The 121896-nt window shown below is 47.7% G+C and overlaps 1 protein-coding gene and 2 non-coding genes across 4 annotated transcripts; 1 reads left to right on the forward strand and 2 right to left on the reverse strand.

The window, feature by feature from the left end:
• The first annotated feature begins 62804 nt into the window (after positions 1–62804).
• On the forward strand, positions 62805–62886 carry TRNAS-AGA (transfer RNA serine (anticodon AGA)). The gene has a single exon. It is a non-coding gene; the product is annotated as a tRNA-Ser (tRNA).
• Positions 62887–66265: 3379 nt separating this feature from the next.
• On the reverse strand, positions 66266–66348 carry TRNAL-CAG (transfer RNA leucine (anticodon CAG)). Its single transcript has one exon. It is a non-coding gene; the product is annotated as a tRNA-Leu (tRNA).
• A 7094-nt stretch (positions 66349–73442) lies between these two features.
• On the reverse strand, positions 73443–119690 carry TTF2 (transcription termination factor 2). 2 transcript variants are annotated; one of them, XM_075907078.2, is made up of 23 exons: positions 119545–119690; positions 119294–119405; positions 115092–115178; positions 113277–113343; positions 111807–112727; positions 110157–110283; positions 108972–109169; positions 106786–106943; positions 102750–102831; positions 101886–102002; positions 100073–100223; positions 97100–97205; positions 95487–95677; positions 93844–93997; positions 91618–91709; positions 88201–88286; positions 86725–86867; positions 83187–83357; positions 81336–81394; positions 79261–79414; positions 78133–78215; positions 75176–75250; positions 73443–73827 (listed from the first exon to the last, which is right to left on the reverse strand). In XM_075907078.2, the coding sequence occupies exons 1-23, from the start codon at positions 119570–119572 to the stop codon at positions 73683–73685; spliced, it is 3507 nt and encodes a 1168-aa protein (XP_075763193.2). In that variant the 5' UTR covers positions 119573–119690; the 3' UTR covers positions 73443–73682. The 2 variants fall into 2 exon arrangements, with proteins under 2 accessions (XP_075763193.2, XP_075763199.2); XM_075907084.2 differs by lacking the exons at positions 119294–119405; positions 119545–119690 and adding an exon at positions 115532–115584.
• Between the last annotated feature and the right edge of the window lie 2206 nt (positions 119691–121896).

The following is a 121896-nucleotide window of genomic DNA, read 5'->3' on the forward strand; positions in this document are numbered from 1 at the left end:
CGGGCGAGGTGAGTGTCGGAGCCGCCCCGCGCCCGCAGCAGCAGCAGCAGCGCCCCCCCCCCCCCCCCCCGCGAGCGCCCCTGGGCAGGCTCCGAGACGCGGGGCCAGCCCGGCCATGGGGCTGCTCCGCTGCAGGAGCCCTGAGCCCGCAGCCGGGAGCGGGGGGAGGAGCCCGCGAAACCCGCCCCGCCGGGTCCGTGCCCCGAGCCTGGGGGGGGGGGATTCCCCACTCGGGCCGGGTCCAGGGACGGTTCCCACGTGCCCAGCGATTTACACTGTGTGTGGGGGAGCGCTGCCTTGCAGGGGGGAGGCAAAGCTCTGAGCCGGGCCCCCTACCTAGAGCCCGGCCGCCTTACGCAGTGCTCTGGCAGGGGGGAAACTGAGGAGCAGCCCTCAGGAGAGCTTGCCCTGGAAAGCTCCACTAGGACCTGGGTAAGTGTTGCCTTTGGTGGGGGAGGCTGTGCCCTGAGCCAGCCGGGTGTGAGGATCCCACAGTCTGTGTGTGGTGATTGGTTTCACTGGTGCTGGTTACAGTTACGGTTTTCCCATGTGTGTAGCAGTTTGAATTGTGTGTCCTAAGATTGCTTTGTTACAGGTGTGTCTCGAAAGGAGCCCTAGGGTGGGAGGCAAGGCTGTGAGCTGGGCCTCCTACCTAGAGCCCGGCCGCCTTACGCAGTAGTCGGGCAGAGGAGAAACTGAGGAGCAGCCCTTAGCAGAGCTTGCCTTGGAAAGCTCCACTAGGAGCTGGGGTAAGTGTTGCCTTTGGTGGGGGAGGCTGTGCCCTGAGCCAGCCGGGTGTGAGTATCCCACAGTCTGTGTCTGGTGGTTTCCTTCACTGGTTCTGGTTACAGTTACGGTTTTCCCATGTGTGTAGCAGTTTGAATTGTGTGTCCTGAGATTGCTTTGTTACAGGTGTGTCTTGAAGGAGCCTTAGGGTGGGAGGCAAGGCTGTGAGCTGGGCCTCCTACCTAGAGCCCGGCCGCCTTGCACAATAGTCTGGCAGAGGGGAAACTGAGGAGCAGCCCTCAGGAGAGCTTGCCCTGGAAAGCTCCACTAGGACCTGGGTAAGTGTTGCCTTTGGTGGGGGAGGCTGTGCCCTGAGCCAGCCGGGTGTGAGGATCCCACAGTCTGTGTGTGGTGATTGGTTTCACTGGTGCTGGTTACAGTGACGGTTTCCCCATGTGCGTAGCAGTTTGAATTGTGTCCTGAGATTGCTTTGTTACAGGTGTGTCTTGAAAGGAGTCTTAGGGTGGGAGGCAAGGCTCTGAGCTGGGCCTCCTACCTAGAACCCGGCCGCCTTACACAGTACTCTGGCAGAGGGGAAACTGAGGAGCAGCCCTCAGGAGAGCTTGCCCTGGAAAGCTCCACTAGGACCTGGGTAAGTGTTGCCTTTGGTGGGGGAGGCTGTGCCCTGAGCCAGCCGCGTGTGAGGATCCCACAGTCTGTGTGTGGTGATTGGTTTCACTGGTGCTGGTTACAGTTACGGTTTTCCCATGTGTGTAGCAGTTTGAATTGTGTGTCCTAAGATTGCTTTGTTACAGGTGTGTCTCGAAAGGAGCCCTAGGGTGGGAGGCAAGGCTGTGAGCTGGGCCTCCTACCTAGAGCCCGGCCGCCTTACGCAGTAGTCGGGCAGAGGAGAAACTGAGGAGCAGCCCTTAGCAGAGCTTGCCTTGGAAAGCTCCACTAGGAGCTGGGGTAAGTGTTGCCTTTGGTGGGGGAGGCTGTGCCCTGAGCCAGCCGGGTGTGAGTATCCCACAGTCTGTGTCTGGTGGTTTCCTTCACTGGTTCTGGTTACAGTTACGGTTTTCCCATGTGTGTAGCAGTTTGAATTGTGTGTCCTGAGATTGCTTTGTTACAGGTGTGTCTTGAAGGAGCCTTAGGGTGGGAGGCAAGGCTGTGAGCTGGGCCTCCTACCTAGAGCCCGGCCGCCTTGCACAATAGTCTGGCAGAGGGGAAACTGAGGAGCAGCCCTCAGGAGAGCTTGCCCTGGAAAGCTCCACTAGGACCTGGGTAAGTGTTGCCTTTGGTGGGGGAGGCTGTGCCCTGAGCCAGCCGGGTGTGAGGATCCCACAGTCTGTGTGTGGTGATTGGTTTCACTGGTGCTGGTTACAGTGACGGTTTCCCCATGTGCGTAGCAGTTTGAATTGTGTCCTGAGATTGCTTTGTTACAGGTGTGTCTTGAAAGGAGTCTTAGGGTGGGAGGCAAGGCTCTGAGCTGGGCCTCCTACCTAGAACCCGGCCGCCTTACACAGTACTCTGGCAGAGGGGAAACTGAGGAGCAGCCCTCAGGAGAGCTTGCCCTGGAAAGCTCCACTAGGACCTGGGTAAGTGTTGCCTTTGGTGGGGGAGGCTGTGCCCTGAGCCAGCCGCGTGTGAGGATCCCACAGTCTGTGTGTGGTGATTGGTTTCACTGGTGCTGGTTACAGTTACGGTTTTCCCATGTGTGTAGCAGTTTGAATTGTGTGTCCTAAGATTGCTTTGTTACAGGTGTGTCTCGAAAGGAGCCCTAGGGTGGGAGGCAAGGCTGTGAGCTGGGCCTCCTACCTAGAGCCCGGCCGCCTTACGCAGTAGTCGGGCAGAGGAGAAACTGAGGAGCAGCCCTTAGCAGAGCTTGCCTTGGAAAGCTCCACTAGGAGCTGGGGTAAGTGTTGCCTTTGGTGGGGGAGGCTGTGCCCTGAGCCAGCCGGGTGTGAGTATCCCACAGTCTGTGTCTGGTGGTTTCCTTCACTGGTGCTGGTTACAGTTACAGTTTTCCCATGTGCGTAGCAGTTTGAATTGTGTGTCCTGAGATTGCTTTGTTACAGGTGTGTCTTGAAGGAGCCCTAGGGTGGGAGGCAAGGCTGTGAGCTGGGCCTCCTACCTAGAGCCCGGCCGCCTTACACAGTACTCTGGCAGAGGGGAAACTGAGGAGCAGCCCTCAGGAGAGCTTGCCCTGGAAAGCTCCACTAGGACCTGGGTAAGTGTTGCCTTTGGTGGGGGAGGCTGTGCCCTGAGCCAGCCGGGTGTGAGGATCCCACAGTCTGTGTGTGGTGATTGGTTTCACTGGTGCTGGTTACAGTTACGGTTTTCCCATGTGTGTAGCAGTTTGAATTGTGTGTCCTAAGATTGCTTTGTTACAGGTGTGTCTCGAAAGGAGCCCTAGGGTGGGAGGCAAGGCTGTGAGCTGGGCCTCCTACCTAGAGCCCGGCCGCCTTACGCAGTAGTCGGGCAGAGGAGAAACTGAGGAGCAGCCCTTAGCAGAGCTTGCCTTGGAAAGCTCCACTAGGAGCTGGGGTAAGTGTTGCCTTTGGTGGGGGAGGCTGTGCCCTGAGCCAGCCGGGTGTGAGTATCCCACAGTCTGTGTCTGGTGGTTTCCTTCACTGGTGCTGGTTACAGTTACAGTTTTCCCATGTGCGTAGCAGTTTGAATTGTGTGTCCTGAGATTGCTTTGTTACAGGTGTGTCTTGAAGGAGCCTTAGGGTGGGAGGCAAGGCTGTGAGCTGGGCCTCCTACCTAGAGCCCGGCCGCCTTGCACAATAGTCTGGCAGAGGGGAAACTGAGGAGCAGCCCTCAGGAGAGCTTGCCCTGGAAAGCTCCACTAGGACCTGGGTAAGTGTTGCCTTTGGTGGGGGAGGCTGTGCCCTGAGCCAGCCGGGTGTGAGGATCCCACAGTCTGTGTGTGGTGATTGGTTTCACTGGTGCTGGTTACAGTTACGGTTTCCCCATGTGCGTAGCAGTTTGAATTGTGTCCTGAGATTGCTTTGTTACAGGTGTGTCTTGAAAGGAGTCTTAGGGTGGGAGGCAAGGCTCTGAGCTGGGCCTCCTACCTAGAACCCGGCCGCCTTACACAGTACTCTGGCAGAGGGGAAACTGAGGAGCAGCCCTCAGGAGAGCTTGCCCTGGAAAGCTCCACTAGGACCTGGGTAAGTGTTGCCTTTGGTGGGGGAGGCTGTGCCCTGAGCCAGCCGGGTGTGAGGATCCCACAGTCTGTGTGTGGTGATTGGTTTCACTGGTGCTGGTTACAGTTACGGTTTTCCCATGTGTGTAGCAGTTTGAATTGTGTGTCCTAAGATTGCTTTGTTACAGGTGTGTCTCGAAAGGAGCCCTAGGGTGGGAGGCAAGGCTGTGAGCTGGGCCTCCTACCTAGAGCCCGGCCGCCTTACGCAGTAGTCGGGCAGAGGAGAAACTGAGGAGCAGCCCTTAGCAGAGCTTGCCTTGGAAAGCTCCACTAGGAGCTGGGGTAAGTGTTGCCTTTGGTGGGGGAGGCTGTGCCCTGAGCCAGCCGGGTGTGAGTATCCCACAGTCTGTGTCTGGTGGTTTCCTTCACTGGTGCTGGTTACAGTTACAGTTTTCCCATGTGCGTAGCAGTTTGAATTGTGTGTCCTGAGATTGCTTTGTTACAGGTGTGTCTTGAAGGAGCCCTAGGGTGGGAGGCAAGGCTGTGAGCTGGGCCTCCTACCTAGAGCCCGGCCGCCTTACACAGTACTCTGGCAGAGGGGAAACTGAGGAGCAGCCCTCAGGAGAGCTTGCCCTGGAAAGCTCCACTAGGACCTGGGTAAGTGTTGCCTTTGGTGGGGGAGGCTGTGCCCTGAGCCAGCCGGGTGTGAGGATCCCACAGTCTGTGTGTGGTGATTGGTTTCACTGGTGCTGGTTACAGTTACGGTTTTCCCATGTGTGTAGCAGTTTGAATTGTGTGTCCTAAGATTGCTTTGTTACAGGTGTGTCTCGAAAGGAGCCCTAGGGTGGGAGGCAAGGCTGTGAGCTGGGCCTCCTACCTAGAGCCCGGCCGCCTTACGCAGTAGTCGGGCAGAGGAGAAACTGAGGAGCAGCCCTTAGCAGAGCTTGCCTTGGAAAGCTCCACTAGGAGCTGGGGTAAGTGTTGCCTTTGGTGGGGGAGGCTGTGCCCTGAGCCAGCCGGGTGTGAGTATCCCACAGTCTGTGTCTGGTGGTTTCCTTCACTGGTGCTGGTTACAGTTACAGTTTTCCCATGTGCGTAGCAGTTTGAATTGTGTGTCCTGAGATTGCTTTGTTACAGGTGTGTCTTGAAGGAGCCCTAGGGTGGGAGGCAAGGCTGTGAGCTGGGCCTCCTACCTAGAGCCCGGCCGCCTTACACAGTACTCTGGCAGAGGGGAAACTGAGGAGCAGCCCTCAGGAGAGCTTGCCCTGGAAAGCTCCACTAGGACCTGGGTAAGTGTTGCCTTTGGTGGGGGAGGCTGTGCCCTGAGCCAGCCGGGTGTGAGGATCCCACAGTCTGTGTGTGGTGATTGGTTTCACTGGTGCTGGTTACAGTTACGGTTTCCCCATGTGCGTAGCAGTTTGAATTGTGTCCTGAGATTGCTTTGTTACAGGTGTGTCTTGAAAGGAGTCTTAGGGTGGGAGGCAAGGCTCTGAGCTGGGCCTCCTACCTAGAACCCGGCCGCCTTACACAGTACTCTGGCAGAGGGGAAACTGAGGAGCAGCCCTCAGGAGAGCTTGCCCTGGAAAGCTCCACTAGGACCTGGGTAAGTGTTGCCTTTGGTGGGGGAGGCTGTGCCCTGAGCCAGCCGGGTGTGAGGATCCCACAGTCTGTGTGTGGTGATTGGTTTCACTGGTGCTGGTTACAGTTACGGTTTTCCCATGTGTGTAGCAGTTTGAATTGTGTGTCCTAAGATTGCTTTGTTACAGGTGTGTCTCGAAAGGAGCCCTAGGGTGGGAGGCAAGGCTGTGAGCTGGGCCTCCTACCTAGAGCCCGGCCGCCTTACGCAGTAGTCGGGCAGAGGAGAAACTGAGGAGCAGCCCTTAGCAGAGCTTGCCTTGGAAAGCTCCACTAGGAGCTGGGGTAAGTGTTGCCTTTGGTGGGGGAGGCTGTGCCCTGAGCCAGCCGGGTGTGAGTATCCCACAGTCTGTGTCTGGTGATTGGTTTCACTGGTGCTGGTTACAGTTACGGTTTTCCCATGTGTGTAGCAGTTTGAATTGTGTGTCCTAAGATTGCTTTGTTACAGGTGTGTCTCGAAAGGAGCCCTAGGGTGGGAGGCAAGGCTGTGAGCTGGGCCTCCTACCTAGAGCCCGGCCGCCTTACGCAGTAGTCGGGCAGAGGAGAAACTGAGGAGCAGCCCTTAGCAGAGCTTGCCTTGGAAAGCTCCACTAGGAGCTGGGGTAAGTGTTGCCTTTGGTGGGGGAGGCTGTGCCCTGAGCCAGCCGGGTGTGAGTATCCCACAGTCTGTGTCTGGTGGTTTCCTTCACTGGTGCTGGTTACAGTTACAGTTTTCCCATGTGCATAGCAGTTTGAATTGTGTGTCCTGAGATTGCTTTGTTACAGGTGTGTCTTGAAGGAGCCCTAGGGTGGGAGGCAAGGCTGTGAGCTGGGCCTCCTACCTAGAGCCCGGCCGCCTTACACAGTACTTTGGCAGAGGGGAAACTGAGGAGCAGCCCTCAGGAGAGCTTGCCCTGGAAAGCTCCACTAGGACCTGGGTAAGTGTTGCCTTTGGTGGGGGAGGCTGTGCCCTGAGCCAGCCGGGTGTGAGTATCCCACAGTCTGTGTGTGGTGATTGGTTTCACTGGTGCTGGTTACAGTTACGGTTTTCCCATGTGCGTAGCAGTTTGAATTGTGTGTCCTGAGATTGCTTTGTTACAGGTGTGTCTTGAAGGAGCCTTAGGGTGGGAGGCAAGGCTCTGAGCTGGGCCTCCTTCCTAGAGCCTGGCCATCTTACACCACAGTCTGGCAGAGGGGAAACTGAGGAGCAGCCCTTAGCAGGGCTTGCCTTGGAAAGCTCCACTAGGACCTGGGTAAGTGTTGCCTTTGGGGGCGGCTGAGCCCTGAGCCAGCCGGGGGTAAGTATCCAACAGTCTGTGTCTGGTGGTTTCCTTCACTGGTTCTGGTTAGTTACGGTTTTCCCATGTGCGTAGCAGTTTGAATTGTGTGTCCTGAGATTGCTTTGTTACAGGTGTGTCTTGAAGGAGCCTTAGGATGGGAGGCAAGGCTCTGAGCTGGGCCTCCTTCCTAGAGCACGGCCGCCTTACACAGTAGTCTGGCAGAGGGGAAACTGAGGAGCAGTCCTTAGCAGAGCTTGCCTTAGAAAGCTCCACTAGGACCTGGGTTAGTGTTGTCTTTCGGGGAGGCTGTGCCGTGAGCCAGCCGGGGGTAAGTATCCAACAGTCTGTGTGTGGTGGTTTCCTTCGCTGGTGCTGGTTACAGTTACGGTTTTCCCATGTGCGTAGCAGTTTGAATTGTGTCCTGAGATTGCTTTGTTACAGGTGTGTCTTGAAGGAACCTTAGGGTGGGAGGCAAGGCTCTGAGCTGGGCCACTTTCCTAGAGCCACCAGGCTTCCCTGAAAGCTTACCAGAAGGCAAACTGAGAGGGAGCTTCCTTGGAAAGCTCTCCTAACATCTCTTAAGCGTTTCCTCTGGAGAAGAAGCGGTGCCCATGTTGAGTTGGCATGGGTAAGTATGCAAGAGTCTGTGTATCTAACTTGGTTCACTGGTGCCGGTTGCAAGCATGCTTTCTGGTTGATGGTCCTCATTACACTAAGTTTCTATATCAATAGCTTTCTTACCCTCCAGCACGACCTGGTCTGTCCTTCGGATACCTACTGTGAAAGTAGAATTATATTGTAAGAAGAATTATACCAAGTTTGAAAGAATGTTGTTTGTCTTGGAATACGAGAGAGATAATTGTTTGTAGGTATGGAGATCAGAATCAAGTCAGGTGAGCCTGGGATAACAGGAAAAGAAACATTAGGTGTTAGGTGGAAAGTAATTGAGGTAGCGAGAGAGACATGGACCGGAGATTACTGTGTGCTTGATGTGGAAATGAAGATATTGACTAGTTTCATACTAAGATTTCGCGACATTTTACCCTTGTTAATTTGGTTTTCTTTTGATGGTACACATCTAAGGGGTTTGAGCCTTATATGGTATTCACATTCTCTGGGTTTATTAGCAGAGCATTCTGACAAATCTGTGAGGCTTGTGTGTCTGACTTTGACAATTTGGAGGCCCCACTGAGATGGCAACGATCTTGGTTGAGGCTGTGAGATAACTGACGGTGTTGCAGGAGGACGGTGTCAGCCGGCACCTGAAGATAACGCCCGAGTGGTCCCCTGTGCACCTTCTCTTCTGACAAACACAGCGAAGTCTACGCCATCAACCCTGTTGGTTCCCGCTCTGTTGTGGTAGATATTCCTGGACACAAACTCAGGACTCTGGTCAGGTAATTATTCCTGTTTACTCGGGACTGAGGACTGTCTGGTCTCCGTGTATATCCATCTTCCCTGTGCCGTGTGAGTATGGGAGCCGTCGCTGTCTGGGGACTGACTGACCAAGGGGCTCGAGTCCCCGCGGTCTGTGTGATTGGAATCTGCCCAATCGCAGCCGCACCACGCCTTGGATAAAATCCTTGGAGTGAACGCAAGGGCGATTGACGCAGTAGCCTGTGGCCGCCTTTTGCGTGTTGCACCCTGCACCGCTCTGACAAATCTGAGTCCTGTGTGTCTGACTTTGACAGTACCCTGGTATGACACTGTCCCGTGGGTCGTCCTCCTTCGGCCAAGTTTCCGTGGTGCCTATTGTATCGGTAGCCTCCTTTTGATACGAGGCGTTCTGGTTCACCCACTTACTATTTAGAGGTCTAGAAGCCCTTGCAAAATGTCACTTTGTCTGTCTGCCGTTTCCAGACACGTTAGACCCTTTTTCATGTGACGGTTTCTCGTCTGCTCGTACCCAGCCTTTCCCTTAATAGAGATGTCCCCTCAGAGATGTCTCTGTCCGTTGCAGGTGCCCCTCCGCACCCGTCGGCTTTCCTTTAGCCTCCAGTTTAAAAACGGCTCTCCGCCCTTTTTAATGCTAAGTGCCGGCAGCCGGGTTCCCTTTTTGGTTTAGGTGGAGCCCATCCTTCCCGTACAGGCTCCCCCTTCCTCTAAAGTTTCCCCCAGTTGCTTTCACAGCTTGAAATCCCTCCTCTCCGCTCCATCGTCTCCTCCGTGCATGGAGACTCTGAAGGGCTGCCTGCCTCCCTACCTGGGCCTGCTCGTGGAACTGGAAGCGTTTCGGCGTTAGCCTGGGAAACGTCCGAGAGGAGCTGTGGGGTAAGTGTGGCTCTTTGTGGGGGGCGGGGCGAGGTGGTGTTGGGGTGAGGGGGCTGTTCTGTGGGCTGGTGGGATGAGTGTCTGTGTGTGTTTCTGAGGATTTGTCTGACTGGCGCTAGTTGCGGGGACTGAGAGACCGTGTGTTTGGCCGTCGAGAGTGGTTTGATGCAGGTGGGGGCCTTCAGGGGCTGACTGGGTTGGAAGCAAGGCGCTTGGAGCCAGCAGCCTTATCCCGGAGGCAGCCAGAGCGAACTGAGTGAGCAGCCAACAGGGGACTTGCCCTGGGAAACGTCCAAGTGGAGCTCGGGTAAGCGTGGCTTTTTGGGGGGGGGGCTGTGTTAAGATTGTAAGAACGGCCATGGGTCCGTCTAGCCCAGTCTCCTGTCTTCCGACAGCGGCCGGTGCCTGATGCCCCAGAGGGAGCCAACAGACGGGACTCGAGCGATCCCTCTCCTGTCGTCGGTTTCCAGGCTCTGACTGACAAACCAGAGGCTAGGGACGCCGCTGATGGCCCTGACCTCCGTGAATGTATCTAGTTCTGTTTTTGAACCCATGTAGAGTCCTGGTCGTCTCAACCTCCTGTGGCAAGGAGTTCCGCGGGCTGAGAGCACGCTGCGTGAAGGAGAAACTGCCTTTTTGTGTTCAGCCTCTGCTACCTGTTCGTTTCATGTGGCGACCCTTAGTTCTTAAGGGAACGCGTACATAACTTTTTGTTTCCTTGTTCCCCTTTTCCACCCCAGTCATGATTTTATAGGCCTCTATCGTATCGCCCCTGAGTCTCCTCTTTTTCTAAGCTTGAAAAGTCCCAGGCTTTTTAATCTCTCTTCTCTTCCTATGGGACCCGCTCCAAACCCCTCATCGTTTCTGCTGCCCTTTTCTGAAGCCCTTCCAAAGCCAGTTGGTCTCTTTGGCGCGGAGGCGACGCCGTGTGCAAGATGTGGACGTACCGTGGCTTTATAGAGAGGCGATGAGAGATTCTCTGCGGTCTTCTCCTCTGTCCCATTTTTAAAGGATTCCTGACGTTATGCGCGCGTTTTTGGCTGCTGCTGCACGTTGAGTGGATGTTTTCAGGGAACGCTCCTCAGTGACTCCAAGATCTCCTCCTCTCCTGAGTGGTTAGAGCTTAAATTAGTCCCCGTCGTTTTGTATGTAGAGTCGGGGATGATTTTCTCTCCCCCTTCCCCCGCCCGCCCCCGTGTAGGTTACTCTCCATTCATCGACATCGTTAGCTTTCATTTGCCACTTTGTTGCCCACTGACTTAGTTTTGTGAGATCTCTTGGAAGCGCTTCACAGTTAAGAACAAAGCAGACCATCTCGAGCATCACCTGCAAATGTTGCCACCTGACTGTTTCCCCCTTTCTCCAGATGACTTACAAATAGGATGGGTCCCAGTACGGACCCTTTGGGGTGGCCCCTCTCTCCGTTCTGAAAACTGACCATTTATTCCTACCCTTAGTTTCCTGTCTCTCTCTAGCCAGTTGTCAGTCCATGGGAGGACCTTCCCTCTTCTCCCTTGACGACAACGTACTTGACGTGAGAGCCTTTGGTGAGGGAGCTTGTCAAAGGCTTTCTGGAAATCTAAGTACGCTGTAGCCACTGGCTCCCCCCTTGGCCGCATGTCTGTTGTCCCCCGTCACAGAACTCTCTAGTAGTAAGACGTGACTTCCCTTTAGAGAAGCCATGTTGGTTGGCTTCCCCCACACCCAACAAATTATGTTGAGCTGTGTGTCGGACAATTTTAGGCATGACCGTAGTTCCAAGTAACTTGGCGGGTGCTGCCGTTCGACTTACCGGTCTGTAATTGCCGGGAGGATGGCCTCTAGAGCCCTTTTGAAAAATCTTGGCGTCCCGTTAGCTGTCTTTCCGGTCATTAGCTAGGGAAGCTTGATTTTTAAGGGCTAGGTTACGAAACCCAGCTTAATACTTGTGCAGTTTCACATCTGACTTCTTTCAGAACTCTTGGGTGGTGAATGGCGTCCGGTCCCGCTGACTTGTTACTGTGAAGTTTTCTCGCTTTGCTCCCAAACCTCCTCTAGGGACACCTCAGTCTGGGACGATGCCTCAGCTTTGTCAGCTACAAAGAATTGCTCGAGTTGGGGAATCTCCCTAACGCCATCGTCAGCCGTGAAGAGGAAAGCAAAGAATTCATGTGGTTTCTGCAACAACGACCTCATCGCCTTGGAGTGCTCCTTTAGCATTTCGGTGGTCAAGCAGCCCCGCTGGTGGTTTAGCGGGCTTCCCGCTTCTGATGTACTGAGCCGAATGGCTTTTTTTAATTACTTTTTTGACTGTTTGGCTGGCTGTTCTTCAAACTCCTTTTGGCGGCGGCGGCGGCGGTGGCTGCTTCTATTTTGACACTGAATTGGACCGTTTCTGCTCCTTTCTGTCTTCCCCACTTCTTTTTAAATGGTGCGCCTCTCTTCTCTCTGTCTCGCTGCTTCGGTTACTTGGGGGTTTTCTTACACTGTGTGTGTGTGTGTGTGTGTGTGTGTTTGGGGTGTACATTTCAGTTGGGCCTCTCTTACGGTGTCTTGGAAAAGTGTCCATGCAGCTGGCAGGGTTTTTCCTTTTGGCACTGTACCTTTTTGACCAACCTCCTCACTTTTGTCTAGTTCCCCTTTCTGAAATTGAGTGCGTGCCACAGTGTTGGGCGGCTGAGGTGCCTTTTCCCACCACAGGGAAATGTTCTATGTTATGGCGTTATGGTCGCCGTTTCCCAGCGCTCCACTTGTATTTACCCCTCGGACCACCAGATCCCGTGCTCGGCTTAGGACTGAGTCAAGAATTGCCTCTCCCCTTGCGGGTTCCAGAACCGCTTGCTCCAAGAAGCAATCATTTTAAAGTCTCAAGAAATGTTACCTGTGCATCCCGTCCTGAGGTGAGGTGTTGTTACCCAGTCAATATGGGGATAGTTGAAATCCCCCACTATTATTACTGAGGCTTTAATTTTGATGGCCTCGCTAATCTCCCTTAGCATTTCATAGTCACTATCGCTGTCCTGGTCAGGTGGTGGGTAATAGTTCCCTGCGGCCGCCGCCTTCTTCTTCTTCTTCTTCTTCGAGCATGGATTTACTACCCCGCCCGCCCCCACCTCTTTCCCCCCCACTGAGATTCTGGGGAACCTTTTGGTTCGTTCAAGATGTTTTTTTACTTCACTTGACTCTGCATTTTCTTTCGCGGCTAGTGCCGCCGCTCCCCCACCAGCACGACCTGTTGTGTCCTTCCGAGACGTACCCTGGTATGACACTGTCCCGTTGGTCGTCCTCCTTCTAGAGGCCTCCTTCCTCTCAGACTCTCTTGTCTCCGTGTGTATCCGTCTTCCCTGTGCCGTGTGAGTACGGGAGCCGTCGCTGTCTGGGGACTGACTAAGGGGCTCGACTCCCCGCGGTCTGTGTGATTGGAATCTGCCCAATCGCAGCCGCACCACGCCTTGGATAAAATCCTTGGAGTGAACGCAAGGGCGATTGACGCAGTAGCCTGTGGCCTTCTTTTGCGTGTTGCACCCTGCACCGCTCTGACAAATCTGAGTCCTGTGTGTCTGACTTTGACAGTACCCTGGTATGACACTGTCCCGTGGGTCGTCCTCCTTCGGCCAAGTTTCCGTGGTGCCTATTGTATCGGTAGCCTCCTTTTGATACGAGGCGTTCTGGTTCACCCACTTAATATTTAGAGGTCTAGAAGCCCTTGCAAAATGTCACTCTTTGTCTGTCTGCCGTTTCCAGACACGTTAGACCCTTTTTCATGTGACTGTTTCTCGTCTGCTCGTACCCAGCCTCTCCCTTAATAGAGATGTCCCCTAAGAGATGTCTCTGTCCGATGCAGGTGCCCCTCCGCACCCGTCGGCTTTCCTTTAGCCTCCAGTTTAAAAACGGCTCTCCGCCCTTTTTAATGCTAAGTGCCGGCAGCCGGGTTCCCTTTTTGGTTTAGGTGGAGCCCATCCTTCCCGTACAGGCTCCCCCTTCCTCTAAAGTTTCCCCCAGTTGCTTTCACAGCTTGAAATCCCTCCTCTCCGCTCCATCGTCTCCTCCGTGCATGGAGACTCTGAAGGGCTGCCTGCCTGCCTACCTGGGCCTGCTCGTGGAACTGGAAGCGTTTCGGCGTTAGCCTGGGAAACGTCCGAGAGGAGCTGTGGGGTAAGTGTGGCTCTTTGGGGGGGGGGGAAGGTGGTGTTGGGGTGAGGGGGCTGTGCTGTGGGCTGGTGGGATGAGTGTCTGTGTGTGTGTGTGTGTGTGTGTGTTTCTGAGGATTTGTCTGACTGGCGCTAGTTGCGGGGACTGAGAGACCGTGTGTTTGGCCGTCGAGAGTGCTTTGATGCAGGTGGGGGCCTTCAGGGGCTGACTGGGTTGGAAGCAAGGCGCTTGGAGCCAGCAGCCTTATCCCGGAGGCAGCCAGAGCGAACTGAGTGAGCAGCCAACAGGGGACTTGCCCTGGGAAACGTCCAAGTGGAGCTCGGGTAAGCGTGGCTTTTTGGGGGGGGCTGTGTTAAGATTGTAAGAACGGCCATGGGTCCGTCTAGCCCAGTCTCCTGTCTTCCGACAGCGGCCGGTGCCTGATGCCCCAGAGGGAGCCAACAGACGGGACTCGAGCGATCCCTCTCCTGTCGTCGGTTTCCAGGCTCTGACTGACAAACCAGAGGCTAGGGACGCCGCTGATGGCCCTGACCTCCGTGAATGTATCTAGTTCTGTTTTTGAACCCATGTAGAGTCCTGGTCGTCTCAACCTCCTGTGGCAAGGAGTTCCGCGGGCTGAGAGCACGCTGCGTGAAGGAGAAACTGCCTTTTTGTGTTCAGCCTCTGCTACCTGTTCGTTTCATGTGGCGACCCTTAGTTCTTAAGGGAACGCGTACATAACTTTTTGTTTCCTTGTTCCCCTTTTCCACCCCAGTCATGATTTTATAGGCCTCTATCGTATCGCCCCTGAGTCTCCTCTTTTTCTAAGCTTGAAAAGTCCCAGGCTTTTTAATCTCTCTTCTCTTCCTATGGGACCCGCTCCAAACCCCTCATCGTTTCTGCTGCCCTTTTCTGAAGCCCTTCCAAAGCCAGTTGGTCTCTTTGGCGCGGAGGCGACGCCGTGTGCAAGATGTGGACGTACCGTGGCTTTATAGAGAGGCGATGAGAGATTCTCTGCGGTCTTCTCCTCTGTCCCATTTTTAAAGGATTCCTGACGTTATGCGCGCGTTTTTGGCTGCTGCTGCACGTTGAGTGGATGTTTTCAGGGAACGCTCCTCAGTGACTCCAAGATCTCCTCCTCTCCTGAGTGGTTAGAGCTTAAATTAGTCCCCGTCGTTTTGTATGTAGAGTCGGGGATGATTTTCTCTCCCCCTTCCCCCGCCCGCCCCCGTGTAGGTTACTCTCCATTCATCGACATCGTTAGCTTTCATTTGCCACTTTGTTGCCCACTGACTTAGTTTTGTGAGATCTCTTGGAAGCGCTTCACAGTTAAGAACAAAGCAGACCATCTCGAGCATCACCTGCAAATGTTGCCACCTGACTGTTTCCCCCTTTCTCCAGATGACTTACAAATAGGATGGGTCCCAGTACGGACCCTTTGGGGTGGCCCCTCTCTCCGTTCTGAAAACTGACCATTTATTCCTACCCTTAGTTTCCTGTCTCTCTCTAGCCAGTTGTCAGTCCATGGGAGGACCTTCCCTCTTCTCCCTTGACGACAACGTACTTGACGTGAGAGCCTTTGGTGAGGGAGCTTGTCAAAGGCTTTCTGGAAATCTAAGTACGCTGTAGCCACTGGCTCCCCCCTTGGCCGCATGTCTGTTGTCCCCCGTCACAGAACTCTCTAGTAGTAAGACGTGACTTCCCTTTAGAGAAGCCATGTTGGTTGGCTTCCCCCACACCCAACAAATTATGTTGAGCTGTGTGTCGGACAATTTTAGGCATGACCGTAGTTCCAAGTAACTTGGCGGGTGCTGCCGTTCGACTTACCGGTCTGTAATTGCCGGGAGGATGGCCTCTAGAGCCCTTTTGAAAAATCTTGGCGTCCCGTTAGCTGTCTTTCCGGTCATTAGCTAGGGAAGCTTGATTTTTAAGGGCTAGGTTACGAAACCCAGCTTAATACTTGTGCAGTTTCACATCTGACTTCTTTCAGAACTCTTGGGTGGTGAATGGCGTCCGGTCCCGCTGACTTGTTACTGTGAAGTTTTCTCGCTTTGCTCCCAAACCTCCTCTAGGGACACCTCAGTCTGGGACGATGCCTCAGCTTTGTCAGCTACAAAGAATTGCTCGAGTTGGGGAATCTCCCTAACGCCATCGTCAGCCGTGAAGAGGAAAGCAAAGAATTCATGTGGTTTCTGCAACAACGACCTCATCGCCTTGGAGTGCTCCTTTAGCATTTCGATGGTCAAGCGGCCCCGCTGGTGGTTTAGCGGGCTTCCCGCTTCTGATGTACTGAGCCGAATGGCTTTTTTTAATTACTTTTTTGACTGTTTGGCTGGCTGTTCTTCAAACTCCTTTTGGCGGCGGCGGCGGCGGTGGCTGCTTCTATTTTGACACTGAATTGGACCGTTTCTGCTCCTTTCTGTCTTCCCCACTTCTTTTTAAATGGTGCGCCTCTCTTCTCTCTCTGTCTCGCTGCTTCGGTTACTTGGGGGTTCTCTTACACTGTGTGTGTGTGTGTGTGTGTGTGTGTGTGTGTTTGGGGTGTACATTTCAGTTGGGCCTCTCTTACGGTGTCTTGGAAAAGTGTCCATGCAGCTGGCAGGGTTTTTCCTTTTGGCACTGTACCTTTTTGACCAACCTCCTCACTTTTGTCTAGTTCCCCTTTCTGAAATTGAGTGCGTGCCACAGTGTTGGGCGGCTGAGGTGCCTTTTCCCACCACAGGGAAATGTTCTATGTTATGGCCTTATGGTCGCCGTTTCCCAGCGCTCCACTTGTATTTACCCCTCGGACCACCAGATCCCGTGCTCGGCTTAGGACTGAGTCAAGAATTGCCTCTCCCCTTGCGGGTTCCAGAACCGCTTGCTCCAAGAAGCAATCATTTTAAAGTCTCAAGAAATGTTACCTGTGCATCCCGTCCTGAGGTGAGGTGTTGTTACCCAGTCAATATGGGGATAGTTGAAATCCCCCACTATTATTACTGAGGCTTTAATTTTGATGGCCTCGCTAATCTCCCTTAGCATTTCATAGTCACTATCGCTGTCCTGGTCAGGTGGTGGGTAATAGTTCCCTGCGGCCGCCGCCTTCTTCTTCTTCTTCTTCTTCGAGCATGGATTTACTACCCCGCCCGCCCCCACCTCTTTCCCCCCCACTGAGATTCTGGGGAACCTTTTGGTTCGTTCAAGATGTTTTTTTACTTCACTTGACTCTGCATTTTCTTTCGCGGCTAGTGCCGCCGCTCCCCCACCAGCACGACCTGTTGTGTCCTTCCGAGACGTACCCTGGTATGACGCTGTCCCGTTGGTCGTCCTCCTTCTAGAGGCCTCCTTCCTCTCAGACTCTCTTGTCTCCGTGTGTATCCGTCTTCCCTGTGCCGTGTGAGTACGGGAGCCGTCGCTGTCTGGGGACTGACTGACCAAGGGGCTCGAGTCCCCGCGGTCTGTGTGATTGGAATCTGCCCAATCGCAGCCGCACCACGCCTTGGATAAAATCCTTGGAGTGAACGCAAGGGCGATTGACGCAGTAGCCTGTGGCCTTCTTTTGCGTGTTGCACCCTGCACCGCTCTGACAAATCTGAGTCCTGTGTGTCTGACTTTGACAGTACCCTGGTATGACACTGTCCCGTGGGTCGTCCTCCTTCGGCCAAGTTTCCGTGGTGCCTATTGTATCGGTAGCCTCCTTTTGATACGAGGCGTTCTGGTTCACCCACTTAATATTTAGAGGTCTAGAAGCCCTTGCAAAATGTCACTCTTTGTCTGTCTGCCGTTTCCAGACACGTTAGACCCTTTTTCATGTGACTGTTTCTCGTCTGCTCGTACCCAGCCTCTCCCTTAATAGAGATGTCCCCTAAGAGATGTCTCTGTCCGATGCAGGTGCCCCTCCGCACCCGTCGGCTTTCCTTTAGCCTCCAGTTTAAAAACGGCTCTCCGCCCTTTTTAATGCTAAGTGCCGGCAGCCGGGTTCCCTTTTTGGTTTAGGTGGAGCCCATCCTTCCCGTACAGGCTCCCCCTTCCTCTAAAGTTTCCCCCAGTTGCTTTCACAGCTTGAAATCCCTCCTCTCCGCTCCATCGTCTCCTCCGTGCATGGAGACTCTGAAGGGCTGCCTGCCTGCCTACCTGGGCCTGCTCGTGGAACTGGAAGCGTTTCGGCGTTAGCCTGGGAAACGTCCGAGAGGAGCTGTGGGGTAAGTGTGGCTCTTTGGGGGGGGGGGAAGGTGGTGTTGGGGTGAGGGGGCTGTGCTGTGGGCTGGTGGGATGAGTGTCCGTGTGTGTGTGTGTGTGTGTGTGTGTGTCTGAGGATTTGTCTGACTGGCGCTAGTTGCGGGGACTGAGAGACCGTGTGTTTGGCCGTCGAGAGTGCTTTGATGCAGGTGGGGGCCTTCAGGGGCTGACTGGGTTGGAAGCAAGGCGCTTGGAGCCAGCAGCCTTATCCCGGAGGCAGCCAGAGCGAACTGAGTGAGCAGCCAACAGGGGACTTGCCCTGGGAAACGTCCAAGTGGAGCTCGGGTAAGCGTGGCTTTTTGGGGGGGGGGGGCTGTGTTAAGATTGTAAGAACGGCCATGGGTCCGTCTAGCCCAGTCTCCTGTCTTCCGACAGCGGCCGATGCCTGATGCCTCAGAGGGAGCCACCAGACGGGACTCGAGCGATCCCTCTCCTGTCGTCCGTTTCCAGGCTCTGACTGACAAACCAGAGGCTAGGGACGCCGCTGATGGCCCTGACCTCCGTGAATGTATCTAGTTCTGTTTTTGAACCCATGTAGAGTCCTGGTCGTCTCAACCTCCTGTGGCAAGGAGTTCCGCGGGCTGAGAGCACGCTGCGTGAAGGAGAAACTGCCTTTTTGTGTTCAGCCTCTGCTACCTGTTCATTTCATGTGGCGACCCTTAGTTCTTAAGGGAACGCGTACGTAACTTTTTGTTTCCTTGTTCACCTTTTCCACCCCAGTCATGATTTTATAGGCCTCTATCGTATCGCCCCTGAGTCTCCTCTTTTTCTAAGCTTGAAAAGTCCCAGGCTTTTTAATCTCTCTTCTCTTCCTATGGGACCCGCTCCAAACCCCTCATCGTTTCTGCTGCCCTTTTCTGAAGCCCTTCCAAAGCCAGTTGGTCTCTTTGGCGCGGAGGCGACGCCGTGTGCAAGATGTGGACGTACCGTGGCTTTATAGAGAGGTGATGAGAGATTCTCTGTGGTCTTCTCCTCTGTCCCATTTTTAAAGGATTCCTGACGTTATGCGCGCTTTTTTGGCTGCTGCTGCACGTTGAGTGGATGTTTTCAGGGAACGCTCCTCAGTGACTCCAAGATCTCCTCCTCTCCTGAGTGATTAGAGCTTAAATTAGTCCCCGTCGTTTTGTATGTAGAGTCGGGGATGATTTTCTCTCCCCCTTCCCCCGCCCGCCCCCGTGTAGGTTACTCTCCATTCATCGACATCGTTAGCTTTCATTTGCCACTTTGTTGCCCACTGACTTAGTTTTGTGAGATCTCTTGGAAGCGCTTCACAGTTAAGAACAAAGCAGACCATCTCGAGCATCACCTGCAAATGTTGCCACCTGACTGTTTCCCCCTTTCTCCAGATGACTTACAAATAGGATGGGTCCCAGTACGGACCCTTTGGGGTGGCCCCTCTCTCCGTTCTGAAAACTGACCATTTATTCCTACCCTTAGTTTCCTGTCTCTCTCTAGCCAGTTGTCAGTCCATGGGAGGACCTTCCCTCTTCTCCCTTGACGACAACGTACTTGACGTGAGAGCCTTTGGTGAGGGAGCTTGTCAAAGGCTTTCTGGAAATCTAAGTACGCTGTAGCCACTGGCTCCCCCCTTGGCCGCATGTCTGTTGTCCCCCGTCACAGAACTCTCTAGTAGTAAGAGGTGACTTCCCTTTAGAGAAGCCATGTTGGTTGGCTTCCCCCACACCCAACAAATTATGTTCATCTGTGTGTCGGACAATTTTAGGCATGACCGTAGTTCCAAGTAACTTGGCGGGTGCTGCCGTTCGACTTACCGGTCTGTAATTGCCAGGAGGATGGCCTCTAGAGCCCTTTTGAAAAATCTTGGCGTCCCGTTAGCTGTCTTTCCGGTCATTAGCTAGGGAAGCTTGATTTTTAAGGGCTAGGTTACGAAACCCAGCTTAATACTTGTGCAGTTTCACATCTGACTTCTTTCAGAACTCTTGGGTGGTGAATGGCGTCCGGTCCCGCCGACTTGTTACTGTGAAGTTTTCTCGCTTTGCTCCCAAACCTCCTCTAGGGACACCTCAGTCTGGGACGATGCCTCAGCTTTGTCAGCTACAAAGAATTGCTCGAGTTGGGGAATCTCCCTAACGCCGTCGTCAGCCGTGAAGAGGAAAGCAAAGAATTCATGTGGTTTCTGCAACAACGACCTAATCGCCTTGGAGTGCTCCTTTAGCATTTCGATGGTCAAGCGGCCCCGCTGGTGGTTTAGCGGGCTTCCCGCTTCTGATGTACTGAGCCGAATGGCTTTTTTTAATTACTTTTTTGACTGTTTGGCTGGCTGTTCTTCAAACTCCTTTTGGCGGCGGCGGCGGCGGTGGCTGCTTCTATTTTGACACTGAATTGGACCGTTTCTGCTCCTTTCTGTCTTCCCCACTTCTTTTTAAATGGTGCGCCTCTCTTCTCTCTCTGTCTCGCTGCTTCGGTTACTTGGGGGTTCTCTTACACTGTGTGTGTGTGTGTGTGTGTGTGTGTGTGTGTGTGTGTGTTTGGGGTGTACATTTCAGTTGGGCCTCTCTTACGGTGTCTTGGAAAAGTGTCCATGCAGCTGGCAGGGTTTTTCCTTTTGGCACTGTACCTTTTTGACCAACCTCCTCACTTTTGTCTAGTTCCCCTTTTTGAAATTGAGTGCGTGCCACAGTGTTGGGCGGCTGAGGTGCCTTTTCCCACCGCAGGGAAATGTTCTATGTTATGGCCTTATGGTCGCCGTTTCCCAGCGCTCCACTTGTATTTACCCCTCGGACCACCAGATCCCGTGCTCGGCTTAGGACTGAGTCAAGAATTGCCTCTCCCCTTGCGGGTTCCAGAACCGCTTGCTCCAAGAAGCAATCATTTTAAAGTCTCAAGAAATGTTACCTGTGCATCCCGTCCTGAGGTGAGGTGTTACCCAGTCAATATGGGGATAGTTGAAATCCCCCACTATTATTACTGAGGCTTTAATTTTGATGGCCTCGCTAATCTCCCTTAGCATTTCATAGTCACTATCGCTGTCCTGGTCAGGTGGTGGGTAATAGTTCCCTGCGGCCTCCTTCTTCTTCGAGCATGGATTTACTACCCCGCCCGCCCCCACCTCTTTCCCCCCCACTGAGATTCTGGGGAACCTTTTGGTTCGTTCAAGATGTTTTTTTACTTCACTTGACTCTGCATTTTCTTTCGCGGCTAGTGCCGCCGCTCCCCCACCAGCACGACCTGTTGTGTCCTTCCGAGACGTACCCTGGTATGACGCTGTCCCGTTGGTCGTCGTCCTTCTAGAGGCCTCCTTCCTCTCAGACTCTCTTGTCTCCGTGTGTATCCGTCTTCCCTGTGCCGTGTGAGTACGGGAGCCGTCGCTGTCTGGGGACTGACTGACCAAGGGGCTCGAGTCCCCGCGGTCTGTGTGATTGGAATCTGCCCAATCGCAGCCGCACCACGCCTTGGATAAAATCCTTGGAGTGAACGCAAGGGCGATTGACGCAGTAGCCTGTGGCCTTCTTTTGCGTGTTGCACCCTGCACCGCTCTGACAAATCTGAGTCCTGTGTGTCTGACTTTGACAGTACCCTGGTATGACACTGTCCCGTGGGTCGTCCTCCTTCGGCCAAGTTTCCGTGGTGCCTATTGTATCGGTAGCCTCCTTTTGATACGAGGCGTTCTGGTTCACCCACTTAATATTTAGAGGTCTAGAAGCCCTTGCAAAATGTCACTCTTTGTCTGTCTGCCGTTTCCAGACACGTTAGACCCTTTTTCATGTGACTGTTTCTCGTCTGCTCGTACCCAGCCTCTCCCTTAATAGAGATGTCCCCTAAGAGATGTCTCTGTCCGATGCAGGTGCCCCTCCGCACCCTTTCCGTCGGCTTTCCTTTAGCCTCCGGTTTAAAAACCGCTCTCCGCCCTTTTTAATGCTAAGTGCCGGCAGCCGGGTTCCCTTTTTGGTTTAGGTGGAGCCCATCCTTCCCGTACAGGCTCCCCCTTCCTCTAAAGTTTCCCCCAGTTGCTTTCACAGCTTGAAATCCCTCCTCTCCGCTCCATCGTCTCCTCCGTGCATGGAGACTCTGAAGGGCTGCCTGCCTGCCTACCTGGGCCTGCTCGTGGAACTGGAAGCGTTTCGGCGTTAGCCTGGGAAACGTCCGAGAGGAGCTGTGGGGTAAGTGTGGCTCTTTGTGGGGGGCGGGGGGGAGGTGGTGTTGGGGTGAGGGGGCTGTGCTGTGGGCTGGTGGGATGAGTGTCCGTGTGTGTGTGTGTGTGTGTGTGTGTCTGAGGATTTGTCTGACTGGCGCTAGTTGCGGGGACTGAGAGACCATGTGTTTGGCCGTCGAGAGTGCTTTGATGCAGGTGGGGACCTTCGGGGGCTGACTGGGTTGGAAGCAAGGCGCTTGGAGCCAGCAGCCTTATCCCGGAGGCAGCCAGAGCGAACTGAGTGAGCAGCCAACAGGGGACTTGCCCTGGGAAACGTCCAAGTGGAGCTCGGGTAAGCGTGGCTTTTTGGGGGGGGCTGTGTTAAGATTGTAAGAACGGCCATGGGTCCGTCTAGCCCAGTCTCCTGTCTTCCGACAGCGGCCGATGCCTGATGCCTCAGAGGGAGCCACCAGACGGGACTCGAGCGATCCCTCTCCTGTCGTCCGTTTCCAGGCTCTGACTGACAAACCAGAGGCTAGGGACGCCGCTGATGGCCCTGACCTCCGTGAATGTATCTAGTTCTGTTTTTGAACCCATGTAGAGTCCTGGTCGTCTCAACCTCCTGTGGCAAGGAGTTCCGCGGGCTGAGAGCACGCTGCGTGAAGGAGAAACTGCCTTTTTGTGTTCAGCCTCTGCTACCTGTTCATTTCATGTGGCGACCCTTAGTTCTTAAGGGAACGCGTACGTAACTTTTTGTTTCCTTGTTCACCTTTTCCACCCCAGTCATGATTTTATAGGCCTCTATCGTACCGCCTCTGAGTCTCCTCTTTTTCTAAGCTTGAAAAGTCCCAGGCTTTTTAATCTCTCTTCTCTTCCTATGGGACCCGCTCCAAACCCCTCATCGTTTCTGCTGCCCTTTTCTGAAGCCCTTCCAAAGCCAGTTGGTCTCTTTGGCGCGGAGGCGACGCCGTGTGCAAGATGTGGACGTACCGTGGCTTTATAGAGAGGTGATGAGAGATTCTCTGTGGTCTTCTCCTCTGTCCCATTTTTAAAGGATTCCTGACGTTATGCGCGCTTTTTTGGCTGCTGCTGCACGTTGAGTGGATGTTTTCAGGGAACGCTCCTCAGTGACTCCAAGATCTCCTCCTCTCCTGAGTGGTTAGAGCTTAAATTAGTCCCCGTCGTTTTGTATGTAGAGTCGGGGATGATTTTCTCTCCCCCTTCCCCCGCCCGCCCCCGTGTAGGTTACTCTCCATTCATCGACATCGTTAGCTTTCATTTGCCACTTTGTTGCCCACTGACTTAGTTTTGTGAGATCTCTTGGAAGCGCTTCACAGTTAAGAACAAAGCAGACCATCTCGAGCATCACCTGCAAATGTTGCCACCTGACTGTTTCCCCCTTTCTCCAGATGACTTACAAATAGGATGGGTCCCAGTACGGACCCTTTGGGGTGGCCCCTCTCTCCGTTCTGAAAACTGACCATTTATTCCTACCCTTAGTTTCCTGTCTCTCTCTAGCCAGTTGTCAGTCCATGGGAGGACCTTCCCTCTTCTCCCTTGACGACAACGTACTTGACGTGAGAGCCTTTGGTGAGGGAGCTTGTCAAAGGCTTTCTGGAAATCTAAGTACGCTGTAGCCACTGGCTCCCCCCTTGGCCGCATGTCTGTTGTCCCCCGTCACAGAACTCTCTAGTAGTAAGAGGTGACTTCCCTTTAGAGAAGCCATGTTGGTTGGCTTCCCCCACACCCAACAAATTATGTTCATCTGTGTGTCGGACAATTTTAGGCATGACCGTAGTTCCAAGTAACTTGGCGGGTGCTGCCGTTCGACTTACCGGTCTGTAATTGCCAGGAGGATGGCCTCTAGAGCCCTTTTGAAAAATCTTGGCGTCCCGTTAGCTGTCTTTCCGGTCATTAGCTAGGGAAGCTTGATTTTTAAGGGCTAGGTTACGAAACCCAGCTTAATACTTGTGCAGTTTCACATCTGACTTCTTTCAGAACTCTTGGGTGGTGAATGGCGTCCGGTCCCGCCGACTTGTTACTGTGAAGTTTTCTCGCTTTGCTCCCAAACCTCCTCTAGGGACACCTCAGTCTGGGACGATGCCTCAGCTTTGTCAGCTACAAAGAATTGCTCGAGTTGGGGAATCTCCCTAACGCCGTCGTCAGCCGTGAAGAGGAAAGCAAAGAATTCATGTGGTTTCTGCAACAACGACCTAATCGCCTTGGAGTGCTCCTTTAGCATTTCGATGGTCAAGCGGCCCCGCTGGTGGTTTAGCGGGCTTCCCGCTTCTGATGTACTGAGCCGAATGGCTTTTTTTAATTACTTTTTTGACTGTTTGGCTGGCTGTTCTTCAAACTCCTTTTGGCGGCGGCGGCGGCGGTGGCTGCTTCTATTTTGACACTGAATTGGACCGTTTCTGCTCCTTTCTGTCTTCCCCACTTCTTTTTAAATGGTGCGCCTCTCTTCTCTCTCTGTCTCGCTGCTTCGGTTACTTGGGGGTTCTCTTACACTGTGTGTGTGTGTGTGTGTGTGTGTGTGTGTTTGGGGTGTACATTTCAGTTGGGCCTCTCTTACGGTGTCTTGGAAAAGTGTCCATGCAGCTGGCAGGGTTTTTCCTTTTGGCACTGTACCTTTTTGACCAACCTCCTCACTTTTGTCTAGTTCCCCTTTTTGAAATTGAGTGCGTGCCACAGTGTTGGGCGGCTGAGGTGCCTTTTCCCACCGCAGGGAAATGTTCTATGTTATGGCCTTATGGTCGCCGTTTCCCAGCGCTCCACTTGTATTTACCCCTCGGACCACCAGATCCCGTGCTCGGCTTAGGACTGAGTCAAGAATTGCCTCTCCCCTTGCGGGTTCCAGAACCGCTTGCTCCAAGAAGCAATCATTTTAAAGTCTCAAGAAATGTTACCTGTGCATCCCGTCCTGAGGTGAGGTGTTACCCAGTCAATATGGGGATAGTTGAAATCCCCCACTATTATTACTGAGGCTTTAATTTTGATGGCCTCGCTAATCTCCCTTAGCATTTCATAGTCACTATCGCTGTCCTGGTCAGGTGGTGGGTAATAGTTCCCTGCGGCCTCCTTCTTCTTCGAGCATGGATTTACTACCCCGCCCGCCCCCACCTCTTTCCCCCCCACTGAGATTCTGGGGAACCTTTTGGTTCGTTCAAGATGTTTTTTTACTTCACTTGACTCTGCATTTTCTTTCGCGGCTAGTGCCGCCGCTCCCCCACCAGCACGACCTGTTGTGTCCTTCCGAGACGTACCCTGGTATGACGCTGTCCCGTTGGTCGTCCTCCTTCTAGAGGCCTCCTTCCTCTCAGACTCTCTTGTCTCCGTGTGTATCCGTCTTCCCTGTGCCGTGTGAGTACGGGAGCCGTCGCTGTCTGGGGACTGACTGACCAAGGGGCTCGAGTCCCCGCGGTCTGTGTGATTGGAATCTGCCCAATCGCAGCCGCACCACGCCTTGGATAAAATCCTTGGAGTGAACGCAAGGGCGATTGACGCAGTAGCCTGTGGCCTTCTTTTGCGTGTTGCACCCTGCACCGCTCTGACAAATCTGAGTCCTGTGTGTCTGACTTTGACAGTACCCTGGTATGACACTGTCCCGTGGGTCGTCCTCCTTCGGCCAAGTTTCCGTGGTGCCTATTGTATCGGTAGCCTCCTTTTGATACGAGGCGTTCTGGTTCACCCACTTAATATTTAGAGGTCTAGAAGCCCTTGCAAAATGTCACTCTTTGTCTGTCTGCCGTTTCCAGACACGTTAGACCCTTTTTCATGTGACTGTTTCTCGTCTGCTCGTACCCAGCCTCTCCCTTAATAGAGATGTCCCCTAAGAGATGTCTCTGTCCGATGCAGGTGCCCCTCCGCACCCTTTCCGTCGGCTTTCCTTTAGCCTCCGGTTTAAAAACCGCTCTCCGCCCTTTTTAATGCTAAGTGCCGGCAGCCGGGTTCCCTTTTTGGTTTAGGTGGAGCCCATCCTTCCCGTACAGGCTCCCCCTTCCTCTAAAGTTTCCCCCAGTTGCTTTCACAGCTTGAAATCCCTCCTCTCCGCTCCATCGTCTCCTCCGTGCATGGAGACTCTGAAGGGCTGCCTGCCTGCCTACCTGGGCCTGCTCGTGGAACTGGAAGCGTTTCGGCGTTAGCCTGGGAAACGTCCGAGAGGAGCTGTGGGGTAAGTGTGGCTCTTTGGTGGGGGGGGAAGGTGGTGTTGGGGTGAGGGGGCTGTGCTGTGGGCTGGTGGGATGAGTGTCTGTGTGTGTGTGTGTGTGTTTCTGAGGATTTGTCTGACTGGCGCTAGTTGCGGGGACTGAGAGACCATGTGTTTGGCCGTCGAGAGTGCTTTGATGCAGGTGGGGACCTTCGGGGGCTGACTGGGTTGGAAGCAAGGCGCTTGGAGCCAGCAGCCTTATCCCGGAGGCAGCCAGAGCGAACTGAGTGAGCAGCCAACAGGGGACTTGCCCTGGGAAACGTCCAAGTGGAGCTCGGGTAAGCGTGGCTTTTTGGGGGGGGGGGGCTGTGTTAAGATTGTAAGAACGGCCATGGGTCCGTCTAGCCCAGTCTCCTGTCTTCCGACAGCGGCCGGTGCCTGATGCCTCAGAGGGAGCCACCAGACGGGACTCGAGCGATCCCTCTCCTGTCGTCCGTTTCCAGGCTCTGACTGACAAACCAGAGGCTAGGGACGCCGCTGATGGCCCTGACCTCCGTGAATGTATCTAGTTCTGTTTTTGAACCCATGTAGAGTCCTGGTCGTCTCAACCTCCTGTGGCAAGGAGTTCCGCGGGCTGAGAGCACGCTGCGTGAAGGAGAAACTGCCTTTTTGTGTTCAGCCTCTGCTACCTGTTCGTTTCATGTGGCGACCCTTAGTTCTTAAGGGAACGCGTACATAACTTTTTGTTTCCTTGTTCCCCTTTTCCACCCCAGTCATGATTTTATAGGCCTCTATCGTATCGCCCCTGAGTCTCCTCTTTTTCTAAGCTTGAAAAGTCCCAGGCTTTTTAATCTCTCTTCTCTTCCTATGGGACCCGCTCCAAACCCCTCATCGTTTCTGCTGCCCTTTTCTGAAGCCCTTCCAAAGCCAGTTGGTCTCTTTGGCGCGGAGGCGACGCCGTGTGCAAGATGTGGACGTACCGTGGCTTTATAGAGAGGCGATGAGAGATTCTCTGCGGTCTTCTCCTCTGTCCCATTTTTAAAGGATTCCTGACGTTATGCGCGCGTTTTTGGCTGCTGCTGCACGTTGAGTGGATGTTTTCAGGGAACGCTCCTCAGTGACTCCAAGATCTCCTCCTCTCCTGAGTGATTAGAGCTTAAATTAGTCCCCGTCGTTTTGTATGTAGAGTCGGGGATGATTTTCTCTCCCCCTTCCCCCGCCCGCCCCCGTGTAGGTTACTCTCCATTCATCGACATCGTTAGCTTTCATTTGCCACTTTGTTGCCCACTGACTTAGTTTTGTGAGATCTCTTGGAAGCGCTTCACAGTTAAGAACAAAGCAGACCATCTCGAGCATCACCTGCAAATGTTGCCACCTGACTGTTTCCCCCTTTCTCCAGATGACTTACAAATAGGATGGGTCCCAGTACGGACCCTTTGGGGTGGCCCCTCTCTCCGTTCTGAAAACTGACCATTTATTCCTACCCTTAGTTTCCTGTCTCTCTCTAGCCAGTTGTCAGTCCATGGGAGGACCTTCCCTCTTCTCCCTTGACGACAACGTACTTGACGTGAGAGCCTTTGGTGAGGGAGCTTGTCAAAGGCTTTCTGGAAATCTAAGTACGCTGTAGCCACTGGCTCCCCCCTTGGCCGCATGTCTGTTGTCCCCCGTCACAGAACTCTCTAGTAGTAAGACGTGACTTCCCTTTAGAGAAGCCATGTTGGTTGGCTTCCCCCACACCCAACAAATTATGTTGAGCTGTGTGTCGGACAATTTTAGGCATGACCGTAGTTCCAAGTAACTTGGCGGGTGCTGCCGTTCGACTTACCGGTCTGTAATTGCCGGGAGGATGGCCTCTAGAGCCCTTTTGAAAAATCTTGGCGTCCCGTTAGCTGTCTTTCCGGTCATTAGCTAGGGAAGCTTGATTTTTAAGGGCTAGGTTACGAAACCCAGCTTAATACTTGTGCAGTTTCACATCTGACTTCTTTCAGAACTCTTGGGTGGTGAATGGCGTCCGGTCCCGCTGACTTGTTACTGTGAAGTTTTCTCGCTTTGCTCCCAAACCTCCTCTAGGGACACCTCAGTCTGGGACGATGCCTCAGCTTTGTCAGCTACAAAGAATTGCTCGAGTTGGGGAATCTCCCTAACGCCATCGTCAGCCGTGAAGAGGAAAGCAAAGAATTCATGTGGTTTCTGCAACAACGACCTCATCGCCTTGGAGTGCTCCTTTAGCATTTCGGTGGTCAAGCGGCCCCGCTGGTGGTTTAGCGGGCTTCCCGCTTCTGATGTACTGAGCCGAATGGCTTTTTTTAATTACTTTTTTGACTGTTTGGCTGGCTGTTCTTCAAACTCCTTTTGGCGGCGGCGGCGGCGGTGGCTGCTTCTATTTTGACACTGAATTGGACCGTTTCTGCTCCTTTCTGTCTTCCCCACTTCTTTTTAAATGGTGCGCCTCTCTTCTCTCTGTCTCGCTGCTTCGGTTACTTGGGGGTTTTCTTACACTGTGTGTGTGTGTGTGTGTGTGTGTGTGTGTGTGTGTGTGTGTGTGTGTTTGGGGTGTACATTTCAGTTGGGCCTCTCTTACGGTGTCTTGGAAAAGTGTCCATGCAGCTGGCAGGGTTTTTCCTTTTGGCACTGTACCTTTTTGACCAACCTCCTCACTTTTGTCTAGTTCCCCTTTCTGAAATTGAGTGCGTGCCACAGTGTTGGGCGGCTGAGGTGCCTTTTCCCACCACAGGGAAATGTTCTATGTTATGGCGTTATGGTCGCCGTTTCCCAGCGCTCCACTTGTATTTACCCCTCGGACCACCAGATCCCGTGCTCGGCTTAGGACTGAGTCAAGAATTGCCTCTCCCCTTGCGGGTTCCAGAACCGCTTGCTCCAAGAAGCAATCATTTTAAAGTCTCAAGAAATGTTACCTGTGCATCCCGTCCTGAGGTGAGGTGTTGTTACCCAGTCAATATGGGGATAGTTGAAATCCCCCACTATTATTACTGAGGCTTTAATTTTGATGGCCTCGCTAATCTCCCTTAGCATTTCATAGTCACTATCGCTGTCCTGGTCAGGTGGTGGGTAATAGTTCCCTGCGGCCGCCGCCTTCTTCTTCTTCTTCTTCTTCGAGCATGGATTTACTACCCCGCCCGCCCCCACCTCTTTTCCCCCCCACTGAGATTCTGGGGAACCTTTTGGTTCGTTCAAGATGTTTTTTTACTTCACTTGACTCTGCATTTTCTTTCGCGGCTAGTGCCGCCGCTCCCCCACCAGCACGACCTGTTGTGTCCTTCCGAGACGTACCCTGGTATGACACTGTCCCGTTGGTCGTCCTCCTTCTAGAGGCCTCCTTCCTCTCAGACTCTCTTGTCTCCGTGTGTATCCGTCTTCCCTGTGCCGTGTGAGTACGGGAGCCGTCGCTGTCTGGGGACTGACTGACCAAGGGGCTCGAGTCCCCGCGGTCTGTGTGATTGGAATCTGCCCAATCGCAGCCGCACCACGCCTTGGATAAAATCCTTGGAGTGAACGCAAGGGCGATTGACGCAGTAGCCTGTGGCCTTCTTTTGCGTGTTGCACCCTGCACCGCTCTGACAAATCTGAGTCCTGTGTGTCTGACTTTGACAGTACCCTGGTATGACACTGTCCCGTGGGTCGTCCTCCTTCGGCCAAGTTTCCGTGGTGCCTATTGTATCGGTAGCCTCCTTTTGATACGAGGCGTTCTGGTTCACCCACTTAATATTTAGAGGTCTAGAAGCCCTTGCAAAATGTCACTCTTTGTCTGTCTGCCGTTTCCAGACACGTTAGACCCTTTTTCATGTGACTGTTTCTCGTCTGCTCGTACCCAGCCTCTCCCTTAATAGAGATGTCCCCTAAGAGATGTCTCTGTCCGATGCAGGTGCCCCTCCGCACCCGTCGGCTTTCCTTTAGCCTCCAGTTTAAAAACGGCTCTCCGCCCTTTTTAATGCTAAGTGCCGGCAGCCGGGTTCCCTTTTTGGTTTAGGTGGAGCCCATCCTTCCCGTACAGGCTCCCCCTTCCTCTAATGTTTCCCCCAGTTGCTTTCACAGCTTGAAATCCCTCCTCTCCGCTCCATCGTCTCCTCCGTGCATGGAGACTCTGAAGGGCTGCCTGCCTGCCTACCTGGGCCTGCTCGTGGAACTGGAAGCGTTTCGGCGTTAGCCTGGGAAACGTCCGAGAGGAGCTGTGGGGTAAGTGTGGCTCTTTGGTGGGGGGGGAAGGTGGTGTTGGGGTGAGGGGGCTGTGCTGTGGGCTGGTGGGATGTGTGTGTGTGTGTGTGTGTGTGTGTGTGTGTGTGTGTGTGTGTGTGTGTTTCTGAGGATTTGTCTGACTGGCGCTAGTTGCGGGGACTGAGAGACCGTGTGTTTGGCCGTCGAGAGTGCTTTGATGCAGGTGGGGGCCTTCAGGGGCTGACTGGGTTGGAAGCAAGGCGCTTGGAGCCAGCAGCCTTATCCCGGAGGCAGCCAGAGCGAACTGAGTGAGCAGCCAACAGGGGACTTGCCCTGGGAAACGTCCAAGTGGAGCTCGGGTAAGCGTGGCTTTTTGGGGGGGGGGGGCTGTGTTAAGATTGTAAGAACGGCCATGGGTCCGTCTAGCCCAGTCTCCTGTCTTCCGACAGCGGCCGGTGCCTGATGCCCCAGAGGGAGCCAACAGACGGGACTCGAGCGATCCCTCTCCTGTCGTCGGTTTCCAGGCTCTGACTGACAAACCAGAGGCTAGGGACGCCGCTGATGGCCCTGACCTCCGTGAATGTATCTAGTTCTGTTTTTGAACCCATGTAGAGTCCTGGTCGTCTCAACCTCCTGTGGCAAGGAGTTCCGCGGGCTGAGAGCACGCTGCGTGAAGGAGAAACTGCCTTTTTGTGTTCAGCCTCTGCTACCTGTTCGTTTCATGTGGCGACCCTTAGTTCTTAAGGGAACGCGTACATAACTTTTTGTTTCCTTGTTCCCCTTTTCCACCCCAGTCATGATTTTATAGGCCTCTATCGTATCGCCCCTGAGTCTCCTCTTTTTCTAAGCTTGAAAAGTCCCAGGCTTTTTAATCTCTCTTCTCTTCCTATGGGACCCGCTCCAAACCCCTCATCGTTTCTGCTGCCCTTTTCTGAAGCCCTTCCAAAGCCAGTTGGTCTCTTTGGCGCGGAGGCGACGCCGTGTGCAAGATGTGGACGTACCGTGGCTTTATAGAGAGGCGATGAGAGATTCTCTGCGGTCTTCTCCTCTGTCCCATTTTTAAAGGATTCCTGACGTTATGCGCGCGTTTTTGGCTGCTGCTGCACGTAGAGTGGATGTTTTCAGGGAACGCTCCTCAGTGACTCCAAGATCTCCTCCTCTCCTGAGTGGTTAGAGCTTAAATTAGTCCCCGTCGTTTTGTATGTAGAGTCGGGGATGATTTTCTCTCCCCCTTCCCCCGCCCGCCCCCGTGTAGGTTACTCTCCATTCATCGACATCGTTAGCTTTCATTTGCCACTTTGTTGCCCACTGACTTAGTTTTGTGAGATCTCTTGGAAGCGCTTCACAGTTAAGAACAAAGCAGACCATCTCGAGCATCACCTGCAAATGTTGCCACCTGACTGTTTCCCCCTTTCTCCAGATGACTTACAAATAGGATGGGTCCCAGTACGGACCCTTTGGGGTGGCCCCTCTCTCCGTTCTGAAAACTGACCATTTATTCCTACCCTTAGTTTCCTGTCTCTCTCTAGCCAGTTGTCAGTCCATGGGAGGACCTTCCCTCTTCTCCCTTGACGACAACGTACTTGACGTGAGAGCCTTTGGTGAGGGAGCTTGTCAAAGGCTTTCTGGAAATCTAAGTACGCTGTAGCCACTGGCTCCCCCCTTGGCCGCATGTCTGTTGTCCCCCGTCACAGAACTCTCTAGTAGTAAGACGTGACTTCCCTTTAGAGAAGCCATGTTGGTTGGCTTCCCCCACACCCAACAAATTATGTTGAGCTGTGTGTCGGACAATTTTAGGCATGACCGTAGTTCCAAGTAACTTGGCGGGTGCTGCCGTTCGACTTACCGGTCTGTAATTGCCGGGAGGATGGCCTCTAGAGCCCTTTTGAAAAATCTTGGCGTCCCGTTAGCTGTCTTTCCGGTCATTAGCTAGGGAAGCTTGATTTTTAAGGGCTAGGTTACGAAACCCAGCTTAATACTTGTGCAGTTTCACATCTGACTTCTTTCAGAACTCTTGGGTGGTGAATGGCGTCCGGTCCCGCTGACTTGTTACTGTGAAGTTTTCTCGCTTTGCTCCCAAACCTCCTCTAGGGACACCTCAGTCTGGGACGATGCCTCAGCTTTGTCAGCTACAAAGAATTGCTCGAGTTGGGGAATCTCCCTAACGCCATCGTCAGCCGTGAAGAGGAAAGCAAAGAATTCATGTGGTTTCTGCAACAACGACCTCATCGCCTTGGAGTGCTCCTTTAGCATTTCGGTGGTCAAGCGGCCCCGCTGGTGGTTTAGCGGGCTTCCCGCTTCTGATGTACTGAGCCGAATGGCTTTTTTAATTACTTTTTTGACTGTTTGGCTGGCTGTTCTTCAAACTCCTTTTGGCGGCGGCGGCAGCTGCTTCTATTTTGACACTGAATTGGACCGTTTCTGCTCCTTTCTGTCTTCCCCACTTCTTTTTAAATGGTGCGCCTCTCTTCTCTCTCTGTCTCGCTGCTTCGGTTACTTGGGGGTTTTCTTACACTGTGTGTGTGTGTGTGTGTGTGTGTGTTTGGGGTGTACATTTCAGTTGGGCCTCTCTTACGGTGTCTTGGAAAAGTGTCCATGCAGCTGGCAGGGTTTTTCCTTTTGGCACTGTACCTTTTTGACCAACCTCCTCACTTTTGTCTAGTTCCCCTTTCTGAAATTGAGTGCGTGCCACAGTGTTGGGCGGCTGAGGTGCCTTTTCCCACCGCAGGGAAATGTTCTATGTTATGGCCTTATGGTCGCCGTTTCCCAGCGCTCCACTTGTATTTACCCCTCGGACCACCAGATCCCGTGCTCGGCTTAGGACTGAGTCAAGAATTGCCTCTCCCCTTGCGGGTTCCAGAACCGCTTGCTCCAAGAAGCAATCATTTTAAAGTCTCAAGAAATGTTACCTGTGCATCCCGTCCTGAGGTGAGGTGTTGTTACCCAGTCAATATGGGGATAGTTGAAATCCCCCACTATTATTACTGAGGCTTTAATTTTGATGGCCTCGCTAATCTCCCTTAGCATTTCATAGTCACTATCGCTGTCCTGGTCAGGTGGTGGGTAATAGTTCCCTGCGGCCGCCGCCTTCTTCTTCTTCTTCTTCTTCGAGCATGGATTTACTACCCCGCCCGCCCCCACCTCTTTTCCCCCCCACTGAGATTCTGGGGAACCTTTTGGTTCGTTCAAGATGTTTTTTTACTTCACTTGACTCTGCATTTTCTTTCGCGGCTAGTGCCGCCGCTCCCCCACCAGCACGACCTGTTGTGTCCTTCCGAGACGTACCCTGGTATGACACTGTCCCGTTGGTCGTCCTCCTTCTAGAGGCCTCCTTCCTCTCAGACTCTCTTGTCTCCGTGTGTATCCGTCTTCCCTGTGCCGTGTGAGTACGGGAGCCGTCGCTGTCTGGGGACTGACTGACCATGGGGCTCGAGTCCCCGCGGCCTGTGTGATTGGAATCTGCCCAATCGCAGCCGCACCACGCCTTGGATAAAATCCTTGGAGTGAACGCAAGGGCGATTGACGCAGTAGCCTGTGGCCTTCTTTTGCGTGTTGCACCCTGCACCGCTCTGACAAATCTGAGTCCTGTGTGTCTGACTTTGACAGTACCCTGGTATGACACTGTCCCGTGGGTCGTCCTCCTTCGGCCAAATTTCCGTGGTGCCTATTGTATCGGTAGCCTCCTTTTGATACGAGGCGTTCTGGTTCACCCACTTAATATTTAGAGGTCTAGAAGCCCTTGCAAAATGTCACTCTTTGTCTGTCTGCCGTTTCCAGACACGTTAGACCCTTTTTCATGTGACTGTTTCTCGTCTGCTCGTACCCAGCCTCTCCCTTAATAGAGATGTCCCCTAAGAGATGTCTCTGTCCGATGCAGGTGCCCCTCCGCACCCGTCGGCTTTCCTTTAGCCTCCAGTTTAAAAACGGCTCTCCGCCCTTTTTAATGCTAAGTGCCGGCAGCCGGGTTCCCTTTTTGGTTTAGGTGGAGCCCATCCTTCCCGTACAGGCTCCCCCTTCCTCTAAAGTTTCCCCCAGTTGCTTTCACAGCTTGAAATCCCTCCTCTCCGCTCCATCGTCTCCTCCGTGCATGGAGACTCTGAAGGGCTGCCTGCCTGCCTACCTGGGCCTGCTCGTGGAACTGGAAGCGTTTCGGCGTTAGCCTGGGAAACGTCCGAGAGGAGCTGTGGGGTAAGTGTGGCTCTTTGGTGGGGGGGGGGGGGCGAGGTGGTGTTGGGGTGAGGGGGCTGTGCTGTGGGCTGGTGGGATGAGTGTCTGTGTGTGTGTGTGTGTGTGTGTGTGTTTCTGAGGATTTGTCTGACTGGCGCTAGTTGCGGGGACTGAGAGACCGTGTGTTTGGCCGTCGAGAGTGGTTTGATGCAGGTGGGGGCCTTCAGGGGCTGACTGGGTTGGAAGCAAGGCGCTTGGAGCCAGCAGCCTTATCCCGGAGGCAGCCAGAGCGAACTGAGTGAGCAGCCAACAGGGGACTTGCCCTGGGAAACGTCCAAGTGGAGCTCGGGTAAGCGTGGCTTTTTGGGGGGGGGGGGGCTGTGTTAAGATTGTAAGAACGGCCATGGGTCCGTCTAGCCCAGTCTCCTGTCTTCCGACAGCGGCCGGTGCCTGATGCCCCAGAGGGAGCCAACAGACGGGACTCGAGCGATCCCTCTCCTGTCGTCGGTTTCCAGGCTCTGACTGACAAACCAGAGGCTAGGGACGCCGCTGATGGCCCTGACCTCCGTGAATGTATCTAGTTCTGTTTTTGAACCCATGTAGAGTCCTGGTCGTCTCAACCTCCTGTGGCAAGGAGTTCCGCGGGCTGAGAGCACGCTGCGTGAAGGAGAAACTGCCTTTTTGTGTTCAGCCTCTGCTACCTGTTCGTTTCATGTGGCGACCCTTAGTTCTTAAGGGAACGCGTACATAACTTTTTGTTTCCTTGTTCCCCTTTTCCACCCCAGTCATGATTTTATAGGCCTCTATCGTATCGCCCCTGAGTCTCCTCTTTTTCTAAGCTTGAAAAGTCCCAGGCTTTTTAATCTCTCTTCTCTTCCTATGGGACCCGCTCCAAACCCCTCATCGTTTCTGCTGCCCTTTTCTGAAGCCCTTCCAAAGCCAGTTGGTCTCTTTGGCGCGGAGGCGACGCCGTGTGCAAGATGTGGACGTACCGTGGCTTTATAGAGAGGCGATGAGAGATTCTCTGCGGTCTTCTCCTCTGTCCCATTTTTAAAGGATTCCTGACGTTATGCGCGCGTTTTTGGCTGCTGCTGCACGTTGAGTGGATGTTTTCAGGGAACGCTCCTCAGTGACTCCAAGATCTCCTCCTCTCCTGAGTGGTTAGAGCTTAAATTAGTCCCCGTCGTTTTGTATGTAGAGTCGGGGATGATTTTCTCTCCCCCTTCCCCCGCCCGCCCCCGTGTAGGTTACTCTCCATTCATCGACATCGTTAGCTTTCATTTGCCACTTTGTTGCCCACTGACTTAGTTTTGTGAGATCTCTTGGAAGCGCTTCACAGTTAAGAACAAAGCAGACCATCTCGAGCATCACCTGCAAATGTTGCCACCTGACTGTTTCCCCCTTTCTCCAGATGACTTACAAATAGGATGGGTCCCAGTACGGACCCTTTGGGGTGGCCCCTCTCTCCGTTCTGAAAACTGACCATTTATTCCTACCCTTAGTTTCCTGTCTCTCTCTAGCCAGTTGTCAGTCCATGGGAGGACCTTCCCTCTTCTCCCTTGACGACAACGTACTTGACGTGAGAGCCTTTGGTGAGGGAGCTTGTCAAAGGCTTTCTGGAAATCTAAGTACGCTGTAGCCACTGGCTCCCCCCTTGGCCGCATGTCTGTTGTCCCCCGTCACAGAACTCTCTAGTAGTAAGACGTGACTTCCCTTTAGAGAAGCCATGTTGGTTGGCTTCCCCCACACCCAACAAATTATGTTGAGCTGTGTGTCGGACAATTTTAGGCATGACCGTAGTTCCAAGTAACTTGGCGGGTGCTGCCGTTCGACTTACCGGTCTGTAATTGCCGGGAGGATGGCCTCTAGAGCCCTTTTGAAAAATCTTGGCGTCCCGTTAGCTGTCTTTCCGGTCATTAGCTAGGGAAGCTTGATTTTTAAGGGCTAGGTTACGAAACCCAGCTTAATACTTGTGCAGTTTCACATCTGACTTCTTTCAGAACTCTTGGGTGGTGAATGGCGTCCGGTCCCGCTGACTTGTTACTGTGAAGTTTTCTCGCTTTGCTCCCAAACCTCCTCTAGGGACACCTCAGTCTGGGACGATGCCTCAGCTTTGTCAGCTACAAAGAATTGCTCGAGTTGGGGAATCTCCCTAACGCCATCGTCAGCCGTGAAGAGGAAAGCAAAGAATTCATGTGGTTTCTGCAACAACGACCTCATCGCCTTGGAGTGCTCCTTTAGCATTTCGGTGGTCAAGCGGCCCCGCTGGTGGTTTAGCGGGCTTCCCGCTTCTGATGTACTGAGCCGAATGGCTTTTTTAATTACTTTTTTGACTGTTTGGCTGGCTGTTCTTCAAACTCCTTTTGGCGGCGGCGGCAGCTGCTTCTATTTTGACACTGAATTGGACCGTTTCTGCTCCTTTCTGTCTTCCCCACTTCTTTTTAAATGGTGCGCCTCTCTTCTCTCTCTGTCTCGCTGCTTCGGTTACTTGGGGGTTTTCTTACACTGTGTGTGTGTGTGTGTGTGTGTGTGTTTGGGGTGTACATTTCAGTTGGGCCTCTCTTACGGTGTCTTGGAAAAGTGTCCATGCAGCTGGCAGGGTTTTTCCTTTTGGCACTGTACCTTTTTGACCAACCTCCTCACTTTTGTCTAGTTCCCCTTTCTGAAATTGAGTGCGTGCCACAGTGTTGGGCGGCTGAGGTGCCTTTTCCCACCGCAGGGAAATGTTCTATGTTATGGCCTTATGGTCGCCGTTTCCCAGCGCTCCACTTGTATTTACCCCTCGGACCACCAGATCCCGTGCTCGGCTTAGGACTGAGTCAAGAATTGCCTCTCCCCTTGCGGGTTCCAGAACCGCTTGCTCCAAGAAGCAATCATTTTAAAGTCTCAAGAAATGTTACCTGTGCATCCCGTCCTGAGGTGAGGTGTTGTTACCCAGTCAATATGGGGATAGTTGAAATCCCCCACTATTATTACTGAGGCTTTAATTTTGATGGCCTCGCTAATCTCCCTTAGCATTTCATAGTCACTATCGCTGTCCTGGTCAGGTGGTGGGTAATAGTTCCCTGCGGCCGCCGCCTTCTTCTTCTTCGAGCATGGATTTACTACCCCGCCCGCCCCCACCTCTTTTCCCCCCCACTGAGATTCTGGGGAACCTTTTGGTTCGTTCAAGATGTTTTTTTACTTCACTTGACTCTGCATTTTCTTTCGCGGCTAGTGCCGCCGCTCCCCCACCAGCACGACCTGTTGTGTCCTTCCGAGACGTACCCTGGTATGACACTGTCCCGTTGGTCGTCCTCCTTCTAGAGGCCTCCTTCCTCTCAGACTCTCTTGTCTCCGTGTGTATCCGTCTTCCCTGTGCCGTGTGAGTACGGGAGCCGTCGCTGTCTGGGGACTGACTGACCAAGGGGCTCGAGTCCCCGCGGTCTGTGTGATTGGAATCTGCCCAATCGCAGCCGCACCACGCCTTGGATAAAATCCTTGGAGTGAACGCAAGGGCGATTGACGCAGTAGCCTGTGGCCTTCTTTTGCGTGTTGCACCCTGCACCGCTCTGACAAATCTGAGTCCTGTGTGTCTGACTTTGACAGTACCCTGGTATGACACTGTCCCGTGGGTCGTCCTCCTTCGGCCAAGTTTCCGTGGTGCCTATTGTATCGGTAGCCTCCTTTTGATACGAGGCGTTCTGGTTCACCCACTTAATATTTAGAGGTCTAGAAGCCCTTGCAAAATGTCACTCTTTGTCTGTCTGCCGTTTCCAGACACGTTAGACCCTTTTTCATGTGACTGTTTCTCGTCTGCTCGTACCCAGCCTCTCCCTTAATAGAGATGTCCCCTAAGAGATGTCTCTGTCCGATGCAGGTGCCCCTCCGCACCCGTCGGCTTTCCTTTAGCCTCCAGTTTAAAAACGGCTCTCCGCCCTTTTTAATGCTAAGTGCCGGCAGCCGGGTTCCCTTTTTGGTTTAGGTGGAGCCCATCCTTCCCGTACAGGCTCCCCCTTCCTCTAATGTTTCCCCCAGTTGCTTTCACAGCTTGAAATCCCTCCTCTCCGCTCCATCGTCTCCTCCGTGCATGGAGACTCTGAAGGGCTGCCTGCCTGCCTACCTGGGCCTGCTCGTGGAACTGGAAGCGTTTCGGCGTTAGCCTGGGAAACGTCCGAGAGGAGCTGTGGGGTAAGTGTGGCTCTTTGGTGGGGGGGGAAGGTGGTGTTGGGGTGAGGGGGCTGTGCTGTGGGCTGGTGGGATGAGTGTGTGTGTGTGTGTGTGTGTGTGTGTGTGTTTCTGAGGATTTGTCTGACTGGCGCTAGTTGCGGGGACTGAGAGACCGTGTGTTTGGCCGTCGAGAGTGCTTTGATGCAGGTGGGGGCCTTCAGGGGCTGACTGGGTTGGAAGCAAGGCGCTTGGAGCCAGCAGCCTTATCCCGGAGGCAGCCAGAGCGAACTGAGTGAGCAGCCAACAGGGGACTTGCCCTGGGAAACGTCCAAGTGGAGCTCGGGTAAGCGTGGCTTTTTGGGGGGGGGGGCTGTGTTAAGATTGTAAGAACGGCCATGGGTCCGTCTAGCCCAGTCTCCTGTCTTCCGACAGCGGCCGGTGCCTGATGCCCCAGAGGGAGCCAACAGACGGGACTCGAGCGATCCCTCTCCTGTCGGTTTCCAGGCTCTGACTGACAAACCAGAGGCTAGGGACGCCGCTGATGGCCCTGACCTCCGTGAATGTATCTAGTTCTGTTTTTGAACCCATGTAGAGTCCTGGTCGTCTCAACCTCCTGTGGCAAGGAGTTCCGCGGGCTGAGAGCACGCTGCGTGAAGGAGAAACTGCCTTTTTGTGTTCAGCCTCTGCTACCTGTTCGTTTCATGTGGCGACCCTTAGTTCTTAAGGGAACGCGTACATAACTTTTTGTTTCCTTGTTCCCCTTTTCCACCCCAGTCATGATTTTATAGGCCTCTATCGTATCGCCCCTGAGTCTCCTCTTTTTCTAAGCTTGAAAAGTCCCAGGCTTTTTAATCTCTCTTCTCTTCCTATGGGACCCGCTCCAAACCCCTCATCGTTTCTGCTGCCCTTTTCTGAAGCCCTTCCAAAGCCAGTTGGTCTCTTTGGCGCGGAGGCGACGCCGTGTGCAAGATGTGGACGTACCGTGGCTTTATAGAGAGGCGATGAGAGATTCTCTGCGGTCTTCTCCTCTGTCCCATTTTTAAAGGATTCCTGACGTTATGCGCGCGTTTTTGGCTGCTGCTGCACGTTGAGTGGATGTTTTCAGGGAACGCTCCTCAGTGACTCCAAGATCTCCTCCTCTCCTGAGTGGTTAGAGCTTAAATTAGTCCCCGTCGTTTTGTATGTAGAGTCGGGGATGATTTTCTCTCCCCCTTCCCCCGCCCGCCCCCGTGTAGGTTACTCTCCATTCATCGACATCGTTAGCTTTCATTTGCCACTTTGTTGCCCACTGACTTAGTTTTGTGAGATCTCTTGGAAGCGCTTCACAGTTAAGAACAAAGCAGACCATCTCGAGCATCACCTGCAAATGTTGCCACCTGACTGTTTCCCCCTTTCTCCAGATGACTTACAAATAGGATGGGTCCCAGTACGGACCCTTTGGGGTGGCCCCTCTCTCCGTTCTGAAAACTGACCATTTATTCCTACCCTTAGTTTCCTGTCTCTCTCTAGCCAGTTGTCAGTCCATGGGAGGACCTTCCCTCTTCTCCCTTGACGACAACGTACTTGACGTGAGAGCCTTTGGTGAGGGAGCTTGTCAAAGGCTTTCTGGAAATCTAAGTACGCTGTAGCCACTGGCTCCCCCCTTGGCCGCATGTCTGTTGTCCCCCGTCACAGAACTCTCTAGTAGTAAGACGTGACTTCCCTTTAGAGAAGCCATGTTGGTTGGCTTCCCCCACACCCAACAAATTATGTTGAGCTGTGTGTCGGACAATTTTAGGCATGACCGTAGTTCCAAGTAACTTGGCGGGTGCTGCCGTTCGACTTACCGGTCTGTAATTGCCGGGAGGATGGCCTCTAGAGCCCTTTTGAAAAATCTTGGCGTCCCGTTAGCTGTCTTTCCGGTCATTAGCTAGGGAAGCTTGATTTTTAAGGGCTAGGTTACGAAACCCAGCTTAATACTTGTGCAGTTTCACATCTGACTTCTTTCAGAACTCTTGGGTGGTGAATGGCGTCCGGTCCCGCTGACTTGTTACTGTGAAGTTTTCTCGCTTTGCTCCCAAACCTCCTCTAGGGACACCTCAGTCTGGGACGATGCCTCAGCTTTGTCAGCTACAAAGAATTGCTCGAGTTGGGGAATCTCCCTAACGCCATCGTCAGCCGTGAAGAGGAAAGCAAAGAATTCATGTGGTTTCTGCAACAATGACCTCATCGCCTTGGAGTGCTCCTTTAGCATTTCGATGGTCAAGCGGCCCCGCTGGTGGTTTAGCGGGCTTCCCGCTTCTGATGTACTGAGCCGAATGGCTTTTTTAATTACTTTTTTGACTGTTTGGCTGGCTGTTCTTCAAACTCCTTTTGGCGGCGGCGGCAGCTGCTTCTATTTTGACACTGAATTGGACCGTTTCTGCTCCTTTCTGTCTTCCCCACTTCTTTTTAAATGGTGCGCCTCTCTTCTCTCTCTGTCTCGCTGCTTCGGTTACTTGGGGGTTTTCTTACACTGTGTGTGTGTGTGTGTGTGTGTGTGTGTGTGTGTGTGTGTGTGTGTGTGTGTGTGTGTGTGTGTGTGTGTGTGTGTTTGGGGTGTACATTTCAGTTGGGCCTCTCTTACGGTGTCTTGGAAAAGTGTCCATGCAGCTGGCAGGGTTTTTCCTTTTGGCACTGTACCTTTTTGACCAACCTCCTCACTTTTGTCTAGTTCCCCTTTCTGAAATTGAGTGCGTGCCACAGTGTTGGGCGGCTGAGGTGCCTTTTCCCACCACAGGGAAATGTTCTATGTTATGGCCTTATGGTCGCCGTTTCCCAGCACTCCACTTGTATTTACCCCTCGGACCACCAGATCCCGTGCTCGGCTTAGGACTGAGTCAAGAATTGCCTCTCCCCTTGCGGGTTCCAGAACCGCTTGCTCCAAGAAGCAATCATTTTGAAGTCTCAAGAAATGTTACCTGTGCATCCTGTCCTGAGGTGAGGTGTTGTTACCCAGTCAATATGGGGATAGTTGAAATCCCCCACTAGAGGCTTTAATTTTGATGGCCTCGCTAATCTCCCTTAGCATTTCATAGTCACTATCGCTGTCCTGGTCAGGTGGTGGGTAATAGTTCCCTGCGGCCGCCGCCTTCTTCTTCTTCTTCTTCGAGCATGGATTTACTACCCCGCCCGCCCCCACCTCTTTTCCCCCCCACTGAGATTCTGGGGAACCTTTTGGTTCGTTCAAGATGTTTTTTTACTTCACTTGACTCTGCATTTTCTTTCGCGGCTAGTGCCGCCGCTCCCCCACCAGCACGACCTGTTGTGTCCTTCCGAGACGTACCCTGGTATGACACTGTCCCGTTGGTCGTCCTCCTTCTAGAGGCCTCCTTCCTCTCAGACTCTCTTGTCTCCGTGTGTATCCGTCTTCCCTGTGCCGTGTGAGTACGGGAGCCGTCGCTGTCTGGGGACTGACTGACCAAGGGGCTCGAGTCCCCGCGGTCTGTGTGATTGGAATCTGCCCAATCGCAGCCGCACCACGCCTTGGATAAAATCCTTGGAGTGAACGCAAGGGCGATTGACGCAGTAGCCTGTGGCCTTCTTTTGCGTGTTGCACCCTGCACCGCTCTGACAAATCCGAGTCCTGTGTGTCTGACTTTGACAGTACCCTGGTATGACACTGTCCCGTGGGTCGTCCTCTTTCGGCCAAGTTCCCGTGATGCTTATTGTATTGGTAGCCTCCTTTGATACGAGGGGTTCTGGTTCACCCACTTAATATTTAGAGGTCTAGCGTTTGTCTAGAAGCGCTTGCAAAATGACCCTCTTTTTCCGTCTGCCGTTTCCAGCCGTGTTATACCCTTTTTCGTGTGACTGTTTCTCGTCTGCTTGTACCCACCCTCTCCCTTAATAGAGATGTCCCTGTCCGATGCAGGTGCCCCTCCGCACCCTTTCCGTCGGTTTTCCTTTAGCCTCCAGTTTAAAAACTGCTCTCCGCCCTTTTTAATGCTAAGTGCCGGCAGCCGGGTTCCCTTTTTGGTTTAGGTGGAGCCCATCCTTCCCGTACAGGCTCCCCCTTCCTCTAAAGTTTCCCCCAGTTGCTTTCAGAGTTTAAATCCCTCCTCTCCGGTCCATCGTGTCCTCCGTGCATCGAGACTTTGAAGAGCAGCCAACACTGAGTAGCGACCAGGGGAGTTTGCTTTGATGTAATCCTATAGCTGTTTCCTTTTTTTTGGTTTTTCTGTGTGTTCTCTCATGTCTTTAGGATTCAGTGGTAATAACATCGGATGATTTTTTCAGAAGGAAGGCATAATCGGTAGTGAAAGGTCGTCTTTTGGGAGGTGCACAGCATATCCTTTGTTTCTCTTCCTGTAAGATTGAAAAGACTTCATCTAGATATTGGGTTTTTATACTGCTGGCCCAGTATGTTCAATAAGCAGTGTGGGCAGATGGAATGAGGCATAAAATTGTGAACATGTGACTTCATGAGACAGTTCCCATATTCCCAGTCGAGGCAAGTATTTGCTTCCCAACTGTCTGCACATGTTGCACTGCACAGTGGGGAATGCTTTGACAGAGACCTGAGTCAAGGGGACAGGAGGAGACCCTGTTGACTAGGAGGCATGGGATTCCTAGACCTAGGAACAGGGAGTTCCATGACCACCAGTCCCAGGAGGAGGATTGATGTTGGTTGTCAGGGACTCGCTCTCAAGAGGGATGGAGTCATTCTTCTGCCATCTATACTGTGAATCTGTGTGCTGCTTACTTTGAGCTAGAATTCAGGATGTGACTGAGCCTTCTGCAATGATCAAACCTTTACATCACTATCTTTTTATCTATGTATGTTGGAACTAACGATACTGCCAGGAATGACCTCAAGCGGGTCACTGCCCATTATGCAGTGCCTAGAAGAAGAATCAAGGTGTTTAGGATGCTGGTTCTGGTCTTGTCCGTTGTCTCTGTTGAAGGACAAGGTCGAGGCAGGTATCTTCGAGTTTTGGTAGTAAATGTGTGCTTGCAGAGGTGGTCTCGGACTAAGGGCTTTGGTTTTTCAACCAGAGGATGCTGTTCTGTACACAAGGATTGCTAGTAAAGGATGGGATCCACCTAATGGAGAGAGCGAAGAGCATCTTTGCAGGCAGGTTTGCTAACTTACTGGGGAGTGTTTAAACTGGGTTCATCAGGAGGGGGTGACCTAAGCCCTGAGATAATTGGGCAAGTGCAATGCTGGGAAGCAATACAAGTAGGGAGGTACAACAGAAGACCCCTGATTTCCTGCAGGGAATGTAGAGCCATCAGCTAGTTATCCAAGATGTCTGTACACCGATGCAAGAAGCCTGGGAAACTAGCAGAAGGGATCGCAAGTCCTGGCACAGTCCAAGAACTGTAGTTTGACTGGAGTAACCGAGAGTTGGTATGATGACTGTCATGATTGGAATACTGTCATGGAAGGGTAAGAAGAGTGCAGGAAGGACAGTCAGGGAGGAAAAGTGTAGGAGTTGAACTGCATGTAAGAGCAGTAAGTGCTCAGAGCTCCAGTATATAGTGGGAGAAAAGCCTGTTGAGTCTTTGGGTTAAGCTTAGAGGCGGGAGTAACAGAAGTGGTGATGAGATTGTTTGCTATAGAGCACCAGATCAGATGGATGAGGTATACGAGGCTTTCTTCAAACAACTAATAACCTTCCAGATCTCAGGGCCTAGTTCTCAAGAGGGACTTAAATCACCTTGACACATGCTGGGAGGCCAATACAGCAGTACGTAGATGATCTAGGAGGTTTTTGGAGAATGTTGGGGACAACTTCCTGGTACAAGTGGTAAAGGATCCAACAAGAGGCCATGCATACTTTGACCTGCTGCTCACAAATGGAGGAAGTAGGAGAAGTAGAGGTGGGTGGCAGCCTGGGCAGCAGTGATTGTGAGATGGTCGATTTCAGGATTCTGACCAAAAGAAGAAAGGAGAGCAGCAAGATACACACCCTGGACTTCACAAAAGCAATCTTAGTTCTCTGAGGGAGTCAGGCAGGATCCCCTGAGATGCTAACCTTATGGAGGTAATACCTCTCTCCTAGAACTGGAAGGGACCTTGAGAGGTCATTACCTGAAGGGGAAAGGAGTCCCGGAGAGCTGGCAGTATTTTAAAGAAGCCTTATTGAAGGCACAGGAGCCTTATTGAAGGTTGGCCATCAGCGTGGCTTAGCAGTGAAATCCTTGGTGAGCTTAAACACAAAGGCAACTTACAGATGTCTAGGGAGAAGTAAAAATATCTTGCTTGAGCATGTTGGAGTGTAATCAGGAAAGCTAAAGCTCACTTGGAATTGCAGCCAGCCAGGGATACAAGAAGAGGCAGGACAATCCAGGGAACTACAGACCTGTCAGGCTCACCTCAGTCCCTGGAAAAATCGAGGGGATCCTCAATGAATCCATTTCAAAGCACTTGGAAGAGTCAGTCATCAGGCATAGTTGACATGACCAAGGGCAAGTCGTGCCTGACCAGTCTGATTCGCTTCTATGATGAGGTAACTGGCTCTGGGGGCATGAGCAAGTCAGTGGCTGAGACCTTGACTTTAGCAAAACTTTTGATAGGGTCCCCTGCAATATTCTTGCCAGCAAGTTAAATAAGTATGGATTGGATAAATGGACTGTAAGGTGGCTGGAAAGCTGGCTAGCTTGTCTAGCCCAACAGGTAGTGATCAACAGCTGGGTGTTTGGTTGGTGATTGCAGAAGGGAGCTTGGAGTAGGGGATAAGGGTACAGGAGAGGGTGTGGAATCTGACAAGTATGAGTGAAGGGGGGTTGCAGCATGCAAAGCTCCCCCTCACGTCAACTGGCTCAGGCAGATGAAGCAGCCACTGCCTCTGGGCCCTGGGGCTGCTCCCTGCCTATGGGTCCAGTGGGGTGAGCCATGAATCTGGTTGAAAGGCTTGGCAGACCAGATCTGGCCCCCTGCTCTACTTGGTCAGTTTACCTGAGTCTTAATAGATTTCACAGAAAAGAGTCTGTATAATGGGTCTGTGTAGGGATCAGTTATCTGACAGTTTAAAGCTACAGGAGAAATAAAAACTGGAATTTGCGCTGCAAATTATTTAAAATAATGATGCTCATGCTGGTTGGAGCTCAGATCGCAATAAATGTGGTGAGATTTTCTCAAATTACATTTTAGTTCCAGGGCTGCCTGCATCACAAACCACACAGCCCTTGTGCACAAAGACTTTTGTTGTAATGCGAGTGCTAATCTCCATGTGAACAGACCTTTCATTCCCAAAGGCCATCAGGTGTGTTTAAGTCATCTTTTAAAAAAAAAAAAAAAAAAACTCATGGCAGGACCAAGCACTGTCTAGATCATCCCTAACAGGAAGTTTAACCTCCTCTTAAATATCTCCAGAGATGGAGATTCCACACACACAGGCAATTTATTCCAGTGTTTTACCACCCTGACAGGAAGTTTTTCCTGATGTCCAACCTAAACTCCCCTTGTTGCAATGTAAGCCCATTGCTTATGTCGTCGTCAGAGGTCAAAGAACAATTTCTCTGTCCTCCATGTATAACAGCCGTTTTAGTATCTAGAAGGGTATCTTGTCCCTTCTGTCTTCTCTTATTTAAACTAAACAAGCCCAATTCTTTCCATCATCCCTCATAGCTCATGTTTCTAGATTGTTGAAGCAAAATATTCCCCCTGTGGTTAGATGGCTAACAAACAGCTTTACTGATCAATAAGGCACAAAGTGAGCCAAACTTGACTCCAGCAGAGCCGGGCCCAGTAAAGGCTGTTCAACACAATCAATCCTAGTATTTTATACCCTTAACCAAAAAAGTCTGATGTCAGGGCAAGAAATCAAAGCTAACTTCAAAGAGAAACTACTATCAGCAAAGAGAGAAACAGGTTTTAGGGAGTAGGAGCTTCAGCTCAAAATAGTTCATTAACACATTCCAACAGCTCATCCTTCTGACTTTTCTCACTTTGGTGAAGGTCAGTTCACTCGTGTGTATGTGCAGAAGCAGGGGTCTTAAATGGCTTCTGTTATATGAAGTGGCTTCTAGCTAAATATGAAATGGTTTCCACAAGACGTTTAATTTTTCTTCTTCTCTGGACTGTCTCCAATTTCTCCATCTTGCTTGAAATGTGGTGCCCAGGACTGGACACAATAATCCAACTGAGGCCTAATCAGCACAGAGTAGAGCAGGAGAATGACTTCCCATGTTTTGCTTACAACACTCCTCTTAATGCATCTAGAATCCTGTTTGCTTTTTCTGCAACAGTGTCATACTATTAGCTCATGTTTAATTTTGTTGTCCACTGTGACTCCCTAGATCCCTTTCTGCAGTAGTCCTTCCTAGACCATCACTTCCCTTTCTGTATGTGGAGAACAGATTGTTCCTTCCTAAATGGAGTACCGTACTTTGCATTTGTTCGTATTAAACTTCATCCTGTTTACCTCAGACCATTTCTCCAGTTTGTCCAGATCATTTTGAATTATACTGCTCCAAAACACTGTCCCCTGCAAATTTAATAATCAAACTCTGCCATAATCTAAATCAGTGATGTTCTTGAACAGAACGGTCCCACCCTTGCAGAACCCCACTTGTTATGCCCTGCCAGCATAACGATTAACTACTACTCTGAGAACTGTTACCCAACCAGTTATGCACCTACCTTATAGTAGCCCTGTGTAGGTTGTATTGCCCTAATTTATTGATAAGGTCATGCAAGACTGTTAAATGCCTTACTAAAGTCTAGGTATACCATGTCCACCACTTCTCCCTTATCCACAAGGCTTGATATGTTGTCAAAGCTGTCAGATTGGTTGGACATGCTTTATTTTTTTACAAATCCATGCTGGTTGTTCCCTATCACTGTCTTACTTTCCAAATGTTTGCAGATGAATTCCTTCATTACTTGGTCCTCTATCTTCCCTGGTACGAAGTTAAACTTGGTCTGTAGTCTCCTGGGTTATTTCCCTTTCTATAGATGGGCATTATATTTGCCCTTTTCCAGTCTTCTGGACTCTCTTCAGACTTCTTTGAAAAATCATGGATGATGGAAGAGGTATGAGCCTTTAGCTATCAGCTTCTTGAGTATTCTAGGATGCATTTGATCAGGCCCTGCTGTCTTGATGACATCTAACTTTCCTAAGCAATTTTTATTTTTTTATTTTAATTTTTAAACCTACCCCATTTCCACTAGCATTCCCTGTGTTAGACATCCCATCACTATCAGTCGTCTTGGTGAAAACCAAAAGTCATTAAGTACCTCTGCCATTTCCAAGTTTCCTGTGGTTTCTGTCTTCGCTAAGCAATCGGTTTATATTCATCCTTTATAATTTGATCCAGTTCCCACTTTTTATGTGACTCCTGTTGGATATTTTTTTAGATCATGTAAAATCTCCTGGTTGATCCAAGGTGGTCTCCTGCCACTCTTCCTATTTTTCCTACTCTGGAATAGTTTGCTTCTGGGCCCTTAGTAATGTCCCTTTTAAAAACTGCCAACTCTCTTCTCTTGTTTTTTCTGTCTTGTTTCCCGTGGACCTTACCAGCTCTCTTGAGTTTACTAAAATCTGCCTTCCTGAAATCTGTTGTCTTTATCTTGCTGTTCTGCCTTCTACTGTCAACTAGTTCCTCCCTATTTGTTAAAATCAAATCTAGAAGAGCTTTCCCCACGGTAGCTTCCTCAGCCTTCTGAAATTGTCTCCAATGCAGTCCAAGACTAATCTGTGCCCTGCTGTTAGGTCCGAACAGATGTCTGGATAGTTGAAGTCCCCCATCACCACCAAATCCTGTGCTTTGGATGATTTTGTTGATTGAAAAAAAGCCTCATCCACCCCTCTGCCTGGGTAGATGGTTTGTAGTAAATCCCTAGCATGACATCACCCTTATTTTTACCCCTTTTAACCTAACCCAGAGACTTTCAACAAGTCGTCTGTCCATTTCCACCTACATTCAAGTGTATAATTTTTTTAATATATAAGGCATCACCCCTTCCTTTTTTTCTGCCTAATGTTCCTGAGCAAGGTGTTACCTGCTATACCAATATTCCACTTGTATGTATTTTCCCACCAAGTCTGCGCTACCAACTATATCATATTTGTGTTGATTTATTAGCACTTCAAGTTCTTTCTGCTTATTCCCCATACTACTTGAACTTTTATATAGGCATCTAAGATACTGATCTGATTTCCCCCCCTCCAGTTCTGTTTAATCTCTCCTTTATCGCTACTATTACTGCCCTTGCTCCTTCCTATTTCTAAGCCATCTCCCAGGTCTCAAAGTCTTTCAGTTACCTGTGGGTTTTGGTCACCCACCAGAATGCCTTTGACAAGGTCCCTCACCAAAGGCTCTTAAGTAAAGTTAATTGTCATGGGATAAGATGGAATGTCCTCACAAAGATTGATAACTGGTTAAAGACAAAACAAAGGTTAGAACTAAATGGTCAATCTTCAGAATAGAGGTGTGTCCCCCTCACTGCTGTGCTCTCTCCCCCGCCCTCTCCCCCCAAGGGTCTGTTCTGGGACTGATCCTGTTCAACCTCTTCATAAATTATCTGGAGAAAGGGCTAAACAACGAGGTGGCAAAATTTGCAGGTGACACTAAACTGCTCCAGATATTTCAGAACAAAACAAAGTGAAGAGCTTCAAAAAGATCTCACAACTACATCAGTGGGCAACAAAATGGCAAATAAAAGTTCATGTTGATAAATGTTAGATACATTGGAATTACTTTTCTAACTATATATCCAATATGATGGGGGCTAATTTAGCTGTAGCCACTCGTGGGATCTTGGTGTCATTGTGGAGAGTTCTCTGAAAACATCCACTCAATGTGCAGCAATATAGTCAAAGCCCACAGAATATTAGGAATAATTTAAAAAGGGACAGAGAAGAAAACATTTGATTGCCTCTATAGAAAACTATGGTACGCTCACATCTTGACTAGTGCATTTCAGGCTACGTCTAGACTACGGGGTCCGGTATCCCGAAAAACTCTGCTGCATCCAGGGAATGCATCTGCTCTTCTGCCTTATTTGTGGAAGAGCAGACATGCTCTCTTGGAAGCCCTGTCTTCCTCCTCCCACAAGAGAAAAGGGCTCTTCTGAAAGTTTTTTTCCAAAACGTGTTCCAGTGTAGACGGGCCAAAGTTTAGCAAATGCTCTTCCGAAAAAGCTATCAGAAAAAGGTACACGAATTGTGGCACACAATTTGTGTACCTTTTTCCAATAAAGCATCATAGTGTACACAGCTTCATCTCAAAAAGGTATATTTTGACATGGGAAAGGTTCAGAAAAGGACAAATGATTAGGGGTTTGGAAAAGGTCCCATATGAAGAGAGATTAAAGATTATTTCATCACATTAGAAAAGGAGACTGGGGGGGGCGGATATGATAAAGTCTATAAAAACAAGAATAGGGTGGAAAGGGAATAAGGAAAAATTATTTACTTGTTCCCATAAGAACTAGGGTCACCAAATGAAATTAATAGATAGCAGGTTTAAAACACAAGGAAGCTGTTTCTTCACACAATGCAGAGTCAGTCTGTGGAACTCCTTGCCAGAGGAGATTGTGAAGACCAGGACTTTAATGGGGTTCAGAAAAGATCTAGATAAATTCATGGTGGTCAGGGCCATCAATGGCTATTATTCAGGATAGGCAGGAGTGGCATTCATAGCCTCTGTTCGTCAGAGGCTGGGAATGGGTGACTGGAGAGGGATTGCTTGATGATTACCTGTTCTGTTCACTTCCTCTGGGGCATCTGGCATTGGCCACTGTAAGAAGACAAGATGCTGGGCTAGATGGACCTTTGGTCTGACCAGTATGGCTGTTGTGTTGTTTTCAGTCATTAAACCTATAGCAAGTACTAACCAAAAAGATTAAGTGCCAGTGTAGTGAAAATTAGTTTAGCTTGAAGTTTTCCTGTTTCAAAATACTCTTGCACACTAACATCCAGGAACACAGCCCTAATCTTATACCAAAAATTAAAATGTTAAACCATTGTGAAAGTTGACAGTAGTACAGTAAAACTCCATTAGTCCGGCATCCAATGCTCCGGGACTCCTGATAGTCTGGCACCATCAGGAACCCGGAAGTGCTGGGGCAGCCGGACAGGCTTCCCCCATTCAGCTGCTGCTGAAACTGACCAGCAGCTGAATTGGGGAAGCGGGGAGTAGAGCAGCTGGGGTACTGCCCGGTTGGTCCCGTAGCGCTGCCCCTCGGGGCTGTGGGACCAACCCGGCAACACCCCAGCTGCTCTTGGGGATGCCTGGGGCAGAGCAGCTGGAGTGCTGCCGGGTTGGTCCTGCAGTGCCAAAGGACAGCGCTGCAGGACCCCAGCTGCTCTGCCCCAGGGGTCCCCGATTCAGTCGCTGCTGAAACAGATCAGCAGCTGATTCCAGGAAGCCCCGGGCAGAGCAGCTGGGGCAGAGCAGCTGGGGTCCTGCCAGGTTGGTCCCGCTGTGCTGAGGGGCGGTGCTACGGGACCAACTGGGCAGTACCCCAGCTGCTCTGCCCCAGGCATCCCCAAGAGCAGCTGGGGTGTTGCCGGGTTGGTCCCACAGCCCCGAGGGGCAGTACTATGGGACCAACCGGGCAGTACCCCAGCTGCTCTGTCCCAGGCATCCCCAAGAGCAGCTGGAGTGCAGCAACCCGGCAGCACCCCAGCTGCTCTATCGCAGGCATCCCCGATTCAGCTGCTGCTGAAACTGACCAGCAGCGGCTGAATCAGGGACGCCTGGGGCGGGCGGAGCTATGAGGGGTCTGGGGTGGCATCCCCTCCCACCCCACTCCAGACCCCTCATAGCCCCCCTTCGGATAGTCCGGCATATCTGATAATCCGGCACCCCCTGGGTCCTAAAGGTGCCGGATTATTTGAAGTTTACTGTACTTCCCTTTCCAAATTATTTCACTATCTGAGGAAATGTTGTGTTAACTGGGATATTAAAGGTGATGATGGGAGGGAGAGTTAACATGTAACTGACTTTTTCAGCAGTTACACATTTACATGTCAGGGGCAGTTGGTATGTGTGGGGAATCTTCTTTTAATCCAGCTGTCTGCACACATCAGCTCTCCTCCCTCCCTCCTCTCCTCACTGTGTTGCTGCCTCTGATCCAGAGGAGCAGCGGGTGGGGGCTTGTATATAACTCAAGGTTCTGTACACTATCGTGGCCCTAGTTTACAACGCACGTTTTAAACATCCTCCCAGAATATCCCCCTGCACAAAACTACATGATAGTCCAGAGTAACTGCTGCAACTATTTGTCAATATTTAGTGCTAAGCCAACCACTTACAATATTGTGGCATTCTAAGTCATTTAAAAATACCTGACATATTTCACGTTAACAGTGAACATGTGCATTATTTTTCCAAAACTTTCCTAATGTTATATGAAGAATAAAAAAGTTAACAAAGCTATGTAATGATGAAAAAATCGTCTAATATTTTGCATCAGTAGGTAGCAAAGTTATTCTGCATATAGAAATGATTAAAATTTTGCCTAAAGTATAACATGAAAACCAATTGTTCAACTCATCTGTAAAGTTACAGCCATAATTTGTGTTCTGGCTGATACTTTCTACATGCTGCATATAAAGTTCATCTATCTATTTACATAGTCTATATGCAACAATTTGAGAGAAGTAAAACTTTCCTTCCCCAACAAATGGAAACAACCATTTTCACTACTTGTTTACCAAGGCCTATTCTGTTAAATCATATGAGCTTTGAAGTTATTTACACAAATCTAATTCACAAATACCACAGTAACTTCTTATTCCTGCAAAAAAGTAGTAACCTAATTTACCTGTTCATTGGGATTGAGTCATAAAAAAGTGAAAATGCAATCATGCAAAAAATGCCCATTTAAAAAGTAGTAAAGAAATACAAGGCTTGGAATGAAGAAATTCACTAGTGACTTTTAGGGAGTGATGCCCAACCCCACAAAATGTATTGGCTAAACGAAACGCATTAGCTAGATTTTTTTTTTTTTTTTTTTTTTTTTTTTTTTGCGCGCCTCCATCCCTCAAAGAAACCACTACAGGCCACAGCTACATTTTCCATCTTACTTTTCCCATAAAATAATTAAGATGTAGAACTAGATGGCAGTATTTCCAGGTGTTTCCTTTCTGGAGACAGAGAATTGGTCCTTTAAGTATAAATGTAACTTATTTCCTTCTGTCAGTCTCATTTAATATTTCCAAATTGAAGAGGTTCTATTTCTTCGGCGTTTAAGACAAATCAATACTTTCAAGATAATTACTTGCACCATGCAGAAATGGCTCATTTTGTTTAGTGTCAATCTGTCTCCAGTTAATTTGGGCAACCAATACTATTAGTCTTTTTATGTTTGTAGGGTTTTTTTTACAAGTTCAAAAAAGTTTGGTGATCTGGGCATTGGTATCACTTGTGGCCATTTCATCTTCCACAATAGTTCCTGCTACAATGTCATAAGCTATTCTGTTGAAAACAGAGCAGTATAATGAATGCAGGAAAAAAGGAAGCAATAGAAAAATTCTTGATCAAAGCTTGTATGGTAGGCCTAAATGAGAAGGAAATCAGTTCAATTTTCAATCCCTGCCCACAATAGTTTTGCCACTAATTAATGGTACTTCAAATTAATGTAGCAAAGTGAATCACATGGATTTAAAATCAAGTATTTCTAAGTGAAAAGCTAAAATATGCCTTTAAGTGACTAGATAACCAGTACGTGATTCTTGGTCACCTCAACAGATCAGTCCAGTTTTTATCTGATAATCCAGTATCATTAACTAGACTTTAAAACCAGAAAGGACCGCTGTGATCTTCTAGTCTACTCTGACCTCCTGCACACTGCAGCCTTCAGAATCTTGTCCACCCATCTTGCAACAGACCCATATCTCAGAAGGAATGGATCCCCTCAATTCTTTGGTGGAAAGAGGCAGACCACTCATTACCAAGTATGTACTGATAGATTTCTCATGCAACATGTTTGCTTTAATAAAACACATTTACAAGAGACTTGTAAAGTAATCTTATTTTAAATTATGTAATTACAGTAATATTTATTTGTTAGAGGCAATAAGAAAATACTTAGCAATACCCTCCTCCAATGTTAGCATAACCGCCTGACACAAGATTTGGTGCAATAACTACAGAGTATTATTTGTCACAACTCAAAGTCCAAGCAGAAACTGCTCTGGGATTGCCCCATCTGCTCCCTAAATTAAGAATCTGCAAGATAAATCAGTGCTTTTTATTCTGCACTCCATCACTGTTGGTTGCTCATGATGTATATAGCTTAGTCAGATCTGTGACATTTGGATTGCTTTTATAGAAGTCTTAGTCTTAATACATAGGATAATTTGCATTCTCATACAGTAAGTTTACTTTTAGAGGATAGTTTTAAATTTAGTTTAGCCTGAGTACTAATTACCTGTGTGTTTAGTAAATTGTCAAGAGTAAAGCAAAAGGAACCAGTCCTGGAAAAATCAGTGGTGCAGATGTTACAACAGAATGTAACATCAAACAACATAATCATGTCAATATTTCCTTGCAAAACTTGAGAACTTCAGTAGTTTGGTTCTAACAGACCGAGAGAAGGGTTGTATTGTGATGCATTATAGTAGCCACCAAAATGCCAATATTTTAAAATATGGGCTTGTGAAAAGAGATAAGACTAATTGCAGCTAGCTTTGACATCCATAAAATCGAAGGAAAAGGCCCATCTGGTCTTAGCCAAGGTTGAGGAAAGACTAAGAGATGTGTAACCCCAGACTGCCCAAAATTAGTTCTTAGGGGAAGAAAGCAATTGACAACTAAATCACTTGTTACATTGTGTAAACCCATCTTTGCCTAAAGAGTTGTCATTCCTCTCTGATTACACAGGTGCCACTGACAATGAGGGGTGTTCATAGGATCAGCTTTGTCAGTCACTGAACAAATACTTGTTTGCTACTGTATCTGTGGATTGATTGCTTATTTACATTTTTAGAACAAGTATATAATTGGCCCTTTACATTTAATACAATTTATGGTTAAGTACATTTCTGGTAATCTGCAATAATTCCAACTGCATCTATCAGACTCCAGTTGGTACATTTAGAGTAGAATGCTTAACCAGTTCATCAGTTTTCAAGTATTTGTTAGTTTTGGAACACTGTGACCTAGCTAACCAATTGATCAGTTAGTATTTAATATTCATGGCTAGTTCTTTCATAGAAGCAGGCTAAATCTGTACATAAGGGACACTAACATCATTTCCTGCAAGTCTTCGATGGATGTCTTCATCTTTCTTCTATCATACAATGTATTAGAAATGTCCCTCTACAAAAGATTTGTTGACCCAGTCTCATAGCCTGAGTCTACACTACACCATGATGTTGACCTCACTTATTTGGGTATACAGCTACTGTCTTGTTAGATCACGGGTGTGCATGCACTTGGCTCTTTGGTTCAGCAGTGTCTCTCCTTCCAAGAGTGCTTGTATGTCTGGTACTGGCAGTGCTGACCATTGTTGGAAGCTCCTAGCAACAGTCAACACAAGTTGACCTGCAGGGGTGCTGACTCTGCATTATATTAAGAACGGCCGTACTGGGTCAGACCAAAGGTCCATCTAGCCCAGTATCCTGTCTGCCGGCAGTGGCCAACACCAGGTGCCCCAGAGAGGGTGGACCTAAGACAATGATCAGGTGATTGTCTCTTACCATCCCTCTCCGGCCTCTGTCAGAGGCCAAGGACACTATTTTATCCCCTGGCTAATAGCCTTTTATGGACCTAACCTCCATGAAATTATCCAGCTTCTCTTTAAACTCTGTTATAGTCCTAGCCTTCACAGCCTCCTCTGGCAAGGAGTTCCACAGGTTGACTACACACTGAAGAAGAACTTTCTTTTATTAGTGTTAAACCTGCTACCCATTAATTTCATTTGGTGTCCTCTAGTTCTTCTATTTAGGGAACTAATAAGTAACTGTTCTTTATCTGCCCTCTCCAAACCACTCATGGTTTTATATACCTCTATCATATCCCCCCTCAGTCTCCTCTTTTCTAAACTGAAAAGTCCCAGTCGCTTTAACCTCTCCTCATATGGGACCCGTTCCAAACCCCTAATCATTTTAGTTGCCTTTTCTGAACCCTTTCCAAGGCCAAAATATCTCTTTTGAGATGAGGAGACCACATCTGTACACAGTATTCAAGATGTGAGCGTACCATAGTTTTATACAGGGGCAGTAAGATATTCTGGGTCTTATTTTCTATCCCTTTCTTAATTCCTAGCATCCTATTTGCCTTTTTGACCACCGCTGCACACTGTGTAAGTTTTCAGAGAACTGTCCACAATAACTCCATCCCTTTCTTAATTCCTAGCATCCTATTTGCCTTTTTGACCACCGCTGCACACTGTGTAAGTTTTCAGAGAACTGTCCACAATAACTCCAAGATCTCTTTCCTGATTTGTCGTAGCCAAATTAGCCCCCATCATACTGTACGTATAGTTGGGGTTATTTTTCCCAATGTGCATTACTTTACACTTATTCACATTAAATTTCATTTGCCATTTTGTTGCCCAATCACTCAGTTTGGCGAGATCATCTTGGAGTCCCTCAGTCTGCTTCTGTCTTGACTATCCTAAAGAGTTTGGCATCATCCGCAAACTTTACCACCTCACAAGTATACTATATCTACTGGATCCCCCTTGTCCGCATGTTTGTTAACCCCTTCAAAGAACTCGAATAGATTAATAAGACAGGATTTCCCTTTACAGAAATCATGTTGACTTTTATCCAACAAATTATGTTCTTCTACATGCTTCACAATTTTATTCTTGACTATTGTTTCAACTAATTTGCCCGGTACTGAAGTTAGACTTATCGGTCTGTAATTGCCAGGATGGCCTCTAGAGCCCTTTTTAAATATTGGTGTCACGTTGGCTACCTTCCATTCATTAGGTACGGAAGCTGATTTAAGGGATAGGTTACAAACCACAGATAATAGCTCAGCAATTTCCCATTTGAGTTCTTTTAGAACTCTTGGGTGAATGCCATCTGGTCCCAGAGATTTGTTAACATTAAGTTTTTCTATTTGTTCCAAAACCTCCTCTAATGACACTTCAATCCGGGACAATTCCTCAGATTCATCACCCACACAGGGCGGTGCAGATTTGGGAATCTCCCCAATGTCCTCAGCCATGAAGACTGAAGCAAGAAATCATTTAGTTTCTCCGCAATGGCTTTATCGTCCTTGATTGCTCCTTTTATAGCTCGATCATCTAGGGGACCCACAGGTTTTTTTAGCAGGTTTCCTGCTTCTAATGTACTTAAACATTTTGTTGTTTCTTTTTGAGTGTTTGGCTAGCTGTTCCTCAATCTTTTTTTGCTTATTACATTTTTACATTTGATTTGACAGTGTTTATGTTCCTTTCTATTTATCTCACTAGGATTGGACTTCCACTTCTTAAAAAAAAAATACCTTTTTGTCCCTCACTGCTTCTTTTACATGGTGGTTAAGCCACGGTGACTCTCTTTTAGGTCTCTTGCTATGTTTTTCAGTTTGGGGTATACATTTAAGTTGGGCCTCTATTATGGTGTCTTTAAAAAGTTTCCATGCAGCTTTCAGGGATTTGGCTCTAGTCACTGTGCCTTTTAATTTCTGTTCAACGAATCTCCTCATTTGTGTAATTCCTCTTTTTGAAATTAAATGCCAGGGTGCTGAACTGCTGAGATGTTCTTCCCACCACAGGAATGTTGAATGTTGTTATATTATGATCACTATTCCCTCGTGGTCCTGTAACGGTTATTTCCTAGACCTCATCCTGTGCTCCACTCAGGACTAAATCGAGAATTGCCTCTCCCCTTGTGGGTTCCTTCACCAGCTGCTCCAAGAAGCAGTCATTTAAGCCATTGAGAAATTTTATCTCCGCTTCTCTTCCTGAGGTGACATGTATCCAGTCAATATGGAGGGTAATTAAAATCCCCCATTATAGAGTTCTTTATTTTGGTAGCCTCTCTAATCTCCCTCAGCATTTCAATGTCAGTATCGCTGTCCTGGTCAGGTGGTCAGTAATATACCAGTAGTGCTAATTTCTTCTTATTGGAGCATGGAATTACTATCCATAGCGATTCTATTGAACATGTTGATTCACTTAATATTTTTATTTCATTTGATTCTACATTATCTTTCACATACAGTGCCACTCCACCACCCACCCAGCCTGCTCTATCCTTTCAATATATTTTATATCCCAGTATGATTGTGTCCCACAGATTTTCCTCATTCCACTAGGTTTCAGTGATGCCTATTATGTCAATCTCCCTCATTTAATACAAGGTACTCTAGTTCTCACCCATCTTATTAGTCAGACTCCTAGCATTTGTGTAGAAGTACTTTAAAAATTTGCCACTGCTTATTTGTCTGCCCTTCCCTGATGCATTGGATTCCTTTGTAGGCAGTTGTTTGTCTGCTCTGGCCCATGATTTACCCTGTCCCCTCCTCTTTCTGACTACAGCTTAGAAGAGAATCCATTGGTAGAGATTCTCTAAGAGAAGTCTCCCTCCGATTTACATGCATCTCCCCACCAATCGGCTTTCCCCCATCTCTTAGTTTAAAAACTGCTCTACGGCTTTTTTAATGTTTAGTGCCAGCAGTCTGGTTCCACCCTGGTTTAGGTGGAGCCCATCCTTCCTGTATAGGCTCCCCCTCTCCCAAAAGTGTCCCCAGTTCCTAATAAATCTAAACCCCTCTTCCCTACACCATCGTCTCATCCACGCATTGAGACTTGGAAGCTCTTCCTGCCTACCTGGCTCTGCGCGTGGAACCAGAAGCATTTCCAAGGATGCCACCATAGAGGTCCTGGATTTCAGTCTTTCCTAGCAGCCTAAATTTGGGCTCCAGGACATCTCTCCTACCCTTCCCTACATCATTGGTACCTACATGTACCACGACCACCAGCTCCTCCCCAGCACTACACATAAGTCTGTCTAGATGCCTCGAGAGATCCACAACCTTCACACCAGGCAGGCAAGTGACCATACGGTTCTCCTGGTCATCACAAACCCAACTATCTATGTTTCTAACGATCGAATCACCCACTACTAACACCTGCCTTTCCTAACTGGCATTACCCTCCCTCTCAGAGGTATCCTCAGTGCGAGAGGATACCGCAACATTCTCTGGGAGGAGGGTCCCGACTACGGGATGGTTTCCCTCTGCTCCCATTGAATGCTCTGTTCCCTTGAGACTTACATTCTCCTTAAGAGCATTGGGGCTTCGACCGGAGGTGGGACATGTCCTGGAAAGTCTCATCAACATCTCTCTGCCTCCCTTAGCTCCTCCAGTTCAGCCACCCTGGCCTCCACCATTTACTCATGTAAAACCTGCAAGTGACCCATGCCTGATGCTGCAGGAGAAGGTGAAAACCCCCCGAGTCTCTAACTTTACCTAAGGGAAAATTCCTTCTTAGTCCCAAATATGGTGGCCAACTGGACCCCGAACATGCCAGCAGGATCCAAACATTCAGACACCTAAGTAAAAAGGCATGGCAGTAACTCAAAGCACTCCACCATTAGAGTCTCTCACTGGCTGCGAGGGATATTTGCTATTAGCAGTTGCAGTATGGCTACATGCCACCCTCTTCATACAATTACTAAGCACAGTCTTGAAGCGAGTTAAGTTTTATGACCTCATTGCTTTCCCTGAGAGGCTATTCCAAAAGTTCACTCCTCTGATTATTAGAAACCTTTGTCTAATTTCAAGCCTAAATGTATCGATGGCTAGTTTATGTGCATTTGTTCTTGTGCCCATGTTGATGCTTAAATTCAACATCTCTCCCTTTCTATCTATCCCTCTGATGTATTTAAGGAGGGCAGCCGCATCTCCCCTCAGCTGTTGTTTGATTAGGCTCAGCAAGTCAAGCTCTTTTAGCTTCTCTTGCATAAGGTAGGTTTTCCATTCTTCTGATCAGTCTAGTGGCCTGTTGCTGCACCTGTCCCAGTTTGCACTAATCTTGCTTAAATCCAGGAAACCAGAATTGCACATGCTATTCCAGTTGCGTTCTCCCCAATGTCTTGTATAATGACACACTTCACTAGGGCTATTGGCAATACCTTACCTGATGTATCCCAGCATTTCATTAGCCTTTTTCATGGCTGCCTCACATGGGCAACTTTTAGTCATCTCATAACCAACCAGTTTCCTCCTCTGTTGCTTCCAACTGACACGTCCCCAACTTATAGCAAAAATTATTTTTACTGTACTGCTAAATTTCATTCCATTCCAGCTTTGAAGGTCATCCCTATCTGACTGCATGATATTGCCAATATGGAGAAGGGCCAGAACACCTTTTTTGTCATCTGCAAATGTTAGGACACTTCCACTTCTTGTGCCATGGGCATGAATACAAATGTTAAATAATATTGGTTCCTTAAGGAATTTCACTAATAACCTCACTCCATCCTGACAGTTCACCATTCGTTATAACCCACCAGTTCTTTATCCATCTGCCAAGTCTCATTCATTCCCATCTTCTCCAATTGAATGATTTCCTTTGTGGAAATGTATCAAATGCCTTACTGAAATCCAGGTAGATCAGATTTATTGCATTGCCTGCATCTAAACTCAGTTTTCTCAAAGATAAATCAGGTTGGTCTAGCACAACCTACCTTTTGTAAAACCATGGTCTAGATTATCTGTTACCTTTTAACCTATGTTAACTACTTTCAAAATTTGTTCCAAGATCCTACATATAATCAAGGTCAAACTAACCTTCCTAAAGTTTTAGATCATTGTTTGTTTTGTCTTAAAAAAAAAAAAAAAGGCACAAGTTGAAAATCTCTCAGCTGGCACATGCTAGTCAGGCACAACTTTGGCTATTGCTAGGCTAGCGAGCCTGTGGACCAGAAAGTCAGGTTCACGGGACTGGTCGCAATGGCCCCGGGGCAGCAGTCAAGGCTGGCTGACAGAGCCAGCAGCGGGGAAGTTTGTCAGCAGAGATGTAGAAGTGACCTCCCCAGGTCTAGCAAACTCCTCATTCAGGACCAGTCACGTCCCAAAGGTGCCACACAAGGGAGGTCCATCCTGTGTTCTATTAGCAATTCTCCAGTCAGAGTACAACCCTGAGCTCCTCATGGATTAATTTTAAATCCTTGCTATTGGGTTTTGCAATTTCATGTGTTACTCTTGTGCATGCCAGTTCCTGCAGAGCCATCTGCCTCCACCCCTCATGTCTTCCCATCCTCATGCCTTCCCCCTTCATGTCGAAGTATTTTAACATTTCTCGTTAAGAATGCTTCCTCTGTAACCAGTTACTGTTTAACATCCCTATTTCCAGTCCTGCTATCAGCAGTGGCATGGAAAACCAAACCATCACTGTCTACTCAGGTTCTGAAAATCTTGGAGCCAATGTAGGAAAAGCCCATCTCAGCACCAACTCCTTATCTGGTATCAAGTTTGTGTCTATTTTCCCTTGCCCAGTACCTTTGTGGTGTTACTGCAGCTGCCTATCACGTTAAAAAAAAAAAAAAACATACCTTTCCACAAGATACATAATCAACCCTTTCCTCCTTATTGTCAACCAGGACTTGGGGAATCTTGACAGATGATCAGCTAAACAGGTCTGCCTGAGATGCTGTAGCCAGAAGGATAAATGCAATCCTTGACTGTATGCACAAAGGAATACCTAGGCACTGTGTTGGGGACCACTGTTCTATGTGTGTCATGGTTCCTACTGAATGATCAGTGCCAGCCCAAGCCATTCGTGTTCCCCTGTCTCATATCCTGCACTTCAGGAAGGATTTTGATAAATTGGAGAGGATTCAGAGAAGAGCAGGAGAATGAGTGGAAAACATGTTCTAGTGAAAGGGTCGAGGAGCTCAATCTTTTATTTTAACCAAAAGAAGATTAAGGGGTCACTTGATCAGTTTAATTGTTTCTCATGTGGGTACTTCTAAAGAGACAGCTCTTCAATCAAGCAAATGTATGACAAGATCAGATAGCTGGAAGCTGATGCTAGTTAATTCAATCTAGAAAGCACAAAGTACTAGTTTTAAAAATAGTGAAGGTAATAACCATTAGAACAACTTACCACAGGCTACAATGGATTCTTTGCTGCTAGCTAGGCTTTTTTTTTTCCCTTCAAATGTTTCTAATTCGAACAAGAATTAGTTCAGGAGGTTGTACTAGATCATCCCTTTGGTCTCTTCTGATTTTATAATTTATGAATGTTCTCATTCAACAGGTTCTCAAGTAGCATTTAAAATTATATTTTATACGAGTAATGAAATCTGACAAAGTTGACTGGCTTCATATCTCACTTATCTTTCTTCCATACTAAAGAACTGCAAACAAGTGTTTGCTTTTTTAAAAAAAAATAAAAGTTCCTTTGCCTTTTTTAAAAAATGTTAAATGTTTTTTAAAATGTGACTTTGCCTTTTTTTAAAATAAATAAAAGTTCCACACCAAATCATGGAAGAAAATAGTCAAATATTTCAGTTTTCAAAGTGGATTTTAAAAAAATCCTCATCCTGGGTTTAATTTACTTTATTCTACTGCCATGCATAATACTGCAGACGGCAGTTAAAATGCAGAGGCAAAATGGTCCTGGGGGGGCATAAGCTTAGACTGCTTAATTTCAGCTCTCACTGGGTCTGGGGTCGACCCTGGCTGTGGTTCTGTATTTTACAGTGTTCGTGGGCCCCACCACCAGCCTCAGCTGGGCTTGCTCAGTGCCTGCAGGTGATATGACAGCGGCTTGCTCCAGGTCCAGCAACCCTTGTCTGCAGTGGGTCCCACTGGAGACCCTCCCCCGGGACAGGGGCTGCTGCCACAGCAGCCTGTGTTCAAGGCCAGCCCCATGGGGGGGGGGGGGGCAGGGCCCCGCTTTTGGTGGGTGGGTGGGTAACATTTTCTTTGCATATGTATTACTTGCACAATAAATAGCAAAGAGAGTTGAGTGACCCGCTTCCAGCAGCTTGTCACACACGCCCCTCAGACCCCGGCCGCAGGGCCCCTTGACCCTGCCTCCTCTGGGCCGCTTTCAGCGGGGGGCGGAGGGAGCAGAAGCGGCCCCAATGCACCCGCCGGCTCTTGGAGGGAGGCAGAAGCGGCTCTTGTCCAGTCCGCGGTGACCCAGCCCCAGTCACGGGACCGGCCCTGCCAAGCCACGGGGGCAGAATCGGCTTCAGTCTGGCTCCAGTGGCCCATCTGCCGTGCGAGGGGCTGGCCGCGCCCGGAGCAGCAGGAGAGGTGGAAGCAGCTGCGGCGACCCTGGATTGTCTCCCCACCAGCCGCGGCTGCCCAATCCCGCCTCCTCCCCCACGTGCCTTCCCTGCCTCCTGCAAGCCCCCCCCCCTGCCCTGAGCCCCCCCCATATGCACTCCTGCCACAGCTCCCTGCATCCCCACATACTCCCCACCCCTCTGCCCTGAGCGCGCCCCTCCCGCACTGCTCCCCACCCTGTCTTTACATTTCTCACAGGCAGGTCGCACTGCAGCCCCTGCCCGGAAGCCCAGCTCAATGGGGAAGGGCGGGTTGTGATACAGCAGCGGTACTTGTAAGAAATTTAAATTACTTTCACCCTTGATTGTAGTGAGCACAACTAGTTACCAGAAACGCTGGGGGACAGTAATAATGGCTGACAAGAAGGGAAAGCTCTGGTCTGTTGTGAAAGTTTGAGAGAAAATCTTCATGAAATATATTTAAGATGCAAAGCAGTTATTGGTGTCACACACACTCACACACACACAAAAACACGCAGATTTTAAGAGAAGACTGAAAAAATAGAGTCTTAAGTCCTTATATGTAGTCGTGGCCGAGTGGTTAAGGCGATGGACTAGAAATCCATTGGGGTCTCCCCGCGCAGGTTCGAATCCTGCCGACTACGGATGTTGCTTTTGAGCTAATTTCTCTTTTGCTTACATGTATTGAGACATTTCTCAATATCCTCCAAGTTTATCCTCCCAACACCAGTAAAATTACACTGTAGACTGGGGGGGGGTGCATCTACACAGTACCCCATAGGTTGAAATAAGCTCTATTCACATTTTGTAGCTTATTTTGAGTGTATTTAGAAATATCTTAGTTAATAATTTGGCACTGTCTACACAGTGCCAAATTTCAAAATAAAGCATTATTCCAAAACATCCCTTACTCCTCATGGAATGAGGTTTTCAGGGACGTTGGAATAGTGAGCCCCTTATATTCAGAAATAAGGGGCTTGCTGTGAAGATGTGAGATAGCTATTTCCAGTACAGCCTGTCTCCGACTTACGAAGCGGTTACAGACCAAGCAATTGGTCGTAACTCGGTTTGTTCATAAGTCGGACCCCATACAGTTACACTTGACCGCGCTGTTCATAAGCGCAGATCGCGTTCGTAACTCGGGGTCCTCCATTTACAACATTTTTGGTCGTAACTGCGAACAGTTGTAAGTCGATCATTCGCAACTCGGGGACCAGCTGATATCCCAAAATAGTATTGCAGTGTAGACAAAGCCACAGAGGGACTGTGTTAATTTAACCCCTCCAAAGAGGGGCAAAGGGAGCCCCAAAATTCAATGGAATACAGAGGTATGGATGTGAGTTATTAATACAGTCCTCCCTCTACCCGCAGGCTTCATTGGGTCCACTAGCACAGGAAGGGGGAGTCCCAGAGAGAAAGTACAAGGCCCCCCCACACACACGCTTCCATTCATGTCATCCGGGGTGGCTAGCAGCCTGATTCCTTAGTCTGATTTTCCCCACTTTAAATAAATTTCATTATTTCCCCCATGTAGGTGCGTTACAGTAGCCACCCTACCATTTCGCTGTTTAGGGCTTTAAACCCTCTGCCTGGCCCTCAGCTCACCTCTGCAGGACACAAATGGTATTTGCCACCTTTATTACATCCTGCCGGAGTTTTGCCTAAGCAGACAGAGTGATGAGTTACTAGAAGGGGATCATGTGCAAAACCCAGGGCATTTTGGCACTATCTCTGGGTAACATCTGTTAGCCTGAAATAGCGTTGTGTGCATCTTAACTGTACTCCCGTTATTTTGAAATACATTTGAAATAATGGGCTTCCTGTAAACCTTGTTGGACAATGAATATGGAAGACACCGGAATAGTGCTCTATTTAAAAATAAGCTACACGATTTGCATAGCTCAAACTGTGTACCTTATTTTGAGCTTTGCGCGACTGTGTAGACACACACTTCTTGGGTAAAGTAGCCTTAATTCTTCGGCATCGGAATTAGGCTACATCTACACTGCAACACTATTTTGGGATACTGGAGTAGCCCAAAATAGCTATCCCACATCTCCACAGCAAGCCCATTATTTTGAAATGTAACGGGCTTACTATTCCGATGTTCCTGTAAACCTCATTCCATGAGGAGTAAGGGACGTTTCAGAAGAGCGATGTATTTAAAAATAAGAAGATAGTGCCAAATTTTGAAATAAGCTATTTAAAAATTGATTTGAAATAAACTATGCAATTTGTGTAGCTTAAATTGCATAGCTTATTTCGAGTGACTGGTGCAGTGTAGATGCACTCTCAGCTACAGCCAGGCAATGATAGAGCTTTTCCACTTCTTGAAGCTCATTTGGGGCACATCTACACAACAGGGCTAAGCTTGACATAAGCATTGCAGCTGGAACTATGCTAATTGCATAGTGTAAATCAAAATAGATTAGTTTGGCTTTTGGCCCTTTCTACGCAGACTTATTTCAAAATAGAGGACTCTTCCCCTGACTTTCCTTACTCCTCATACAATGAGGGTTACAGAAGTCGGAGTAAAACACCTGTTATTTCGAAATAATGGGCTTGCTCTGTAGATGCACACGATGTTATTTCAGAGTAAGTGACGTTATTCAGAAATAACGCTTCTGTGTAGTCATAACCTTGTAGCCCAGTCCAATGTTACTGAGATTAGACACCCTTCACAGTTTACCACATTCAACTTGACAAGCTCCCCAGCCCACCTACTTCAGATCGCCTTCCCTTTAAGATGGCACTAGGTCAGGTGCCATTATCCAATAACCTTCCTCTGTGGGTTATTAATACCATCACCTTGCAAAGAGCACCTTGGGCTTTGAATAGGCCTGGCTGCATGCCACCCTCCTTGACCACAGCGCTGATCCCGCTCCAAGTCCCTTACCTATTGCAGGCCAGCACTACCATCGGGTTTCTTAGTCTTGCTTCATAAACACAGCCTGACCTCTCACAGCCATTTCCCAGCTTTAAAGCAGCAACCGCACCAGCTCTCATCTTACCATCTCCCACTGCCATCTGGATAACCCCGGCGCCTCCCTTGCTCCCTTGGGTATGGCTAGACTGCGTTGCTATTCTGGGATATTAGAAGCACCCACTATGTCCCGAAATAGCAAGCACACTATTCCCCAGCCCTCCTTCCATGAAGGTTAAGGAATTTGTCTGAATAGTGCCTTCTTTTAAATGTGATTCTGTCTATGCAGTGCCAAATTTCAAAATAAGCTCTTCTGACCTAGACACGGAATAAGCAGCTTATTCGGACAGCAGGGGCTGTCTAGAGTAGATGTACCCTTGGCTACACTGCTCACGTTACTTTAGTGATCTAATTAGACCAAAGCGAACACTGACTAACGCTAAGCTGCACGTGCACCTCTGTGCTGCTCCCACCAGCGTTAGCTGCGCTGGGAAAAGAAGAACCCCTATTGCAACCAGTGTGAGCCACCTAACATCAAGCGATTTGCCTGACTCACTGATGAAAATACTGAAACGCAATACAATGTAGCACTTTAAAGACTAACAAGATGGTTTATTAGATGATGAGCTTTCGTGGGCCAGACCCACTTCCTCAGATCAAATAGTGGAAGAAAGTAGTCACAACCATATATACCAAAGGATACAATTAAAAAAAATGAACAAATATGAAAAGGACAAATCACAACGCAATGTACACTAGTGCCCCAGTAGTGGCACTGCTACACCATTTATTGGTCATTGTAGGAAAAATTACTAACATTGCTGTTGTAAAAAGGCCAGCTGAGAGCTAGGGAAAGGTAAAAGTCTACTTCATCTGCGTGACACACAATTAAAAGCAGAGCAGTTCGGTCTCTTTTTCCACTTTTCTTCTTTTACATTAAATATGTTCCTTTAGCCAAGAAGCCTGATGTGCGGGAAATTTTAATTAATGAATGTCATGAGAGTTTGGAAGAGAATTTATAGCGACAGATTTATATATTCAAAACACTTGAAACATAAGAATAAACCGAGACAACTTATTTAAGAGAAGAAAAAATGTATTGTCAGAAGTGGGATTCGAACCCACGCCTCCAGGGGAGACTGCGACCTGAACGCAGCGCCTTAGACCGCTCGGCCATCCTGACAGCTGTGAAAACCTACTTCTCCCTTCAGATATATAATGTTTGCTCTGTTTCTTCTCAGTGGAATTATTAGCATTTAGGTGGTTGAGTGATTTACCTAGGTTTCTTTGAGCATTCTCCCCCACCAACACATTCTAGCAGCACAGATTACTGGGTGTTGCTACCACCTTGTGGCCTTCTCTTACACATTTCCATGCATCTGCCCTAGTTACACATGCTGGATATTGCATCACTTTGTAAACATAAGACGAAAGCTCATTGTGGGTTCCCAGAATGGAAGATCTAGGGATGGTTTTGTCACATTGGATATATCCACACTGCAACCTTATCTTGGGATACCGGAATATCCTGAAATAGCTATCCCCATTATTTTGGGCTTGCTATTCCGGCGTCCCTGTAAACCTCATTCTATGAGGAGTAAGGGACTATTTGGAATAGTGCTTTATTTTGAAATGTGGTGCTGTGTAGACAATGGCAAATGTTGAAATACGCTACAGCAGTGGTCCCCAACCTTTAGAGGCTCCCGGGCGCCCAGGAGGTGGGGCCACTCACGCACCGGGCGCCCGGGGGCAGGGTCACGCGTCCGGGGGCACGCCAGGGGACTGGGATGCCCTTGCACCCGGCGCCGGCATGTGCCTTAGGGCCGGGGCTGGGGCCGCCCGAGCGCCTTGTGCTGTGGGCCCGGGGCCGGCGCTGCCGCCCGAGCCACGCGCCTGGGGCCGGCACCGCGCACCCGAGCGCCCGCATTTGCCCCGGGGCTGGGGCCACCCGAGCGCCGTGCACCCAGCGCCGGTGCATGTTGCACGCCTGGGGCCGGCGCCTCCCATGCGCCGGGGTGGGGCCGGCCCAGGTTGTCGGCGGGCACACACGAATGCCCCAGCAGGCGCCATGGCGCCCGTGGGCACCGCGTTGGGGACCACTGCACTACAGTAATTCCTTGCTTAACATGTTTTCATGATAGCACGATTTTGGGGGGGGAACATTTTTCAAACAACATGACCCGTCCCCGCAATAACACGATTTCTTCTAGGGCCAGCCAGTGGCCAGCAGCTGCGCGAGGCTTTCCATGCAAAGCGGCAGAAGTTCTCCACTAGCTGTGCTGTTCCCTGGTGACCCCCTCTGGCCGAATGCCTCGCTCCCTCTCCTCTGCCCCCTGCTTGCAGCGGGCGGCTGGGTTTCCCCAGCTCGCAGGTAACCAGCAGCTGCGTGGGGCTTCGTCTGCCTCCTTACAAAGCGGCAGAGGTTTGCCGCTTGCCACGCAGTTCCCTGGTGATCCCCTCTGGCCGGACGCAAGGCACCTGGCCAGAGAGGGTCACCGGGAAACTGCGCGGCAAGTGGAGACCCTCCACCGCTTTGTAAGGAGGCAGACGAAGCCCCGCGCAGCTGCCGGTGACCAGCCAGCTGGGGAAACCCACCCCCTGGCTGCAAGCCCTCTCCCCTGTCCTTCCCGTCCCTTCCCCAGAGCCAAACACCTCCCCTCCCTGCTATAACCCAGTCCTCTTTCTTCCCCAACCTTATGTCCCGGTCCCAGCTGCTAACAAATGCAGGCTGGAGCTGCAAGCGCACGTGCGCTTGAAACGCAACTCCCACCTTTTCCATTATTTTCAATGGGAAAATGGACCCAGCATAACATGTTTTTCATTTAGCACGATCATTTTCTGAAACGTTTCTACCGTGTTAAATAAGAAATTACTGTATTTCAAAATAGCGTCCAACTAAGATATGCAATTTGCATAGCTCAAATTGAGTATCTTATTTCGAGTTAGGGTGCAGTATAGATGCACCCTCAGATAATTGAAACAGGAGACCTGATTGGCATTCCATGAAAGCACTTTTTCTTTAGGGCAAGACTACTTTCTTTTGTTCAGCACAATAGGGACTCAGTTCATCATCTAAATACAGTAACCAGCTTCTTGCTGGCACATATTCAGTCAGCTCCACCTGTGAATCCCACTTGAAATTGTTACTTTGTATAAGATTTTGTACTGATTTAAAATGTTGACATAAGATATTGAGGGCACAGCAGGGCTAAAGTTGAATTAAGCTATGCGACTTCAGCTACATCACTTGCGTAGCTTAAGTCAAACTAGCTTAACTCAGCTTTCGGTGCGGTCTACACAGCAGAAAGTCGAAGAAAGAACACTCATCCTTCCACTTCCCTTACTCCTCATGAAATGAAGGTTACCATAAATTGGAGCAAGAAGTCCTCCAGCTTGATATTATTTCCAAATAATAGCTTGTAGTGTAGATGCACACTATGTTATTTCGGAATAACGTTAGTTATTCCAAAATAATGCTGCTGTGTAGACGTACCCTCAGTGGTTGTGGCCCTGGTTACTTACTGCTTCTTTTTAATTAAATCTTGAGTTCTGAATGGGTGAGTGTGTTCTTTATTATTTCTAATTAATTTGTAGGAAAAGATTCCAGGGGAGTATAATGAGAATTGCTACTAGTGAGAGATCCTTTATTGACCATGTCATAAAGAAAAATGAACACATAGCCATTTCAAACCTGCAGTTAACTCAGCCTTTTGTTTTAAAAGTAATAGTAAAATATGAAAGCAAGATCACATTCATAATTTTTCCACTATTGTTCATTACAATAACTAGATAAACACCACAGCGCCTACACATGGATTAAAATTTGTGTTAACAATAGTTAGCAAATAAATACATTGGGCCCACCCTTTGTGCCTCTAACGGTACGTCTATCAGCAGTGTTATTTTGGAATAAAATCAGTTACTCTGAAATAACATAGTGAACATCTATACTACAAGCCATTATTTCAAAATAATGTGAAACTTGAGGACTTCTTACTCCGACTCCTGGTAACCCTCATTTCACGAGGCGTAAGGGAAGTGGAAGGAAGAGTGTTCAACTTCAACTTCCTGCTGTGTAGACAGCACCAAAAGCTGAGTTAAGCTATTTCAACTTCAGGTACGCAATCGACATAGCTGAAGTTGCATAACTTAATACAACTTATGGTACATCTACACAGCAAGACCTAACACAAAAACCTGTTTTACCATAACCACTAATGGGGGAAAAATATTGCTGAGTCCCGTACAAATATTTACTCTTTACTGCTCCTTTAATGATATTCAACAGGTGCTCTTTATATTTCAGTTTATAAAACAAGCAGGTTAAAAAAAAAGAAATATCACAGTCTCAGGTCCCTTGCTGCTGGAGGACTTCAGCATCTTGGAAAATATAACTAGAAGTATCAGCCACAGCTCTGACTGCACTTGAAGGCTTTTCTACCACTAACTAAGTAGGGAAGGGTTATCATCTATTGTGACATCATATTCCGTTCCCCCCAAAACTTGCAAAACCCCTCTATGAAAGAGGTGAGGACCTGACCAAATAGGAAAAGATACTAGAATTATACTGTAGTTATATTGTATTTACACTGGGTGATGTAAAAGGTCCAATAGTGCTTGTCCTTGCGTCCTTACCACCACCTTTAATCCTATTTTGGGGCTCAGGCCTCAGGTAATTCTGGACTAATTTTAAGTCTGTGTCTGCCCTGGTATAGAGTAGTGCCCAACAGGCAGGTCTTTCACCCTAGAGACTCTAGGTCCTGCCTTCACTTGAACCTCTAAATAAACCGTATGTCCCTTCTTGTGGCTTAGGCCACCCTGGGTCCTAAACCTGCCCATTTCTCTGGGTCCTGACCCAGGGACCCTACAAATATTAGCCCCACACTGCCTCATTAAGCTCTATTGCTGCTGCATTCACATAGCCCCGTTCCCTTCACCCTTATTTCAGGGCTGAAGTTCTCTCTCACAGAACAAGTGTCAGATCAGATTCCATCTTCAGCTCCAGCATGGAGCCCCTTCCTCACTCCTCTGATCTCTGCAGCACCTTTTAGCTGAGTCTGCATAGAAAGCTGCGAGAAACCAATCTTAGGGGGCCCACCTTCACTGCTCCTTTTCGAAAAGGGTCATTGCAGGCCCAGAAGGCTTCTAGCATAGGCCCCAAAGTACACCCCATCACAAATTGTTTTTAGAAGAGCCCACCTAGAATTGTAATGGATACAACTTAACAAAAGATTTCATGTGTATAGCCAGAAACATGCCCATTAGATTAGTGAACAGCCTTTCCAGAGAAAGGGCTGGAAGCTCCATGATGGGACATTTTTAGTTCTCCCTGAAGAATATACCATTTGAAGTCAGTGGTGGTAGGAGTAGAATCAGACCTGCTAAGTTGCTGCGATTTTCATCCCTCATGCAGTTTTCATCCCTCATGCTTCATTTTGCTGGAGAGCATATGCAATTTGAAACAAATTGAAACATTTTCCCTACAGACTCTGGAAAAGTCAAGTGAGAGATGGATTGTGCTGCCAGTGAGGGATTTAGGGAGGTCATAGAAGGCATTTTCCCATTTCTAACCCTATAGAAATCCACAGCCATTCTGCAGCCAGGTGAGGTTTTTTGCTATGGATGGAGCTATGAGCACATATTCAATGTGGCTGCATCTAGACTGGCAAGTTTTCTGCAAAAGCAGCTGCTTTTGCAGAAAAACTTGCTGTCTACACTGGCCGCCTGAATTTCCACAAGAACACTGACTTCCTACTGTCTGAAATCAGTGCTTCTTGCGGAAATACTATGCTGCTCCCATTCGGGCAAGAGGGCCAGTGTAGACAGCTCAGATTTGTTTTGCACAAAAAAGCCCCAATCGCGAAAATGGCAATTGGGGCTTTTTTGCAGAAAAGCGCGTCTAGATTGGCACGGCTGCTTTTCTGCAAAAAGTGCTTTTGCGGAAAAGCGTCTGTGCCAATCTAGATGCTCTTTTCTGCAAATGCTTTTAATGGAAAACTTTTCAATTAAAAGCATTTGCAGAAAATCATGCCAGTCTAGACGTAGCCTATGTGTGAAAACTGACAAGTGTTTGCCCCCAATTCCCTCAAGTATCTTTGAGGCAGAATGGAATCACAATGGATTTTTTTTCCAAACCTCATATTATACTGGAACTGATGTGATCACCTCTCCTAGTACCTCCCGGGTTCTGAGGACTCTCTAAAGGACCAAGAAAGGGACTGGAGCCAAAGCCATCTTAGATGCTCCAGAAACAGCACACCTTCTGAGAGATAAGGGGAACAAACACTTACTTGACAAGATCACATTGCAACATATCTGATGGAACAGGGATTACTCAAAACAATCGATATTGCCCACTCTCATGTGTCATCGTATTAATCTTTTATCACCTAGACTTATGCAAGGAAATGAAAGCCCCGTTTCTTACCAGCACTCCTGTGCATCACACCCTTATTACATTGTATCAGAAATAAAGTTTCTTTGTTAAAGTGGAGACAAAATAGACTGAAGAATTCAGTAGATAAGAGAACCTGTTGAGAGTAGCAGAGGTGATGGTTGCAGGTGTCCTTGGAAGTTGAATCCCAAAAGAAATGTGCAGTGGAGAGGAAATAAGTGTATGGCACATGCGTGGCTTTGGGGGTGAGAAAGAAAGAACAAATATAAGGTACTTAGAGTGCTAATCCAGATAGAAAACAAACAGCAAACATTTTACTACTACAAGTATCTTATTACTGGCACCTGCCATAAAGTGTGAAGGACCTAGGATGTAAGCTGATCAGTCCTCAGGGAGGAACCTTGGGAGCAGCCAAGCCTGGGGAGGTCTGGAGTTTGCATTTCATTCTGATCTCTTTGAAGTGTAACTGAAACCCAAGGAAGGAAGTGAAATTTCTACCACCTGCATGCATCCTGTTTTGAGCAGGATGGAGAATCCACTTGTCACTTAGGGCAGTGATCTCCAACCTTTTTAAGCACAAGATCACTTTTTGAATTTAAGTGCAATCCAGGATCTACCTCAAAACCAAACACTCTTGCCCCATCTCCTTCACGCCCCTTCTCTGAGGCCCCGCCCCTGTTCACTCTGTCCTCCCTCCCCCATTCTCCCTCCCTTTCACCAGGCAAGGGCAAAGGGTTGGGGCATAGGCTAGGGGTTTGGGGGGGGGGGGGACTCTGAGCTGATCCTGGGGCAGGGGATTATGGTGCAGGAGGGGGGGGGTGTAGGCTCTGTAAGGGAGTTTGGGTCCAGGGGGCTCAGGGCTAGGGCAGGGCTTGGGTTGTAAGGGGGGGGTTCATGACTGGGGCAGGGGTTTAGAGATGGCTCCAGCTGGATATTGCTTACCTCAGGTGGCTCCTGGGTGGTGGCGCAGTGGGGCTAAGGAAGGCTGCCCCCTGCCCTGTGGCCCTGCCCCACTCTCAAAAGCAGCCAGCAAACTCCCTCCATCCCAATACAGTGTGGGAGAAGGGGCACCCTGACATCAGCACCCCCTTCCCTGCTCTGTACCGCAAGCAGGAGGCTCTGGGCAGAGGCGAGGGGGGGCAGCTCCAAAGCAAAGGGCAGGAGGTGGGGAAGAGCAGCTGAAGTGCTGTGTTTGATCGCCTCTTGGCCAAACCACTCAGGATCACCTGTCAGAGGTTCCAAGATCTACCAGTAGATTCCAATCCCAATCTACTGGTTGGTGACCACTGATTTAAGGCATGTCTACACTAGGCAGTTATTCTGAAATAAGGCAAGTGTCCATACTACCAAGCTCGTTATTTCAAAATAAAGGGCTTGTTATTTTGAACTAACTCCTGCTTGCAAAGAGAATTAGCACTACTTCAAAATTGTTATTTTGGGAGTTATTGTCTCTAAATAACTTATTTAGAGACAACTCCCTAATGTAGACATGCCCTTAGATATAAACTATGCACTCAAGAAGTACAAAGGAATATATATACACCATTTATTAACAAAAAATGTATTTTGAAATCTATTTCTTCTATTGCTTTATTCTCCTCCTCTTCCATTTTTTATTCAATTCTACCCATTTCTATCATTTTCCTTTTTGGTATTTTTCTCTGAAAAACAGTTCTTTCCTTCACTTTCACTCAATTCCTTTAACCAACCTCTTGCTCTTTCCTATCTCACAGTCTTTTCCCTTTTGCTCCACTCTTCTTCGGTCTTATTTGCAGCCAAGTTCTCTCCCATTCTAATAAAGGAGAAAAAGATCTTCAACTATAGAGAATATGCTTAACCCTCTTCCCCCGGCTCAAAATAAGACAAAGCAGAATCTACTTGACTCAGGATTACAGACATGATTTATTTATAGTTTCATTAGTCTTTATTGCATTCAGCTTCTAACTTAAATATAAAACCATTCCAAAAAATCCAGTTGTTTCTCCTCCTGGATCAGTTTTTATAACAACTTGAATTAGTGCTCTAATAAGAACTAGCCACTTTAAATACAAGGCTTTTGTTGAAAATGCCCTGGTTGTCTCCAGGCCCTGGATGGCTTTTAAGCTGTTTGCTTTAAGAAGCAGTTAGAGGCCAAAGAGAAGCTTGAGGTCAGCCAGTGTGAGTTTGGTGAACGAGTCTCCTGTGCCCGATAGCACTTGCTGAGCCAGATCTTTCTTCTTGGTTTGAAGCTGTGAGATCTTTTCTTCCACTGTATCCTCACAGACAAACCTAAAACCCAAAGCATCACATCATCCTAATGTCTGAAAACAATAGCATTTCAAGTTTGCATCCCTTTCCAACTTTCAGTGACTCACCTTGATTTCAAGAAGAGATTAAATAATTTTTATAGTACCATTCACCCAAGATTCACATAGCAGCCACCATCATTTATCCTATTAAACATTTATGTTTTCAATTTGAAACTTACCATTTTTAATTATAAGGAAAGAAATTTGAGTTCTTAACCAATCCCTCCTTGAGCCATAGTTCTTACTAAGGATTTCCAAACGCAGATGGCCACAAGTAGAACCAAGAGCTTGAAGGCCACATTAAACACATGTAACTATATGTTTGTCCTTACGAGTGTCTTGCTGAAAGCAAACGGGTTGATCACTGAACTGCACTCAGCAGTGAAAAAGACCCAAGGCATTCATCAAGCCATTGAAGGAGAAGAATAGAACTGGGTTTTGTCTTATACAGACATTCTCCTTTATAGATTAGATTTACGTTTGTGCTCTAATAACTTGGACACTATAAGAGCTACCACAACCAAACTTTGCAAGGGATAACCTTTTCTCCAGAAGGTTTTAAGGTACTTTTGGACCCGATTGGGCCCGATCTCAACCTGTAAAAATAAAAAATAACCCGTTGAGCTGCAGGGGCAGCCCCACCCACCGCAGGTCACGTGCCTGCCGCCTGCAGCCCCCAGCACCATCCGGGACTCACCCCACCCCCACGATGGCTCAGGAACCCGTCCTGCCCCCTGCGGCTACGGTCACCAGGTAATCTTTAAAAAACAGACACACTTGATCAGGGGCAGGAGGGAGAAGGAACCAGCCAGGAGGGGAGCAGGGCTGGGGGGCCCTGAAAGCAGAGCTAGCGGGGGGGGGGGGGGGGCAGGGGCAGCAGGGCTGGCTGGGGGAGACTGGGTGAGGGGTGGCCGGTGGGAAGCAGAGCTGGTCAGGGGTGGGGAGGCTGTCGGGGGCAGCAGGGCTGGCCAGGAGAGATCGGCAGAGGGGCGGCTGGTGGGAAGCAGAGATGGCGGGGGGGAGGGAGGGGGGGGAGGCGGTCGGGGCAGTGGGGCTGGCCAGGGGAGATCGAGGAGGGATGGCCGGCAGGAAGCAGAGATGGTAAGCGAATCGGCCAGCAGGGAGCAGGACCGAGCAACGCCGGGTAATTTCAGATATAACAACCAGGAGGCAAATTCCAGAAACATTCTTACAATGCAGCTTCTGTATTCTGTGCACAGCCCAGACGTTCAGAAACAAGCCTCAAAACAAGCCCTTAGTTGAAGCCAAGATTTTATAAGACTGTTGCCAGTCATGTGCACTGCTAACTAAGGTGTAGAAGAGCTGACCTGTGTATCACCACATCATTCTTTTGCCCCACGCGATATATGCGGTCACATGCCTGGTCTTCAAGTGCAGGATTCCTGAAAAGCAAGAAAACTGCTCAATCTAGTGGCTTATTAACCTTAGAAACAATGAAGACATGTATCAGTTGTCCTTGTTCTCAGCCATCTGTCCCACACATTGTGATGCTACTTATTCCCTCTAGCCAAGAAACCTGATCTCCTCCTAAACTCCATTACAATTCAGCACATCAAATATCCCACCTAAAATGAGATGCGCCCCAGGCCCCGGCCCCTGTTGAAGATCTGCTACCTCTTCCAGTGAAGCTTGCATTGCGCACTGGAACTGCTATACCAAATCAAACTAGAGGTCCAGCTAGTTTTTCTGTTTGATCATGGCCAGTGCCAAGTGCTTCAAAGGAAAGAAACTGCATAACAAACAAAGGCTTGACCCTCTGCTTGACCAACTCTAGTGAACAGCTCAATTGCTCATGAAAGAAATGTCTCCCTCACACCTACGGCTTCGTACTTGGCTTCTATTCTGAAGAGTTTGTGTTTTAAATCTAGCTACTACAACTATGGATGCTGCAATTATCCACATAAATGTCTAATAGTTTGGCATCCTACTAAGCTCTTGCCTCAACATCTAGTGGCAGAGCATTCCAGAGATCTGCACGTTGTACTTCTGTTTGTCAGTTTTAAATTTGATGTCTTTTCAATTGCATTGACTGCTCCTTTGTTCTTGTACAGGCAGTCCCCGGGTTACGTACAAGATAGGGACTGTAGGTTTGTTCTTAAGTTGAATCTGTATGTAAGTCGGAACTGGTGTCCAGATTCAGCCGCTGCTGAAACTGACCGCCAGTTCTGACTTACATACAGATTCAACTTAAGAACCCCAAGCTTCCCCAAGTCAGCTGCTGCTGAAACTGATGAGCACTGATTCCAGGAAGCCTGGGGCAGAGAAACTCTGCCTCGGGCTCCCTGTAGTCAGCGCTGGTCAGTTTCAGCAGCGGCTGACTTGGGGACGCCTGGGGCAGAGCAGCTGGGGTGCTGCTGGGTTGCTCCAGTAGCACCGCTCCTCGGCGCTACTGGACCAACCCAGCAGCACCCCAGCTGCTCTGCCCCAGGAGTCCTGATTCAGCCACTGCTGAAACTGACCAGCAGCGGCTGAATCAGGACCTGGGGCAGAGCAGCTGGGGTGCTGCCGGGTTGGTCCAGTAGTGCCCAGAGCGGGTGCTGCAGGACCAATACGCAGCGCCCCAGCTGCTCTGCTCCAGGGTCCAAAACAAAAGCCTGGTCTGCTGGGGGGGGGGGGGGCGCACACTATCCGTGCCCCCCCCCCCCCCCAGCAGACCAGGGACACGGGGAGCAGAGCAGCAGCGGGGTGCCGCGTCTCTGAGGCTTTGCTCTGGCAAAGTCTCAGAGGCGCGGCACCCCCCCCCCGCAGCTGCGGCTTCAGTCCCGGTGCCTGTGGTCTGCTGGGGACCGTCCCCAGCAGACCACAGGCACCGGGTCTCAAGCGGCAGCAGCGGCAGTTCCCGCGCTTCTGAGGCTTTGCTCTGGCAAAGCCTCAGAAGCGCGGGAACCCGCCCGGTGCCCCTGGTCTGCTGGAGACGGTCTCCAGCAGACCAGGCGCACCAGAGCAGCTTACGAACGGGGCTTTCTCGCCCCAGAGCTCGCAGGTAGCAATCCGCTACCTCGACCTCCGGGGGGAGAAAGCCCCGTTCGTAAGTGTGGATCCGACGTAAGTCGGATCTGCGTAAGTCGGGGACTGCCTGTAGTATGAGAGAATGTAAGACAAGACAGGTGGATTTACCTTCTCTATACCTTCTCTTGTTTCTGCTGTCATTTCTTTCTCTAAAAACTGAAGAGTACAAATCCTTCCAGTTTCTTCTCACACAGGATTTCTTTATGCTTCTAATTATTTCTGTTTAGGTATCTACAAGATCCTCATCATCATGAGTCTCCGTAAACCATCTCTGAAACCCATCTATTTCTTCTCTATCCCCCGTCCCTCCCCCTTTTTCTGGGATGGCCAGAGAAGGTGCCACTGATTTATGTAACAGAATTTAAATATTCCTAGAGTTGCTTTGCACTTTCTTCCTTATATACCTTGACATTTGGATGCAGACTTTCTGTCACTGTGGAAAGCATAGTTCTTTCCCTGCAAGCATTTAGAAACTTTAGAACCCTGCAATAAGTCTAATTATTGGTACTAATGCATGTCACCTCACACTTGTGAATATTAAATTTCATCTATCAATGAGTTACCCATTCACTTCACTTTGTTAGATCTCGTCAAAGTTCTTCAATAGTCTTTAATACCTACTACAATGGGGCCCTAATCCATGACTTTAAGCACCACCATAATACTAACAATAATTCTATTAAAAGTTAGAACGATTGCTCCCTTATAATTCTGCAATATAAGCAGCTAATTTTTTTTACACCAAAGACTGCATACATTTTTGTTATGAAGACTTTATTCTCACTTTCCCACAGAACTCTTGAAAATATGCTATTCCAGTCATGGTGACTGGTTGCTCTCTAAATTTAATCATTTATCGACTTGTTTCATAACAAGCTCCATAACCTCTGACATTTTTATTTTCAGAATTGATGGCTGGGATGGGCACCTCTCTCTGTGGCAAATACTAAGCATTTAGCCTTCATGTTGTTCTTATGGCACTTTATTAGTTTGCTTTGCCTACCAAGTGGTGCTTTGCTGCCATTTTCATAGTAATGGGGGGTCAGACTGGCCACGAGTTGAATTATTTTTGAAACTTTCATTTTAAAAACCATTTTGCCTGATAGGCAAGTAATTTCAGGAATGGAAAAAGCAGGACCATGTGTTTTACATTCAACCAGACATATCCTTCTCTCATGCACAGTTTGTAAGCGCTCATGTTATCCATGCTGAGGTACAAAGCCAGTCTACTCTAAAAATTTCCATCTCACTTTACCAGTGCATGTCAAGAAGAAAGAGGTGGTTTCCGCCAGTTAAGTTTAGGCCAACGCCTCCTGCCAGGAGCGAGAGCAACATCACCTTTAACAACGAACAAGAAGATAAAAAGACTGGTTACTTCCAGAGATTCACCTGTTCCAAGGCCAAGTCTGATCATCTAGTCTGACTTTCTGTATGGCACAGGCCATGGAACTTCCCAAAAACAATCCCTAGAGTGGATCTTTTAGGGAAAAAAACATTGAATCTTGATTTTAAAATGGTCAGTGATGGAAAATCTAACACAGGAGTGGGCAAAAGAGCCTCCGTAGGCCAGATGAGGACCGCCAAGCAGGTGGCTCCAGCCTGTGAAGGCCCTGCCTCTCTCCTGCCCCCAGGCCAATTAGGGCCTGGCGGCAGGGGAAGCCTCCTTGAAGCCAGGGGCCTGGGCACCTAGGAGGAAGGGGGGGGGGCAAAGGTGCTCCCCCACCCCCAGACCAATCATGTTCTGGGGGTGGGGAACCCGGAAGTATCCCAGCCCTGCCCCTTTCACCTGAGGCCCCACCCCTTCCAGTGTGGCCCGAGGCCACTTCAGAAATGTTTGAAGTGGCCCCCAGAAAAAAATTATTGCCCACTCCAATCTAACACAACCCTTGATACACTGTTCTAACGGTTAATGACTCTCATCATTCAAAATTTACACTTTTTTCCCCAGTCTGAATTTGTTTACTCATAGACTTTAAGGTCAGAAGGGACCATTATGATCATCTAGTCTGACCCCCTGCACAATGCAGGCCACAGAATCTCACCCACCCCTCCCAGAATAATCCTCTCACCTATATCTCAGATATTGAAGCCTTCAAATACTTTGAAGACCCCAAGATGCAGAGAATCCTCCAGCTGTGATCTGTACCCCATGCTACAACATCCAGTTTACCTTCAACATCCAGCCTTTAGATCACGCCTTTCTCTGCTTAGTATGGAAGATTATGTCTATACCAGAACTGCTCCAACTTCCTGATATTTGGCTTTTACAGAAACACTCCCACACTCTGAACACACATCTTGATCCCTGATATAGAATCAGACCCAGCAAATTCAAGCACAAAGAAAAGTAACTATGAATAGTTTTCCTGATCCCATTTCATACCCGTGGCCCTTTGGGATTGCTATTGAACTCTTCTACCACATCCATCCTTTGCTTAGGATTGACTGAGCCATCCACCGTAGCATACTTCACCCCCTGACGCTCGAGGTGCGCTGCCACAACCTTCAACATGCTAGTCCACTGAGACACAATGACACTGAAAAGAGACAGAGTCCAAAACAAGCATCAGATATATTGTAACAACTTTGCTATGAGAATGTTTTGCCCCTTGATACATTAATAGTGAACTAAATCTGTAGATCTCTTATCTATACTATCTCAGGGTTTAATACTGCTGCCCATTACCATAGTATGGGAGTGTTTTCCACCACAACTAACAGGAAAGTCCATAGACTTTGTGGAATATGGCTCTCTTCCTTTTGGGGTCAAAATTCTGCTTGGGATAGGTCAGGTTTTGGGATTTGATTGGTTGGAGGTTTCGGGGATGGAGGGGAGGTTAGAGGTAGAAGGGGGTCTGTTGCATGTATCATTCATATACTCAAAAGGCTTTTTCAAAGAAGGCTTTGCAGTGTTCCCAACACCACAGTCGCACTCTGGATTCACCCATTTCCTCTGGCTTACATTCAAGATTGAGTTGAGGTATCAGCTCAGCGGCTGGCGCTGTGCATTCTAGCAATCTAGAACGGTATTATCAGATCTGGCAGATGCTTGATTTGCATGTGTAATTACAATAATTGAGCAAGCAAGTCAGGTAAGCACAGGGTATACACAAACTGATTTATTCCTCATACATTTGAGGATGCTTCTTGTACACAAATTGTCAAAAAATCAGACACCAGTTTTCAGCTGGAGCAGACTCTTTTTCTTTATTAACTCTTTTGCAACATTTTTTTCTTTACTAACAACCTGACCAAATAGCAACTAATAACTAACTGGCAAACTCCCTTCCTGCAAATGGCCATTTGAGCACAGTGTGGTGCTCTGAGGCAGAAAAACTAAGCAAGAGATTTCTCGCTGCAGTTAGAGATCCTTTCACAAGACTATTCTGACAGAGTCTGGAGATTTCCCCCATGCCTGCATAAAGGGGACATTAACTGTTATGAAATAGACCATTGCAAAGTGTTTCTCTGAGCATTTTCTCTGTGCGCACAATTTTCAAATGTGTGACTCAACTGAATGTCCAAATCCTGCATGTAGATATTTATATCAGCTCTTGGGAGCAACAGTCAGGTATTCAGATGTGCGTGCTACTCTCAGAATACAAATATATATTTCTGAAAAACCTTTATGATTGCTCCTACATTTGTATCAGGTTCACAGTGTGGTACCTGAACTCTGACATGCACCATTTAGACATTAAATTGAGCTGACCTTCCCTTCTCACACCTACGCTCATTCTTTGGCCCTTTGTCTAATAAAGAAAATTACCTTCCACAAGTTATTGAGAGAGCTCCTCTCTCCCGAAGGTCTCTCACATGAAAGTAAGCCATCTGATTCATGACAGAGAGTCTTCTCCACCCTGTCTTGCAGTCTTGTGTCCTCCCACACACCAGACCTCGTCTCATGTCTGACTTAAATCATCATTTCCCCAAGTAGGAGACATGTCAGTTTCCCTGGGATGTGTGAAGGACTGGCTCAGGGGCCCATGGAGACTCACACATTATTTGCAGAAGTTTAGCAACACAGTGAAGTTGTAGGGGCATGGGACTGTTTTAATTTCCCTGAAGCAGGGCTCAGCTTTCAAAAGTGTGTGAAATGCCACCTTAAGCATAGATTTACACATTCCCATGATTTATTTTATGTTTTAACTCTCTTATCCCATATTCTTCTATCATATTCAAGAGAAAACTGCTCACCTGGTTTTCAGATCTCCTCAAACTCTCTCCACACTTTGACCCTGACCTCACATCCACCTAATTACCTAACTGCCTTCAAAATTGCCTCTTCTCCAAAACTCCTCGTTAGCTTCTTGACTGCTTTCACACATATCCAGCAATTGTAATGTTGCAATAGTGTGGAGATTTCACTATGAGGAATTTTGATATTTGATCATCTTACCTAATTTTCCCTCTGCCCACAAAAATGCACCCCAGAAAGAGAAGCATTATCATACTTACCTCTTCTGGGACTCTGGGTGGCTTTGGATAGTCTTCAGTTCAGCCAAGAGATGTGATAGCTTCAGGAGAAGAAAATTAGTTTACTTGCTATGAAGCCACAATGCAACCTGAGTCACTCTACCATGAGATCTATGCAAAAGGCTCAACCCAGACTTAAGTGAGGCTCTCACTCTGGGCTGCATGAGGTAGTTACACAGGATGTAATCCTGATTTTGCCATCATGTACAAACATGATATTTTCAAGAGTCAGTAATTCATAGATACTTGGTTTAGACAAGTCAGTGGCTTTCAACCTTTCTAGACTACTAAACTTCTTACAGGAGTCTGATTTATCATGTGTACCTCCAAAATTCACCTCACTTAAAAATGAATTGCTTACAAAAGTCAGACATAAAAGTGTCACAGCATGCTATTACAATGAAATTGCTGACTTGCTCATTTTTACTGTACAATTGTAAAATAAATGCATTGGAATATAAATATTGCACTTACATTTCACTGTGTAGTGGAGCAGTATAAACAAAAGCGGCAAGGAGTCTTGTGGCACCTTGTAGACTAACTGAAGTGTAGGAGCATAAGCTTTCGTGGGCAAAGACCCACTTCGTCAGATGCAGGTCTTTGCCCACGAAAGCTTATGCTCCTACACTTCAGTTAGTTTATAAGGTGCCACAAGACTCCTCGCCGCTTTTGCAGATTCAGACTAACACCGCTACCCCTCTGATACTTGACAGTATAAACAAGACATTCTCTGCATGAAATTTAAGTTTGTACTGGCTTTGTTAGTGCTTTTTGCTACAGCCTATTGTAAAATTAGGCCAATATCTAAATCAGGGGTGGGGAACCTCAGACTCAGGGACCAGATGCGGCCCTTGGCTTGCCTGGATCCAACCCCAAGGCTCAACCATAGTACTGGGGGGCCTGCATTGACACTCCAGCCCTCCCCTCCCCCCATGGGGCTGGAGCACAAAAAACCTACTAGCCTGAGACCTTCTAGGCTCTGGTGTGCAAGGGGAATGTTGGGAGTGTCTTTCTCCTCCTCTGTCTGGGGCCACCTCAGTGAGGGTTGTTTTTTTTGTTTTTGTTTGTTTTGCTTTTTGGCTTCTTACTTGTGGGCGCCCCCAACTGATTCTTCTGTGGATTAGCAGCCCCCCACCTAAAAAAAGTTCCCCACCCTGATCTAAATTAAGTTGAGGTACTCCCTGGAAGATCTCTGCATACCCATAGGGGTACACATACCTCTGGGTTCAGAACCAGAGAGGTAAGTTACTTTTTTTACTCAGTGTAAGTGTTCACCATAATATGTTGCAAAGGGTAAATTAAGTCTGCAAAAGCAATGGCATTGTAATTTGCCCCTCTAACTTTTTACTGTGATTTTTCAGATAAGTCTCAGCTAATAACAGTAATAGGATCACAAGACATGGAAAGCAAGTTTGTAACTTTTGCTCTCTGAACAAGTTTTGTAGGAATCACACTTCCTGTGTGGATCCAGACTAACAGTTTCCTTTCTTCCACCCATTTTCTTAAAGGTTTTTGATGCCCTTTCTCTTCCTTTACCTGAGAGGTCTGTACTGTCTCAAGAGTCTGATGACTGAGACGGGCATTGACAGTCAACCAACGTGGTAGATTTTGTTGCAGGTACTCTTATCCTACCGCTTCCTATGAAGTTTGGAAGGTTGGAATCTCCCTGCGATAGGTTCATCTGTATATTCATCTACCCATATCCAAGCTGCCCACCTGCCCATCTATGCAACTGCAAATATATCAGGCTGTCAACATTTACTTAAAATAAACAAATCAAAATGCAGCAATGTAGGCCTCCCAAGAGATGTCACAGAGCCACAGCTAGCATACTTTGGTGCTTTCTCTGCTGATTTCAAAGAGATCCATGCTGAAAGCCTTGCCATTAAGATAGACGGTAGATTCTGGGTCAGGAGTTTGGAGTTCCAGCAAAGTCAAAGCACTGAGGTGATCTTCCAGAGAGAGAGAAAGGCCTTCGCTGTTCAAGTTAGCTTGGTCCAGAGCCTGCAAAAAAGAGTAAATGGCAGGTCTAGTGAGGAATGAAAGCCACATGCACAGCTGCAGACAGTAAACAGAGCATCGCTGGTATGCTGTTAGAAGATCTTCGAGCTTGCCTCAAGGACCTTTCTCCCTGGGCTGTATGCCCAAAAGACAAGGTGCTTCTTATAATCAGTAGATAGAGCCATGCTCTACCTCAAAATCCCAGTTGAAACACACAGTTTAGAGGGGGGTGAAGCACAGCCTAAAGCACTTCCCCTGGAAGCTTTTGCCCTGTTTTACAGATAGGGAAACTAAGGGAGAAGAGAAAACTTGTCCAGCATTCAAGGTGGTTGGTACTCGATTTGCGAATGGAACTCACAAATGTGGCCTACAGCGCTTTACCATGTGGCCTGTGTTGGTCACTTATTTTACATCTGACAGGTGAGAGCTACAAGGAAATATGGCCCAGCGTGAAAAATGCTGCAATCTGGTCCATAGTATGCTGATCAGGTGCAGCACCTGGCAAGATGCCAGTTATGGAGGCCTCATTTCCAATGTTCAATGCCTCACCAGCTCTTTAATGAAGCCTACTGCAGACCCATTAACTCTTTGGTGCCAGGAATCACTAAAACAATGCCCCCAATGTATTTTGCAACACATGTGCCCACCAGTTCAAGGATCGTAGCATTCACAGGCATGACACTTCTGTAAGTGACTGTGATGGATGGGAGGAGTAATACTCTTTTCTAGATATCCCAGCAAATCAGTTAAATTTTCTGTAAAGGGTTAAACCCAAAGACAGTGGGTATCCAGAAAACATTGGCAGGGAGCCAAGGGAGCTAATGGGAAGAGAGTGAGAGATCTGAATCAAAACAGGTTCTGCCTGCTTCAGTCTTTTGTCTAAATTCAGAGCAGGAGCGGGGGAAGAGATGGTTTGAAGCAGGAATTGGCATGGATTTTTCAGCGATGTCCATGCTCAAGGAAAGACTGAAACTTGGAACAACAGAGATGCAAGTAGAACAGGGAATGTTTAGACAGACATAATCAGGTTATTTTCTTTATTTTGGGATTTGGTTAAATTCTTTTGTGCTGAACCCATGTGCCCTCCTGTACACTGTAACTTTTAAACTGAATCCCAGGGAAGCCAGTCTCTGTGCTTTAATCTGTTTTTTTCCCCAGAAGCTCTGTAACACTTAGCAATCAAGTATGCTTTACCAAATATATCTTTGTTTTGTTAATAATCACCTTTTTAAGACTATGACCTGATTCTTGTATCCTAGAAGGCAGGATGTTCTGTGTGTATGTGCCTGAGACTGAAGGTCAGTTATTAAGAAATTACAGCTTGTCATCCTGGCCTCTCAAGGGGTTTTTGCATTTGGTTGGTGGCAGCGTACCACCCAAGGTTAGGGAATCTGTGACTTTGGGGAGTTTTTTAAGCAGGAACCGTTAGTGGCAGGATATTTTAAGGTCTCTTGAGGCCCCCACCTCTGAACTCCAAGTGCCAGATTGGGGAATAGCCTTGACAGTGACCAAACTGTCATTTTGGGACCGCAAATAAAAGATCCCATTATGGATTAATTATATGACACTTTATATGAATTTGATTAGACTGCTTCTACAATGCAATGTTCAGGCCTCAATACAAGAAAGAGAAACTCAGATAGATTCAGAGAAGGAAAAGAAAGTGATTAATGCAAGGAAAAAATTTAGTAACCAACTAAATCGGCTAAGACTAGGAGAGAAGAGAGGACACCACAGTCTATGAAATATTTGCCCAAGTAAATACCCAGAATGGAGACAAATTTACCATGAGATCTGTAAGCGTAAATAAGATCACCGGGAGAAATTTAAAAGCATGGACTGAACATCAGAAAATATTTCCTATTAGGTTGCCATTAGTTTCTTTAAAATATTCTGCAGTTTGGTTCTACCATGCACCCTTCTCCCTCACCTCATGTGAATTTGTGGTGACGCTGGCCAGACCCGCTTCCAGCTCATTTCAGTCACGCCTCCCTGAACACTGACAAAAGCATAGCTGGAAACCAGTTTGGCTCACTCACATGTTCCTATAAATCTAATGCCAATTTTCACAATAAAAATGTGTTTAGAATAACGAAACACTCACAGGATGCTGCGTGTATTAATTGTATTTATTATATCTGCATGACACACAAGGTTATATTAAGTGTCTGCATTGTAACCCTCTGCAATTGTGCAAGCCAAACAGGAAAGGAGCATTAATGTAGAGATGCCAGTTTCCTACACAAGGTGCCCATGAAGAAGATCCACTGAACCCAAATGAGGCACAGTGAAACAAAGTCTTTGTTGATTTCTCCCCTATCCCCTGAATAGAAGGTGGGTTTGTCCAATCAGCTTGAACTCTGGGAGAAGGGAACACCACAAAAAAATCTCTGCCAAGACAGAACTGTCTCTATATGCTGCTTGAACTCTGAGGAGTGAAGATTTCTAAGCAAGGAATCCCCAGCTGGTTAACTACAATGGACTTATAGAGCTTGCTTATAATAGCACCAATTGCTTTTTGAAACCCAAGACTGCAACTCATTTTTGTGTGTATGCTTACCTGGTAAATAACTAATTTCTTTTTCTTAATAAATAAACTAAAGATTTATTAACTATAGGGTGGGCTACAAGTGTGGTCTTTGTTACAGAATCTAAGGTGCAACTGACCCAGAGTAAGTGACTGGTCTTGTGGGACTGGGAGTGACTTGAATATTATTGTTATATTTGGAGTAAGGGAGTATCCATCAAAAGGCAATATTGCTTGGATGACACTTGATATTTGGTTGGTGAAATCTAAGTATAAAACTCAACTAGTTTGGGACCGGTACCCTGATTCTTCAGTCTGCCTTCAGGTTGGTTCTCATGCTTGTGAGCCACTCCAGACAGCTTGGAATTTGCATATTAATATGAATCACACTTAAAAAGTACTCTGTCCCAAACCCTAATCCTACTGCAAAACGCTACAGTCATGACTTACTAATAAACTAACCACTTAAATGCAGCCACCTCTGGGTTGGACAGCAACATTACACAATATTTTAAGCTAGCCACTGACAAATAAGGTGGCCAATTAAAACGAGAGAGGAAAATAAATAATATGGACAGGATGCTGGCCCTACAGCCACCCACACACAGTCAGGCCCAGTACCATGATCGGGGACTGGACTGACTTTGGAGGGAAGACGACTCCCAAAAGAGTTACCAACATAACATCCTCCAGTACTCGTGATTTATTTTGGAAGTTCCAATCAAGTGACCGGCTTAGAAATCTGACAAGAATAGCCAACATCGCTCTGTGCCATAACCAAGTGCTTCTAACATGATTAATTCTATACACTACATTAATCATAGTATTAGGCTGTATGGTTACCACTTTTAGCAAGGAAAGATGGCAGCAGCACTGGCGCAGTCTCAGGAGCATGGACAAGACGTGGACAGCACTTGAGACGCGTGAGTCACTTTGGGAACCCACTGCTAGGGAATCCTTTTGACTGGCTCCAAATTCTTGTGCTACTATTATTAAGAAGAAAACAGAGAAAGCAATCAGAGGCATATCAGAGCAGCAGCTTTACCAGCCAGTCATATTTCATCAAGAGGAACTGAAAAGGAATCATTGTTTAGCATGCAGTTTGTATAGGAATACATCAAGCCCAGCAAAACACAAGACGCAAGAGATTACAATATGTTATACTAACAATTTGTTTTTCTCCTAAACCTTTTGTTAATTCTCCATGCCCTTGCTGAGCAGATATTATACCCTGCCCAACACCTCATAGTGAGAACAGGATGTGGGAGGCCAGAATCCATCCCCTTTTCTAACCACTACAATACATTGCTCACAACCCTCCTATGATGCCAGTACTTCCTTGTAACCTGGCACCTTGCCTCTTCTCTTATCCAGAGCAAACAGACCAGTGGTGAACAGAGCCCATCCTGTTAAGGGGAGACAACAGAACTGCCAGAAAAAGGCTTTGCAGACACATGTCCTTCAGGGCTGAAAGCCTCACTGGGGCCCTAGGCAAGGCGCAGGCAGGAAGCCCTGTTCCATGACCCCGGAAGGGGTGGAGCTGGGCAGCCTTCAGCATGACAGGGAGCAGAGAGTCTTCCCCAGGTATCCCTCAATACTGCTCAGAATATTAGCAGAGATTTAAAGGACCCAGGGTTGTGACCAGGGTGGCCAGGAGCTCCGGGCCCTTCTGTATCGCTGGGGCCTGAGGCAGTTGCTCCCTCCCCACAATCATAGAATCTTAGGGCTGGAAGAGCCCTCAGGAGGTCATCAAGTCCAGCCCCCTGCCCAAAGCAGGACCAATCCCAACTAAATCATCCCAGCCAGGACTTTGTCAAGCCGGGACTGAAAATCCTCTAGGGATGGAGGTTCCACCACCTCCCTAGGTAACCAACAGCAGGCCTGAACACACCATGTCACACACCAAGCTTTCCCTCCACATATTTTAGGGCTGTGGTGTCCAACACTCTAGCCACATGTAGCTATTTGACCTGCTGAGTGTGGCTAATTGGCTTGATCAAAGTGGATAGTTGGCCGGTTGAGTGTGGCTAGTTCACTATATAGCAGTAGCCACTATTAGTTCACCATATAGAGGTAGTCACTTTAGTGGCGACTGCTTCAGAACTGGATGGACACCACAGTTCTAGAGCTCACAGTTCTCTTCTCAAAGGCAGCAGTCCAGCTGTTTTCCAAAAAGCTCCAAGGAGCTTGGAATTCAGGGGTGGCTCCCATTCTCTGCTCTGCACTCTCTTAGTTTTAAGGGGGCATGTCCTAATAATGTAATAAACCATTCCCCACAAAACATTTCTGCTGGTGTCAAGGCAAAACTTTGATCCTAACCTTTATCGAATGGATTCCCACCAGAGTAATATCTGTAATCGCTCTTCTTCTCTTCTTGTCTCTTTAAGTAGGACTGTAGTGTTGATCTGGCAAAAATGAAAGAGACAGCAGGGTGATGCAAAGAACAAAAGAGTGACACATCCCCACAAACAGCTTACCATCTAATCCAGTGGTCCCCAAGCTGTTTGCTTCATGCCCTCCCTCACCCTTTGTCCTTGTGCTGGATGTGAGGCTGAGGCTCCAGAAAGGATAGAGATGACCAGGGTAAGGAAACAAGGCTGGGGCCACAGTCAGCAAGCGGGGGCTCTAGGCCAGCAGCCAGAGCTGGGGGGCACTCCCTGTGAAGGCTAGCCCAAGCCCCCTGAAAGTTCCTCTGCACCCCCTTAGCAGGGTGTGCCCCATAGTTTGAGGACCTCTGACCTAAGAACTAGGGTGAGGAAGGAGGAACAAGATGAGTTTCACCAGCAAGCAATGTTTCTAGTTAATATTATTATTTTGTGATTCACCTTTAAGGGAATCCCCTGTGTCAGAGTTTTGTCCAAATAGGTACAGATGGAATGGAGATTTACTTTAGAAAGCCTGTGAAGAAGAAATCTCACCATCAAAAAACCCCACTAGCCTTATCTTCATAGGACTGCAAAGTCCAATGGTCAATGTTTTATGTAAAACATGAGCGAACACATCTGGAGAAAAAATGCTTAACTGGAGGGGAAAAAACCTAAAATGTGGTGATGCTGAAACAGAGGTAGGGGCACTAGTGGTCAGCAAATTATGAACTGGTTTGTGGTACGGCACAATCAAAAATGCTAATCAAAATGTAGGCTTGTCCACACAGAAGCTTGTCTAAGCATGAAGATAAACTCCCTTGTACATATAGCTCTTTAGTGCAATAACATGGACTTGAACAAAGATTTAAAAACCTAAATATTTATAGCTTGGGTAAACAACAAACCCAGGCAGCTAAAGAATAATCTTCAATTATTTAATAAGTATAAAGACCGTGAATTGTGAGAAATTAGCCTGTGGAAATGTCACAAAGTAAAAGTCCTCCAAACCAGGAAGGACCAGGAAGACTTTCAGATCATCAGTAAGAGTGTGGGAGAGAGGAACTGAAGGATGTCACCCGCAGAGTTGTGGAAGTCCAAGAGGTTTTTGTATACATTGGGAAGGGCAAAATATGTCCCACAGCCAAGCAAGAGCCTTGAGAAGGATCCCTGAACACCACTCAAAGCAGCCAGCTGCAGGAGCCATGAGCTCTCTGTGCACCAGAAGCTTCTAGAGGAGGAGGGCTTCAGGTGCTGTCCCTGCCTCCAGCACAATCCTCAAAGCTGTCTGAGCTGTGTTTGTGGCACAAGCAGTATGTAAAGTCCCCACCCCAAGGGGTGTGCAGTGCAGACACACACACGGCCTCAACAGCCAGCTGCTTTGAGCAGCACGTGGGGCCACAGCAGGCAGGGAGTCTGCCAGAGGGTCCTGCTGGGCTGCTGATACCCCAGCCCCTCCCTCCCCCTGGCTCTCCTTACCATCTGCCTCTGGCACCCCCAACCCATCCTCCCCCAACTCTCTGTTCCCCTTCCTGCACTCCTGCCCTCCTGCCCCAGGTCACAACCCAAACCCTCTGTACATCCCTTGCTCCTGCATCCATGCCCCTTCCCAAACCCTGCCCCACATCACAACCCCCTTCCAAACCTTGCACACCCTCCAAAACCACTCCTCCAGGTAAGAATCCTCTCCTGCACCTCTATGCCATCACAGACCCTGCACCTCAATCCCCTGTCCAGGTCACAACTCCCTCCTTCATCCAAATTCCCTCCCAGACCCCACATCTCCTTATATACCCTAATCCCCTCCCCCAAGCTCCCTTATGCATCCAACCTCTATCCCAAACCTCACACCTTCTCCATTAATATCACGGAAGAGTGCAGCCCTTGACCACTTACCAATATTTCGGCGTGCACCCCATCAAAAATTGTGTCCCACCCCTGGGCTACACTGTACTTTTTCAGGAAATTGTGACGTTCTGTATTCTTATGCTTATCATTTTTTATAAAATTAGGATAAAACTTGTACCTCATGCAAGGTATCATTTGAAAGCTCACAATCTGGTCAACATTACTAACCTGATAAAGTTATGTATAACAACATTGTATGTTGTTACACAGTTCTATTGGATGACTTAACTAAGACACATTTCAAGTCTATGAAAACAGCTTCCAGCCTATTCCCCAGACACAGGCTAGACAGCACTATCAAATAGGTTAAGTTGCCATTCTTTGGCAGGGAAAACGGTGAGAGCAAGAAACTTACCACTTGGCAATGGAACAGCTGGGGGATCCCATGGAAACAGTTATAAAAATGAGGAAAAGTTATAAAAATGAGTAACAGAAGCATCAAACCACCTCTCCCCCGCTCATCTCCATTCAGGACATCAACAATGCTTCAAAGACCAAAGAAGCATAAATGAATTACGGGAGGAGTCCTGCCTGCAGGTAGCTAACCAAACTGTCATATACATGCTTACAAGAGAAACCTTTTTGCTTTAATTTACTTAGCTTGCATTTAACCATTTATTTCTTTGTAGCCTATTTTAACTTAAATGCCTCATTATTTGCAATCACTTTAAATTTACCTTTCTGTAGTTAAAACAAAACAAATGTATTATCTAAACTAGCATGGTTGGACTGAAGTGTCTGGGAAACACCATTTGAGATAATAAGATATGCGCATATCATTCTCTATTAATGAAATGATGGCCTTTACATGAGCTCGTGTTGTCCAGATGGAAAGAGTTGGGCAGTACAAGATGCACATTTCTGGGGACAAGCCTGGGACTGGGAATTTGCTGAGGTCACACTGCAATATAATTCAGAAGTGGCAGGCTATAGCTCTCCTATAGCTCAGCTGGGAATAGCTTACATGCTAAAGACTGTGCGTGAGCCCGTCAGGAGTGGCTGTCTCACAGAAAAGCAGTGTAAAAGGCACTGAAGTTGGAGAATTGAGGGGGGACAGCTATCTAATAGTCCAGTACCCTGCATTATATCACTGAATTCTCTCATCATTTTACATTAACATTCAGAGTGGCAGTACAAAGGGCACAGGTAGCCACAGGAATTTATAATCACTGTATCCACTCAATCTGCTCCTAGCAGAGTTTAAGGACATGGGGATAAAAACACCAATTTTCTGTTTATATTAATGATCCCATTGTTATAACAATGGTGGAGCTGCAATGATGGGAGTGCAAAGATAGGAGATTTCCAAAAGGCATCTAGCGTGTATAGAGGGAAACAAATATTTGGAAAGCAGCATTTACTTAGACTGTCCACTCCTGGTTTAATCAGATTTCACTGTAATATGAAAACATGAATTGGAAAGGACAGGAAGTCATGATCCTCGCTCCTTCTCAGACATTCATACCTTGATCTTGCAAAGAGCACATTGTATACGGACTGCTCATCTTCTGAGAGTTTTAACCGGTGCAACCGAGTATGTCGCTCAGGCAGAGATACCTTACATAAATAAATAAATAAATAAACAAATAAATAAAACAGATTCAGCCATTTACTATGTAAAGATTTTGCAAAGCACCAAGATCACTGCTGACTCGTTCGGTTCTGTGAAGCTGTAGATCACATAACACTGTATGGGAGACACTGCTGTCTCAGAAATCAAACAGCCTGGCATCCTCCAGGCCAAATGGTCCAGGGTTGCTGGGCAGGCAACATGCTCAGTGCCTAGGGAGGCAATCTTTCACAATGGTTTATCCAAAGCAGTGAAGCCCCTTTGTCCTTCTATAGAATAGTTTCCCATAGTCCTCCCTACAATGTTGCTCGGGTCCTTAACTCAATTAAGTTTTTTGTTTCTCAGTGATACACGCCTCTCTACGGTTGCTACAGCTCCAGCGAGTACAGGAATGCATGTCTCCCAGCTGGGGCAGGCCCTCTTCATCTGCCCCTAGTGCTTCCCATCCAGAGTGAAAAATTGAGCAAAGTATACTACTGAGCACTTTACCCTAGCTCCCTGACAGACAGGAACAGCCAGCAATGCTCCTGTCCATCCAAATCAGGGGAAGGGTGGGGAACTTTAGCTCCCGATAGAAGGTTTGGAACTGGGGCAGTCCCAGATGGAGGTAGGGACCCAGATAGCCGCTTTCACTTGCCTGGTGATTGTCTGTCTCTTTTCTGATTGGTTTCATGTGGCCCCCGTACAAATCCGGAGGGAGAGAGGGAAATCTTCCGTGCCTCCCCAATTAACTAAACCCTTATCTTGCTTTAAATTGTAGGAGGAAGCTGCATACCAAATTTGGTGTTCCTAGCTCTTACTGTTTAGGAGTTCTTGAACAAATGGACAGACGGACAGGCAACTTGCTCACTCAGAGAAACGCTCTCAGACAGATAGTAGATTAAAGCTGAGGCTCTTATGCACTATGACAACTCCAGTTGCTGGGGCTTTTGGAAAAACTACCTACTACAAGCCTCAAAAAATCAACAGAGTTTACAATACTCAAAGCTATAAAGCAATCATGGTACAACTGGATGTTTACAGAGCTGTTAAGCTCTGTTTGACTTCCGTTAAGCCTAAGTACTAACTAGGGATGTAAGCAACTAGTCAAGTAATTGACTACCCAATAAGCATATGCTTATTACGTAGCTGAGTCACTACTTGACTAGTCGCTTCTCCCACTTCCCTTGCCTCTATCACAGAGACAGCAAGGGGGAGGGGAGCAGGAGCCCGTGCTGGGGGAGCCGACTTAAAAACTGAATCCCTCTGCGGCTCTTACTACATTTAAAAGGTAGAGCTGCAGCGGGGTTATCTTCTGGAGCCAGGAGTTAACCCTGCTGTGGCTCTGAGGTTTCCCCCATTATTGATTAATCGATGAGCTGATTACATGCAATTTAATATTTATCAGTCAGTATTAAAAGACAAAGCTAAGCCTCAATTGCTACATGCTTACTAGTGCATAACTGATTTCTGGGGTTGGAAAAGCAGCTACTTGATATATCATTCACAGACACAAGGAGCTAGCTGCACAACCTCATAGGAATGGCAAGCCTGAATAAGCGACAAGGAGTCCTGTGGCACATTACAGACTAACAGATTTATTGGAGCATAAGCTTTCATGGGCAAAGACCCACTTCATCAGATGCATGTGAGGAAGTGGGTCTTTGCCCACAAAAGGTTATGCTCCAATAAATCTGTTAGTCTATACGGTGCCACAGGACTTCTCGTCGCTTTTGCAGATTCAGACTAACATGGCTACCCCTCTGAAGCCTGAATAAGAAATCTGACACTTGATTATTTCTCTCCTCAGAATTCCCAGGCTCACCATCTTGACGTGGCTGTTTGTTGGATGTAAGAGTTCAGTTCATTGACTCTCTGCTCTGTAGAACATTTTACTTGACAGGAGAACAATATATATAAGCAGCTTACGGGGAAGCAGCGTTGCTTTCCCCAAAGGAGAAGCCAAGCCTCCTAGCTGGTGAATGACAAAGTCTACTCTTGCATCTTAAACTGTAGAATGGTGGGGGGAAAGGGGACACCCAGAGAATTACAAGCCCATATATGAATGAAACTACCATCTGATAGCTATATGGAGGGCACAGCTCCCTTTCCAAGCCCCTGGAAGAGGCGAAAGGTCATTACCAGCGGCTTGCCAGTCGAGTCCAACTGGTCCTTGGTTCTCCGCAATAAGAGACTCCTGGTTAAGATACTCAATCTCTCTCCCCCTTTCTTTGTATGGTTATCTACCTGGGTCTTCCACAGCTTAAATTCATCAAAGGGAGAACAACGCAGAAACCTACCAAGAGAGGAAAGAAAAGACAATTAATACTGGGAATGTTAGGGTATGTCTACACTACCACCCTAGTTCGAACTAGGGTGGTAATGTAGGCAACCGGAGTTGCAAATGAAGCCCAGGATTTGAATTTCCCAGGCTTCATTTGCATCTTGCCGGGTGCCGCCATTTTTAAATGTCCGCTAGTGCGGACTCCGTGTCGCGCGGCTACACGCAGCACGGACTAGGTAGTTCGGACTAGGCTTCCTATTCCGAACTACCGTTACTCCTCGTTACTCCTAGCGGACATTTTAAAAATGGCGGCGCCCGGCAAGATGCAAATGAAGCCCGGGAAATTCAAATCCCGGGCTTCATTTGCAACTCCGGTTGCCTATATTACCACCCTAGTTCGAACTAGGGTGGTAGTGTAGACATTCCCTTAGATAGTGGTTATTTTAGTAAGTGTGTAGCCACAACAATTTTTAGCAGGATTACTAAAATACCCTCCCCTAACAGGGTGTGGGGCTGGCAGGCAGTGCATTCCCAGCCCCACTCATGGTGAGTCCCCTGCCACCCTGTGCTACAAGTCAGCAGCACAGGGTGGCAGGCAGAGCCAGTCTGCGAGGGGAGCCAGTTTAAAAACTGGTGGCAGTGACCCCTGTCCACAGAGGGCCCAAGCTCCTCGTGGACTGAAGCTGCACTAGTATCCCACCTGACCCTCCCTTCCCCCCCCCCCCCACACACTGTGCAGCTGCTTCTGATACAGCATTTTTTTTAATGGCAAAAGAAAAATAGCATGTTTGCTGAAAGCCATCGCATTTAATGCTTCAAACCCCATCTCTCCAAAATCAGATTGATAAACTGTTCATCTCAACTTTGGGCAACAGTTCCCCTCCAGTCACCCAGCTTGAAGCTAAATTCAGTGATTAAATCAGATATTTTGATAAGCAATTAAAAAAAATAAGTGTTCAACAAGCTTATGACACAACTAGAGTCATTTTTTCTTTGCAGAGCCATTACATTCCTAACTCATTTGGACACAAAACTAATAGGGACATGCTCCCTCATTTTCACAAAGTCCTAGCAATGCCCCAGAAGAGAAACAATGACTCCTGAGTAAACACAGCTGTTAATTAAGGTCAGTGCCATGGTCAGTTCAATCCTCATGTAAGAGCATAAAGTAGATTCATAATCAAGGGAGTTAGGGTTATTATTAAATAAAAACTATAAGCAACAGGTCAATGGGCCAGGATAAAGAGCAAGTAGGCTATAGACCACCTTATCTGCAAGCACAGAATCTACTGACATATAAAGTACTAACCTAGACAAAATCCATTCATCTGAGAAGTCTGCATTACCACAAGTTGCTTGGTGGAACTCTATTACTTAAAAAAAATTGGATTTGAAGCACCGCCCCCCTACAATAGCAAAGTTACTCTATACCAACTGGATGATGCCTACAGACAAAGCTACAGTTACCAGCATTACATTGTTTCCCACACGGTCAGCTCACCTCAGCAGTGAATACATATCCAGCAAATTGTTCTGTATCGGTGTCCCGGTGACCGCCCATCTGGCAGTGGCTCTCAGTTTGCACACAGCTATAGAGCTCTGAACTTTGGGGTTTTTGATATTGTGAGCTTCATCCAGTATAATCCGAGCCCAGGCTACTCGGAGCAGAGGAGAGCAGGGACATGATGTATCCTGGAGGAGAAAGCAGGTTTAATTTTATCAAATTCTATATCAGGCTGGTGTGGAAAAGGGGAGCAGGAGAGGTAGAGACACATCCTGGAGAGCCACAAGTAAATAAGATTTTTTTTTTTTGGCCAGGAAGTCTTTCCTTAGAGGAAGTGCTCACAAATTTGAGCAGAAGTCTTGCCACTGACCACTCTGAGTGTGGGGTTCTCTCCACCCTTTTATCATGTGGAATTGTTATTTCAATCAATTTTTGGTAAAATTGTCAAGGAAGTCTGCTAGTTCAGAACCAATGTGTATATGTCTGTGCTTTGCTGTGATAGTGACAAAAAAACATATTTTAATCTTCCGCCCAAAAATATATCCATTTTGGCCAAGCAGAATTTGCGTCAGGTCGCCACAAAAGGTTAAATGGGATTTATCTTTTGGGATACATTACATCTCATTAAAACACAAGACATTAAACTAGCTTTATGGGAGAGATTTAAGTGTCTGGAAATATAATGAACCTATGTCTATGGGAGCCTGGTCCCTTGTGTACACACATGTAAGGCTTGAAAGTGAATATCTTACACAAAGTGTACCCAGGAAACTGAAGGGTATTTCATCTATCCCATACAGCCAACTGAAAGTAATTTTGACTTTAAACATTATTTTCAGTTGGCAATATGGTATAGATGAAAAATGCATGGCTGGTCTGTATCAACTGACTCAGGCTATAGATCTATAAAATTGCAATGTAAACATTCAGTCTTGGGCTGGATCCTGAGGAGGAGGAAGGGTCCCAGAGCTTGGGCTTCAGCCAAAACCCAAATACTAATGCTTCAGTTTTGTAGCCCTATAAGCCCACATCAGCAGATCCAGGCTGGGGTGGGGCTGGAGGAGGGGGAGGGGGAGGATTGGTTGCATGGACATACTCAGTTGTCACATTACCTATTTCACAACCAAATAGAGGTGATTATTCCCTGATTTTTAAAAATCTGTATTTAAAGGGCTTCAGTTCCAGAGTTAAGAATAAACCAAAGACAGAGATGTTCATGTGTTAAGGAGTAGGCAAAAATACCCCCCAGGAAATTGACCTGTAGATGCATAAAGCTTATTTAAAAAACTGTTAACTTTAAAAAAATCACTGCCATCCGATAATTAGTTGCTATCATTAAAAGTAACATGACTGTTGTAACAAAAATTAGGCTACATACTCTGCCTTTTCTATTTATTTTCTACACTTGACAAACACATGGTGTCTCCAGTTGGTTTTTCTGATTTGTACAACAGTCTCACAGCAATAGGGGGTTGAAAAAAATATTTTTCCACATACAATAATCTTAGGTGTTACATGCAACATTAACAGATTGAACAACTTCTCAATCAAGTACAATTTTTAAGTCTCTCTGTGTAAAGCAGCCTGCTTGTCAACTGCATGCATCTCACCCCCACATCATGGTCCTCAGCAGGGACCTCTCCCTCTTCCTTCTTTGTGGGAATCTCCTTGGAGAGAAGATTGTAGGTGGTGACAACAATGTCATAGTGAGGGAGGCTGTAAAAAAAAAAGCAGAGATGTGCTTGTCAGCAACGAGACTTATCAGAAACCCTTTCTGCAAGGCAGGCAGAATCACTCAAGGATTAATATGTAGAATGCAGGTCTGTAAAAGTCAATACAGGCAGTCCCCAGGTTACGTACAAGATAGGGACTGTAGGTTTGTTCTTAAGTTGAATCTGTATGTAAGTCGGAACTGGCGTCCAGATTCAGACACTGCTGAAACTGACCGCCAGTTCTGACTTACATACAGAATCAACTTAAGAACCCCAGGCGTCCCCAAGTCAGCTGCTGCTGAAACTGATCAGCAGCTGATTCCAGGAAGCCCAGGGCAGAGCAACTCTGCCTGGGGCTTCCTGTAGTCAGCGCTGGTCAGTTTCAGCAGAAGCTGACTTGGGGACGCCTGGGGCAGAGCAGCTGGGGTGCTGCCGGGTTGGTCCAGTAGTACCCAGAGCAGGCGCTGCAGGACCAATCGGCAGCGCCCCAGCTGCTCTGCCCCAGAGTCCAAAACAAAAGCCTGGTCTGCTGGGGGGGAGGGGGAGCACACTAGCTGCCCCCCCCCCTCCTCCCCAGCAGACCAGGGACACGGGGAGCAGAGCCTCTGAGGCTTTGAGGGGAACCGCCGCTGCTGCCGCTTCAATCTGGGTGCCTGTGGTCTGCTGGGGACCGTCCCCAGCAGACCACAGGCTCCCGGACTGAAGCCGCAGCCGCGGGGGGGTCCGCACGACACGAGCTGGGTGCGCGGCGCTCGGGCAGCCCCAGCCCCGGGGCACATGCGGGCGCTCGGTGCTCGAGCGGCACCGGTGCCAGCCCCAGGCGCGTTGCTCGAGCGGCAGCCCCGGCCTCATGGCACAAGGCGCTCGGGCGGCTCCAGCCCCAGCCCTTGGGCACACGCCAGCGCCGGGTGCAAGTGCATCCCAGTCCCCTGGCGTGCCCCCGGACGCACGGCCCCACCTCCCGGGTGTCCGGCCCCCACCTCCCGGGCACCCGGCGCATGAGTGGCCCCCACCTCCTGGGCGCCCGGGAGCCTGTAAAGGTTGGGGACCACTGCCCTAAGCCTTTGTTGGAATCAGACAAAGCAATGAAAAGGCCGGGGAAGACACACCTAAACTGCTTCAGACAAGGGTGATACAATTAAGGAAACACCCCAGCCTCATTTGCATTAAAGATGGAACAGAGGGACATCTCATTAGCATACAGAATGGAGAGCAGCTCTTCCAAGGCAGGAACCGCAGTGAACTATGGGACACCGAAAGCAGAGAAGCACTGCCTGATGGGAAATCCCTGCTCCAGATGCTAATGAACCCAGGCCTGCTCACACCCAAATTAGTCATTATCAGACCAATTCTAGTAATAATCCTATTGACATCTAAAATACTGAAACTGCCTAGTTGCATTGTGAGATCGTTCAAGGAACATCTCCCATAACCAGGGGTGATCAGTCTCTATTGTCTCTCCTCTTTCTCTTTGAACTATCCCTATAAAAACTCCTATCCTTGCCCCAAGAAAACTGTTCTGATACCTGGACTTAAACTGCATCAGTTCCATTGAGACTTCTTCATCTCCTGTCTGATCGTGCTGAGGGCTCTGTCCTGCTTTTCTCCTGCCCTCTGGACCCCCGGCTACCATCATCATCTGGGAACCCTGATCAGTGCAAGCTCCGTGGAGAGGTGAGGTCTCTCTCTCTCTCTCTTTCTCTCTCTCATCAACTATCTCTCTAAGCATAGCCTCTTGACCCTGCCCTGTGTAAACTGTTATATGGTTACCTAACATTTGTAATCAGTTTCAATTTAGATTTAATATTGTAATTGTTAGATTTAATATTGTAACTCTTTGATATCTATTCACTACTCAGAAATAAATCACTTTCATTGTTAAGCTGGTTGCTTCTCTCTCTTTCTTTCTCTTTTGCTCACTCTTCCTTAAGGGGTGTTGTTTTGGCTTCCCCATTCGCTCTGCAACAACGCTTCTTGTAACCAAGCAAAAGATCCCTGTAGTGCCCAAAATCCTGTGGGGTTTTCTCATCGTGTGGTTTACCAGTGAATGACTGTGGTGTGAAAGTGGGGATAGGCGGTGCTGAACCTGGGGGCTTATGAGGATGGCAGCTTAAAGTGCTTTTTAATCCAGCCCACGGAGTCCAAAGGCACATGAGGGTGCAGTGTGGCATTGCTGTGAAACCCAGCCAGCTGAGTCCAGGGACATATGAGGGGGTCAGCTTGTGAGTGCTGAGTACCCAGTCCTCTCAGACGTGCTCTGATTAGTGGGTGTGAGTGTCTGTGTGTGTTGCCAAGGTGGTAAGAACCCCATCCTGAGGAACCTAGTTCCTGCAGGAGAGCTCCAGTGGGAGGGGGAATTGGCAGCAGGGAGAATTCAGCTCCATATGAGAGCACAAGCAAGCACCAACAGCACACTGATAGAATTAGAGGGGTAGCCGTGTTAGTCTGAATCTGCAAAAGCGGCGAGGAGTCCTGTGGCACCTTATAGACTAACTGAAGTGTAGGAGCATAAGCTTTCGTGGGCAAATTTCCACTACATGCATCTGACAAAGTGGGTCTTTGCCCACGAAAGCTTATGCTCCTACACTTCAGTTAGTCTATAAGGTGCCACAGGACTCCTCGTCGCTTTTACTGAGAGAATTGTTAACCTTCCCCCAGTCCCATCAGGGTAACCCTGATAAATGAGCATACCCCAGAGTATTGGGCAAATCTGGTAATACTACTCTACTCTGACAGACTTCAGTCAGTCCTGACTCCCTAGGCCTCCCACATTTCTACTATTGGCAGTCTCTCCCAAGACAGCTCAGCCAACGAGCCATCTGCTTAATGCTTTGCTTCTCCTGTGCAGAGCTGTCATAGCTTTCCACTTACGCCTCTGGACGCTTGCTCCGGTTGGGTCCATGGTACAGACAGACACGCAGTTTACCATTGCTTACATGTCTCTCAACCTCCTTTTTCCAGTGGTGGATCAGGGATGCTGGGCAGACAATTAAAGTACCTCGGGAGAGGATGACTGAGGAATCTTAAATAGAAAGAGCAGAAAAAGAAGAGATTTCAGGGTCTTCTAAGCAGATTGCGATCGGGATGGGATTTCCTAGCCAGCTGCCTTGACTTCACAAATCTTCCATTTTTTTAGAGGAGCAGGCCCACTTTTCCTATGCATATGGCTCTGCAAAGTAGATGGGAGTGTCATTATGTGTTTCAGTGCCTCAGTATATTCCTGCAGTTTCACATTTTAGAGAAAATCTATGTAATATTAAAAAAACATATGCAAACAAAACTTTCTAAACATCAGCTTATTTTTCACACATACAATGCTAAATAGCAACAAAAGCATGTTAACAAAAATATTGCGCATGAAGCCCAACTAGTATAATAAATAAGGATTTTAATATGAAGCACCAAAAGACTAAAGTGCCTTATTACCACACTTCACTACAGCTGTTTCAGCATGCTGAAAGTCTGGAAAAAAAATGTAACAATGTGACATCTCATGAAAACAGTCTATGCAAAACTAAGTTTTATCTTAGGAAAAACTATTACTGATAATAAGCTACTAGTGACCTCATGCACCGGCTTCCTTGGGCTTCAGAATGCAGAGCTGCAGCTGGGGGGAAGCGATTAGTGATTAGTGCTAATTGATAAGCTTCTTCATATTGATTAGTCAAATAATTAACTAGACACTAACATCCCTAAACTGAAGATGGAGCCATCATTCTGAGGAAATAAAGTTTCTATGTAAAAGTGCTTATGAACACACACACAAAACCAGATACACCAGTGTTATCAGAGTTAAGTGTGCAGGGTTGGGTTTTTTTTTCAACTGTAGGAAGGCATATGCAGCCTCCATTTGGCTTTAGAACAAGACATGTATCACATTATCTGGCTTCTATGCTTCAAAACTAAGCATAGATTAAATACTAACAGGGGATTCTTTCCCTCGCCCTCAGAAATGGAACAGTTTTTGTGGTTCTCTGTGTCTCACAATGCTGGCAAAATCCTCCCTACTGAGATTCAAGGGGGGGGGGGGCACGCTACACTAAACAAAAAAACAAAAAAAAGTCAGACAGTCATTTGGATCCCAAGAATATCTCCATATGTAAATGGTAAGAGTTCTATCACAGTACTTGGATTTCTAACAGATGCATCCCTTAACACTCTTGCTTAGACTCTAACCTACCAAACATAACCCCCAAAGATTTATGAAAGACCTATAGTTCCTCATTACTGGGCAGGCAGGCAGGCAAGCAGGCAATGACACTGTACTGCCCCTTCTCCCCACCCCCAGAGTTTATGAACTCCACTTTACCCAGGGGCACATTTAATAACTTGAAGAAGGCCCAGGGGCAAAATGTAGCCTTCTGATGTTCACATGCAGCTCACTGCATAGGGCAAGGCTCTATATTGCCTGCATATAATGAAACAGAATGCATCTGCCTCGATTCTAATTACAAATCCCACCATTCACATCTCTATCCTGATGAAGTGAAGCACTATAGTCCCAGCACACACTTTCTGCTGGGCTTTATCCTCAAGAGTTAAGTATAGAGAAGTCACTTTGTAGCCCATTGTGGGTCAGACTTTGGCTATCCAAGTATCACAAAGCATGTTGCCTACACACAGCGCATATCTTTTTGAGAGACCAGACACTCAGCTTTTGTGTTGCAGGATAATTATTCAATACCATGTTTGGACATCCGCATTTCTAATTTCTTCTCCTTTCCTTCCCCCTTCTGTAGTCTTTTCTGGGTCAGAATGAGAGCGATCATTGTTAGAGTCTTCCCCAGGCCCATATCATCCGCTGGCAAGAAAAAGCAGAGAGAAAGGTCACGATTACCTCACAGAATCAGTCTACATTAGGGATGTAAGCAAGTTGTTGAGTCACTAGTCAACTAGTCACTTCTCCCCACCCTTTCTGCCTCTATTAGCAAAAAGCAGCAAGGGAGGGGAGCTGGAGAGCCAGCTTAAAAGCCAGTTTCCCCCAGCACCTTCTCCACAGGGGAGCAAGAGAGGCAGAGACATAGTGGGGAACTGGATGCAAGCCGGAACTCAGCTGTCCCGGTTTGCGCCTGGTCCTAGGTGCTACACCTCTGCCTTTTAAATGTAGGAACAGCTCTTCCTACATTTAAAAGGCAGAGCCACAGAAGGGTTAGCTTCTGCACTGGGAGCTAACCCTGCTGCAGCTCTGCCGTTTCTCCCTTATCAACTAACTGAATAGTCAATGGAAATTCCATCAACTACTCAATTTAGTTGATAAAACACAATTTAACATCCTTAGTCTACATAGCTCAAATCTGTGCTAATGCATGTCAAACTTATGAGTAACATAGTATTTGTTGATCCTGCAGGATCTTGCTACCAAAAGCTATAATTTGCTGTGGGCTGCTCATCCATATTTGGATGGGAGCCATGGAAAACAGAATTCTCCAAGAAATGGATCCCAGCCTAAATACAGCTGTCACCATTGCTGCCATGGTAGAGAATTAATTTCAAGGCAGGTTTTCGTAGGTACACTCAAAAAGGTACACTGCTTCATTATGTTGCTTACCCAGAATTCCTCCACATGGTCTCTGACTCTCCCTCCAGAGTAGCCAAGCAAGTGCCTGCTTCTGGTGCAGCAACAGAGGCACCTGCAAAGATTAGGTACAGGATGTAAAATGTAATGGTCTTTCAGAGACATACTGCTCTCAGATATTTCTGTTCTCAATGCCATGTTGTTTGATTGAGCAAGTTCTGTTTTAGTGGACAAGTGCTAAGCATACAGTTGCATCAGCCTTCTTTCCAAGACAATACAAACATTGCAGAAACTGGCACCAGCTACTCTGGGCATGTCTACACTAGGAAATTATTTTGAAATAACTATTTCAAAATAGTGTGTCCACGCTACAGGGAAGCCTTGAAATTAGTCCGAGGCAGGCTCCCTTAATATGTACGCGCTACCGAACATAGAGTCCCAGGAAGCACTGAGGAGTAATTATTTTGAATGACTCTGGGGAGTAAGCATTTTGAAATAGCAGCAGTGGACCATCCACACTAATGCTATCTTGAAATAAGTGTTTTATTCCTCATGGAAAGCAGGAGTTATCTTGAAATAACCAGTGCCTTATTTTGAAATAACAGGCGTGGCATTATTTTAAAATAACTCCCTAGTGTAGACCAAAGGTCTGAGGACATGTCTACGCTGGGGAATTATTTCAAAATAACTCCTCTTATTTCGAAATGCAAGCATCCACACTATCAAGTCTGTTATTTTCAAAGTAACTGCTGCTTGTGAAAAGGAATAAGCTTATTTTGAAATAATTTCCTAGTGTAGACATAGCCTGAGATGATGCCTTCTGCAGCAACAAGATGCTATAAACATGATAAAACAGCTTAACTTATACTAATATTTCCCATACAAACTGGAAGGAATTTTTAAATGTATGATATTTCCAAAGAAATCTGAAAGACCTTTTATGAGAACAATGCCATTTTAAAAGTTTTATTTTACTATAAAAGAGATCACCTTCTGAAAAGCAGATCTATTCAGTGTAGGAAATTTCCCAATAAACGTGTTTTTATCCTTGGCAATGATGTTTAGCAAATACTGCAACTTTCAATCCAATATGTTATATTAATTGCACAAGCATCTAAACTAGTTCGTCATATGAAATGGAGTGGAAATCTGAAGTTTTATTTAGGATAAAGGGAATTTTTCATAACTAACTGCATACAGCACAATCATCAACTCCTAATAATGTTGGAGGAGGAAGTTTGACAATTAATTTAGTCTCTCTGTATTCCTCTACTGCATACTGCATAGGACTAATTACCGTACCTGTGTAACGTAAAAGTTGTTTTTAATAATGAAACAGTCTAGATGATTATGGCAGAGAGCTGCCAATAACATAGCTACCAGCATTTTTATAGATTAGCTGGCTCTGTAATATCTAGGATCTACATGAGTCATTAAAGAATGACAATTAAATCTGGCCAGCAGGGACACATTTTCTTTTTGATCCCCATATGGGATTGTGCAATATTGGAAAAAAACGGCGAATATGATCTTTGGCTATATAAAGATGGGAGTAGTGAGTAAGAGGATGATTTTATCTCTATGCATATCCTTTGTAAGACTGATACTAGAATACTGGTATTCACATTTTAAAGAGACTGTTCAAAAATTATTTTAGCAAACAGATTAAGAGGAGACTGGATTACAGCATATAAATTACTTCCATGGGCAAAAAGTGCCAAGTACAGGCAGTCCCCGACTTACGCGGATCCGACTTATGTCGGATCCGCACTTACGAATGGGGCTTTTCTTGCCCCGGAGCTCACGGGCAGCGGGTCGCCACCCGTGTCCTCCGGGGTGAGAAAAGCTTCTCCCGGTCTCCCTGGTCTGCTGGGGGGGTCCAGGAAAGCCTCTGGACCCCCCCAGCAGACCAGGGACACCAGAGCAAAGCCGCCGCCTGGGCGGCTTTGCTCGTTTGCCTGAGAGCAAAGCCGCCCGCTGCTGGACCCCCCCCCAGCAGACCAAGGGGACAGGAGCAAAGCCGCCCAGGCGGCGGCTTTGCTCTGGTGTCCCTGGTCTGCTGGGGGAGTCCAGCAAAGCCGCTGGACCCCCCCCAGCAGACAAGGGGGACAGGAGCAAAGCCGCGGAGCACGCCCGCAGCGGGACAGCCTGTGCCTGGGCTGTCCCGCTGCGGGCGTGCTCCAAGGCTTTGCTCCCCGTCTCCCTGGTCTGGGAGCAAAGCCTCGGAGCACGCCAGCAGTGGGACAGCCGCGGCGCGCCTGGACTGTCCCACTGACCGCATGCTCTGCGGCTTTGCTCCGCGTCAACCTGGTCTGCTGGGGGCGGGGGGGAGGGGGTGCAGCTAGTGCCTCCCCCCTCCCCCCCCAGCAGACCAGGCTTTTCTTGCCTACCTCTGGGGTAGAGCAGCTGGGGGCTGCCGGGTTGGTCCCGCAGCGCCGCTCGGGACCAACCTGCCAGCACCCCAGCTGCTCTGCCCCAGGCATCCTGATTCAGCCGCTGCTGGTCAGTTTCAGCAGCGGCTGAATCAGGACGCCTGGGGCAGAGCAGCTGGGGTGCTGCTGGGTTGCTCCAGTAGCGCTGAGGAGCCGCGCTACTGGAGCAACCCAGCAGCACCCCAGCTGCTCTGCCCCAGGCGTCCCCAAGTCAGCCGCTGCTGAAACTGACCAGCGGCTGACTACAGGAAGCCCGAGGCAGAGTTGCTCTGCCCCGGGCTTCCTGGAATCAGCCGCTGATCAATTTCAGCAGCAGCTGACTTGGGGACGCCTGGGTTTCTTAAGTTGAATCCATATGTAAGTCAGAACTGGCATCCAGATTCAGCCGCAGCTGACGCCAGTTCCGACTTACATACAGATTCAACTTAAGAACAAACCTACAGTCCCTATCTTGTACGTAACCCGGGGACTGCCTGTATATAAGAGCTCTATATCCTAGTGGAGAAAGGCATAACAAAGAACAAATAGCTTAAAGCTGAAACCAAACTAAATTCAAATTAGAAAGAAGGCACTAGCTTTTAAACCAGAGAGAAAGATTAACCTCTGGAATAAACTACAAAGGGAAGGGGGAGGAGTCCTCCATTTCTTGGAGTCTTCCAATTAATGCTTTTCTGGAAGATGTGCTTTAGCTAAGTCATGTTTTGGACTCAATACAGCAATAACTGGGTGAAATTTAATAGTCTGAGATGTGCTGGAGATCAGACTAGATGGTCTAATGATCTTTTCAGTCTTTATATGAAACTATGAATTGCTAAAAGTTGTGTGGCACACAGTTGCAAAATTTTGCAGCTAACTGCAGCTACACCCTTCACAGACTATTCAACAGGGAATGCACTAATCTACAGTACAGCTTGGGCTAAATTCTATGGTAGGCTAGAATACATACAAAGAGCATAGGAATTGGGCAGCCATGTCTGAGACCAACACAGAGAATTGTAATTAAGGTGATAAATCAGCAGAAGACTGAGGAGTAGAACTGTGGAGAGGAATGCACTGTACTTCCCATGCCACGTACAGACAGAGGACTTCAGCCACAGGCCCATCCGCCTGACATCTTTCACTTTAATCTGGCATTTCCTACCTGCTGAATGAGTGACTTTCCACCCTAACTTTCTTTCAACATAGTTTCTGTATGTAATATTTAGACTAGAGCAACACACAGAGAACTCAATTAGGGCCAGAACCTCATTGTATAAAGCACTCCATAAATACATACGTAGACATGGCCTCTATTCCTAAGACTTCCAACCTTGAAGAAAAATGATAAGGTTCCCATATAACTGACAGAAGAATAAAAACTGCTGGTAAAACTGAAGACTCATACTTTCCTCACAGTACTGAATTTAGCTTCTATCATTTTTTGCAGGAGGAGCAGAGGACATAAGTTCTGCTTTTTACTTATGCTCCTCTTGGCTTACGTGGAACAGGGTACATTACTGCAAGGAAGTATATTTGTCTAGCAATAGACAATATGTCGTCATGACCCATTTTATACCATAATCCCTGACATGTTTCATAATGGAAATTACATGAAACTGAATCAAATTGAGTATTGCCCTCCCTTGCTATTGGCCCACCTTCAACCCAGATGGATCCTCAGCTACAGACTCCTCTGTGGGGCAGGACTCTAGAGATCTATGAAGATGGTTAATGGCATCACTTGTGGCACTGCGCACAGCCCTGAGTCGATCTTCAGTCATTCTGCCTCCATACAGACCCTGTGCATTGGAGTTCGCTGGGAAGAGACAACATAGTAAATGAGAACAGTTATAGAGGTAATTCTCACTAACAGGCTCAGAGGCTAAAAGACGTGGTTAAATGCTTGTAGACTCCCAAACCACAACTAAACAGGGTGTTTGCTTACAAAAAAATTATCCACACTTTTTAAAATAGAGGTTTATTTTTTTAAAAGTTAAATGTGAAATTGACAACCTAGGTTAAAGCTTAAATCTATTAAAATCACATAGAATTAAATACAAAAATGTTAATCGGTACATGTCTGCTGCCAAGTTTCAAAGAAAAAAATCAAGTAATTGAACTAATGCAAGTTACTGGCCAATCCCCTGAAGCCAGAGTTTACTGAAGTGCTAAAGCAGCTTTTGTCTGTAGTAGCTTCTGCTATAGGTGCAGATGAAAAATACAGCCTCTCTCCAACTTACGAACCGGTTACGGACCAAGCAATTGGTCGTAACTCTGTTTGTTCATAAGTCGGACCCCATTGAGTTACACGCGACTGCGCTGTTCGTAAGCACGGATTGCGTTTGTAACTCGGGGTCCGTCATTTACGACAGCTTCGGTCGTAACTGCTATAACAACTTGGGGACCGGCTGTATATTTTTTATTTTCAGTTTATTCAACTAACTCATTTCAGTGATCATTTCATTGAAATCTTCATTCAAAAACCAACTGGGAATTGAAAAAAGGAGATAATTTGTTTTCCTCTTCCAATCCATGAATAAAAACTAGGTGTGAGAGGATTAGCTCTATTAGCTTTAAAATCTAAAAGGATAAGGTGACCAGAAACTAAATCAGTTCAACTCACTATCTACAGAAAATCTTTCCTTTATGGATCACTTTCAAATGCAAAACATGCTTTAATAAACTTGTTGATGCCGCTTCTTATGTATCTTACTTTTATTAAAATAAAAAAATAAAATGGTGCCTTTGTGTATTTTTGACTAGATTTGAATTTCCATCCACAGCAAAACACAAATCATAAGTAAAAATTCATCCTAATCTAGTAAATAAGAAATGCATCATTCACCATTTTAATAAAATGTAAAATTAAGAATCTAATATAAATTAAGCTATATAATTGTTTAAAGAAATATATATAGCTATATTATTCTGGTTAGCAAAACAAAAAGTACAAAGTGTAGTGCAAAAGTGATAGTGGCAAACAAACATCTTATTGGTTACTACCCAATAAGAATCCTTTCTTTAGAAAAATCTAGAAAGTGAAATGCAAAAAAAAAAAAAAAAAAATTCAAAATGATTATTTAAACAGATTTAAATCAATCCATTCTGTAAGGATTGATCTGTTCACACTGCCTAATGCCTATGGGCAACACAGAGTTAAGTGTTTTCATATACCTTATAAGTTGCCAAACACTCACCTATAGAGTTCTCTACTTGGTTCAGGATGGAGAATAGCATACTGAGATATACACTCTGCTTAATGAAGGAATACAACAGCAGCTTGACAGAAACCAACAAAACAAAGTTTCTGACTCCCTGGGTGCTTCTACACAGCAGGGCTTAACTCAAAATCAGCTACGCAAATTGAGCTGTGACAATTTGCGTAGCTTATTTCAAAATTGAGAGCATCTACACAGCACTTATTTCGAAATAGAACACTCTTTCTCCAACTTCCCTTATTCCTCATACAATGAGGGTTACGGGAGTCGCAGTAAGAAGTCCTCCAGCTTGACAGTATTTTGACATTATTTTGAAATAACTGCCTTCTGAGTAGACTCGGACTACGTTATTTCGAAATAAAGTTGCTCTGTAGATGTACCCTCTGATGCATCTAGATATTCCTTCTGACAGAATTTACTCCACAAGATACCTCACTGTACTTTTCTCTATACTAAGATTCTGCATAAGAAAGCATCTAGAAATTTACTGGAATAAGAAGTTCTTGCTCATCCACAGAAATTAGGATTCCCTCCAAACTGGTGATTGATTATGCTATTTAATATGAAAAAAAGTCCATTGCAAGCCACTAGGTAGGCCTAATTTCTTGTTGCTCACCCAACTTTACCTCCGTAGACATGACTGTAGTATTGACTGGGTCCCAGAGAGGGAGCTGAGCTGCACCCATGTAGTTCTAGAGAGCTTTTAGCAAGCGAATCCTGGAATGACTGTGGATTTTTCAAATGCACAGTCCTTGGTTCAGTGGTTGTCCTACTGAATGGGTTGCACAGAGATTCTTCCTGATTGTCACTGCTCACATTGTTCCCTGTGTGAGAAGGGAAACATTCAATATTAATGGCTTGGGAACAGACTTCAAAATATCTCACCTATAAGCCACTATTGCACAGTGGAGAAGGCTGAAAACATTTCACTTAACCAAGTGACCTATTTGAGACATGGGACTCTCAGTTCTGTTCCCAGTGGATTCGTCCATGTTACAAGGCGTGCCCTTCTTGACACTCTGAGCATGCACAAGTGCATAGGAACAAGTGGCCTGGTGAATCCGAGCTACCTTCTGCCTCCAGTAAGTAATCTTTCCAGCTCAGGGCTGGAACTACCTCCATGGAAAGGATTGTGCATACTAGCTGGCTCTGAAGCTACCCATTTTGCTGTTACAAAACTACAATTTCTGGAGCTGTCAATCTGGCTCTTTTCATTAATACAAATTAAAAATAGAACATGATGTAACTATAGATATTTGATAGATATTGAGGTGGTGACACATACTTATCTCATCCACAGGCAATTAATACTGTTAACTACATTAGTGAAGAAACTCTAGAAATATCTACTTAGCCACATCTGGCAACAAAATGACAGTGGAAGTTTAGCACGTTGTACACTTGAGGCAAAATAAGGTAAATATCTTGTACAAAAAAGTAAGGCTCTCATCAGAGAGAAAAAGTAACTCTTAGGATACTGGTCAGACACAGCCAGCATATAAAACTTGACTTAAATCATACAGTCAAGTTACTGGCAGAGCTGGAACAAAATCCAGAAATTCTGGAGTCCAGTCAGTCATGTGCTCTAGTCACTAGAGAAAAATGCCTCCCAATTTTAAAAAAAAAAAAAATCAACACTAACGAACAAGAAAAATTTAATACAATCCTTAATTGATTTTCAGTTAATATGGTGCGTTCAGCTTCTTAGTATTCCAATGGGTCTATATGTGCAAGCCACATATGAACTTACACTTTTTATAAACACCATGGCTGGACATAACACTTTACAAAATTCTGACAACCCATCTTACCCTCCTCTGTACTTTCTGCTGTTGAGAGGCTGAGATCACTGAGTGCAGCTTCCAAATCCTGCACTTGCTTTAATAGTCTTTCACCTTTATCTGGAAGGGCCTGAACATTCACAGTCTTCAATGTGCTCTGAAAAACAAAATCCAGAATCCATCTCTTATCTGCTCTTTTACCGCTATCCACACCCAAATACAGTAGACTTCCGATAATCCGGCACCTTTTGGACCTATGTGGTGCTGGATTATCAGATTTGCTGGAGAATCAGGAGGTCTGGTACAGCCCCACGGTTTAACAGCTGGCCAGGAAACAATCTCCCCCACTCTCTCCTCTTCTCCGTGCTGTAACCTGATCCTTCACCCTCTCCCCCCCCTGCCCTCCCCTGAAGCAAAACGCTCTTCTCCCTACTGTAACATGATCCCACTCCCTTCCCCTCTCCCCCAACCTTATGCTCCCTCTGGTTACAGCCAGCATGTGTGCTGAGCAGCAGGCTTTTTAATCAGCCGGTCAGGAGCACTTGGCATTTTGATGCCGGAGTATTGGGAGTGCCGAACAGTTGGATGCCGGACTATCAGAGTTTTACTGTACTTCTAATCAGTCTCCTTTCCATAGGACAATTAAGATAACAAGTAAAAAAAGGTCAGACTTGCATTCTAGGAAATCAGATACTTTCACCTAATTCTACGATATCCAAAATTGTAACATGATTTTTACAAGGGTTATATTAATCTCCAGAGCATCTTTAACCAGAAAATAAGTTAACTATTATTAAACTTCATGGGAGAGGACTTGGGAACTTTTGATTCCCTAAGATCATGAGAAGGGGGACACAACAGTATAGCCTAAGGATCATAACAGCTCTCTCAAGCACAGTCTAGACTGCTTTATTATTTTTACTTCTGTTGCACAACATGGTTAAGAAAGAAGCAATAGTTCTACTAGAGAGATCTAAATTCTATTCTGACCTGTGTGTGATTCACAGAATTTCTAATTAAATTTTCAGGTGTTTATTATTAGTGAACAAGACCAAAAGAATACAGCTTGTTTTCGACACCCCAGAGTAAGCTTGCAAAGCAGAAATCATAAACGTTCTCCGGGGTGCCTTTTTAAAGAGAGTCATTTTTCCAAAGTATTACTGCACTTTTTACAAGTGCTCAAGCTTTCTATTTCTAGTGGGCAATGCGACCACAATGCTCAGGCTCATCTCCCAATAAAATCCTGCCTAATCCTGGTACTTATTTGGTGGACTAGCCCTAGCTATCACCCTTCCCACTGCTATTTGAAGTCGAGTAGGTCAAGCAGTGATATAGCACTTGTCTATCCATTCTAGGAAGCAGCTGCTATGAGACACAGCCTAAGGTGCAGCCCATATGTTCATATCATGTTGCTGACATGGCCCTCAAAAAAGACAAGACTAGGTATCCCCACTCTAGAGGATATGAAGTTCTCTCATGCTCTGCTTTAAGTTTACATAGTTCCAACTAATTATGTCTAGCCTGAGTTTTCAGAAGCATGAAGCTGTCACCTTTCTCTATGCACTTGAGAGAATTAAGCTTGGACAGGCTTGATTCTGCAGCCTGACATGGCTGGTGCAAACAGCTGCCTCAAGGATGAGGAGAGCAAAAGTGAGGCAGGCATGTAATAAAAATAACAACCTTCTTCAGTTTCAGCTGGACTGTAAGATGGTTCTGAAGGGCTTTGGGGTCCAGCCTTTCTTCCTTTTGCAAAGATGTTGCAACTCCTAGAGAAGAAGAGTAAATCCTTTGCTCACTCTTTCCAGATGTTCTCACATGAACCTCTCCCTGCTGCAAACCTAATACTGACCCATCAGGTTGGTCTTTGCTCAACTTGGAAGAAACAACCACAACTTCGTCTTCATCACTGCTAATAGTTTGACTGGCATATCTTCCCTCCTGGGAAATCACACACTCTCTGGATGTCAGGTCCTTCTCTCCAGCATCTACCTTCATTTTTATTCCTTTGTCCCTGCTGCTTTTTGAGTCTCCCTTTCTGAATTGCTCTTCTCTCGGTGGCTCAGTATTTGCTTTTTGGCTGTCAAGGCTTGGGGACGACAACTTTAGTTTCCTTTCTCTGTGTAAGGCATCTTTCACTGGCTTAATGCAAGCTCCCTCCTCTATGTTCTCAGAGGATTTCTCTGACTCCCTACTAATGCCATATTTCTGTTTATCCCCAAAAAGGTCTCTCTCTTTCTGAGTCTCCCACTGACTTGACTTAGCTTTGGATTCTGTGCCCTTCCAAAGTTGTGCGTCACTCCTCTTCTCCTCAGACTGCTTTTTCTTAATCTTCATTTCCACTGGAAGCTCTCTTCCCATCTGGGATTCAGGTGTCAATTTCTCCTCCTCCTTTTTATCCAATGCCTGCTCTCTCTTTTCCTTCTGTTTCCCTCCTTCAGTGGTATTTTTCTCCCTATTGTCTTCACTAAGTAGTTTCCAGGAGGACAGTTCACAATTCTTATCTAGAACTCTGAATGGATTTCGCTGACCATTGGGATTAAGGAATAGTTGTGATGCATGCTGAGGTTCCGTATCTACTGACAGTTTGGTGGCTTTGGGATCCTGCAAGAGATTCAAATAAAATTAATTCTTTAGTACATGACTTAGGAAAGAACATTACCCAATCAACAGCCTCAACCCTACTATAACCCACTCAAGCAAAATATTCACTTCTATGATCACCCTTCCCATAACGCCGACTGGGCTACATCATAGCCATCATCTTTCTGTTTGAGTACTATTAAGCCCTTGACTGTAGAAGGCACTAATGAAAAGCATAAGGCTGATTCCATGCACCCACTGCCCATCTACTCCACACCAGGAAGAAAGCAGGATGTCTCATCAGCCACACAGCCGCTGGAAATGAGGCTAAGGGAAAAAGATGACAGACCATGGCTGGATTCAGAATTCAAGTTGCCTACTTCACAGATTACTCCCTGTACATTGAACCTGAGGCTGTTAGTTTTATCTAAGGCAATAAAGACCCCAACACTGCACTATAGAACCCACAGCTCTTCACAAGCTGAACTAGTAGGTGCATAATGAACAAATGTAAACAATCGCACACTGCGTGAGCAGCACGTAGCTTACGTATAAATGACAAACTTGTACCTGCCATGGGATTCTCCCACACCATCTCTTCCCTTGCATCTTACTTTTAAGGCATCGATAATGCAGCCTTTTGGACAATAAAAGAAAACATGAGCTGATAAGGTCGTATATGTATTATAGCTGGTTATGTTCTGCTACAGAGGATTTTTAAAATTTTAGTTTGTACAAGCAGTTGTCCCTGAATCTCTGGATCTGCACTTTACAGGGCTTTGTATGCATTTAGTACATCCCTCTTGATCTTTAGAAAACACAAGAGATCAAACTTATTAACTGACAATGCACAACTTTCTATAATATTAAAATCCTCTGGATATATTCGCTTCCTCTGCTTATAGTTCCTCTATTGACTTGAAAACTCAAAGCGTGGTGACAGAGAACATGCAACATGATTCAGTCACTGATTATGATCAAAGTGCTGGGGACTCATCATGGTTTATCAAAACCCAAATTTATTATTTTTAAATGCACTGAACAGCCCATCTCTTCTTTTAAGCCTTCTGGAGAAAGGGATGGAGAGGAATTAGGCTGTAGAATAAAAGGGGGACTTCTTTTTATAAATTGGCAGTTGACAAACAGAGCTCTGTGAGACGCTTTTACTGGATTGCGGCTGTTTCCTATTTATTGTGAATTTTAACTGAATGCATATTAAGAGCTTATGTGGGATCACAAACATAAAACTGTACCAAAGTCAAGCCCTGTTTGATAAAACAAGGCTGCTTTCTAGTAAACAAGTGGATCACTGAATAAAAGGAGTTGGCTCTTAATAAGAAAGGAACCAACATTCTGAAAGATACTGAATAAATTAATCAAAAGATGAAAGAACAATTATAAGAAAGCCTTGTTAACATTTTTCAAGCAAGACATTGGGGGTATGTCTAGACTATATGGCTCCGTTGACAGAGCCATGTAAACCAGTGTACCTGGCATAGGCAAAGAAGCAGGGATTTAAATAATCCCCGCTTCATTAAAATAAACATGGCCTCCGCGCTGTGCCGACGATCAGCTGATCTGGCACAGCACAGCAGTCTAGACGCAGATCAGTCGGCTGGGGAAACTTTTGCCGACCGATCCTGTAAGCCTCGTTTAAAGCTCCGCATCTCCCTGGTCTGCTGGGGGGGGGGGGCAGGATGGAAGGGGGCAGCTAGTGCGCCCCCCCCCCCCAAGCAGGCCAGGCTTTTCTACCCGATGCCTGGGGTAGAGCAACTGGGGGGCTGCCAGGTTGGTCCCACAGCGCCGAGGTGCGGGACCAACCCAGCAGCACCCCAGCTGCTCTGCCCCAGGCATGTCCGATTCAGCCGCTGCTGGTCAGTTTCAACAGTGGCTGAATCTGGATGCCAGTTCCGACTTACATACAAATTCAACTTAAGAACAAACCTACGGTCCCTATCTTGTACGTAACCCGGGGACTGCCTGTAAATCGAAAGAATGCGGCAGTTTTTTTGACTGTGGAAAACCTCGTTTTACGAGGAAGAACTCCTTGTTTTGAAAGTGCTCTTTTGAAAAAAAGGCGCTACATAATGCAAACTGTGCCTCTTCAAAAGAGAACATCCAGATTGCCTGGGTGCGGTCTTTCAAAAAAAGCGGCTTGTTTTTTCGAAAGAGGCTTGCAGTCTAGACATAGCCTTATTTACATTTTATGCCTTTAGGAACTGGAACCTGCCATATTTAAAAAACAATGTGAAAACCCCTAAAAGGGTATACACAAAACACTATAAATAGTGATCAAGCTATGATGCCACAAGAAAGAAGAGATAACCCAGCCTTTCAAATAAACGGGAATTACATGCTGTACTTATTCCCTTTGGACAAACTTACCAGTATTCTTCTTTGTCTTGTTGCTGTATCAGAACTTGCAGCTCCACCATGTACTTCTCATGGATCAAGCAGTAGGAAGCAGGGAGACTGAAGGTGGGGGGGGAAAGACATTTGAGCTGGCTAAGTAAGAACAGCAGAAACAAATGCCCAAGGCAAAATCCTTAAAAAAAGGCTTCAAAGACTGCTTCCCTCAGAGACATGTAGGTAGTTTGGGTTCACAGAATTAATAGTTCATTGGCAGGTCTCCTCAAACAGCCCCAAATTCACTTAAAATTAATAAGAGGGTCATTTAAAGCAGGCAGTCAAAGCAGGAGACAGATTAATCTCTGTTATTACATAGAAAAATTAAGTGTAAGGCTACGGTTTAGTCACTGGTGGTTTTAATATAAGTAATGAACAGCCTCTGGATTTGAGGCCTGTCCATGACTTTTACTATGTACCTCTGTGTAGCCAGACAGCCCGCCCCCATCACATCCATCTTATTTGCCTCTCTGAAGCATACAGGGCAGAGAAGGAGCAGTAAAATCAGCATAGTCTATGCTGGCTCATCTGATCCTGAGAAGCTGAAAACACAGATATGTGGAGAGAGAGCGATTAAGTCAATAAGCTGGCCTCAAGGCTGCAAGAAGTGTCAGGCTGGCACCCATGTTGATTCGAACACACACACAGTCCCTGGAAGTGGAAGAGGAATTTCCCACTGAGAAAAGAATCCCCAGTAATTCCAATTTAGTTATCTCTCTTACAAGTGTAAATTAAGTTCACAACTCCCTTGTAAGAACTGGTCTCACAAAAGACAGACCAGCCCCATTTGGCATGACAGACAAGAAAGAGAAATACGTGACCCCATGAGTATAAAAGATAGGTCCAGCACACACTCACTTTGAGTGTCATTCTACCCTCTACCTGCTGGTCGGGTTAGGTGTTTGACTTCCCGAGGTTCTATGGGGACGCCCACCTCGTATTTTCGTCTTTCCTAGGAATTGAGGGACCGGCCCTGGCCTGACATGCTGGAGTCGAGAGGCACAGAAGGGGGTAAAAATTGTACCTCATAGACTCATAGACTTTAAGGTCAGAAGGGACCATTATGATCATCTAGTCTGACCCCCTGCACAGTGCAGGCCACCGAATCTCAACCACCCCTCTTAGAATAATCCTCTCACCTATATCAAAGATACTGAAGCATTCAAATACTTTGAAGGACCCAACATGCAGAGAGTCCTTCAGCTGTGATCTGTGCCCAATGCTACAGAGTAAGGCGAAAAACCTCCAGGGCCTCTGCCAATCTACCCTGGAGGAAAATTCCTTCCCGACCCCAAATAATACCTGGATGTGGTCCTCTGTCTTAAGTGTACACATAGAAAGAGTAAGCTGTTACTTGGTACCATTATTTCTATTTTTCTATCTTTATCTTCTTTGTAACCATTTTTAAGATCTATATTTTGCTAGTAGTTAAGAAACAGAACAATAGCCATTGCAACCATATGATTTATAAGCTTCCTCAAATAAACCTGTAACTGTTTAAGTTTTAACCTGACTCCTTCAGTTGCTGTAATAGAACCAAGCACAATTTAAAAGAACTTCAGCCGGTCATAAAGGGACAGACATAGGGAGAGCTTGGGCGTTTGGATCTGTGTCACTCCCAGGTGACAAGATCCGTTGGGGCACCTTTTCAGCCTTTCCTAGGCTGCCCTCTTCAAAGGAACCCCTGTGTTCTAGCAGCTAAAATCTAAGGTGTAATAAGCTCTTCCTATATAACGGGGCGTCTGTTGGCCTGCTGGCCACGCTCTGCGATGGGACCCCGGTCCTAGCAGTAAAGACACGGACGTTAAACCTTTTCTCGGAAACATACACACACACACTGCCCTGACCGTCGGCTGACACTCTGACAAAAAACTTGAGGAGGGGAGGAGCAGCTGAGGGGGTGGGTGGCCTGGGGGATGTCAAGGGTGCTGAGGGAGACAGCTCAGAAGGCATCGCAGATGCTTGAGGAGCAGGGGCTTGGCAGGGCTGAGGTGACTCCCAGGAAGTAGCAACCTCCAGCTGTTACCTCCAGGCTTCACATGCTGCCTTCACTCTGCCATAAGCCCTGGTTCTGCAGCTCTTACTGGCTGGGAACCGCAACCATCAGGAGCTGTGAGGATGGTGCTCATGGGCAGATGCAGCAAGTAGAGTTAAGCCCAACCATGTAAACATCAACCCACACCCCAACCCTCCCCAAACGCCTCCTGCGCGGTAGATGGGTGTGCCTGAGATTACCCCAACAGTGGCTGATGTGATTGATCATTGCCCAAGTGGTCCCCAGGGCAAGCACATTGGCTACTGCAAAAGTCAAGGAAAGTCACTGAATCTGTGACCTTCGTGGTATGATATTGATACTACTAGCTACTACTAACTGACGTTATTTCGAAACAACAGAATGCGCGTATACACAGCAAGCCATTATTTCAAAATAATGTCGAGCTGGAGGACTTCTTATTCTGACTCCTGTAACCCTCATTTCACGAGGAGTAAGGGAAGTCGAAGGAAGAGTGTTCTTCCTTTGACGTCCTGCTGTGAAGAAAGCACAGAAAGCCGAATTAAGCTATTTTGACTTCAGCTACGCAATTGACGTAGTTGAAGTTGGGTAACTTAATTTGACTTCTGCTCTGCTGCGTAGACATACCCAGGGTAAACTGCAGGATGATCTACAGCTACATCAACAATCCACAACTGTTTTGCAGCCCACATAAAAGTATATATGTTGTATACGGACACCAGAGTTGCAGGTATGTAGTTAATTGGAGATGCAGGCTGACATTTTACATCCTTATACATCTTTTACCATATATACGAAAATCTAATAACTGTACATCAGTTGGTGCGATGAGCTGCTGCCTATCATGATGACAAGTATTATCTCATTGTGCCCTTGTCTTTGTCCCACTTATCTATATTTCTAAGCTTAGTTTTAGACTGAGATTTTTGGTACAGGGTGGGTCCTTGTCTATAACTAGAACTTCTAGAAACTATGATAATACAAATGATAACTGGTGAAAGATTTATACCACCTGAAGATAAACTAATACAATACTGTGCAGACTCTCTAAAGCAGAGGTGGACAAACTCAGATGCAGGGGGCCGGACCCAGTCCACCAAGCATTTCTCTCTAGCCAGCCCAGCTGATTAGTAGAGATGCAGCTGTCCTTCCCCCCCCACCCATCTTGCTCCAAGAGCTGCTTCCAGGATTCTCCTGCTAGCTGTGCAGAGTGGGGGGTGAAGGCGTAAGGAATGTTGAAGCCATGGTGTTCCCCTGCCCCTGTACTCCATCTCAGCAGAGCAGAGGTTGTAGACAGATGCTATGTCTAGACTACGCAGAAGATTCGAAAGAGAAAGTAGTCGGGATGCGGCTTTTTCGGCAACCCTCCCCCCCTTTTTCAAAAAGCTGCATAAACCTCATTTTTGAGGAAGAGCAACTTTTCAAAGACGGGGGGAGGGGCTGCTGAAAAAGCCACGTCTCGACTACTTTCACTTTCGAAAGCTCCACTTTCAAAAGTGAGATCAGAAGATTTGCAAATTATCGCAGAATTTGCATATTCTCTCTCGAATCTTCCGCGTAGCCTAGACAAACCCAGAGACACACAGGGATGTAAATTAGACACTTTGAAATTGCAAATGAAGCTGGGATTTGAATTTCCCGTGCTTCATTTGCATAATCACGTCATGGCGCTCTTTCAAAAAAGTGCTATTTTGAAATTTAAACTGCAGTCTAGATGCAGTTCTTTCAAAAACAGAAGCCTTTTCCGAAAGATCCTGTAAACCTGAGGATCTTTACAGGATCTTTCGAAAAAAGGCTTCTATTTTCGAAAGAACTGCCACTGTGGGTGCAATTTCAAAACAGCGCTTTCTCGAAAGAGCGCCATGACGCAACTGTGCAAACGGAGCACGGGAAATAAATTCAAATCCCGGCTTCATTTGCAATTTCAAAGTGTCTAATTTACATCCCTCTGCGGAAAGAGGGATGTAGTCTAGACAGACCCTTCCCGCAGAATTTGCATATCCTCTTTCCAATCTTCTGCATGGCCTAGAGGAGCCCAGAGACACACAGGCAGCAGAGTTGCTTCAATCTGAAGCCTGCGACCCAGGGAAGGGCAGAACTGGGCATGGGGGGGGGGGGGGAGAGGGCGCTAGGCGCAGATCAGGAACATCCCCACCCCTGAACCTACTGTACAGGGAGGGTGAATCCGCAGCGCGCCTGCTCCTGGACCCCGCACACGTAGAAGCTTTTCCCTTTGTTCGGCCCATCCTTAACGCCCGTCTTGAGGCAGCAGAGAGACCCTGGCGGGGAAGAGAAGCAGCCTCGTGAGACTGGTCCCAGCCTCGCCCCCCGCAGCGCGCGGCCCCCCCCGTCTGGGGACACCCCCCCAGGGCCCCGCGCGCAGAGAACGGGGGCGCCCCCAGACCCTCCGCCCCTCACCGTGCCCCGCGCAGCGCACCGCCTCCATGCCGCGCCCCAGAGCCCCCGCCGCCTTCCCTGCAGAGTCTCCGGGGGGGGGGGGGAAGGGGGAAGGAAACAACCCACGCGTTCCATAGGTCCCGCCCCCTCCCCCGCTCTCGGAGCCAGCCAATCCCCTCTCCTGTTCCCGCCCCTCGATGACACAGTGACCAATCAGATCGGGGCGGGAGGATGCCCGGCCAATCGCAACAGGGCCTTGCTCCTGACCCGCTCCCTGTCCGCGCGCGCACTCAACGGTTGGGAGGAGGCGGCCAGGCCCAGGGGGCAGGTCACTGGGCGGGAGGCAACCAATGGGAACAAGCGAGAGGTGCGCCCGGCCCGCCCACCACCTGCGGGCTCTGCTGCCGCTGCCAGCGCCCCGCGTGCGCCCAGGGCTCCGCAGCCGCCCCCAGCTGGGGGAGGGGCGCAGACATTGTCCCAGCACTGCCTGCCCCGCCCCCCGGCTCTGAGGAGGAGGGGCTGGCCCTTGCGCCCCTAGAAAAAGTGATGCCTCTCTCCCGTACTGTGCAACCCGCCTGTCTGCTGCCCAGCTCTGCAGACAGTCCTGCAACAAACGTAGCACAGCAGTAACGGTGGCAATACCGTGACCCCCCCCCCCCTATAAAAACCTTACAACCAGGGCCGTCCTTAGGATTTATGGTGCCTTATGAGGGATTATTAAACTGGTGTCCCTATGCCTAGGTTTGTCAAGCAAAAACAAAAAAAACCAACCAACCCACCCACCAATACATTAAAATCACATTCCTTCCCCAAGACTCCACTCTTTTGAGGCCCCATCCTCTCTGTTCCCCATCGCTCCATCACTTGCTATCCTCAGCCATTATACGCTCTCACTTGGTTGAGAAAGGAGGTGCAGGCTGTGGGGTGGGAATGAGGGATTTGGATGTGGGAAGGGGTGAGAAGTGCAAGCTCTGGGAGGAAACTTGGATGCAGGAGAAGGGGATGCTGGCTCGGGGAGGGGGCTCCAGGCTGGGGAGTGTTGGGCTCAGGTGGAAGGTTGGGGTGCTGAGCAAGCCACAGGCTTGTGGATGTGAGGGTGCAGGAGTTTGTGTTGGATGTGTGCAGGGCTCAGGGCAAGAAGGTTGTGAGTATGATGGGTCAGGATATACATTTGCCATGTGTGGATGGTGCAGGAATGTTGTGGCAGAAGACAGGATGTGGGGATGCAGGAGTTTGGGGATGTAAGAGGCTCAGGACAGAGTATGATAGGGGTTAGCACCTTCATTGATAAAGGTTCCACCACTCCAAATCTTAATTAAGTCCATAATTAATTGAATTGAATTTGCATAAGAATTGTAATTCCAAGATTTGGAGTGGTGGAACCTTTATCAATGAAGGTGCTAACTACTTTTTGAATGAAAGACAGCACTATGTAGCACTTTACATAGTTTAACTACATAGTTCTGTCTTTTGTTTCAGCTACAGCAGGCTAATAGGGCTGCATCTCTATCACTATTCTACTTTTGAATGGTATCCTTCCTGCCTTATCCATCCACTAACTTTGATCTTTATCTACTCAGGTTTAGCACCCTTTCTCCTGATACTTTATGCATAGAGGTAGCAGTGTGGGCAGCAGAACATCTTTCTCCCCCCCCCCCTCCCTTCTCCTATTTATTTTGTGTTTTCTTACCCCCTAATCATAACTTCGGTCATTTGAAGAAGTGGGTTGTGCCCACGAAAGCTCATGATACCATCTACATGTAAGTTAGTCTATAAAGTGCTACCAGACCATTTGTTTCCTGTTTTTTTCTGTAAGGGTACGTCTAAACTACATGGCTCCGTCGATGTAGCCGTGTAGATTTGTTTGTTCAGCAAAGGGAAATGAAGCCGCGATTTAAATAATCGCGGCTCCATTTAAATTTAAATGGCTGTCCCGCTCTGCCGATCCGCTGTTTGTCGGCAGATCGAGGCAGTCTGGACGCTCCCCTGCTGACATGAAAGTCCTTTATCGACCTCCCGGTAAACCTCATCCTACGAGGCATAACGGGGAGGTCGATAAAGGGATTTCAGGTCGGTGCGGGAGCGTCCAGACTAGCACGCTGTGCCAACAAACAGCTGATCAGCTGTTCGTTGGTTCAGCGCGGCAGCCATTTAAATTTAAATGAAACCGCAATTATTTAAATCGCGGCTTCATTTCCCTTTGCCGATCAGCCTAATCTACATGGCTCCATCGATGGAGCCATGTAGTTTAGACACACCCTAACAGACTAACTCGGCTAACCCCTGAAGCTTTAAAAACAGTGTAACTGAAATTGGCCAAAATGTACTGTGAATTTGGTAGGGTTCTGCTCATAGATCAGGTTCTCTAAATCT

Source organism: Pelodiscus sinensis, chromosome 1, assembly GCF_052426305.1.
Source record: "Pelodiscus sinensis isolate ZL-2025 chromosome 1, ASM5242630v1, whole genome shotgun sequence".
Classification (NCBI taxonomy): domain Eukaryota; kingdom Metazoa; phylum Chordata; order Testudines; family Trionychidae; genus Pelodiscus; species Pelodiscus sinensis.

Bases quoted from the DNA above. Each gene is read 5' to 3' on its own strand.
- TTF2 (XM_075907078.2), bottom strand. From the start codon at position 119,572: ATGGAGGCGGTGCGCTGCGCGGGGCACG. The intron at 119,406-119,544 runs GTGAGGGGCGGA...CTTCCCCGCCAG, and splicing joins GGTGCGCTGCGCGGGGCACG to GGTCTCTCTGCTGCCTCAAG. The intron at 113,344-115,091 runs GTAAGTTTGTCC...ATTGTCCAAAAG, and splicing joins CAAGACAAAGAAGAATACTG to GCTGCATTATCGATGCCTTA.